The following is a 138,869-nucleotide window of genomic DNA, read 5'->3' on the forward strand; positions in this document are numbered from 1 at the left end:
AGACCGATATCCTGTTTAAAAATACAAAGGTATTTAGTGTGGATTTGCCAGGTGACTAGTTAATAGTAATTCCATAGTTTCCATAGTCCCCCCCTGTGTGTGTGTGTGTTTGTTTGGGTGTGTGGGTGTGTGTGTGTGGGTGGGAGGTCTGCACAACATCTTCATGAGTTCAGGTGCATTCCATAGGTGTGCGCCCCCTGGTGGCATGTGTCATTTACCTTCACATTAGTAAATCAAGCTTGATTTACTAAGTTTGATGTAGTGCTGTACTGCTAGAAAATACCTTACAAAAATAAAATGAAATAAACTGGCACGGCATAGAAGGTAAACAGCGCCCGCTACTGGTATTAAAGTGGTTTAGCCACAGATCAAATTGAACCTTCCCAAATACCGAATCATAAACTACAATATCCCACTTTATGTACAACTAAGCAGTGTTTATAGACTATCTGGTTTATAGACTATGAATGTAAAAATGACATTGTTACCTCTGTCTCTGTTATTACGTTTTCACAAGGTATATTTTGTTGAAGTTATGAAGTAGCTACAATTGAGAAAAACTCACCTCGAATGTTATATTTGCCTATTGATATTCAATCTAAACAGAAATAAACAGCTGCGACGAAATAATAATAAAAAAAAAAAACGTATGTAATGCACGTAACGTACGCGCAAAGACACCGATGGAAGTATGGTCCGTGGTGTAGGCATGTCCCATTTCGACAAGATGGCGGCTACAGTGAGGAGTACACATTTTCGACCGGGTACTTCGATCGGTACTTAGGGGAGTACTTCGAATGGTACCTTCGAACGGTGCATTTGGCGAATTGAGACACAGCCCTAGAGTCATAGATCACATACATCAGCTCCCAGGAGTCCAATGGGAGCTCTCTTAACAGCATCACAACAAAGTGTCTATGCTGTCAGAATAGCTGCAGACCACGTTAGCGAACAGGCTTTTTTAATTTGACGAATCTTATGTGTATCACTGATTAAGAAAATAAAAGTAGCTCATTCCTCCTCTGTAGTCTGCAGCAGAGGACCATCCCGTCTGCACAAAGAGTGAAAGTGTGGGAACGTTTAGGATGTGTCCAAACCGGTTCTGGTTTGAGCCCTGTTTCGTTCCAGGATGTAGACTTGGTTTAGTCCTGGTTTGGAATTAACTCTGCAGCCTGCGCATCCATGAGTGTGGAGCTCTCCTTCGCTGTGGTTTTCCTACAGATTTTACTTTTTCACACTTTTTTTGTTTTCTTGCTGAGGGGGAGGTTCTGAGGACTGGGGATGCTCTGGGACAGTTTACAAAAATACACTGGATTGAATTAAAGGTTAGGGTATTTAGCCTGAACTCTTGCTGGTTTAAGTACTACAATCACAACTGAACCTGTGTGTCCAGAGTCTTAACCTGCAGAGAGAGACACATACAACTGTTTCTCATTCTCAGTATATGCAAAACTCAGAACCTCCAGAATTCAGTCACTGGACCAACTGGATTTCAGCATTGAAACTGGCAACCCAAAGGAGAGACTCTTGTGAGGCTCATTCTCCTTTCTGATTGAATAATCGTCTTGAGAACCTAAACATCAAATTATAACAGAACGTAGCTATCACATATGTTTCTGGTAAGTATAAATCAGCATTATAATTGTTATCAGTAAAAACTATATCTTATATATCATGTTTATCTTGTTTTGATATTTGAAAACAAAAAAATGTCATATTCTTCCTTCAATCAAATAAATAAATCATATCTAAGTATGTTACATTCACAATGGTCTCAAATCACTATTACTATGTTACTAACCATTACTGAATCGAATGTCACTGCTAATATACAACACTATAAAATTCAAACCAAGACAACGTATAAGTTCTAGTGTTATTTTTATGTTATATTTATTGCATAGTGGAAAATAGTTTGGTTCAGCATTACAGGCAGGTAGTGAAATACTTTGACGTAATCTGCTTAGAGGTATACATGGGAGTCGTGAACTAAAGCGATAAGGCATTAAAGTGACGTGTGTCTATAGAAAAGAAGCTTGAGCATCAATACATTACACGGTCGTTAGATTGTGCTTTGAAAATAATTACAGCTAAATCAGAGATGAAAAAAGACATTCAGGAATAAAATATTTAAAATGCATTTGAGAGTTTAAAATCTTTAGCACCATAGCAGCACAGAAGTCAAAGTCTGTCATACAAATGCATAAGGATAATAAAATAGCACTTTTGATTTAAGCTTCTTTATGTGTACATTCAGTCTAGGTTTATCAAGTTTTGTGGGTGGATTTTCGAGATGGTGAACTGAGGCGTTTCTTCAGGCCATTTTGTTCTTGATTGTGAACAGTTGAGACGCGCACTGCAGTACCCAGAACAGCAGAGAGAGGGAGACAAAGGCCTGCCAAATGAAGACAAGATACAGTTACACAGGGCACAGCATTTACAGTTTAAAAAAGCAATAAAACAAAACTAAAAATTAATTGAAAACGTATCTAAATGTTTGATACAGTTCTGCTCGTCCCTAATTTGCAGATATAGGCAGAACTCATTTACATTGACTTGAGTAACCTTTTTGAGTCATATTTTTTATTGAAGTAACAGTACTCTTACTTGAGTAAAAGTGTTGGTTACTCTTCCCACTGTGAGTAAATCTACAAGTGACGAAAAGTTTATGTCGACAATATGTGTAGTATGTTAATGCTATTGGAAGTATAAATATTTCATTTTAACTATAGCAAAACATGAGCTCCCAACCAAACCAAGACAACTGTAAACTCCAATGTTGAAAACACACTTAACATTTTTATTATAAAGCTCTGACTTGTTTTATGAGTATAAGCCATTGTGTGAAGCTTTTGCTGTGCACTGAGTGAGATTGTCCTACTGTGTCTGGGGGACAGTCCGGTAACTCTTTTTCAGTATATGACACGATCATTTGATTTTTACAACTCATAAACTAGTGACAGTATCAATGACCAACACACACTGAGAGGAATCTGTATCTGCACAGCTGCTCTATTACTGTACATTTACATATCAAAACACAATATAAAATGTGTATTTGTATATTTGGATATAAAATATAGTCAAAACGAGTGGTATGGGTCAAAATAAATATATATTTACAAACCACACACTGCAAACAGTGAACAAACACACACACACTTCAAAATGTGTGCTAATGATTACGCGTGATATATTTGACCCACAATTAAGTCAATAGCAGAATAAACCACACTTACCGATCAGGAACAGCATCCAGTCCATCAGCACATAAGGTCCTCTGCTCCTGAGTCCACCATGAGATCTTCACTCGGTTCCACGAACCGCTCCGGGTCCGAGATGCCTCTAGTTTAACTTGTACAAACATCCACAGTGTCCTCGGTCGCGTACTTCTTTTGTTTTGTCCGTTTCGTCATATTTAAAACGCAAAACTGCTGCAAAACAGTGCGTAACAGTGCGCCCGAGGGCGGGCCGTCGGAACGTTAAGGGGATAAACACTTAGCATCATTAGCATCATTAGCGAGTCTTCACTCCACATCGGCTAAAACTCTGGTAGCGGGACATGAGGAGCCTGTCAATGACGTGGATAAGCTGCGCAAATACGTATGTGAATCACATAATTGGCTGGAGCAGCTCGTCCCCGGTCACACTCACTGAATCACATTTAAAAATAGCGCAGAATGAATCGTTGTGTGTTTATTTTATTTTCAATTCCGGTTCGATTTGTTTGTGCGCAGCACAGATTTTCTGTGCGAGGAGACCGTGTCAGCAGTGCGCCATTGCGCACGCGCGCAGTTTAGAGGGAACAGTGGTCACAGCTCTAATCCTCTTATCATTCACTCTATGGTACTATTATTCCTGATTTATGTTTATTTATTATCCTTATTATATTTATTCCATTCTAGGGCATGTATCTGCGCCACTTTCACTTGGGCCTACTGGAGCAAAGAGCAGTAGTCTAGATGAAAGTGGACTAGAAGCAGTTAGTAGTGACAGTAATCCTGTGATAACTAAATGAAATCTTAGTTTGGTTAAAAAAAACAAAAACCGCTAAATCGCTAGATCATATTTTACAGGCTGTTATAGATGACGCAAAGATGCGCGCGTGCTGACGTCAGTGCGCACATGCGTGTTGTTGTTGCCAAGCACGCGTTTCTAACACTCTCGTATCTATGCAAACATTGCAAACCGGCTGCGACCAGAAAACTGTTTTTACGAACTTTTTTCGACATTTTCTTCGGAAAGAGAGATAACTTTTGAACATTTTCACCTACACTTCTGAACATTTTCACCTACACTTCTGAACATTTTCACCTAGACTTCTAGACTACAAGACTTCTGGGAGAAAAAAACGTGAGGTTTGTGACTTTCCACATTCACGTTCGGGGTAGTTATTTCACAGTGCTTTTCTAGTAGCATACTTTTACTTTTACTTTACCTATTATTGAAGTAACAGTACTCTTACTTGAGTGAAAGTTTTGGCTACTTTATCTTCTCACTGTGAGTAAGATTACAAGCTTTTGTTGACAGTACTACATTATTTGAACATTTGTGTTTCTTGCAGTACTCTTTAAGATATGATTTCGTTGTGCTATTTTTGTGGTCTGTCATTTGAAAATACCACTTTTTATGCATTATTCAATATTTTATCTTTTAAAAAAACAAACAAAACAAAACTATTAACCTTCTGGATTTAACCTTAGACTACCAGAAGACTATATGTTTTCACCTACTGCTTTTTGCATTGTTGCCTTTCAGCAGCTGAGAATACAGTGTTGTACAGGACACTTTAGAGCAGGGGTCCCCAACACTGTGCCCGCGGGCGCCATGTCGCCCCCAAGCCCCACATGAGTCGCCCACAGACCGGTTCTAAAAATAGCACAACTCACTAATGAGCTGCATCTAAAATTTTATTTTATTCTGTTGCTATTTTTTTAATCACCCTTGCGTTTATATAGATTTAAAAATGACAATATCTTAAACATATGTTCATTATACGTGAAGTTTAGATAAGTTAAGGTGAACTTTGACCTACTCACTTCAAAGGTCAGTATTGTGCACCTGTGACAAAACCAGTGCTCCGCTCGCGAGCGCTGTGAGGATGCGCTGAATGCAGTTTCTTTGCAGGTACTGGGTACCCCTGTGCATAAAAGCACTGTAACATGTCTTCACTCTGCAAATATAGTTGACCTAAAACATGACAAATTCACTATATTAGTTCAGGGTAATACATTAGAGTTAGATAAATAATCAAAATACTGTTGATCAAAATCACTGTTGATCTAGTACTGCAGACATGTTAGACACTGAGAGGCCAGAATAACTGGGTTAAGCCAACTACCAATGTATTATTTCAAAACATTCACATGCATTTGGGTTTATTAAAACATAACAAAACAGTATCTTCTAATTTAACATGTATGCAAAGAGCTCAACAATTGCTGTTTTGCCATGTGCGTTCAGCTTTTGGCATAAACTGAAATTTTAGAAACGAACATGAGAAGCGTTTTGGTCTCTACAGTTTTGTCATTTTGGTTCCTTCTGTTGGGTTTGCTGTATTCTTGTATGTTTGTAGCATCAGTGTCTGACACAAATGTTTCTCTCCACAGATCTGTGTGAGACAAAGCCCAGCTCTGCTCCGGACGTCCAGACCTCCTGCACACGTCCTCACATCAGGAGCTAAGTCCTCACACACTCTTGCACATACAGACATACACATTTACACAAATACACACACACGCCTCCGCCTTGCCTACCCCCGCCGTGTCCCTCCTTGCTACCCTCGCTATGCCCCTACCCGCCACTTCCGCTATGACCCTCCCCGCTACCCCCCCCCAGCCCCCCACTGCTGCCCCCGCCATGCCCCTTCCCACCGCTACGGCTACGCCCCACCCTGCTGCTCGTGCTATGCGCCTCTCTACTCGTGCTAAGCTGCGCCGTATACGTCTTGCTGAGGCCCGCGTTGCTCCACATGCTAAGATCCACCCTGCTCCTTTTGCGATGCCCCTCCCTGCTCATCTTGCTAAGCTGCTCCGTATTCGTCTTGCTAAGGCCCCCGTTGCTCCTCCTGCTAAGGTCCTCCCTGCTCATCGTGCTAAGGTCCTCTCTGCTAATCGTGATATGGTCCTCTCTGCTCATTGTGCTATGCCCCTCCCTGCTGCTCAGGTGATCCGTATTCATGTTGCTAAACCCCGTGTTGCTCCCCCTCCTGAGGTCTTCCCTGTTAGTCCTGCTATGCTCCTCCCCGCCGCTCCCGCCATGCCCACCTCTGCTGCCCCCGCCATGCCCCTTCCCACCGCTACGGCTACGCCCCTCCGTGCTGCTCGTGCTATGCGCCTCTCTACTCGTGCTAAGCTGCGCCGTATACGTCTTGCTGAGGCCCGCGTTGCTCCACATGCTAAGATCCACCCTGCTCCTTTTGCGATGCCCCTCCCTGCTCATCTTGCTAAGCTGCTCCGTATTCGTCTTGCTAAGGCCCCCGTTGCTCCTCCTGCTAAGGTCCTCCCTGCTCATCGTGCTAAGGTCCTCTCTGCTAATCGTGATATGGTCCTCTCTGCTCATTGTGCTATGCCCCTCCCTGCTGCTCAGGTGATCCGGATTCATGTTGCTAAACCCCGTGTTGCTCCCCCTCCTGAGGTCTTCCCTGTTAGTCCTGCTATGCTCCGCCCCGCCGCTCCCGCCATGCCCACCTCTGCTGCCCCCGCCATGCCCCTTCCCACCGCTACGGCTACGCCCCTCCGTGCTGCTCGTGCTATGCGCCTCTCTACTCGTGCTAAGCTGCGCCGTATACGTCTTGCTGAGGCCCGCGTTGCTCCACATGCTAAGAGCCACCCTGCTCCTTCTGCGTTGCCCCCCCCTGCTCATCTTGCTAAGCTGCTCCGTATTCGTCTTGCTAAGGCCCCCGTTGCTCTTCCTGCTAAGGTCCTCCTTGCTCATCATGCTAAGATCTTCTCTGCTCATTGTGCTAAGGTCCTCTCTGCTCATCGTGATATGGTCCTCTCTGCTCATTGTGCCACGCCCCTCCCCGCTGCTCCCGCCATGCCCACCCCGTCCGCTCCCGCCATGCCCACCCCCATTGCCCCTGCCATGCCCTTCCCTGCTGCCCCCTCCATTCCCCTCCGTATTCGTCTTTGTGAGGCCCGCCCTGTTCCTTATGCTAAACCCCGCGTTGCTCCTCCTGCTAAGGCCCTCTCTGCTCCTCCTGCTAAGGCTCTCCTTGCTCCCTTTGCTACGCTTGCGGCTGCTACTGCAGGGGCCCTCAGATCATCCATGTCCCGTTTTCTGTCATTTCTGACTCCACGGATGCCAACTAACTATGACATATGACTGACTAACTATGACACTGTATCATAATATACATAAGTGTTTTGTTGTAAATAGTGTGATTCTTGTGTTCCGTGTGAAACAAAAACAAAAAAAAAAAAAAACAAAAAAAAATTAAGAAATCTGCAAAAATATGCCTGATGTTAAATTAAGTATAGTGTTGTGTGTATTACTGATCATTCTGTGATTTATGTTGTAAATAGCATGTAAATAGTGTGTGTTTAGTTCTTGTGTTTTAGTGTGAAGCAATCAAACAAAAAACATATAAATAAAATGTTAGGTATAAGATATTTTGTTTTCTGCTCCCCCTCTTCTTGTGTCGTGTGTTTGTTCCCACAGAGCTGGTGGTGACGAGGGCTCCTCCTGGAGCAGACCAGACCAACCCCTCTTCTCTGTTTTTGTGTTTTTGTGTTTGGGCAGCACGGTGGCAACTCTCATGCCTCACAGGAAGGCCTGTGTGGAGTTTGTCATGTTTCTCCCCGTGTCTGGATGGGTTTCCTCCGGGTACTCCGGTTTCCCCCATCAACTAAAACATGACACCCCCCCACCCCCCCCACCCCCCTTTCAAATCTTTCAAATAATATAATATTCTTAAAGCATACATGTTGTTTTTGTGATTCTTGTCAAATGCCAATTGAGTGTTTTTGTCCTTTGTGTTCAATGCACTTTGTTCAGTGGAATAGTTCTTGTGAAATATATATAACAGTTACAAACTAATAATACATTAACTTCCAGTACCTGGTTTTCATGATTAAGAGGTCACTATTGTAGCATTTGTGTACACTGCACATAGAGCTTTTATGTGTGGAGTTTGCATGTTTCTGCCTGTGTCTCGGTGGGTTTCAATGAGCAACACACTACATTTTGAGGTGAGAGAATTTTCCTTGTGTTCAAATTGATAGGTGACCAATGAGCAACTTTGTTTCAAGCATCACTAAAATAAACAAATCTGATTGCACAGTAGCCTACTGTTTGGCTCGAGACATAACAAGGGAGTGGTGCCAGGTAGAGACCGATATCCTGTTTAAAAATACAAAGGTATTTAGTGTGGATTTGCCAGGTGACTAGTTAATAGTAATTCCATAGTTTCCATAGTCCCCCCCTGTGTGTGTGTGTGTTTGTTTGGGTGTGTGGGTGTGTGTGTGTGGGTGGGAGGTCTGCACAACATCTTCATGAGTTCAGGTGCATTCCATAGGTGTGCGCCCCCTGGTGGCATGTGTCATTTACCTTCACATTAGTAAATCAAGCTTGATTTACTAAGTTTGATGTAGTGCTGTACTGCTAGAAAATACCTTACAAAAATAAAATGAAATAAACTGGCACGGCATAGAAGGTAAACAGCGCCCGCTACTGGTATTAAAGTGGTTTAGCCACAGATCAAATTGAACCTTCCCAAATACCGAATCATAAACTACAATATCCCACTTTATGTACAACTAAGCAGTGTTTATAGACTATCTGGTTTATAGACTATGAATGTAAAAATGACATTGTTACCTCTGTCTCTGTTATTACGTTTTCACAAGGTATATTTTGTTGAAGTTATGAAGTAGCTACAATTGAGAAAAACTCACCTCGAATGTTATATTTGCCTATTGATATTCAATCTAAACAGAAATAAACAGCTGCGACGAAATAATAATAAAAAAAAAAAAACGTATGTAATGCACGTAACGTACGCGCAAAGACACCGATGGAAGTATGGTCCGTGGTGTAGGCATGTCCCATTTCGACAAGATGGCGGCTACAGTGAGGAGTACACATTTTCGACCGGGTACTTCGATCGGTACTTAGGGGAGTACTTCGAATGGTACCTTCGAACGGTGCATTTGGCGAATTGAGACACAGCCCTAGAGTCATAGATCACATACATCAGCTCCCAGGAGTCCAATGGGAGCTCTCTTAACAGCATCACAACAAAGTGTCTATGCTGTCAGAATAGCTGCAGACCACGTTAGCGAACAGGCTTTTTTAATTTGACGAATCTTATGTGTATCACTGATTAAGAAAATAAAAGTAGCTCATTCCTCCTCTGTAGTCTGCAGCAGAGGACCATCCCGTCTGCACAAAGAGTGAAAGTGTGGGAACGTTTAGGATGTGTCCAAACCGGTTCTGGTTTGAGCCCTGTTTCGTTCCAGGATGTAGACTTGGTTTAGTCCTGGTTTGGAATTAACTCTGCAGCCTGCGCATCCATGAGTGTGGAGCTCTCCTTCGCTGTGGTTTTCCTACAGATTTTACTTTTTCACACTTTTTTTGTTTTCTTGCTGAGGGGGAGGTTCTGAGGACTGGGGATGCTCTGGGACAGTTTACAAAAATACACTGGATTGAATTAAAGGTTAGGGTATTTAGCCTGAACTCTTGCTGGTTTAAGTACTACAATCACAACTGAACCTGTGTGTCCAGAGTCTTAACCTGCAGAGAGAGACACATACAACTGTTTCTCATTCTCAGTATATGCAAAACTCAGAACCTCCAGAATTCAGTCACTGGACCAACTGGATTTCAGCATTGAAACTGGCAACCCAAAGGAGAGACTCTTGTGAGGCTCATTCTCCTTTCTGATTGAATAATCGTCTTGAGAACCTAAACATCAAATTATAACAGAACGTAGCTATCACATATGTTTCTGGTAAGTATAAATCAGCATTATAATTGTTATCAGTAAAAACTATATCTTATATATCATGTTTATCTTGTTTTGATATTTGAAAACAAAAAAATGTCATATTCTTCCTTCAATCAAATAAATAAATCATATCTAAGTATGTTACATTCACAATGGTCTCAAATCACTATTACTATGTTACTAACCATTACTGAATCGAATGTCACTGCTAATATACAACACTATAAAATTCAAACCAAGACAACGTATAAGTTCTAGTGTTATTTTTATGTTATATTTATTGCATAGTGGAAAATAGTTTGGTTCAGCATTACAGGCAGGTAGTGAAATACTTTGACGTAATCTGCTTAGAGGTATACATGGGAGTCGTGAACTAAAGCGATAAGGCATTAAAGTGACGTGTGTCTATAGAAAAGAAGCTTGAGCATCAATACATTACACGGTCGTTAGATTGTGCTTTGAAAATAATTACAGCTAAATCAGAGATGAAAAAAGACATTCAGGAATAAAATATTTAAAATGCATTTGAGAGTTTAAAATCTTTAGCACCATAGCAGCACAGAAGTCAAAGTCTGTCATACAAATGCATAAGGATAATAAAATAGCACTTTTGATTTAAGCTTCTTTATGTGTACATTCAGTCTAGGTTTATCAAGTTTTGTGGGTGGATTTTCGAGATGGTGAACTGAGGCGTTTCTTCAGGCCATTTTGTTCTTGATTGTGAACAGTTGAGACGCGCACTGCAGTACCCACAACAGCAGAGAGAGGGAGACAAAGGCCTGCCAAATGAAGACAAGATACAGTTACACAGGGCACAGCATTTACAGTTTAAAAAAGCAATAAAACAAAACTAAAAATTAATTGAAAACGTATCTAAATGTTTGATACAGTTCTGCTCGTCCCTAATTTGCAGATATAGGCAGAACTCATTTACATTGACTTGAGTAACCTTTTTGAGTCATATTTTTTATTGAAGTAACAGTACTCTTACTTGAGTAAAAGTGTTGGTTACTCTTCCCACTGTGAGTAAATCTACAAGTGACGAAAAGTTTATGTCGACAATATGTGTAGTATGTTAATGCTATTGGAAGTATAAATATTTCATTTTAACTATAGCAAAACATGAGCTCCCAACCAAACCAAGACAACTGTAAACTCCAATGTTGAAAACACACTTAACATTTTTATTATAAAGCTCTGACTTGTTTTATGAGTATAAGCCATTGTGTGAAGCTTTTGCTGTGCACTGAGTGAGATTGTCCTACTGTGTCTGAGCGACAGTCCGGTAACTCTTTTTCAGTATATGACACGATCATTTGATTTTTACAACTCATAAACTAGTGACAGTATCAATGACCAACACACACTGAGGGGAATCTGTATCTGCACAGCTGCTCTATTACTGTACATTTACATATCAAAACACAATATAAAATGTGTATTTGTATATTTGGATATAAAATATAGTCAAAACGAGTGGTATGGGTCAAAATAAATATATATTTACAAACCACACACTGCAAACAGTGAACAAACACACACACACTTCAAAATGTGTGCTAATGATTACGCGTGATATATTTGACCCACAATTAAGTCAATAGCAGAATAAACCACACTTACCGATCAGGAACAGCATCCAGTCCATCAGCACATAAGGTCCTCTGCTCCTGAGTCCACCATGAGATCTTCACTCGGTTCCACGAACCGCTCCGGGTCCGAGATGCCTCTAGTTTAACTTGTACAAACATCCACAGTGTCCTCGGTCGCGTACTTCTTTTGTTTTGTCCGTTTCGTCATATTTAAAACGCAAAACTGCTGCAAAACAGTGCGTAACAGTGCGCCCGAGGGCGGGCCGTCGGAACGTTAAGGGGATAAACACTTAGCATCATTAGCATCATTAGCGAGTCTTCACTCCACATCGGCTAAAACTCTGGTAGCGGGACATGAGGAGCCTGTCAATGACGTGGATAAGCTGCGCAAATACGTATGTGAATCACATAATTGGCTGGAGCAGCTCGTCCCCGGTCACACTCACTGAATCACATTTAAAAATAGCGCAGAATGAATCGTTGTGTGTTTATTTTATTTTCAATTCCGGTTCGATTTGTTTGTGCGCAGCACAGATTTTCTGTGCGAGGAGACCGTGTCAGCAGTGCGCCATTGCGCACGCGCGCAGTTTAGAGGGAACAGTGGTCACAGCTCTAATCCTCTTATCATTCACTCTATGGTACTATTATTCCTGATTTATGTTTATTTATTATCCTTATTATATTTATTCCATTCTAGGGCATGTATCTGCGCCACTTTCACTTGGGCCTACTGGAGCAAAGAGCAGTAGTCTAGATGAAAGTGGACTAGAAGCAGTTAGTAGTGACAGTAATCCTGTGATAACTAAATGAAATCTTAGTTTGGTTAAAAAAAACAAAAACCGCTAAATCGCTAGATCATATTTTACAGGCTGTTATAGATGACGCAAAGATGCGCGCGTGCTGACGTCAGTGCGCACATGCGTGTTGTTGTTGCCAAGCACGCGTTTCTAACACTCTCGTATCTATGCAAACATTGCAAACCGGCTGCGACCAGAAAACTGTTTTTACGAACTTTTTTCGACATTTTCTTCGGAAAGAGAGATAACTTTTGAACATTTTCACCTACACTTCTGAACATTTTCACCTAGACTTCTGAACATTTTCACCTAGACTTCTAGACTACAAGACTTCTGGGAGAAAAAAACGTGAGGTTTGTGACTTTCCACATTCACGTTCGGGGTAGTTATTTCACAGTGCTTTTCTAGTAGCATACTTTTACTTTTACTTTACCTATTATTGAAGTAACAGTACTCTTACTTGAGTGAAAGTTTTGGCTACGTTATCTTCTCACTGTGAGTAAGATTACAAGCTTTTGTTGACAGTACTACATTATTTGAACATTTGTGTTTCTTGCAGTACTCTTTAAGATATGATTTCGTTGTGCTATTTTTGTGGTCTGTCATTTGAAAATACCACTTTTTATGCATTATTCAATATTTTATCTTTTAAAAAAACAAACAAAACAAAACTATTAACCTTCTGGATTTAACCTTAGACTACCAGAAGACTATATGTTTTCACCTACTGCTTTTTGCATTGTTGCCTTTCAGCAGCTGAGAATACAGTGTTGTACAGGACACTTTAGAGCAGGGGTCCCCAACACTGTGCCCGCGGGCGCCATGTCACCCCCAAGCCCCACATGAGTCGCCCACAGACCGGTTCTAAAAATAGCACAACTCACTAATGAGCTGCATCTAAAATTTTATTTTATTCTGTTGCTATTTTTTTAATCACCCTTGCGTTTATATAGATTTAAAAATGACAATATCTTAAACATATGTTCATTATACGTGAAGTTTAGATAAGTTAAGGTGAACTTTGACCTACTCACTTCAAAGGTCAGTATTGTGCACCTGTGACAAAACCAGTGCTCCGCTCGCGAGCGCTGTGAGGATGCGCTGAATGCAGTTTCTTTGCAGGTACTGGGTACCCCTGTGCATAAAAGCACTGTAACATGTCTTCACTCTGCAAATATAGTTGACCTAAAACATGACAAATTCACTATATTAGTTCAGGGTAATACATTAGAGTTAGATAAATAATCAAAATACTGTTGATCAAAATCACTGTTGATCTAGTACTGCAGACATGTTAGACACTGAGAGGCCAGAATAACTGGGTTAAGCCAACTACCAATGTATTATTTCAAAACATTCACATGCATTTGGGTTTATTAAAACATAACAAAACAGTATCTTCTAATTTAACATGTATGCAAAGAGCTCAACAATTGCTGTTTTGCCATGTGCGTTCAGCTTTTGGCATAAACTGAAATTTTAGAAACGAACATGAGAAGCGTTTTGGTCTCTACAGTTTTGTCATTTTGGTTCCTTCTGTTGGGTTTGCTGTATTCTTGTATGTTTGTAGCATCAGTGTCTGACACAAATGTTTCTCTCCACAGATCTGTGTGAGACAAAGCCCAGCTCTGCTCCGGACGTCCAGACCTCCTGCACACGTCCTCACATCAGGAGCTAAGTCCTCACACACTCTTGCACATACAGACATACACATTTACACAAATACACACACACGCCTCCGCCTTGCCTACCCCCGCCGTGTCCCTCCTTGCTACCCTCGCTATGCCCCTACCCGCCACTTCCGCTATGACCCTCCCCGCTACCCCCGCCATGCCCACCTCTGCTGCCCCCGCCATGCCCCTTCCCACCGCTACGGCTACGCCCCTCCGTGCTGCTCGTGCTATGCGCCTCTCTACTCGTGCTAAGCTGCGCCGTATACGTCTTGCTGAGGCCCGCGTTGCTCCACATGCTAAGATCCACCCTGCTCCTTTTGCGATGCCCCTCCCTGCTCATCTTGCTAAGCTGCTCCGTATTCGTCTTGCTAAGGCCCCCGTTGCTCCTCCTGCTAAGGTCCTCCCTGCTCATCGTGCTAAGGTCCTCTCTGCTAATCGTGATATGGTCCTCTCTGCTCATTGTGCTATGCCCCTCCCTGCTGCTCAGGTGATCCGTATTCATGTTGCTAAACCCCGTGTTGCTCCCCCTCCTGAGGTCTTCCCTGTTAGTCCTGCTATGCTCCTCCCCGCCGCTCCCGCCATGCCCACCTCTGCTGCCCCCGCCATGCCCCTTCCCACCGCTACGGCTACGCCCCTCCGTGCTGCTCGTGCTATGCGCCTCTCTACTCGTGCTAAGCTGCGCCGTATACGTCTTGCTGAGGCCCGCGTTGCTCCACATGCTAAGATCCACCCTGCTCCTTTTGCGATGCCCCTCCCTGCTCATCTTGCTAAGCTGCTCCGTATTCGTCTTGCTAAGGCCCCCGTTGCTCCTCCTGCTAAGGTCCTCCCTGCTCATCGTGCTAAGGTCCTCTCTGCTCATCGTGATATGGTCCTCTCTGCTCATTGTGCTATGCCCCTCCCTGCTGCTCAGGTGATCCGTATTCATGTTGCTAAACCCCGTGTTGCTCCCCCTCCTGAGGTCTTCCCTGTTAGTCCTGCTATGCTCCTCCCCGCCGCTCCCGCCATGCCCACCTCTGCTGCCCCCGCCATGCCCCTTCCCACCGCTACGGCTACGCCCCTCCGTGCTGCTCGTGCTATGCGCCTCTCTACTCGTGCTAAGCTGCGCCGTATACGTCTTGCTGAGGCCCGCGTTGCTCCACATGCTAAGAGCCACCCTGCTCCTTCTGCGTTGCCCCCCCCTGCTCATCTTGCTAAGCTGCTCCGTATTCGTCTTGCTAAGGCCCCCGTTGCTCTTCCTGCTAAGGTCCTCCTTGCTCATCATGCTAAGATCTTCTCTGCTCATTGTGCTAAGGTCCTCTCTGCTCATCGTGATATGGTCCTCTCTGCTCATTGTGCCACGCCCCTCCCCGCTGCTCCCGCCATGCCCACCCCGTCCGCTCCCGCCATGCCCACCCCCATTGCCCCTGCCATGCCCTTCCCTGCTGCCCCCTCCATTCCCCTCCGTATTCGTCTTTGTGAGGCCCGCCCTGTTCCTTATGCTAAACCCCGCGTTGCTCCTCCTGCTAAGGCCCTCTCTGCTCCTCCTGCTAAGGCTCTCCTTGCTCCCTTTGCTACGCTTGCGGCTGCTACTGCAGGGGCCCTCAGATCATCCATGTCCCGTTTTCTGTCATTTCTGACTCCACGGATGCCAACTAACTATGACATATGACTGACTAACTATGACACTGTATCATAATATACATAAGTGTTTTGTTGTAAATAGTGTGATTCTTGTGTTCCGTGTGAAAAAAAAAAAAAAAAAAAAAAAAAAAAAAAATTAAGAAATCTGCAAAAATATGCCTGATGTTAAATTAAGTATAGTGTTGTGTGTATTACTGATCATTCTGTGATTTATGTTGTAAATAGCATGTAAATAGTGTGTGTTTAGTTCTTGTGTTTTAGTGTGAAGCAATCAAACAAAAAACATATAAATAAAATGTTAGGTATAAGATATTTTGTTTTCTGCTCCCCCTCTTCTTGTGTCGTGTGTTTGTTCCCACAGAGCTGGTGGTGACGAGGGCTCCTCCTGGAGCAGACCAGACCAACCCCTCTTCTCTGTTTTTGTGTTTTTGTGTTTGGGCAGCACGGTGGCAACTCTCATGCCTCACAGGAAGGCCTGTGTGGAGTTTGTCATGTTTCTCCCCGTGTCTGGATGGGTTTCCTCCGGGTACTCCGGTTTCCCCCATCAACTAAAACATGACACCCCCCCACCCCCCCCACCCCCCTTTCAAATCTTTCAAATAATATAATATTCTTAAAGCATACATGTTGTTTTTGTGATTCTTGTCAAATGCCAATTGAGTGTTTTTGTCCTTTGTGTTCAATGCACTTTGTTCAGTGGAATAGTTCTTGTGAAATATATATAACAGTTACAAACTAATAATACATTAACTTCCAGTACCTGGTTTTCATGATTAAGAGGTCACTATTGTAGCATTTGTGTACACTGCACATAGAGCTTTTATGTGTGGAGTTTGCATGTTTCTGCCTGTGTCTCGGTGGGTTTCAATGAGCAACACACTACATTTTGAGGTGAGAGAATTTTCCTTGTGTTCAAATTGATAGGTGACCAATGAGCAACTTTGTTTCAAGCATCACTAAAATAAACAAATCTGATTGCACAGTAGCCTACTGTTTGGCTCGAGACATAACAAGGGAGTGGTGCCAGGTAGAGACCGATATCCTGTTTAAAAATACAAAGGTATTTAGTGTGGATTTGCCAGGTGACTAGTTAATAGTAATTCCATAGTTTCCATAGTCCCCCCCTGTGTGTGTGTGTGTTTGTTTGGGTGTGTGGGTGTGTGTGTGTGGGTGGGAGGTCTGCACAACATCTTCATGAGTTCAGGTGCATTCCATAGGTGTGCGCCCCCTGGTGGCATGTGTCATTTACCTTCACATTAGTAAATCAAGCTTGATTTACTAAGTTTGATGTAGTGCTGTACTGCTAGAAAATACCTTACAAAAATAAAATGAAATAAACTGGCACGGCATAGAAGGTAAACAGCGCCCGCTACTGGTATTAAAGTGGTTTAGCCACAGATCAAATTGAACCTTCCCAAATACCGAATCATAAACTACAATATCCCACTTTATGTACAACTAAGCAGTGTTTATAGACTATCTGGTTTATAGACTATGAATGTAAAAATGACATTGTTACCTCTGTCTCTGTTATTACGTTTTCACAAGGTATATTTTGTTGAAGTTATGAAGTAGCTACAATTGAGAAAAACTCACCTCGAATGTTATATTTGCCTATTGATATTCAATCTAAACAGAAATAAACAGCTGCGACGAAATAATAAAAAAAAAAAAAAAACGTATGTAATGCACGTAACGTACGCGCAAAGACACCGATGGAAGTATGGTCCGTGGTGTAGGCATGTCCCATTTCGACAAGATGGCGGCTACAGTGAGGAGTACACATTTTCGACCGGGTACTTCGATCGGTACTTAGGGGAGTACTTCGAATGGTACCTTCGAACGGTGCATTTGGCGAATTGAGACACAGCCCTAGAGTCATAGATCACATACATCAGCTCCCAGGAGTCCAATGGGAGCTCTCTTAACAGCATCACAACAAAGTGTCTATGCTGTCAGAATAGCTGCAGACCACGTTAGCGAACAGGCTTTTTTAATTTGACGAATCTTATGTGTATCACTGATTAAGAAAATAAAAGTAGCTCATTCCTCCTCTGTAGTCTGCAGCAGAGGACCATCCCGTCTGCACAAAGAGTGAAAGTGTGGGAACGTTTAGGATGTGTCCAAACCGGTTCTGGTTTGAGCCCTGTTTCGTTCCAGGATGTAGACTTGGTTTAGTCCTGGTTTGGAATTAACTCTGCAGCCTGCGCATCCATGAGTGTGGAGCTCTCCTTCGCTGTGGTTTTCCTACAGATTTTACTTTTTCACACTTTTTTTGTTTTCTTGCTGAGGGGGAGGTTCTGAGGACTGGGGATGCTCTGGGACAGTTTACAAAAATACACTGGATTGAATTAAAGGTTAGGGTATTTAGCCTGAACTCTTGCTGGTTTAAGTACTACAATCACAACTGAACCTGTGTGTCCAGAGTCTTAACCTGCAGAGAGAGACACATACAACTGTTTCTCATTCTCAGTATATGCAAAACTCAGAACCTCCAGAATTCAGTCACTGGACCAACTGGATTTCAGCATTGAAACTGGCAACCCAAAGGAGAGACTCTTGTGAGGCTCATTCTCCTTTCTGATTGAATAATCGTCTTGAGAACCTAAACATCAAATTATAACAGAACGTAGCTATCACATATGTTTCTGGTAAGTATAAATCAGCATTATAATTGTTATCAGTAAAAACTATATCTTATATATCATGTTTATCTTGTTTTGATATTTGAAAACAAAAAAATGTCATATTCTTCCTTCAATCAAATAAATAAATCATATCTAAGTATGTTACATTCACAATGGTCTCAAATCACTATTACTATGTTACTAACCATTACTGAATCGAATGTCACTGCTAATATACAACACTATAAAATTCAAACCAAGACAACGTATAAGTTCTAGTGTTATTTTTATGTTATATTTATTGCATAGTGGAAAATAGTTTGGTTCAGCATTACAGGCAGGTAGTGAAATACTTTGACGTAATCTGCTTAGAGGTATACATGGGAGTCGTGAACTAAAGCGATAAGGCATTAAAGTGACGTGTGTCTATAGAAAAGAAGCTTGAGCATCAATACATTACACGGTCGTTAGATTGTGCTTTGAAAATAATTACAGCTAAATCAGAGATGAAAAAAGACATTCAGGAATAAAATATTTAAAATGCATTTGAGAGTTTAAAATCTTTAGCACCATAGCAGCACAGAAGTCAAAGTCTGTCATACAAATGCATAAGGATAATAAAATAGCACTTTTGATTTAAGCTTCTTTATGTGTACATTCAGTCTAGGTTTATCAAGTTTTGTGGGTGGATTTTCGAGATGGTGAACTGAGGCGTTTCTTCAGGCCATTTTGTTCTTGATTGTGAACAGTTGAGACGCGCACTGCAGTACCCACAACAGCAGAGAGAGGGAGACAAAGGCCTGCCAAATGAAGACAAGATACAGTTACACAGGGCACAGCATTTACAGTTTAAAAAAGCAATAAAACAAAACTAAAAATTAATTGAAAACGTATCTAAATGTTTGATACAGTTCTGCTCGTCCCTAATTTGCAGATATAGGCAGAACTCATTTACATTGACTTGAGTAACCTTTTTGAGTCATATTTTTTATTGAAGTAACAGTACTCTTACTTGAGTAAAAGTGTTGGTTACTCTTCCCACTGTGAGTAAATCTACAAGTGACGAAAAGTTTATGTCGACAATATGTGTAGTATGTTAATGCTATTGGAAGTATAAATATTTCATTTTAACTATAGCAAAACATGAGCTCCCAACCAAACCAAGACAACTGTAAACTCCAATGTTGAAAACACACTTAACATTTTTATTATAAAGCTCTGACTTGTTTTATGAGTATAAGCCATTGTGTGAAGCTTTTGCTGTGCACTGAGTGAGATTGTCCTACTGTGTCTGAGCGACAGTCCGGTAACTCTTTTTCAGTATATGACACGATCATTTGATTTTTACAACTCATAAACTAGTGACAGTATCAATGACCAACACACACTGAGGGGAATCTGTATCTGCACAGCTGCTCTATTACTGTACATTTACATATCAAAACACAATATAAAATGTGTATTTGTATATTTGGATATAAAATATAGTCAAAACGAGTGGTATGGGTCAAAATAAATATATATTTACAAACCACACACTGCAAACAGTGAACAAACACACACACACTTCAAAATGTGTGCTAATGATTACGCGTGATATATTTGACCCACAATTAAGTCAATAGCAGAATAAACCACACTTACCGATCAGGAACAGCATCCAGTCCATCAGCACATAAGGTCCTCTGCTCCTGAGTCCACCATGAGATCTTCACTCGGTTCCACGAACCGCTCCGGGTCCGAGATGCCTCTAGTTTAACTTGTACAAACATCCACAGTGTCCTCGGTCGCGTACTTCTTTTGTTTTGTCCGTTTCGTCATATTTAAAACGCAAAACTGCTGCAAAACAGTGCGTAACAGTGCGCCCGAGGGCGGGCAGTCGGAACGATAAACATGTCTAATACAGCTCAAAAGCTCCAGGCTTTTGTTATGCTGGGCGTGTCCGTCTGTCACGTGATTTCTTCCTGTATGACGGACCCGCAGTTGCTCAGGTAAAGTTTAAACGCTTTAATTTTAGCTCATTTATGTATGATTAATGTTTACTGAAGGTGAAATTCATAAAATTCTAACGGAAAATGTAAACTGCTTTTTTTTAGTTTAGTTGTGTGTGTTTAGTTTCAGTTCGTGTTTCGAGATCAGCTGACCACGCTCTCATTGTTGCTGATTTGCGTTTTGGTTGAAACAACTTTCAATCTAGAACGAATCTAAAATAAATTAAATATGACAAATATGAAAATACGAAATAAGGTTTACTGAGAACGCTCGTTTGATAATAACGTATTTTCCATGTTATCTTTAATGCACGGGTTAAAATCTGGTTACTAAGTCAAATAAATAATAATATATTCTATTTGTGGTGTCTGTAAAATATTTTATTTTATTGACTACTGCCCAAAAAGTTAACATGCTAAGATAAACAGTTGTGAATCCAAACTTTAAATAACCTAAATTTTTTATTTTTATTGCTAGTTTATGTTGAAATAAAAACAACAACAAAGTCTTGGATTTGAAATTAAGTTTAAGTTTTAAGTCAAATACTACTACTTGTGAGCATTGTAAATAGTAAAAATAGATTAAAAAATATAAAAATACAAATATATATTGAAAATAAATAAATAATCCCAAAATGTTGCTGTGACGTGTCTGTTGTGACGTCATCAGACCAAAATGGCGGCGCGCGCTCAGAGCCAAACCAAAACAGAGCAGGAGAGAGCGAGGAGGTTTAAGGCTTAAAAATGCGGTTTTACATCAAATATTTACTCCACAGTTCCATTTAACAAGAGAAATAATTAAATGTTAAGTTTCGAATCCGTTTATGTCGGTTGTAGTCGATATGTTTCGCTTTTAGACCCGGGGAAAAGTGTTCAGATGAAATTGAAAGTTTCTAGTTTGTGTTTTGGAGTGAATTTATTGTCAAAACGCGAGTTAAATTATTCTAAATCTTGCTCCTCATGAACAGGTAACGGTTTAAAAACTCCTACAATATTTATTTGGTGAAGATAGTCTACTGTAAATATGTCTTGATAATATATTTTAATGATTAAATGTCCTGTAGATACATGCGAAGGTTTAGTCCAGTTACTAGTTTAGCCCTGGTTTAGGCCTGGTTTATTCTTGGATTAGCCCCGGTTCTATTCTAGTTTAGTCCTGGTTTAGCCCTGGTTCAGTTCTAGTTTAGTCCTGGTTTATCCCTGGTTCAGTCCTGCTTTAGTCCTGGTTTAGTCTTGGTTTAACCCTAATTTAGCCCTGCTTTAGTCCTGCTTTAATCCTGTTTTAGTCCTGCTTTAGCCCTGGTTTAGTCCTTCTTTAGTCCTGCTTTAATCCTGTTTTAATCCTGCTTTAGTCCTGCTTTAATCCTGTTTTAGTCCTGCTTTAGCCCTGGTTTAGTCCTGCTTTAGTCCTGCTTTAGTCCTGCTTTAATCCTGCTTTAATCCTGCTTTAATCCTGCTTTACTCCTGCGTTACTCCTGCTTTAGTCCTTAATCCTTTAGTCCTGCTTTTAGTCCTGCTTTTACTTTAGTCCTGCTTTAGCCCTGCTTTAGTCCTGCTTTAGTCCTGCTTTAGTCCTGCTTTAGTCCTGCTTTAGTCCTGCTTTACTCCTGCTTTAGCCCTGCTTTAGCCCTGCTTTAGCCCTGCTTTAGCCCTGCTTTAGTCCTGCTTTAGTCCTGCTTTAATCCTGCTTTAGTCCTGCTTACAGGCCTGGTCCAGTTCTATTTTATGTATTCTTTATTAAATGTTTAACACTATGGCACAGTGCACACTACTCTATCCTATAAATACTAGTTACTGGAGGAACTGCTGTTGCCAGGTAGCTCATCATTTTTCATGTGTTTTGAGATTGACTGTTCAGAAGTATTGGACTATTGTTTATTGATAGCACAGGCAAGCTGCCAATATTCTCCCTAGGGTTCAATTAATTAATCACAAATTAATTACATTTATGCACAAAAATCTTTACGTCTCGGTCATATAAAAGTTAATGAATACAAAATGGATAAATATATTTTGAGTAGTAACATCTTCTCAATACCTTCACTAACACAGTCCTTGTTATCACACATTAGCAGAACATAGTCAATTGTGCGAATAGTCCAGGTCCCTAACCTGTATCAAAGCCTGTACCTTTACAACTTCTGTAAACACATCAGATATAGAGATTAATAAACCATTAACACATATTTGATGCCAAAAGTCTTTCCAGTAATATTAACATTTTTCTTTAAAGGTCCTATATTACACAAAAATGTCTCTTGTGAGCTTTAAACCATGTTACAATGTTGTTAACTCCTCAAAAACATACCTGGAGTTTATAGTAAAAGAAAAATTTAAATCTCACTGGACAAAAAGTTGTAGGAGTGAAGATGTTTTGCTGCTCATCCAAGCCGCTTTTTCAGTTCTGGTCAGATCACTGGTAGACACTGCCTTATATCTATCTGAAGGAAGACACACATGTTTGAGTCCTTTACTATTAGTCTGTGTATATCTCAAAAGCTCAAAATTCTCTGTTCCACCTTGTGATGTCATGTAGTGGTAGTTTTCAACGTAACAGCTCCTTTTACCTTCAGTTCAATAGAGATGGGCAATTCCAGGGCTGAAATCATCCAAATGATTCTAATGAAGGTGTGTGGAGTTTAAAAACACAGTGGATTCCCCCATGGCATCACAAGGTGGAACAGAGTGTTTTCAGTTTAAGAGAAGAACAAAAACAAAACACAACTCCAGGTATGTTTATTATAACATAATGCACAGTTGAAACCAGTTGTTTACATGCACTATATAAAATGGCATACACTTTTTGTTCTCAATGTCTGACATGAAATCAGACTAAACTTTTCTGTTTTAGATAAATTAAAATTACCAAAATTATTTCTATTTGCTAAATGCCAGAATAATGAGAGAAGTATTTTTTGAGACATTTTAATTACTTTCTTCAAAGTCAGACGTTTACATACATTTTATAAGTATTTGGTATTGGTATATGGTTGGTATAAGTATTTGGTTTATTTCTAAAGAAATAAAGACATAATTTTGGTAATCCTAATTTACCTAAAATAGGAAAAATTTAGTCTGATTTCATGTCAAACAGTGAGAAAAAAAGTGTATGTGTCATTTTGTATAGTGTATGTAAATTTATGGTTTTAACTGTAGATCAGATAATAGTGGAATATGGGCCTCTGGTAGAGCTGAGTTTATCTGGAAGTAGATTCCATGACCCAGATTAATAATGTGCTGCAAATTATTTACAACATTAAGATCCCACTTAATTTTAAAACTTTCTGGGATCCGTCATGTTTTTGCCTGTTCTGTGTCTTATTAGCTGGGCCCTTCTCCAGATCGGAGCCTGGTCTTGGTCAGGAGATTCTAAGATTAGACTAATGTGCATAATGTTTTTATCTTTCAGGGATGATCTCAGCCTTTCTCTTATGAGTGACCTGCTACAATCGTCCAACCCACACGATGGAGAGCGGAGTCTCATTACACCTGCCACTTCTTCTGCTTTCTCCTCCGCTCCTGCCTCCAAACCTCCATCCCATAATGCGTTCGTCTTCACCCTGTCATTCTTCTCTGCTCTCGGGGGGTTTCTCTTTGGTTATGACACTGGTGTTGTAAGCGGGGCCATGCTTTTGCTCAAACAGGAGTTGAACCTCAGCGCCTTGTGGCAGGAGTTGTTGGTGTCGAGTACGGTGGGCGCGGCGGCCATTTCGGCTCTCCTTGGGGGGGCTATGAATGGGAGGATGGGCCGGAAGCGATGCATTCTTTTGGCCAGTTTCATCTTCAGCATTGGAGGGTTTGTGCTGAGTCTCGCACATGACAAAGAGGTGCTGCTTCTGGGAAGGATCACTGTTGGGCTGGGCATTGGTAAGTCTTGGTTCAGCCTTGGTTCAGTCCTGGTTCACTCCTGGTGCAGGCCTGGCACAGGCCTGGTTTAATCCTAGTTTAGGGTCTATGTTAAAAAGAGGGTATGTAAGTTTTGATTGATTATAATTGTAATGCTGATTTCTTCTTAATTACAAAAACATTGGACATGATGGACAAGTTGTTTATGTTATATTTTGGTGTTTTGGTTTAAGGTGATTATCCAATCAAAAAGCAGAATGAGTTTCACACGACTTTCTTATTTGGGTTGCCAGTTTCATTCTTGAAATACAGTTGATTTGAACCTAAAGAACTCTCTCTGTCACTACCTAAACCCCAGAACCTGCAGCTGATCATGAATCAGTGCTAGTGCAGCCTCTGCAGCTCAGTGAGTGAATTCTGGAGGTTCTGAGCACATGAGGCCTGTCCATAAACTGAGAATGAGACACACTTGTATGTGTTCTCTATCATAAGCACCTTGTTCTCTTGTGATGATGTTTATGGTGACGTCAGCTCCCATTGGGCCCCGCAGTTTTCTAATGTGGAAGTCAGTGGACTTGTTTCTTTTATTAAGTCGTTTTAGATTAAAATGTGCAAATTATAACATAATGATCCATGCGGGACATAGATCATAACTATAGAGCAGACACAAGCACATTAGGGCTGGTTTAACACTCTCTGGTTCTGTGCAGGTGTGGCCTCTATGACAGTCCCTGTGTACATCGCTGAAGTGTCTCCTCCACTCCTCCGGGGGCAGCTTGTTACCATCAACACACTCTTCATCACCGGGGGGCAGTTTGTCGCCTCTGTCATTGATGGCGCATTTAGCTACGTCCACGATGGGTGGAGGTAAGCCAGATGCTCGTCCTCCTGTGTACCTGCAGTATTTAACTGAGATTAGTCCCTGCTTTAGTTAGTGATTACCGGTAAGTCCTTTAGCCCTAGTTTGGTTTAGTCCTGCTTTAGTCCGTGATATCGTCCTGGCTTAGTCCTGCTTTAATCCTGGTTTAGTCTCTGGTTCCTTTATAGTTAAGTCCTCTGTTTAGTCCGGTTTTGTCCTGCTTTAATCCTTCAGTCCTGGTTCAGTCCTGGTCCTGACCCAGTCTTTCTCCTCAGATACATGTTGGGTTTGTCTGTGGTCCCGGCTCTGCTTCAGTTTGGGGGTTTCCTGTTTTTACCCGAGAGTCCAAGATGGCTTATGCAAAAGGGGCGGAGTCCAGAGGCATTCCAAGTTCTCACAAGGATCAGAGGAGGAGACAACGTAGAGGAAGAGTTTGAGTCTATCCGGACCAGCATAGAGGAGGAGCAGAGAGGGACAGGAGAAGGTGCATCATCTACTCCACTGACTCTCTCTTCTGCATCCTCTGCTCCATTGACCCTCTTCTCTGCATCCTTGCTCCACTGACCCTCTCCTCTCGATCCCCTGCTCCTCTGCTCCTCTCCTCTGCTTCCTCTGCTCCTCTGACCCTCTGATCCTCTCCCCTTCTGTAGGGGGAGCAGTGTTCTTGAGAATCCTGCGTCACGCTCCGACTCGACGAGCTCTGATCGTGGGCTGTGGACTCCAGATGTTTCAGCAGCTGTGCGGCATCAACACCGTCATGTGAGTCCTGATTTAGGCCTTGGTTTAGGCCTTGGTTTAGACCTGGTTTAGGCTTGGTTTACACCTTGGTTTAGACCTGGTTTAGACCAGGTCTGGACCTGGTTTCTAGACTTGGTTTCTAGACCTGGTTTAGTCCTGGTTTATTTTTTTATTTGTTCCTTCAGTAGACCTTAGTCTTGAATCATACTTGGTTTAGTTTTTTGGTCCTGTTTCCTGCACTTGGACTTGGTTTGGTCCAGGTATAGTCCAGGTTTAGTTATAGATTAGGGTCAAGTTTTGTCTCAGTTTTGATGTAGTGGTAAGTCTTGGTTTAGTTCTGGTTCAGACATGTTTTTTATCTTGGTTTATTATTTTTTGTCCTGGTTAAAACCTGGTTTAGCTCTTCAATCCTGTTTTTTTCCTGGTTCAGTCTTGGTTCAATCCAGTTTCAGTCCTGGTTTGGTCCTGGTTTGGTCTTTGGTCTTAACATTTATCACCCCTCCCCATGTGTTACTGCAGGTACTACAGCGCCACCATCCTACAGATGTCGGGAGTGCGAGATGTCCAAACAGCGATCTGGCTCTCTGCGATGACATCAGCCACTAACTTCCTGTTTACGCTGGTGGGTGTGTGGCTTGTGGAGCGCGTTGGGAGGCGGAGACTCACCATTGCCAGTCTCATCGGTAAGAAAATAAAATGTATCTAGTATAATACAGATTTTTCTTATTCTACTAATAACAAAACTCCAGAGTTACCCCAACCTAGCCCTTTCTCCTTGGAGATGTTATTGACTGGAATGTTCCACTATATGGCATTAAATAGGGAAGGTTTATCATTATTGGCAATATCATTGGTATCAGAGGATTTCCCTAGATATCATAATGGTCTGATATTTTAAGTTTAGCCAATATTTGGACTGCTCTGCCCCAGTCTGTCTGTGCCATTCCCAGATTTCATGCATAAATTTGACTTTTTGAAGTAAATGAGAGAAAATGTCTATGTATATCCCAGATACAGTTGGGCAAAAAAGTATTTCAGCCACCAATTGTGCAAGTTCCCCCACTTAAAATGAGGAGAGAGGCCTGTAATTTTCATCATAGGTACACTTCAACTATGAGAGACAAAATGAGAAAAAAATCCAGAAAATCACATTGTCTGATTTTTAAAGAATTTATTTACAAATTTTGGTGGAAAATAAGTATTTGGTCAATGACAAAAGTTCATCTCAATACTTTGTTATATACCCTTTGTTAGCAATGACAGAGGTCAAACGTTTCCTGTAAATCTCCACAGGTTTTTCACTGTTGCTGGTAGTTTGGTCCATTCCTCCTGCAGATCTCGTCTAGAGCAGTGATGTTTTGGGGCTGTCGCTGCGCAACACGGACTTTCAACTCCTTCCAAAGATTTTGTATAGGGTTTAGATCTGGAGACTGGCTAGGCCACTCCAGGACCTTGAAATTTTTCTTACAAAGCCACATTGCCTGGGTGGTGTGCTTGGAATCATTGTCATGCTGAAAGACCCCCAGCCACGCTTCATCTTCAATGCCCTTGCTGAATAAAGGAGGTTTTCACTCAAAATCTCATGATACATGGCCCCATTCATTCTTTCCTTTACATGGATCAGTTGTCCTGGTCCCTTTGCAGAAAAACAGCCCCAAAGCATGATGTTTCCACCTCCATGCTTCACAGTAGGTATGGTGTTCTTTCGATGCAACTCAGCATTCTTTCTCCTCCAAACATGACAAGTTGAGCTTTTTTCCAAAAAGTTCTATTTTGGTTTCATCTGACCATATGACATTCTCCCAATCCTCTTCTGGATCATCCAAATGCCCTCTAGCAATCTTCAGACGGGCCTGGACATGTACTGGCTTAAGCAGGGGGACACGTCTGGCACTGCAGGATTTGAGTCCCTGGCGGCGTAGTGTGTTACTGATGGTTGCCTTTGTTACTTTGGTCCCAGCTCTCTACAGGTCATTCACTAGGTTCCCCTGTGTGGTTCTGGGATTCTTTCTCACCATTCTTGATCATTTTAACCCCACAGAGTGAGATCTTGCATGGAGCCCCAGATCGAGGAAGATTATCAGTGGTCTTGTGTGTCTTCCATTTTCTAATAATTGCTCCCACAGTTGATTTCTTCACATTAAGCTGCTTACCTATTGCAGATTCAGTCTTTCCAGCCTGGTGCAGGTCTACATTTTTGTTTCTGGTGTCGTTTGACAGCTCTTTGGTCTTGGCCATAGTGGAGTTTGGAGTCTGACTGTTTGAGGTTGTGGACAGGTGCCTTTTATACTGATGACGAGTTCAAACAGGTGCCATTAATACAGGGAACGAGTGGAGGACAGAGGAGCCTCTTAAAGAAGAAGTTACAGGTCTGTGAGAGCCAGAAATCTTGCTTGTATGTAGGTGTCCAAATACTTATTTTACCGAGGAATTTACCAATTAATTAATTCAAAATCCTACAATGTGATTTCCTGGATTATTTCCCTCCATTCTGTCTCTAATAGTTGAAGTGAACCTATGATGAAAATTACAGGCCTCATCTTTTTAAGTCAGAGAAATTGCACAATTGGTGACTTGACTAAATACTTTTTTTGCCCCACTGTAAATGCATTGTGTTATTATTTTTAGGAAGCAATAAGTTAATTTGTAAACTTCAGAATAATCATAATTGTGGTCCTTGCTGTGGTGCTGTGCTATAAAAGTTCATATTGGCTGATCCTTATTTCCTCTCTGTCAAAGGCACTTGTGTGAGTCTGCTGGTTCTGGCCTCAGGGTTCCTCCTCTCGGCTCAGAGCTCTCCTCCTGTCACTCTGCACATCAACGATACCTCCACCGTCTGCAGCAAGTACAGGTGAGAAAAGACCGGGTTTAGACCTGCGTTAGACCGGGTTTAGACCTGAGAGACCAGCTTTAGACCTGAGTTACACCGGCATTAGACCTGCGTTTAGAGCTATGTTAGACCTGAGTTAGACCGGGTTTAGCCCTAGGTTAGGCCTGAGTAAGACCTGAGTTATACTGGGTTTAGACCTGAGTTAGACCTGGTTTAGAGCTGTGTTAGACCGGGCTTACACCTGCATTTAGACCTGCGTTAGACCGGGTTTAGACCTGCGTTAGACCGGGCTTAGACCTGGTTTGAGACAAGGTTTAGACCTGGTTTGAGACGAGGTTTAGACCTGGTATAAACCTAGTATAGTCACAGCACAAAGTGGCTCTTGCTTAATAATGTAAGAATGGGAAAGGTACAAACCAGAGTCTCACCGACTGATTATATTAAAAGTCTTTTAAGAAAGGCAGGACCTTATCTGAACCCTCCTTACGGTTAGCAGTATGAGCTTGTACAAGGCTCTGCCCACAAGCCTACGTCACCAATGCTCCCACATGACAATTCTCCATAAATATACAAAAACATGATACAAAACTGCACACAGCAACTTAACAGGCCCGATGTGATGTGCAGTAGTTTCATTATCGGTGTTCACACTGATTGTGTTGTGATAGCGCTCTGAAGAAGGAGTGATTTAGAGCTGGGAGCAAAAAGGGGAGACTCGGAGCATAAAAAAAAGAAACATAAAGTATGCTAATATGTTGTTTTAGGCGAATATAGCATTTTCAAAACAATAAAAGGTAACATGGTGATCTAAAAGTAGAGTGAAATACCCCCTTTTTAAGAATTCCATTTTATGTTCCAGTACATTTAAATATTGACTGATCCTAATTGATCTGATTTCAGTGTGTTTAATCTGAACCTTTATAATGGATTGGCAGTACTAATCTAAATATGTCCTTCTGTAGTTTGTGTGAAGGCTGTATGTTGGACCCAGGCTGTGGATTCTGTTACAAAGAAAACCAGACCTCAGTGATGGACTCAACCTGTGTCTCTGTGAATCAGGATTCCACTGACCATGCAGCGCAGGGACGGTGAGAAAGGGAGGGCATCTGCCACAATCTGACACATGGGCAGGGTGACCAGATGGAAACCAACCACATGTGGGACAGCACCACAACCTCAGCTCCTTATGCACAACACCTCAACCTCAGTTGTTATTTCATTGCTTCTTCTTCGTCTTCTGATGTATTTAAGTAAATATTTTAAGTGCCCTAATCATTTGGCCAATAGAGTAAGTTGATAAGACCTCATCTGGTCCTGAGCTCAAATCCAGAAATCAAACCAAGATATTTTTTAAATATAACGCTGGACTGGACAGGCTGCTGTTTGAGTCTATGCATTATCAGTATTTAACCTTGTCACAATAAGGCCTGTTCTGCAGTGGGTAAATGCAGAGATCTGACACACAGGGAGGGCATCTGACACGGGGGGCATCTGACTCTTTGTATTTCTTTGTCACGTGTATGAACACGACCCTGATGTGGGATTATAACACATAGGGACCGTGGGCATCTGACACACAAGTAGGGCATCTGACACACAGGGAGGGCATCAGAATGTTGTCTCTCAGATGTCTGTAAAACTCATTGTTAAACGGTATTTTCTCTGTATCGCTTTGTCAGTTGTGTGAAGAGGACCCTGGACCCTGGTTTGGGCTTCTAACACACAGGGAGGGAGGGCATCTGACTCTTTGTATTTCTTTGGCAGTTGTGTGAACAGGACCCTGGACCCTGGTCTGGTCTGGGCTTATAACTTCTGTCCCTCGTCCTTCTCCGGGATCATCATAGTGGGACTCGTGTCGTACCTCGCGGCCTTTGCTCCAGGTCTTGTTTTGTATATAAAACGAGAGTTAAGAATGTAACTATCACTCTATGACTCCCGGGTGACTGCCAGCCTAAATTATTAAATAGTTATAATGGTTATAATAATGATGTGATGGTATTCTTCAGGTATGGGTCCGATGCCATGGACCATAAACTCAGAGATTTTCCCTCTGTGGGCGAGGAGCACGGGGAACGCCTGCTCTGCTGGAGTCAACTGGACCTTCAACGTGCTGGTGTCCCTCAGCTTCCTGCATGTGGCCCAGTACCTCACATACTATGGTAAGAACCAGAACTGAACCAGAACCAAACCAGTACCTCACATACTACAGTAAGAACGAGAACCTACTACGATCCAGATGTGCAGAAGGGTCCAGCTGAGTAGTCCTGACCAGGGTCCTGGCTCAGATCAGTAGATTAGTGTATGTATGTCATAGACTGTATAAAGAAGCGGACTAAGGTGTGACGTCACTCATAGCTTTCCACTATGAGCCTGACAGCAGCAGTTAAAGAGAGCAACTGGAAATGCGGAAGCGGAAATGTGCCTATGCTCATTTGCTGTTTGGAACGCAGCTGCTAGCGGGTTAGATATGTCCATCTCTATATACAGTCTATGGGTCACTCTCTTATTCATCTTGTGCACAGGGCTGGTGGTCATGGTTTGTTCCTGTTTTACGCTTTTATTTTGACACTCTCTCTCTGTAGGAGCGTTCTTCCTGTATGCGGGGCTGGTAGTCCTGGCTCTGGTCTTCGTCCTGGTTTGTCTTCCTGAGACTCGTGGTCTTCAGCTGGAGGACATCGAGCAGTTGTTTTCGTCTCCTCTCGTCTTGTGTCCCTGCTCCTCCTCCTCTCTAGGCTCTGAGGTCCAGTACACGCGGATAAATGGAGTGGACCGGGACCAGTGCGGGTCTATTCCAGACTCTGGCCCAGACTCTGGCCCAGACTCTGGCCCAGACTCTGGCCCAGACTCTGGCCCAGACTCTGGCCCAGACTCTGGCCCAGACTCTGGCCCAGACTCTGGCCCAGACTCTGGTCCAGATCTGGTCTAGGACTCTCCAGAGAGCTTTGGGATCTGTAATAGTTCAATCAGTTTGCTTCTGTTGGTTTTGGGAGCAGTTTGCGTTGGGTCTGGTTTGTCTTCATGTAGCTCCACTGCCCTGCACAGCATCAGCCCTGTAGAGACAAAACACATCCAGTGAGTGTCAGCATCCTCAGCCATAGTGCAGTGGGCATCACTCTAGTGGAATGAGTGTTATTGTATTCTACAGAGATGATGGGTTCACAACATAGAGCAGGGGTTTCCAGCCTTGGGTTCCGAAAGATCCACAGTGGGTCCTCGAGGGTCACTGCTATTTGAAAACATCTTTATTCACCTGAAAAATAGAGTTATCCTTAAACCTACCATCTGTAAGTTTTATTTGTTTTTTTTTTCACCAGTAGATTTCATCTGGCCCCTCCCCTCACCCGTGTGCTCCCCTATCCTCACCTGGCTGCTCCCCCCTCACCTTGCCCCTACGCCTTACCCGACCCCTCACCTAGCCCCTCCCCCTCACCAGTGCTCTCTGCTCTTCTTCTGTCAGACCAAATCTGACACATTATCAAGACAGCAGTAACATGGCTCACGTCTTGTGGTAATATGTAAGAATACAGAAGGGCCGGGTAAATATAATTACGAATGGTAGCTTTAAAGTCAGGAGTTTAAAGTCAGAAGAATGTTGAAAAGTCTGGGAGTCTCCTCTGTAAAATGTAATGAGAAGTTGACTAGGAGCCTGTCTCAGATCTGGACTCGGTCATTGTGTTAATACTTAAAAAATGAATAATTCTGTTTCATATTACTGCTGTGGGTTTTTTGGGGTTCCACGGTACATTCCGGTCACTTCTGGTGGTGGTTTGTACATTCCGGTCACTTCTGGTGGTGGTTTGGTGATGACTGAGTTTATGGTGAAAAATGCACTTTATGAGCCAAAATGTATGTTTTTTAAAGTGAAATCCTTATTGTTTTAGTATACTTCTATGCAGCATTATGGAGCTGTAGGTTTGGATAGCGACATCCCCTACATGCCCATAGTTCTGTCTGAGTTTAGAATAAAGAGTTAAATAAGTCAGGGGAAATGTTGTGCCTTTTTTTTTTTTTTTTTCAAGAAAATCTTGTAAAAATGTCCTGAATATGATTCATATATCTTGCTGTGTTTCAGATGACATCACCACGTTCTATAGACCAATCATATTTAACACAGATGGAGACAGATAAAATGAATCTTGTTCTAATGCAGATTTCTGTTGTCATTTAGTGAGATCATGCGTCTAGGCCAGACATGGGCAACCTATGGTCCAGGGGCCACACACAGCCCTTTGGGTTTATTAATCCGGCCCGCCAAACGTGAACAAATTATTATTATTATTATTAAAATAGGTAAGGGTAAACCTTGTTCAAAGTTTATCTGCTGTGTTTATTTAACTGAAATTTAATAAATTAATTATTAATTTAATGAATGCATTTGGAAAACAATTTGTAATCATATATATATATATATATATATATATATATATATACACACACACATATACACATATACATACTGCGCAGAACCCTCACGGCCCCAAGCGTGGAAAAAGAGGGGATGAGACCACCCACGGAGGAGGAGATTTTTATATATACATATAAATATAGCCTGGCCTGGCCCCTCTGTCAAATTTTAGAACCCATTGTGGCCCATGTGTAAAAAAGTTTGCCCACCCCGGTCTAGGCCTTTTTATAGATTTTTTTCAACATTTATGAATTTACTGTTTGGATATTTTATGGCAAAATGCAATGTAATAACTTCAGAAAACTGCCTCTTGCGCCCCCTTTTTTTTATTTCTATACAAAATCTTATGAAATGTTTTAGGTAAAAATGAAGAATAATATTTGACCTTTTCTTTGACGGTCCCATAATGCACTATTTATTGATCTGTGTAATGTTGTTTCCTCATCACAAACAGACCTGGAGTTGCGTTTTGTTTCATTCACAAATGTTTAACACACAAACCCTGCATATTTAGGCAGTTCTTCTCTCAAACATAAAACACCTTGTTATGTCATGTGGTAATACTGGAAGTGCTCCACTGTGTTTTTAAACACCATACACCTTCACTTCAGTAATTTCTTTGCTTCATGACATCACAATGTGGAATAGAGCATTTTGTGCTTTGGAGATGTAGACAGACTAATGATAAAGGATTACTCAAACGTGTGGATGAAACAAAACAAGGTTCCACATATGTTTTTGATGAAGTAATAACATTATAACATGGAAAAAATGTCACAAGAGTCAATTTTGTGTAATATAGGAGCTTTATATCCAAATGATTTTATATTCTGGGATTTACCCAAGTCTCTGGAACGGTGCTGGTGCTATCTCTCCTCTTAAAATTAAATCAGCTAGTCATTTTTACAAAAAGAAGAAATCTGTTTTTTCATGGGGCATTTGTTCAGTTGTCAGGAGATGCTTTGGGGTTTTATATGACAATTTTGTGAAATATGAAATGACGTGTTTCTGTAAACTCCTAAATTAAACCAAAGTTGATTTTAAAGTCTGTGTTTGGTTCGAATTTAACCGTCATCTTAATATCACTTCCTCAACAAAATACTAGGCACTTTTTGATGTGTTATTTAAAGGGACACTATGTCCACTTTTGGGTGGAAGTTCGGTTGCCTGCTTGTCTCCATAGAGAAGTAATTGTTTTGCCTAGAATGCTCCACTTTCTGGGATTAGTTGTGAGGTGAAACTGACAGATCTTTAGACAAAAACGAAGCAGAAAAAGCTGTTGTGCTGCCCATAGTTCTGCCTCAGTGTCTCACTGTGGAGGAGCATTTTTCAAATAAAATGATGTCATAACCTCCATATGATCAAACACACTATAGTGATGCTAAATTAATTATCCGTATATAGTGCAGTGGTTCTCAAACTGTGGTGCGTGTCGCTTGGGACAGTTTGTGGAGCCCTGTTTTATTTAGACATCTGTTCATGTTTCTATCCTCCTTTGGGTTAATCATTATTTAAAACTGCTTAATCTAATGGTTCAGTTTCATTTTAGACCTAGTTTAGTCTTTCTTTAGACCTGATACAGTCCAGGCTTAGATCTGGTGGTACTCGGAAAGCCAAATATTATCTGACGCATTATAAATAGCAGATATATTTAAGCCATTCTGTGGAACATTCTAGACCAGTGTATGTCAAAGACATTTAAATATTTGTTTGATTTAGTAAATGGTCACATTTATATAGCGCTTTACGGGTCTTGTCCAAGGACACAACAACAGTATTCATCTGTGGGAGGTGGAATCACAACCTGTGAGTCAGTAGACAAAACAACTGAGCTACTGGATTAATTGTTATTTAGAACTTCCATATCCATGGTTCAGTATCATTTTAGACCTGGTTTGGTCCTAATTTAGACCAGACATAATCAGGGTTTAAATCCAGTGGTACTCGGAAAAAAACAAGTATTATCTAAGGTATCACTGACATAGTGTAATCTTTATCTAACTAGGAACACCCAGGCAACCCAAGCTGCACTGTACAGAAAGTCACGAAATGGAAGAAAAAATGAACTGGAGTATCAAGAGCTGTGCCTTAAACATCCAACAGAGGGAGCCATTATTCTCACCCTAAACACCTGTGAAACACCTGAACTTACGTCTGTGCACCTGACGCAAAGTTTTCTATGAAATTCCAGAAAGCAATAATATTGAAAGAAATACACTGAAAGTCACAGGTTATACGTGTAAAAATATTCTTTAAAGGTCATATGTTTTATTGGGCACGTGATGTCTGTCAAAATAATACAATAAATCAAATTGTTTTAATTTGTGAAAGATTTGTAGAAGGATCAGTTCATAAAGCAGATCTTCTTTGACTCGTGCAGTTATGGTAGCCTAGTTTAAGCCTGACTAGTATAAACTTACATCTCGTTCCCTTCAGATGAACCTGTTCCTCGTGCTCTTATTCACGCCATGACGTCACCCCGTCGCGGACAGGGGCGCGGCGTGATTACGCATTGCGGCTGACCCCCTCGTGCCGTGCGTCCTGCGTGCGTCTCCAAACCTCTCCAACCCCGCACCAGCACCAGGACACCGGCTCCAGAGAACAGCGGCGCGCCGAGGCTCCCTATCCGCCCAGCAGAGCATCGTCTCCGGCCTCAGCTGTGCCCTCGCCCCGCTGGAGCCTCCGGAGCGCGACCAAACCGCGAACATGACGGAATGACGCCTTCACGCCGCATTTCGCAGGAATAACGGGACTTTATTTGTAGATTTATTTTGTTTTTATTTTTCTATCACTACGTGCACGCGGAGACATGAGCGCGGACGAGAGCTCGGTGCGCGTGGCCGTCAGGTGAGACGCACGCGCACACGTTGGACATCAGACATCACCATGACGTCAGACAGGCACCCAAAGGCCCACACCTGCTCCAGGCTCCAGCTTTGAGCCTGGTTTAGACCTGGTTTAGTCCAAGTAAAGTCCCAGTTAAGGTTTAGTCGAGTGAACCTGGACAACTGGGTTAATAGTCCTGGTTTGATTCCTGGTTAAGTCATTCTAACTGTTTAACAACTGCTTAACTGAATTAACCCAATGCTTATTTATTTTTGGTTTAGTCCTGGTTTGGTCCTGGTTCACTCCTGGTTTAGTCATGGTTTTGTCCTGGTTCAGTCCTAGGTCCTGGTTTGGTCTACATTTGGGCGTGACCCTAAATTAACCTGTAAAACATAAACAGACCTACGTAACAGGACTTGTTGTGTGCTCATATAATCTGTTAGATTCTCAAAACTATGAATCTACCTCTGTTATTTCTGTAGAACCAGGTTTAGACATGTTGAGCCATTCTATGGAGTTTGCACGTTCTCCCTGTGACCTCTGGTTTCCCCCATCAACCTAAAACATGCACAATAATCCTCCAGAGACACTGAAGGATGGGTCAAATGCAGAGGACTTGTGTTCACTTTAAAGCCAGACAACACTGAGTTGTGAAGTTTATTTTGACAGAAGCTCCACATAGTCCTGGCTTCGAAACAATCCTTGTTCAGTCCTGTCTTAGTCCTGGTTCAGTCATGTATTAGTCCTGCTTTAGTCCTGGTTCAGTTCCACATCAGTCCTGGTTTCAATTCTGATTTAGTCCTGGTTTAGCCCTGATCCATTCCTGGCTGCTTTAGTCCTGCTTTAGTCCTGCTTTAGTCCTGCTTTAGTCCTGCTTTAGTCCTGCTTTAATCCTGCTTTAATCCTGGTCTAGTCCGGGTCTAGTTCCTGATTTTTTTAATGCCAGACTTGGAAACTGAAAACTGCAATGTCTGTCCCTGTGTGCTTTTCCCCAGCTGACTGTGTACTTGTACTTTTCTGCAGTACTGCTGAGTAATTGTACTGCGTTGTTTGCAATATTTGTACTTAAGGTTTGTGCTGAGTGGAGAGCTCATATTTTGCTTGATACGAGGATTATAGAGGAGGGTTTGGAGAGAGAGAGGGGGAGGAAGAGAGGAAGAAAAGAGTGATGAAGAGAGGGAAGTAGGAGAGGAGATGGGAAAGTGAATGAGTGATAGAGTGAAAGAGAGAGATTGTCATAACGAGATGGAGGAGAGTAAACAAATTAACATCATAGCTCTCTTTCTGTGGTGTAGCTTGTCAAAAAGCCTGGTTGAGTTCTGCTTTAGTCTTGGATTAGACCCAATTCAATCCTAATTTAGTTGTGGTTAGTTTAGTGTAAGTGTAGTCCTCATCAAGTCTTGGTTTAGTCTGGGTTCAGTTCCTAGTTTAATTCCTTGTTTAGTCCCTGCCTTTGTTCTGGTTTCATCCCATGGCCTCGTCCCTGTTTCAGTTTCGGTTTAGTCCCGATTTAGTCCCGGTTTAATGCCAGTCTAGTCATGGTTTAGTCCTGGTTCAGTCCTGGTTCAGTCCTGGTTCAGTCCTGGTTCAGTCCTGGTCTAGTCACATTTGTTTGTTTTGCTCCTGTCATTTAAAAAAAAAAAATTCCCCAAATCTATTTTTGAATTTTAATGATACCTTTCTGTTCGTAAACCACTGTAAAAATGCAGACTTTCTGGACTGGTTCAGTTCTGGTTTAGACCCAGTTAAGACCAGGTTTTAGTCCTGGCTTAGTCCTGGTTCGGTCCTTCTTTAAGCCAGATTTAATCTAGGTTTTGTCCTAGTACTTTGTAGTTCAGGTTTACTCCTGGTTTAGTCCCGATTAAGTCCTATCTTAGTTCTAGTCTAGTGCTGGTTTAGTCCTGTTTTAGTCTTAGTTTAGTCCTGGTTTAATCTTGGTTTAGTCCTGGTTTAGGCCTGGTTAAATCCTATCTTAGTCCTAGTCTAGTGCTGGTTTAGTACTGGTTTAGTCCTGGCTTAGTCCTGGTTAAATCCTAGTTTAGTCCTAGTCTAGTGCTGGTTTAGTCCTGTTTTAGTCTTGGTTTAGTCCTGGTTATGTCCTAGTTTAGTCCTAGTTTAGTCCTGGTTTAGTCCTGGTTTAGTCCTGGTTTAGTTCTGGTTTAGTCCTGGTTCAGTCCTGGTTCACACTGGATTATGTCGATCCTCTTCCCAGAGCTTTCACATTGATCGTGGTCAGTCACTTTTCTGCTGTGTCTGTGTCTAATGTCATCTTGGGCCGACAGGGCCGTCTTCTGCACCTGCCTCCAAAAAAGAAAAAGTTTATATTTCAACACAACCAGAATAAATAAATAAACTAAACTTTAAGTGACTAAAAGGACAGAGGAGGGAGACACAAAGAGATTTCAAAATTTCACTTCACAAATAACAAATTCTGCAAAAATTCAGATTCCTCTTTTGAGACCTAAATGTCCCTGTGTCAGATGCCCTCCCTGTGCATCAGATGCCCTGTAGTTTAGACCTCTACAAATGTGTTTTGAAGTACATGTGATCCTTGGATGAGTTCAAAGTTCAGATTCCTGTGAGTCACCATCATTACCAGTTTATTTCTAAAATATTATTCATTTTTAAAAATGGCATTAGATATTTTTGTAAACTCTTGAGCCCGCAGTGATTCTCCTCTGTGTGTGACGTGTTTAGACTGTCGACCTCTGAAGCAGTAGTTTTTTATATTTCTGTTAAGGAAAATCCTCTAAGTGCTTAAGTCTGAGTGTAAAGTAGGATTACATGAGCCACTCTAAACAGAAAGTAATCTCTTATAATCTAATGCATTACAGTTATGCAGTTATGTTTTACAGAATAAAAGTTTGTGATTAGATTTGAAACCTGAACTTTAAAATAATCCCAGAATCACAGGGAGGGCATCTGACACACAGGGAGGCCATTTCCCCATCCTTCTGTATACCTGTGTGTCAGATGCCCTCTCATCCTCTTAAACGCAGGTTTCAGATTTGTATTGTGGGTGACATTTTGAGGACTTTTTACCTTTCAAAATATGTAATATTGTGTATGAAATTGTTAATGACTATGGCAACGCTGCTAATTTTCTTGTTCATTTCATTCTGTAACCCATGGATATCCCTGTGTGTCTGATGCCCTCCCTGTGTGTCAGACACCCAATGACCCCCCTCTGTCAGATGCCCTCCCCTAGACCTGGTCCACTCCTGGTCTGTGCTCTCTCTGTCTCTGAATGTGGAGCACCTATTTAAAAACCAGTCCAGATTTAAAACTGGTCCAGATTTAGACCAGACTCTCTTGGATCCTGGTCTGGACTTAACTGTAACAGAAAAACAGAGACCTAAAGTTCTGGTTTAGTCCTGGTTTAGTCCTGGTTTAGTCCTGTTTTAGTCCTGGTCTAGTCCTGGTTTAGTTCTGGTTTAGTCCTGGTTCAGTCCTGGTCTAGTCCTGGTTTAGTCCTGGTTCAGTCCTGCTCTAGTCCTGGTTTAGTCCTGGTTTAGTCCTGGTTTAGTCCTGGTTCAGTCCTGCTGTAGTCCTGCTTTAGTCTCTGGTTTCTGTCAGACTCAAATCAGTTTAAACCTCTTAAAGTCTGCTCCATCCCTCATCTCCATAGAAACCATACTGTACGCATCCACAGATGTCTGTCTGTAAAACCTTTGAAATGGTTTGTGTCAACTTTCCTTACACATGTACAGTAACAGAATGAGGACTAAACAGGAATAAACCTAAAACTAAACCAGGACTAAACCAGGACTAAACCAGGACTAAACCAGGACTAAACCAGGACTAAACCAGGACTAAACCAGAACTAAACCAGGACTAGACCAGGACTAGACCAGGCCTAAACCAAGTGGAAGGGGCAGGGTCTGGAGGACTAAAGGGAAGAGTGCGGGATGGCATCTGACACAGGGATATTGGAGGATGGGATGACTTCTGATATACAGAATCAGATGGAGGGTGGTGTTTTTATACTGTAGTAAAAGTGGCCATTTTGGTTCTCTGGCTCCTGTGAGAAGTCTAACAGTTATCCACACTTCAAACTCTGCCCCTGCAGTCAGGTGTTTGTCAGAAACACCTGGCTGTAATCAGGGCAGTTCTGTGTGGTGTTACGTAGTACTTGGAACTGCAGAGGGATGCAGCACACACTTATACACACTCTCTGAGAGAAATAATCATGAATAAAACATCAGGACATGATCGGACCAGTTCTTCTCTCACACAGAAGAACAGTGTCTGCTCCTGTACACGCTTTTGTTCAGCTCAACAAAGAACCTCCACATCTGCTCCTCCTCTGCACCCTCTGCCCCTCTTCTGCACCATCTGCTCCTCCTCTGCGCCCTCTGCCCCTGCTCTACACCATCTTACCCACCTCTGCACCCTTTGCTTCTCCTCAACACCATCTGACCCTCCTCTGCACCTTCTGACACTCCTCTGCGCTTCCTCTGCACCCTCCGCTCTTCTGACCCTCTCTGCTGCATCCTCTGCTCCTCTGACCCTGTCCTCTCTTCTTTCTCTTCTTCCTCTTTTCTTTCTCTGACAGTTTGTCGTTCTAAATTCACTCTCGTTCCACTGACACACTTTCACTCTTAATCCAGATTCAGTTCAGCAGATTTATTTAGGCCACATCAGCTCTCTCTCCCTCTCTCCCTCTCTCTCTCTGTCTCTCTGTCTCTTTCTCCCTCCCTCTCTCCCTCTCTCTCTCTGTCTGTCACTTTCTCTCTGCCTCTCTTTCTCTTTCTCTCCCTTAGCCTTTGTTTTGTCTGTTTTATAAATTTTGTTTAAATTTACTTTTAAAAATTGTATCCTTTATGCAGCATCTTTGTGTGTTTACAAAAGTGCTATATAAATAAATTATTATCATTATTATTATTATTATTATTATTATTATCATTATTATTATTATTATTATTATTATTATTATTATTTTGGTAACGCACCTGAGGTTAAATAAAGGGTAAAAACATGAATACTCATCTGTGCAGTTCTCACCTTGACCACCAGATGTCAGTTTCAACACACATAACACTGCATTTCAGTTCTTTTCAAGCCATTACTGTTCCCCTGGGACTGAAGGTGCAAATGTATAAGGTTTGTGCATCTGATCCTACTGCTCTTTCAAAGAGTGAATGACTCTGAGCCAAAATTGTAATTGACTAAAATTGCAAATGGCATCTGACACACACAGGGAAGACATCTTACATACAGCAAGGGCATCTGACACACAGGGAGGGCATCTCACACACAGGGAGGGCATCTGACATACAGCAAGGGCATCTGACACACAGGGAGGGCATATGACATACAGCAAGGGCATCTGACACACAGGGGAGGGCATCTAAAACACAGGGGAGGGCATCTGACATGCACTGACTCCTTCCTCTCTTAGGATCCGCCCTCAGCTGCCCCGAGAGCGTGTGGAGGGCTGTCACGTGTGCACCGCAGTGACACCATCTGAACCACAGGTGGTGCTAGGCTCCGACCGCGCCTTCACCTTTGACCTCGTGTTCGACATGGACGCCACACAGGAGCAGGTGTACCACAGCGCTACCCACAGGCTGGTGGAGGGCTGTCTGCAGGGGTACAACGCCACTGTGCTCGCATATGGACAGGTACTGAACCAGGACTGTACCAGAATTGGACCAGGACTGAACCAGGACTAAAGCAGGACTAAAACAGTACTAAATGGGGATTGAACCTAGTCTAAACCAGGACTAGACCATGACTAGACCATGACCAAAACAGGACTACAGCGGAACTACAGCACTACTGTTCGTGCATACGGACAGGTACTGAACCTGGACTAAACCAGGACTAAACCAGGTCATGTTCAAATGTTGAAGTTACATTTAGCAACTCCATCTGCTGTATCTCCCTGTTGTTTGTTCTAAGTACTTACAGGTAGTAAAGCCACTGTCTGAGGCATTAAGTGACCAGAAGAGGTTCTCACTCAGATGGACCAAAGACCTTAAGTCCTTCTGGGGTCACACACACATCAGAGCTATTCTGCAGAATCAACTTTTCAGACCTTTTTACCATGTTATAGTTGTTTCCTTCCCCTTTACCTTCTGACGTTGTATTTGGAGTGTATTTGGAGACCGCTGACATAGAAAACTATGGTGCCCAATGGGAGTTGACGTCGCCGTTAATGTCATCACAACAAAGCGCCGCATGCTGTCAGCCCCTCCTATGGATAGCTGCACGTCACATTAGCAAACAGCGTTTTTTTTTCATTCGTATCAAAATGACTATGCAACACTGTAGAATCCTACTTGTTTCACTAATTAAGAAAATTTAATTGAAGAAGGTTGGAAGTATAACGGAGTGGGCATGTACTTGAAAACAGGCATGTGGTGACTTCAAAATAAGTAATTAAAGATTGGTCAAACATGAGCGAATCACTACAAATACAACTTCAGGTGAGTAAATGAAACAAATAGAACATGGTTAAAAGCTCTTAAAAGTCCAGTTTGCTGAATAGGTCTAATTTAAAGGCAGAGCTGAAGCTGATGAAGAGCGTCCTCACATAGCTTTGCTTATAGTCTAAATGCGTTATATGGCAATGGCGCCCTCTGTTGACCTCTGTTCCATATGCAAACCACAGACTATAAAGAAGTGGACTGCGGGAGTGTGGACTGAATGCTGTGAGGGAAAATTCATTTGGAATTCCGTGACCATGAGTATCATAGCAACCAAAGAGCCAATCCAGAGTGAGGATGTTGACGGAAATGCACTTTCCCTAACAACAAGCAGTGTGGGCGCTTAGCAACACACTCAATTAGGGAACGAAGGCACCTGATTGGCCTGTTATTAATGTTCATATCTTGATTTACAAAATAGACAAAATAGTAAAATAAAAACAACATGAAGAGTCTGACAGCAGCAGTTACAGAAAGAAGGACTACACTTTTTCAATGTAAAGTGAATTGGAGCCTGAGTCACCCATGGTCATTTCCTATTTGGAATGGTGGCTCGCAGGTTAGCTATGTCTGTCTGTATATAAAGGGTATGATGCAAACGGACAGCAGTCAGAGGAGGGTGGGAGGTTGGCTCTGTGATGCAGTACTATGCAGTTATGACCTGTTTTACTTCTCGCCAAAGCTGAAAACCACAGAAACTGAAGCCACAGCCTCCCTGAGACAGGCCACTTCTCTATTTCTCATCTCTATTTTTCATCTCTATTTCTCAACACTTCACACACAAACAACTGACATTTAAAAAAATGTATGTATTTAGTTTTTTGGTTTTTTTTTTTTGTTTTTTTACAAAATAAAAAGAACACAACATAAGCACAAATAAAAATGAAAAGGCAAAACTTGTATAGCAAAACTTAAACTTGTTGTGAACAGCATGAACTGTAAAATTAACAGACCAGGACTAGCTCAGGACTAGAACTGGACTTGACCAGGACTAGACCTTGACTTAACAAGGAATAGATCAGGACTAGACTTGAATTCTGCTTAAAGCACAGAGCAGTTTTTTAGGAGAATATTCATCTTCATAGTTCAGAGACAGAAGAACTGACAGAGGCTGGTAAAGCCCTGCATTATCAGGACATAAAGACACCATTATTTGTCCATTTAAACACTTTCAACCCTAACTCTTTCATCAGTGAAGTTGATGCTGTTTTTACATTATGTTATATCAGAATTTTACTCTTGCTCCATTCACAAGATGGCTACCGCATTTGCCCACAACCCACTTTCTATCTACATCTTATTATATCTACGTATAATGCCTCAGCAGGAGCAACAGGATATGTGATGGTGCACAAAATGACAGAAGCATAGCGCCCCCTGCAGATGTCCAGGGTCGTCAGAGTGCAGCGTGAACGGCATTTGCTCTGGAGCAAGAAACCAGGCGTAGGCACAGGAGTATTTCAGCACCGCGGAGTTGAACCTTCTCCCGAGGTCATCCTTGCAGGCGCTCAGAGGCACGTAAACCAATACAAGCTCCGCGTTGGTCTGACAGCCAATCAGAACGTTCTCCTCGCACAGCAGAGAGTTAGCCCTGCCCACCGCCTTCTTTAGCTCCCGTATGATTCGCTTACTCAGCTGTTTCCTGAATGTGAATATCTCTATGTACAGTGACAGCAAAAGAATAATGGCAGCTACACTTTTGATTGTATCCTCGTATTGTTTTATCGTAATTATAGTTGTTACTGTTCCCAGTATGGCCACTATCACCGCAACAATAATGAGCAGGGTCTGTGCGCACTCAGACCTGAACCAGACCTTCTTATGGTGGACCCTGTTGATGAGCTGGATGGCCTGTAAGTAGCGGTCTGGGTCCCTGATGGTTCCTGTGAGGGCCGAGGGCAACTTGGTATGGTCCCATAGACCACAGTCCCACGACTTCAGTCTGGCCTGGTTGAGACAGTAGAGCACCTGCAGGGTCTGAGGAGCACGACCATGGTCCATTCTGCTGTAAGAGAGCAGGGTCAGAGAGAGACTAGACCAGGACTAGACCAGGACTGAACCAAGACTAGGCCAGGACTGGGCCAGGACTAAACCAGGACTGAATCAGGACTGAACCAGGGCTAGATTAGAAAACCCTAAATTGGAAAAGTGGTGAGTGAGTTAATTTCATCATCAGCAGATTTAAACATATATGAAGGTTTTGAAACTTTAACTTTTTTTTTTTTTTTTGCAAAGACCCAGTTAACAGACCTAACCAAAACCCCAAACCTGTTCCTAAACCCTAACCCTAATTCTAACCATAGACTGCATAAAGAGGTGGACTAAGTAAGTGTGACGTCACCCACAGCGTTCGGCTCCAGTTAAATGAACCTCATCGAGGCTTGTGGTTATAGGGGCTTATTTGGAGCCCATTTCCTTATTTGGAATTCCGACCACGAGTATCATAGCAGCAAGAGTCAGTCTAGAGCAAGGCTGCTGGAGGTAACGCCCCCTTCCTGCTCACACCGCTGGTTTAACAAAGAGTGGGCTCTTAGCAATGCTGTCAATCAAACTTGTTGCTAATGCTAGTGGGAGCGAACTCGGGGAAAGAAGGCCCCTGATTTGTTGTTGTTTGTTATTAATGTCCATATCTTGATTTATGGACAAAATGACAAAAAAAACAAACAAAACACTGCCCCCTAGGCTACGTCACCTATGCTCCTACATGACAATTCTCCATAAATATACAAAAACATAATACAAAACTGTACACAGCATCTTGACAAACCCGATGTGATGCGCAGTAGTGGGAAATTTATAAAACATGTTCATATGTTGTTTTGAGCGAATATAGCATTTTCAAAATAATAAAAACAAACATGGTGATTTAAATATGTTATGTGTTACAGTTAATACAGCATAGAAGTAAAAATCCTCCCTTTAATACCGAATAGAAGTAAAATACCCCCTCTTTAAATTTGGAGTTCTGTTCACAGTGTATAGTGTGATGGAAAGTGAATGTGTGACACCTCTCACTGTTTCTCACGCAGACTGTCATCTGCCTTGGTCTGAGGAAACCACAGCTCTGGTACACCAGGAAACACCTGTAAGGTCTTCTCCCTGAGAATATCACCTTAACCCTATTCTGCCTACAGAGCCTAAAGCTGTACTCAAGACGAACAAGTGGCCATAGTATCTGATGGAGCTGCAAGAAACACAAATGTTCAAATCATTTCATATTGTCCACATAAAGCTCAAGTCACTTTACGACACTTACCCACAGTGGGAAGAGAAACCACAGCTTTTACTCAAGTAAGAGACTATATTACTCAAGTAAGAGTACTGTTACACTGTACAATATATTATTTGAGTAAGTAAATAAACCTCACTTTACTAAGTCCTACTCTCCTCCCTCACCTGACTCAGAGCTCTTGAGTTTAATGAATCCAGGTCATGTGACTAGGCTCTGTACTCAGCAGCGCGCTAGGTAACTCACTGTGTCTCAAAGACATCAAATAAACATATTCAAATGAATTAAAATAAAGACTACTCAATTATTTTTTATATGTAGAATACTTAAGTTTGTGGTGTTGTTTTAATATTTATTATGCCTCAAAATTAGCATTAGTGTTAGCATTGAGATACAAACATCTCTCTTTCTAAGCACAGAAGTGTCCTCTGAAGTATTCATTTTATTTGTGCAAATTCAGGACTGAACCAGAACAAAACAGGACTGAACCAGACTAGACCAGGACTGAACCAGACTAGACCAGGACTGAACCAGGACTAGACCTGGACTGAACCAGGACCAAACCAAGACTGAACCATAACTTGACCAGGACTGAACCAGGACTAGACCTGGACTGAACCAGGACTAAACCAAGACTGAACCAGGATTGAACCAGGACTGAACCAGGCCTAAACCAAGACTAAACCAAGACTGAACTTGGTTTAAAGCAGATTTAAGGAAGGACTAAACAAGGACTAAACAAGGTCTAAACCAGTACTAGACCTGGACTGAACCAGGACTAGACCTGGACTGAACCAGGACTGAACCAGGCCTAAACCAAGACTAAACCAAGACTAAACCAAGACTGAACTTGGTTTAAAGCAGATTTAAGGAAGGACTAAACTAGGACTAAACAAGGTCTAAACCAGTACTAAAGCAGGACCTGTGTGATGTTCATACCTGTTTGTGGTGAACCTGGGAAATGAGTCAGTGACACAGATTGCTGTTTATAACAACACTACACAACACTACTTAAAGAGACAGGACACAGCATGGGAGGGCATCTGACACACAGAGAGGGCACCTGACACACAGGGAGGGCATCTGACACACTGCAGGAAGATGGGAGGGCATCTCACACACAAAGAGGGCACCTGACACTCAGAGAGGGCACCTGACACACAGAGAGGGCACCTGACACTCAGAGAGGGCACCTGACACACAGAGAGGGCACCTGACGCACAGAGAGGGCACCTGACACTCAGAGAGGGCACCTGATACAGAAACTAAAGGACTAAACCAGGTTTTTTCTCGTGCAGACTAGGATGAGTACAAGAGGGCATCATCTTTTTCTGGTGGATTTGCTCCAGGAGGACTTACACGATGGGCACTAGGGGCGTATGGGAGGGCATCTGGCATGCAGGATGAATACAGGAGGACATCTGATTGTTTTTATTCGCAGACTGGCTCGGGAAAGACGTACACGATGGGCACGGGTTTCGAGGTGGGCGTGGCGAGCGAAGAGGTGGGTATCATCCCGCACGCTGTCCACCATCTTTTCACCGCCATTGAAGAACGAAGACGAACCGCCACTGAACAGGGTCTGACCCCTCCAGAGTTCAAGATCAATGCGCAGTTTCTTGAGGTACTAAACCAGGACTGAACCAGGACTGAACCAGGACTGAACCAGGACTGAACCAGGACTGAACCAGGACTGAACCAGGACTGAACCAGGACTAAACCAGGACTAAACTCTCTCTTGTATATATTCTCACAGTTGTACAATGAGGAGGTTCTGGACTTGTTCGACTCAACTCGAGACATGAAACAGAAATCTCAAATCAAAATCCATGAAGACCCAAATGGAGGAATCTACACTGTGGGAGTGACCACGCGCCAAGTCCAGTCCGAGTCCGAGGTCTGACCTGCTCTTATCTGCTCCTGTCTGTTCCCCCGGGTCTGCTCCTGTCTGCTCCTCTGGCTCTGCACCTGTCTGCTCCTCTGGCTCTGCACCTCTGCTCCTCTTGCTCCGGTCCTCTGGATCTGCTCATCTGTTCCTCTGGCTCTGCTCCTCTCTGCTCCTCTGGTTCTGCTACTTTGGATCTGCTCCTCTGCTCCTCTAGCTCCTCTGGCTCTGCTCCCCCACTCCTCTGGTTCCTCTGGTTCCTCTGGTTCTGCTTCTCTGTCTTTGCTCCTCTGGTTCTATTCATCTGGATCTGCTCCTCTGCTCCTCGGGCTCTGTTCCTCAGGCTCTACTCCTCTGCTCCTCGGGCTCTGCTCCTTTGCTCCTCGGGCTCTGCTCCTTTGCTCCTCGGGCTCTGCTCCTTTGCTCCTCGGGCTCTGCTCCTTTGCTCCTCGGGCTCTGCTCCTTTGCTCCTCGGGCTCTGCTCCTTTGCTCCTCGGGCTCTGCTCCTTTGCTCCTCGGGCTCTGCTCCTCTATTTCTGCTTCTCTGCTCCTCTGGCTCTGCTCCTTTGAATCTTCTCCTCTGCTCCTTGGGCTCTGCTCCTCGGGCTCTGCTCCTCGGGCTCTGCTCCTCGGGCTCTGCTCCTCGGGCTCTGCTCCTCTGGCTCTGCTCCTCTGGCTCTGCTCCTCTGGCTCTGCTCCTCTGGCTCTGCTCCTCTAGCTCTGCTCCTCTGGCTCTGCTCCTCTAGCTCTGCTCCTCGGGCTCTGCTCCTCGGACTCTGCTCCTCGGGCTCTGCTCCTCTGCTCTGCTCCCCTGCTCCTCTGGTTCTGCTCCTCTGGCTCTGCTCTTTTTTCATGATATTTTTGCATATATTTTGTAGATGATGCAGTGTTTGAAGTTGGGAGCTCTCTCAAGGACCACGGCCAGCACTCAGATGAACGTTCAAAGCTCCAGATCTCACGCCATCTTCACCATCCATGTGTGCCAAGTACGAGTCTGCGTCAACAACAACGTGAGCTATGATTATTTTATGTCCTTTAGCTGCATATTAAACCACCATATAGGAGACTGGAACAAGTAGTTTTTAGTAGTAATAGTAGCAGTAAGAGCAACAGTAGTAGTAGTAGCAGCAGTAGTAGCAGCAGTAGTATCAGTAACCTGTGTACTTTTTGTATCCCAGGAGGAGGATAACCGCGTGCCTCAGTCAGAGGTGGACGAGTATGAGACTCTCACGGCAAAGTTCCATTTTGTGGATTTGGCTGGATCTGAACGACTGAAGAGAACCGGAGCAACTGGAGACAGAGCCAGAGAGGGCATATCTATCAATTGTGGACTGGTACTGGACCAGGGCTAGACCAGAACTGAACCAAGACTAAAGCAGGATTAGATCAGGACTAGACTAGGACTAGACCAGGACTAAACTAGGACTAAACCCAGACTAAACCAGGACTAAACCAGAACTGAACCAGGACTAAACCAGAACTGAACCAGGACTAAACCAGGACTGGACCAGAACTGGACCATGACTAAATGCCTATTCTGTTGTATTGTCTTCCATAGTTGGCTCTGGGGAATGTGATCAGCGCTCTGGGAGACCGGACCAAGCGATCATGTCATGTCCCTTATCGAGACTCAAAACTCACACGTCTCCTCCAGGACTCTCTGGGAGGAAACAGGTACTGGTTTAGTCCTGCTTTAGTCCTGGTTTAGTCTTGGTTTAGTCCTGGTTTAGTCCTGGTGTAGTCCTGGTGTAGTCCTGGTGTAGTCCTGGTTTAGTCCTGGTTTAGTCCTGGTGTAGTCTTAGTTCAGTTCTGGTTCTTTCCTAGTTCTTTCCTAGTTCTTTCCTGGTTTAGTCCTGGTTTAGTCCTGGTTTAGTCCTGGTGTAGTCCTGGTTTAGTCCTGGTGTAGTCCTGGTTTAGTCCTGGTTCAGTCCTGGTTTAGTCCTGGTTTAGTCCTGGTGTAGTCCTGGTGTAGTCCTGGTGTAGTCCTGGTTCAGTCCTGGTTTAGTCCTGGTTTAGTCCTGGTGTAGTCTTAGTTCAGTCCTGGTTCTTTCCTAGTTCTTTCCTGGTTTAGTCCTGGTGTAGTCCTGGTTTAGTCCTGGTTTAGTCCTGGTGTAGTCCTGGTTTAGTCCTGGTTCAGTCCTGGTTTAGTCCTGGTTTAGTCCTGGTTTAGTCCTGGTGTAGTCCTGGTTTAGTCCTGGTTCAGTCCTGGTTTAGTCCTGGTTTAGTCCTGGTTCAGTCCTGGTGTAGTCTTAGTTCAGTCCTGGTTCTTTCCTAGTTCTTTCCTGGTTTAGTCCTGGTGTAGTCCTGGTTCAGTCCTGGTTTAGTCCTGGTTTAGTCCTGGTTTAGTCCTGGTTTAGTCCTGGTGTAGTCCTGGTTTAGTCCTGGTTCAGTCCTGGTTTAGTCCTGGTTTAGTCCTGGTTCAGTCCTGGTGTAGTCTTAGTTCAGTCCTGGTTCTTTCCTAGTTCTTTCCTGGTTTAGTCCTGGTTTAGTCCTGGTTTAGTCCTGGTTTAGTCCTGGTTTATATCTCTGTATTTTCTCTCTTCAGTCAGACGGTGATGATTGCCTGCATCAGCCCCTCAGACAGTGACTTCATGGAGACTCTGAACACTTTAAAATACGCTAACAGAACTCGGAACATCCGGAACCGCGTCATAGTGAATCAGGACCGGGCCAGTCAACAGATCAGCGCGCTCCGGACTGAGATTGCACGGCTGCAGAGGGAGATACTTGAGTACAGAACGGTAAACAGAGAACCAAGAACCTTACTATAGAACCAGTATTAGAACATGGCAGAACCTTATCATAGAACCAGGATTACACGATAAGTTCAGACCATAGACTGTATACATAAGTGGACTAAGTGAGTGCGACATCACCCACAGCGTTCGGCTCCAGTCAAATGAAGCTCATCGAGGCTAGGTACCCCCCCCGAATTTGGAGCAATAGCAATCAAAGATCCAATCAGGAGTGATGGTGTTGAAGGTAATGCACTTCCCGCCTGCACAGCTGGCTTGGCAGGGAGTGGACGCTTAGCAATGCTGTTGATCAAACCTGTTGCTAATTCTAGCTATGGGAGCAACCTTGGGGAAAGAAGTATTGTTATATCTTGATTTAGGGACCATATAGTGAAAAACCCCAAGATCACGTAGAGCGGGTTAATACAAACATTTTAAGACCAAAATGACAAGCCTGACGGCAGCACTTACAGAGAGAGGCCACGGTTTTTCAATAGAAAATGAATTGGAACCAGAGTCGATGGATCTCATCAACCGAAAACATGCACAACAGGTTAAATCCTCCAGCTGGTAGCAAGCTGGAGCTAGCAAGTGGTCTTGGTAGTCCTGACCAAGACTAGTTCAAGATCTGGACATGGGTCCCACTGCTCTTGACCCAGGTTTGACCCAGAGACACTGAAGGATGGGTCAAATGCAGGTTTAACCTAGAGACACTGAAGGATGGGTCAAAAGCAAAGGACATATTTCCCTAGAATCAAATAAGAATAACCTTAGAGGCTGTAAACAGATGAACTGTAGAACATTACCTCAGAGCTGACCGAACACAGCAGCAGACACAGGGTCATTCATTTCATTCAAACTTTTGGACTTCAGTGGACTTTACAGTTTGTTAATAATATACGGTAATTAATATATATTGTTATTAATATTTTAATTTCTGGTTTATTCTGGGTGTGTGTCTTATCAAACTGTTTATATATTTTGATTGTTTTGTCTGTTCATAGGGAAAGCGTGTTCCTGGGGAGGAGGGCGTGGACTGCTTCAGTGACATGTTCCATGAAAACTCAATGCTTCAGACGGAGAATAGTAACCTGAGAGTGAGAGTGAAAGCCATGCAGGAGACTATAGATGCACAGAGGAGCAGACTGACCACAGTACTGAGCCAACAGGCCCTGCTCAAGACAGGTAAATACATCTAATATGTAACACAAACAATCATACATGCAAGAGACTCAGACACAGGAGCAGACTGACCATGATCAGTCCACATGGTTTACTGAAATACCACAAATATAACAGTAAATAAATATAATATTGTTACTAGAATTTACAGAGAGACAGAGTCCATGCAGACAGATCAGAATGCATTTATTCATTACACAAACTGCACACGGACATTTTGAATCCACTGAGAACCATCTCAGGATCTATTAAAATGACTGGATAGGGTATTGCTGCTTAGAGCTGTTTTGAGTTGGATCATTAGCCACTCATTGGTACAACGGTGTCTCACATGTTTCACCTGTGTCTCACGTGTCTTTCACCTGTGTCTCACCTGTGTCTCACCTGTGTCTCACCTGTGTCTCACCTGTCTCTCACCTGTGTCTCACCTGTCTCACCTGTCTCTCACCTATGTCTCACCTGTCTCACCTGTGTCTCTGCTGCAGGCGATGAGGGCTCAGAGGAGATCGGGACTATGATCCAGGGATACATCAAAGAGATAGAGGATCTCAGGTAAAACTGGTTTTGACCTCATTTAGTCTGGGTTTAGTCCTAGTTTATCCCTTGTTCATTCCTGGTTCAGCCCTGGTTTAGTCCCAGTTCCTTGTCTGCAGGGCAAAGCTTTTGGAGAGTGAGGCGGTGAATGAGACTCTTCGTAAAAGTGTGAACCGCTCGTCCAGTCGACCTTTTTACTCTGGTCCAGAAAAAGAAACCGACGACATCATCGAACTCGCCAAAAAAGACCTAGAAAAACTCAAGAGACGAGAGCGCAAAAAGAAGAAGAGGTAACAGCATGGGAGGGCATTTGACACATTACAGGAGGACGAGAGGGCATCTGACATACTCTAAAACAAAGGGAGAGCATCTGACACATCCTGACACACAAGGAGGCCATCTGAAACTCGCTTACTCCATAATCTCTTTGCTTCTTCCCTCGTCTCCTTCCTTGCTCCTTTCTTGTCTCCTCGTCTGCTTTGCTTCCTTTCCTTCTCTGTATCCTTCATTGTCTCCTTTCCTCATCTCCTTCCTAACTCCCGTGTTCCTTCTCTTGTGTCCTCTTCTGCGTTCTTGCTCTTTCCCTTCCTGTTTCATTATTCTCTTCTTTACATCGTCTTCTCCCTCATCTCCTTCTGTTTCCTTGTCTCCTTTTTTATTTCCTCATTTCCTTTCTTGCCTCCTTACCCCCCTCCTCATCTCCTCCCTCCCTCGTCTCCTTGCTTCCTTCCCTGTCTCCTTCCATGTCTACTCTCTCATCTCCTTTCTCCTTTCCCTGTTCTTCCCTCGTCTATCGTCTCCTTGCTCCCTTTCTTGTCTCATTCCCTCCTCTCTCTTCTCCTTGGGCTCTTCCCTGACTCTCTCCACGTCTTTTCTCTTGTCTCCTTGCTCCCTTTCTTGTTGCCATGTCTCCTCTCTCGTCTCCTTGCTCTCTTCCCTGTCTCCTTCCCTCCTCTCTCATCTTCTTGCTCCCTGTATTGTCTCCATGTCTCCTCTCTTGTCTCCTTGCTCCCGTCCTTGTCTTATTCCCTCCTCTCTCTTCTCCTTGCTCCCTTTCCTGTCTCTCTCCATGTCTTTTCTCTTGTCTCCTTGCTCCCTTTCTTGTCGCCATGTCTCCTCTCTCATCTCCTTGCTTCCTTGCCTGGCTTCATGTCTCCTTTCTCATTTCCTTGCTCCCTTCCCTGTCTTCATGTCTCCTCTCTCATCTCCTTGCTCCCTTTCCTGTCTTTATGTCCCCTCTTTTGTCTCCTTGCTCCCTTCCCTGTCTTCATGCCTCCTCTCTCGTCTCCTTTTTCCCCTTCAGGTTGCAGCTCTTGTCAGAGGACAGAGACATAGAGGAGAAAGAGGAGGACTCCAGGTTTGTCTTCAGCAAAAACATCTTTACAAAATGTTTTTTATTTAAATCATTTCACTTTTTAATTTACACAGCCTCACCTCCTCCATCTTTTCATCCACCTCCTCCATCTTTTCATCCACCTCGTCCATCTTTTTATCCTCCTCCTCCATCTTTTCTTCAACCTCCTCTATCTTTTCATTCACCTTCGTAGTAGTAGAAGTAGAAGTAATAGTAGTAGTGGTACATTGGCCTCTCTCCCATCCTGTTGCCTGGTTCTTATTCTTTTGTGCATAAATGTGTCTCATAGTTTTCAGTGTTGGAGTGTCTTTTCTCTGCATGTCTCGACTTTAAACTAAGGTACAGTCAAAATATTGTGGTTTACTCTCATTTATTTCAGTGTAAACAAAGATGAGGACAATGAACAAACGTGTCCAGAGAAGGAGGACGAGAAGGAGGACGAGAAGGAGGACGAGAAGGAGGGAGAGAAGGAAGGAGAGAAAGAAGAGGAGGAGGATCGCCATGACGACCCTGATATAGTGCTGATGGAGTTTTTTTTGTTATATATTTTGTCGTAAGATTTGGTTTAAATAAATGTTTTAAATGCCTTCTTGTTGTAGGATGTGGCAGAAGTGAGTGATCGAGATGAAGAGGAGGAAGAGGAGGAGTTGGAGGAAGAGGAGAGCTCTGAGTCTGACTCTGAGTCTGATGAGAAAGGTCCTACACATGTACTACAGTACTCCCAGTACACACAAATATACACATATAAAGAGTACATGAATTTACAGCAGGTTCTTGATATGTTGAGGGAGACTTGGGGGTCTTATGGGGGCATTGGCACGGTGGCAACATTAACACCTTCCCACATTTAATTGTGTGTGTATGTTTGTGTTCAGAGCACTTCCAGGAGGACCTGGCCAACATCACATGTGAAATCGCCATCAAACAGAAACTCATTGATGAGTTAGAAAACAGCCAGAGACGTCTCCACACTTTGAAACTGCAGTATGAGCAAAAACTACTACTACTGCAGTACAAGATACAGGAGACACAGCAAGAGAGAGACAAAGTACTGCACAACATGAGTGAGTACTGCTGCTACTACTGCTACTGCCACTACTACGACTTCACAGACCTTGCCTAGTCTAAATGTTTGGAGTGAGTGTTGCTGGTGGGTTTGGCAGATTGGCAGTCTCACTTCTGTCAGTCTGTCCCAGGGCAGCTGTGGCAATAATAGTATTTCACCAACACAGAGTGTGGAGTGAATGCAGAACGCACAAAACTTTCAACGGCTTTTAAAACAGATGCAGTATTATTTTAACCCTGTGCGTTCCAGCTCCTGTGGACAGTGGCTCTGACGACAGAGCCAAACGAGTCAAAGCTGAATACGAACGTAAACTGTCTGTGATGAACCGAGAGCTCCAGAGACTCCAGGCAGCGCAGAGAGAGCACGCTAGATTACTGAGGAATCAGAGCCAGTACGAGAGGCAACTCAAGACTCTGCAAGGGGAGGTGGCTGATATGAAGAGGACCAAGGTAAGGAGGAAGAGAGGGAGAGAGGGAGGAGAGGGATGAGAGGAGGGAGGGAGGGAGGGAGGAGAGAGCACGCCAGGCTACTGAGGAGCCAGTGCCAGTACAAGAAGCAGCTCAAGACTCTGCAAGGGGATGTGGCTGATATGAAGATGACCAACGTAAGGAGGGAGAGAGGGAGGAGAGGAGAGAGTGGAGTGGAGAGAGAGAGAGAGAGAGAGAGAGGGAGAGAGTGAGCACGTCATCAGGTGCTCCTCAGTGATTTTATAGTCCACACATACCTTCCACAGACTCCAGTCCTTTCAGCTTAAATGGCCTTCAATGTGTTTCCAAATTTTTCAGGCCTGGACCCCAAAATAACCATGGACCTCCACTGCAGAATTTAAGTAATACGTCTTGATCCAGATCCAGAAAAATTGTGATCTCTTTTTGCCATATCGCCCACCTTTAATCCACCCTGTATCTCGTGGGTTCCTGTAGGTTCTTGTAGGTACTTGTAGGTTCCTGTAAGTTCTTATAGGTTCTTATAATTTTCTGTAGGTTCCCATAGGTTCTTGTGGGTTCCTGCAGATTATTGTTGGTTTCTGTAGGTTCCTGTAAGTTCTTGTCGGTTGCTGTAAGTCCTTGTAGGTTTTCTTTTGTGTTCCTGTAGGTTATTGTAGGTTCCTGTAGGTTCCTGTGTTTCAGGTCTCATGTCTCGTAGGTTCGTCTGATGAAGCAGATGAAGGAGCAGCAGGAGAAGAACAGAATGAATGAATCTCGACGGAACCGAGAGATTGCCACTTTAAAGAAGGACCAGAGGAAACAAGAGGTACTAATACTACAAAAGTACTACTACTACTAGTATTACTGCTACTGTACTGGAAGATTGGCGGTTTGAATCCCAGCTTTCAAATTCTGTGGTTGTGTCCTTGGGCAAGACACTTCATCCCCCTCGCCCCCCTGTGTCTGTGTGAGTGTGTGTGAATGGGTGAGTGTTTCCTTGATGTAAAGTGCTATATAAATGTGATCATTTACGACAATTACTACTACTGCTACTACTACAAGAAAGATCAATAGAGCCAAAGGTATGATTCTGCAAATACTATTACTACTACATCTTATACTACCATTACTGTAAGAGCTGCCAGAGGAAGCAGGCGGTACAAACACTAGTAATAGTTCAAATACTACTACTACTACTACTACTACGACCAATACTACTACAAAATGGATTGATTGAATGTGTATGTGTATGTTGTGTTGTAGCACCAATTGAAGTTACTAGAGGCTCAAAGACGCCAACAAGAGCTGATTCTGAGGAGGAAGACTGAGGAGGTGAGACTAAACCTGGACTAAACCCGGACTAAACCCGGACTAAACCCGGGCTAAACCTGGGCTAAACCTGGGCTAACCCTGGATTTTACCTGGACTTAACCTGGATTTAGCCTGGACTAAACCTGGACTAAACCCGAATTAAACCTGGGCTTTACCTGGACTAAACCTGGACTAAACCTGGACTAAACTTGGACTAAACTTGGACTAAACTTGGACTAAACTTGGACTAAACCTGGACTAAACCTGGACTAAACTAGGACTAAACGTGGACTAAACTGGGCCCAAACCAGGACTAAACCAGGACTAAACCTGAACTCAATCTAAGAGTCCTCACTCAGCTGTTCTCCTCTCCAGGTGAGCGCTCTGCGGAGGCAGGCCAGACCCACCTCAGGCAGAGTCCAGAGGAAAGTCCAGGACCAAGACCCAGGAATGAGATCTGGACCAGGAAGGACCTACTCCGGGACCAACGGGACCAGGTATGAGAAAAGGATCCATTCTCCTGCTTTTATTTATCCAACTACTACATCTGGGAAGGCATTTGACACACCACAGCATCAGCAGATTAACTACAGACATGTGACCTGCCCTCATCTCTGTCTAACACACAGGAATGTAGGAGGAAGGAAGGGCATCTGACACACAGGGATACAGGAGGACGGGAGGGCATCTGACACACAAGGATACAGGAGGACGGGAGGGCATCTGACACACAAGGATACAGGAGGACGGGAGGGCATCTGACACACAAGGATACAGGAGGACGGGAGGGCATCTGACACACAGGGATATAGGATGATGAAAGGGCATCTGACACACAGAGCAGGAGGGACTCTTTTCTCTCTCAGGTTCTTGTACAGGGGCCAAGCTTATGGAAGAGCATCTGAATCTTTTCTCTCGCAGGTTCTCGTACAGGGGCAGAGATCTTGAGAGGGCACCTGACTCTGTCCTCTCTCAGGTTCTCGTACAGGGGCAGAGGTCTTGGGAAGGCATCTGACTCTGTCCTCTCTCAGGTTCTCGTACAGGGGCAGAGGTCTTGGGAAGGCATCTGACTCTGTCCTCTCTCAGGTTCTCGTACAGGAGCAGAGGCCTGTACTCCAGTAGAATGGCCCGGACCAAATGGCAGTCTTTGGAGAGGAGGATCTCAGACGTGATTCTGCAGAAGATGACCATCTCCAACATGGAGTCTGACATGAACCGCCTGCTCAAGGTCAGACCCGGTTTAGACTGGGTTTAGACCAGATTTATACCTGGTTTAGACCGGATTAGATCTCGTTTAGACCTGGTTTAGTTCTGTAGTAGACCTGGTTTAGACCTGGTTTAGACCTGGTTTAGACCTGATTTAGACCTGATTTAGTCCAGGTTTAGTCCTGGTTTAGTTCTGGTTTAGTCCTGGTTTAATCTAGTTTTCCCTTGTAGCAACGAGAGGAGTTGACTCGGAGGAAGGAGAAGGTTCTGAGACGCAGAGAACGTTTGCTCAAGGACTCGGATCTGGTCCCTAGTCTGGACACTAGTCTGGATCCTAAGACCCCAGACCTGGTTCATTCCTCAGACCTGGTCCAGTCCTCAGACCTGGTTCAGTCCCAGAACCTGCAGAAGTCCCTGGTCCCATTGATGGAGGAGGTGGAGGCTCTGAGTGCAAACATCGACTACATCAACGACAGCATCTCCGACTGTCAGGCCAACATCATGCAGATGGAGGAGGCCAAGGTACAGGTGGGGTTAGGCCTGGTTCAGTCCTGGTTTAGACCGTACTATAATAAGTGTGTTTGTTCTGTATATTTCAGGAGGACACAGACAGGACAGACGTCTCTGCTCTGATAGGCTCCTGCTCTTTGCCTGAGGCTCGCTTCCTCCTTGACCACTTCATGAACATGGCTGTTAATAAGGTGCAAGTCCCATACAAGGACTGATTTAGTCCTGGTTTAGTCCTGGGGTTAGAGTCATGTCTCTTTCTACCTATCTCTTAGAACAAACCACATTTTCAAAATCTCATCAAACGCTTTTGAATTGGAGGTTTTGCCAGACAGGTTTACATGAACTCTGCAGGAAAACACAACTCTGGCATAGAAATTTTGTCCCGTCTGAACCATAGACCGTGTACAGAAGTGGACTGAGGGAGTGTGACGTTACTCCAGTCAAATGAAGCTCATTTAGGCTAGCAGCTAGCTAGCCTAAAGCAGTCCCATATTTGAAATTCTGACTGCGAGTATCATGGCAACCAAACAGCCAATCTGGAGTGAGGCTGTTGAAAGTAACACCCCTTCCTGCCCGCACGACAGGTGCTTAGAAGGGAGGAGGCGCCTAGCAATGCTGTCAATCAAACCTGTTACTAATGCTAATGAGAGCAACCTCGGGGAAAGAACGTGTCTGATTTGTCTATTATTAATGTTATAACTTGATTTAGGAACAAAATAGTGAAAGAAAAACTCCAGGATCATGTAGAGCGTTTTAATACGCCCCCTTTGTGGGGCGTTCACTGACCCCCCTCTCTCTCTGTGGTGCGTTCAGGGTCTTCAGGTGGCTCAGAGAGAGGCCGAGTTGAAGGAGGTGGAGGGCAGACTGAGGCAGACGGAGGTGACCAGTGCCACTCAGAACCAGCTCCTGTTCCACATGCTGAAGGAAAAGGCCCAACTCAACCCAGAACTGGAGGCTCTGCTTGGCTCTGCACTGCACGGTGAGAGGCCTGGTTTAGTCCAGGTTCAGTACTGGTTTAGACCTATTCTAGACCTAGTTTAGTCCTGGTTTAGACCTGATTTAGACCTAGTTTAGTCCTAGTTCAATACTGGTTTAGTTCCTGTGGTTCAGGCCTGGTTTAGTCCTGGTTTAGACCTGGTTTAGTCCTGCTTTAGTCCTGCTTTAGTCCTGGTTTAGTCCTGGTTCAGTCCTGGTTCAGTCCTGGTTTGTTTAGACCTGGTTTAGTCCTGGTTTAGTCCAGGTTTAGTCCAGGTTTAGTCCTAGTTTAGTCCTGGATTAATACTGGTTTAGACCTGCTTTAGTTCTAGTTTCGCCCTGGTTCAGGCCTGATTTAGTCCTGGTTTAGTCCTGGTTCAGTCCTGGTTTAGTCCTGGTTTGTTTAGACCTGGTTTAGTCCAGGTTTAGTCCTAGTTTAGTCCTGGTTCAATACTGGTTTAGACCTGGTTTAGTTCTAGTTTCGCCCTGGTTCAGGCCTGGCTTAGTCCTGGTTTAGTCCTGGTTTAGTCCTGGTTTAGTCCTGGTTCAGTCCTGGTTCAGTGTGGGTTTAGTCCTGGTTTAGTCCTAGTTTAGTCCTAGTTTAGTCCTGGTTTAAACCTAGTTTAGTCCTGGTTTAGACCTGGTTTAGTCCTAGTTTAAACCTAGTTTAGTCCTGGTTTAGACCTGGTTTAGTCCTAGTTTATTCCTGGTTTAGACCTGGTTTAGACCTGGTTTAGTCCTGGTTTAGTCCTGGTTTAGTCCTGGTTTAGTCCTGGTTTAGTCCTGGTTTGTTGTTTTGTCCAAACACATACTTGTCCCTAAAATAGTTTGATTCCAGCATACGTGATGTTTTTGCTGTCGTGTTGTGTTTAAGTCCTGTCTAAAGTGTCCACATTTTTGAGTTCTTTCTTGTTGTTTTACAGATTTAGGGCACAGCTCAAACCGTGAGTCGTCCACATTTAGAACTCTGCTGTTTTTAATCGCTCTAAAAATGCCACTAAAACAGTATGGACTGAAACAGAAATAAACGACAGAACATCGATCACACAGCGTCTGCGGGAATACTAATTATAAACACATTAAAGGTCCCATTTTATATAACCAGATTTAACACTGTCAGCTACTATTTTAGCCTCATTTCCTGTTGTGGTGCATTCACTGACCCCTCTCCTCTGCGTTCAGGGTCCTCAGAGAGAAGCCCAGTTAAAGGAGTTTTTTCTCACTCTCTTCACTCTCTCCTCTCTATTGCTGTCTCTCGTCCTTTCTCCCTCTTCTGTGGTGTGTTCACTGATCCCCCTCTCTTCAACCCTCTCTTTCTCTCGTGGTATATTCACTCACCCCCTTCTCTCCCCTATGGTGCATTCAGGATCTGCAGGCTGCTCAGAGAGAAGCCCAGCTTAAGGAGGCTGAGGACAGACTCTCGCTCTCTCCTCACTCTCTTTCCCTTTCCCGCTCATGGTGCGTTCACTGTCACCCTTCTCTCCATGGTGCGTTCAGGGTCTTGGGTTACTGTCAGCTACTGTTTTAGCCTCATTTGAACTGCTTCATGCTGTTTCTCTATGGTCTGTCAATAGAGCTTTACTTTTGTCTCCCGCATATGCATATAAAATATAAATCCTTACAGTTTATAAATGCTTCACCTTTTCATAACCAGCGCCCCCTACAGCCTGAATCCTGCTCCTCTCTCTGAAACGGTCTGATAAAGTAACTCTCCTCCATCTTTGACCCATGTGGCACAAATAATCCAGAGACTGAATCTGGCACTACCCCACTCCCTTTGAAACAGTCCAAGCTCAAACAGGAGTAGTGTAATGAAGTAAAGTGTAATGTTTAGATTTGTTTTGACAGAAAATGGAGACGACAGCAGCAGCGACGAGTCTCCAAACAGTCCTACAGCAGAGGGAAGGTAAATCCTGGTTTAGACCTGGTTTAGCCTTGGTTTAGTCTTTGTTTAGTCCTACTTTTGACATGGCTTCATTCTGTTTTAGTGTTGTTTTTGCCCTGCATTTGTCCCCAGTTTAGTCCTGGTTTATACCTGGTATAGTCCTGGTTCAGTCCTGGTTTAGTCTCTAGTTTTGTTCTTGTTTAGTCCATTTTAAGACCAGGTTTAGTCTTTGTCAAATATTTCATATATGTTTGATTGATGCCATGTTTCTTTGCCAGCCCGTTGGCATCAGATCTGATGAAACTCTGTGGAGAAAACAGGAGCAGGAACAAGGTGAAGTTATTTTCAACATATTTTAGGTTTTATTTTCCAGTTCCTTCTCATCTCTCCACAGATATTAAACATTCAGATTTTGTGTTTCAGGCTCGGAGACGAACCGCGACTCAGATGGAGCTGCTGTACGCAAACACAGACTCTACCCCCGACCCCAGTGCTGCGCTCCCATTGGCCGAGACCCCAGAAGGAGGTGGGGACATGGAGAATATTTACAATGTCGTGTCTCCGGGTTACTCCAAAATCCCCACAATGTGAGTTCAGCTGTCTACACTGTGACATAAATACTGCTTCACTCTCAGTGCTCCAACAGTCTGTATACACACATTTCATTATATCTAACTCCAGGGAGTATTTTCAAGATTCATTCATTAAAGATGGGATATTATGAAAAAACATTTTTTCACCCTTGTCCACATTCTAACGCTGTTTTCTCATCAAAAACAAGAGAGATCCATGCGTGTTTGACTAATCTAGCGATCTCCCTCCTTAGGGTTAGCAGTACAATCCAGTACAAGGCTCCGCCCACAAGCCTATGTCACCCATGCTCTCACATGCCAGTTCTCCATAAATATACAAAAACATGATACAAAACTGTACACAGCAACTTGACAAACCTGATGTGATGTTCAGTAGTTTGTGGGATGTACGCTGATTGTGTTGTGATAGCGATCTGAAGGGGGAGTGACTTAGCACAGAGAGCAAAGAGAGGGGAGTCTCAAAAACGAAAGTGAAACATAAAACATGTTAATATGTTGTTTTGGCCGAATATAGCATTTTCAAAACAATATTAAAGCCACAAGCGGCATCAAGTAGACAAATAAGTACATAAGAGTGGACTAAAAATGTATTAATTCATTAACCATTGGATTTATATTTGTCTTTCAAGTCGCTCAAAGCTCTTTACAAGTTTACAGCACTATTCAGTCCACATGACAAGCCAGTGTGGCAAAAAAGTAAAAAAAAAAGGCTATAGAAAATAGAAAATGAAAGAAAACATTAATGTACAAAAGAAAAAAAGAGAGATAAATGTGGGAGATGATGTTGCAGGAGTCTGAATGAGCAAAATAACTGATAACTAGACACCAGTAAACACAAAAACTAAATTATATTATTTATTATTTAATCTAATGTTTTATTTGTTTTATTATTCTCATGATTGAAAAGTGTGAAACCTCTGGGGAAGCGAACGCCAGAGCCCTCTCCATCACTCCGAAGGAAAAAAATTGAAACAGCCAAGTCCAAAGAGCTGAAACAGTAAGAGCTGAGCCTGACAAATAAAGATCAGGGGGATAATCTGTCTGTGATTTAAACTAATGCTATTAGTGTGAGCTGCCTGCGCCTGAAGACTAAAACCTGGGAAAATAATTAAACTTGATTTTATACCAGATTGATTCTTAGATGTGAGCTGCTGCCTGAGCCTGGAGACAAGAATCTGGTAATGATCAGGGTGTGTAATGATTTTTGCTTGTGCTGTGATGTGTGCTGCTTAAGACTAAATAATGGGATTACAGGGTGTAATTCTCACTAATGTGCTTTTACAGAGTGTGGTGTGAATCTGAAGAGTAAAATTAGGGAAAAATCTGTCATGTAAAGTTTGACTGGCACTGGCTCAATTTTAATTCTGTTGCTTGATAATGCACTCACGATGTTAGATCTATAGAATTTCATAGAGTGTGATAATGAGAAGATATTGAATTTTGTGCCAGTTTTTGTTCCATGTGGATAGGCCCAGTAGTTACAGAGATATTAACCATAAACCACCAACACATCTGCATTTTACTCAGTGTTAGACTATGGGTTCTTATCTCAGTAGGCGAAATGATTGACAGCTGAGGAGATGAGGAAACAGAAGTTGGACGCAGCTACTCTGTCATCTGTGATCGGTGTGTTTAGCACAGACAGGAAATGACACATGAGCTAACAGGAAGTGACAGGTGACAAGGAGGAGACAGGAAACATGTGGCGGACATCTTTTTTTGATTCCACTCTCTGTCATAGATCAGAGAGTGGAGTTATAACAAGGGTCAGAGGTACTCACAGTTTATGGGTTTACTGCTGGTTTCAAACTAAACTTATTTTATGAATATTAATGACATGACAGGTGAGGAGTGATTGACAGGTGAGGAGTGATTGACAGGCACTCTCAGTTCATTTTCACTCCATCTTGTTCACACAGGTTTAGCAGTGTTATTCAGATTAACACAAAAATATCCCACCTGTTCTAAGGCATATATTAAGGTAATAAAAAACACCACCACTGTCACTCACACACCGCATTAATACATGGGTGAGGTGGGGGAAGTGTGTTGCCCAAGGACACAAAGACAGTATGCACTTGCCGGAGTTTTATTTCAATGTTCTGACTCATCCTTCAGTGTCTCTGGGTTAAACCTGTCAGGAGCATTGGGACCCATCTCCAGATCTTGAGCTAGGCCTTGGTCAGGGCACTGGGTGAATATGCAAACTCCACAGAGAAAGACAACAGCAGTTGAAACAGCAGCTGTCTTTCTCTGAGGTCAGAGTGGTGGTATCTCCAGCGTATGGCCTTTGTTGTGATGAACCAGCTCTGATCATTACACAGCCACAAGTCATGAATTGTACCTTTTATCAGTTGAATTTGAATGTTTTTTGTGATGTTTATAATATATTTGTCTTTTAGGGGCGTCATTACCTCCATGTCTCAGAGTAAACGTCCTTCTAGTCTCCAGTGTGTGAGTGTAGCAGAGGGACACAGTAAAGCTGTCCTCTCTGTTGACTGCAACAACGAGCTGCTCTTCACCGGATCCAAAGGTATAAACACTTGAGTTAAAACCATAGACTGTATATATAAGTGGACATAGCTAACCCACTAGCCGCCGCGTTCCAAACAGGAAGTGAAGATTGGCGCACTTCGGGCTCCATCAACCCTGGCTCCAGTTCTTTGTTGAAAAACTGTGGCCCTCCTCTCTTTATTTGCTGCTGCCAGGCTCATCATTGTGGTGTTAAAATGTTCATAGTAACCGGCTCTACATGATCCTGGAGTTTTTATTTTGCTATTTTGTCCCTAAATTAAGATATGAACATTAATAACAGACAAATGAGAGACCTTTTTTTCTCCAAGTCACTCCCACTAGCATTACCAACAGCTTTGATTCACAGCGTTGATAACCGCCCACTGCTAAACCAGGAGTCTGGGCAGGAAGGGGTGTTACCTTCCACAGTCTTGCTCCTGATTGGCTCTTTGGTTGCTATGATACTCATGGTCAGAGTTCTAAATATGGAACTCTGCTTCGAATTTCTCCCGATAACTGCTCTAACCTCGAGCTACATATGGAGCCTAACACTATGGGTAATGTCACACTGACTTCCAGTCTATGGTTTAAAGTCTACCTCAATAACCATATCTGATGCAGTTATCAATCCACAATTAATTCCATCATTAGAGTACATATATTGATATTTGCAGCAGTGGGGTGGTCTACATGTATCTTTATGGTGGAATGTTTGGCAGTTACCATGGTGACACAATGCATACATTAGCAAACACTGCCAAAAAACTAAAGAAAAAATACAAAATGGATTTAAACAGCACACATTCAAAAGCCTGTGATCAATCTGAGCGTTCATAATCCTGTTTAAGAGTTTGATTTTAAACAAAAAGGTGAGAGTGACTAACTGAAAAACTGTTGGCTAATGCTAGCTAGCTTGTGCCTGTTATTTGAGAGGGACTTATTTAACAGCTCAAGTCAGCTCTTCTGTTGTTGTTCCAGCTAAAACAGTTCTTTATGATCAGATTGTGTTAAAACAAAGCTCAGATTAAAGTCTAACAGATGCAAAGTATCAATAGCTGTTCTCCCACTCCTCCCTCTGTTGCAGACCGCACATGTAAAGTGTGGAACCTGGTGACTGGACAGGAGATCATGTCTCTGGGAGGGCATTTGAGCAGCGTGGGCTCGGTCCGGTTCAGCTCTGGTCTGGTCTTCACTGTGTCCAGCTCCTTTATCAAAGTCTGGGACATCAGGGACTCAGCCAAGTGCATCCGAACCCTGACGTGAGTCCTCCTTAGACCGGGTTTAGATCTGGGTTAGTCCTGGGTTAAACTGGGTTTATAACATATGACCTTTAGAACTGGCAGCCGTTCTGAAATGTTTTTAGATATCTTATTTTGAAATAAGATATATTTGGTGTAAACTGGGGGCATTCCAGTTCAAGTGAAAATTATTGGAAGTGTTCCTGCTCAGGTCGACAGGTCAGGTGATGACCTCTGACCCCTGTGGTCCTGGTTCAACTCGGACTCTGTCCTCAGAGACTCAGATAAACCAGATCTGTGTGAACCCCAATGGGACCAGTCTGTACGCCGCAGCCGGGAACGCAGTCCGAATATGGGACCTTAGGAGGTGAGACAGATGTCTATACTACTACTGCAAATACTACTGCAGATACTACTTCTGCAAATACGATTATAAATACTACTGCAGATACTGCTTCTGCAAATACTTCTACTATTGATTCTGTGTTTCAGGTTTGTTTGCACAGGGAAGCTCTCTGGGCACCAGGGTCCAGTCATGTGTCTGACCGTGGACCAAACCGAGACCAACCAGGACCTGGTGGTGACTGGGTCCAAGGACCATTATGTCAAGGTTAGACCTGGTTTAGACCTGGTTTAGACCTGGTTCAGTCCTGGTTTAGTCCTTGTTCAGGTCTGGTTTAGACCTGGTTTAATCCTGGTTTAGTCCTGATTCATTCTGGTCTCTCCACAGCTCTTCGAGGTGACTGCATCCTCAGTGGGGTCTCTGGCTCCCTCTCTGACCTTTGACCCTCCTCATTATGATGGAATCGAGTCGGTCCTGGTCCAGGGAGACCGGGTTTACAGCGGGTCCAGAGACACGGGACTCAAACTGTGGCACCTGCCGAGTAAAGACCTGCTGCAGGTGAGTCAGATGCCCTCCCATAATTCTCCTGTAGCCCTGTGTGTCAGATGCCCTCCCATCCTCCTGTATTTAGGGTGGCAGTTGGAGCGTTCCTTCACCAACCCAAAAGTTGGCAGTTCAATTCCAACTCCACTGTAATTAGTGATAAATGTGTGTCCCGATTCAGTCCTGCTTCAGTCCTGCTTTAGTCATGGTTCAGTACTGGTTCAGTCCTGCTTTAGTCTTGCTTTAGTCCTGCTTTAGTCCTACTTTAGTCCTGCTTTAGTCCTGCTTCAGTACTGGTTCAGTCCTGCTTTAGTCCTGCTTTAGTCCTGCTTTAGTCCTGCTTTAGTCCTGCTTTAGTCCTGCTTCAGTACTGGTTCAGTCCTGCTTTAGTCCTGCTTTAGTCCTGCTTCAGTACTGGTTCAGTCCTGCTTTAGTCCTGCTTTAGTCCTGCTTTAGTCCTGCTTTAGTCCTGCTTTAGTCCTGCTTTAGTCCTGCTTTACAGCCTGCTTCAGTACTGGTTCAGTCCTGCTTTAGTCTTGCTTTAGTCCTGCTTCAGTACTGGTTCAGTCCTGCTTTAGTCCTGCTTTAGTCCTGCTTTAGTCCTGCTTTAGTCCTGCTTTAGTCCTGCTTCAGTACTGGTTCAGTCCTGCTTTAGTCCTGCTTTAGTCCTGCTTTAGTCCTGCTTTAGTTCTGCTTTAGTCCTGCTTTAGTCCTGCTTCAGTACTGGTTCAGTCCTGCTTTAGTCTTGCTTTAGTCCTGCTTTAGTCCTGCTTTAGTCCTGCTTCAGTACTGGTTCAGTCCTGCTTTAGTCCTGCTTTAGTCCTGCTTTAGTCCTGCTTTAGTTCTGCTTTAGTCCTGCTTTAGTCCTGCTTCAGTACTGGTTCAGTCCTGCTTTAGTCTTGCTTTAGTCCTGCTTTAGTCCTGCTTTAGTCCTGCTTCAGTACTGGTTCAGTCGTGCTTTAGTCCTATTTCTCTCTCTGCAGCAGGTGCCCTCAGCGCACAGAGACTGGGTCAGTTCTCTGGCTCTGGTCCGGTCTGGTTTGGTCCGATCTGCACCGGTTCTGGTCAGTGGCTGCAGAGGAGGGATTCTCAAACTGTGGAGCGCAGACTCACTCAGTGCGCTCACAGAGGTCAGAGGTCATGACAGTCCAATCAACAGCATCTGCAGCAATGCCACACACCTGTTCACCGCCTCTGAGTAAGTCCTGGTTTAGATCTGATTTTGTCCTGGTTTAAACCTGGTTTAGTCTTGGTTTAGTCCAGATTAAGACCTGGTTTAGTCTTTAGTCCTGCTTTTGTATTGGTTTAGTCCTGGTTTATTACTGGTTCAGTCCTGGGTTAGTTCTTGGGGAGTTCTGGTTTAGTCCTAGTTTAGTCCTGGTTCAGTCTCGGTTCAGTCTTGGTTCAGTCCTGGTTCAGTCCTGGTTCAATCCTGGTTTGGTTTGATTCTTCCTCAGTCTTGGTTTAGTCCTGGTGTAGTCTTGGTTTAGTCCTGGTAAAGCCTTTGTGTTGTCCTGGTATAGTCCTGGTTCAGTCCTGGTTCAGTCTTTATTCTTTATTCTTGGGTTGATCCTTCTTCAGTCTTGTTTTATTCCTGGTTTAGTCCAGGTTTATTTATTGTATATTCTTGCAGTGATCGTACAGTGAAGATCTGGAGGTACAGAGGTGAGCTGGAGGATTCTGTGGAGGACTGACCTGGGCCCTGAATGCACCGCAAGGACTTTGAACACACCACGAGGACAGTGAACCCCTCAGACATCCCTGAACGCACCATCTTTGTCTGCTGCTGCTTCAAGCCTTATAAGAAAGTAGAACCAAAACAAACTGGCTCTCTTTGTGTGAAATCAAAGAGAAAGTAGTTCCGACTCAGAAGGTAGATTTAACCACATTGTAAAACCAAACACTTCCCATACAACTGAACTACACCTGTTTCATCTGAGCAGCCCTGTCATAATATGACAACTGCACATTGTAATTTAGGAAAAGACAATAACCAGACAATAAAAATAACATAACAGGTATCACACTTCATACTCCACCCCTGCAGCCAGGTGATTGTGATCAGAAACACCTGGCTGTGATCAGGGCAGGTCTGTGTGATGTTACGTAGTACTTGAAACGGGACTGGCCAATGGAGGTAGCACACACTTTGACTTAAGTGTTTTTGACCAGAAAGCTGCAAACTTACCTCGTTTGCATTAAAGTTGTCATGTCTAGTGCTGGCTTAGTCCTGGTCTAGTCCAGGTTTAGTTCCAAATTTAGTCCCAGTTTAGTTCAAATTTTGATATGGTGTTTGTGCAACTGCAAACCCACCCTAAGTCTGGGTTTAGTTCTGGTTTAGACCAGACTGGGTTCAGTCAAGTTTCGGTTCAGACCTGGTTCTACCCCTGTTTGTTTTAACTAAATGTTTATAATATAGTGAACCTAGAACCTACCTTTCCTCCAGTCTTATTTTAGTTTTTCGGCTAAAGGTGCGTTTATTCTTTGGTCCTGGTTTAGTCCTCAGGCAATTCTGGTCTGGCCTTGTTCTAGACTTGGTTTAATCCTAGTTTAGCCCTGGTCTAGTCCCGGTGTAGTCCTGGTCTGGTCCTGGTTTAGTGCTCATTTAGTATCAGGTTTGGTCCTGGTCTAGTCCAGGTCTAGTTCTAGGTTTAGCTCTAGGTTTAGTTCTAGGTTTAGTCCTGGTTTAGTCCTGGTTTAGTCCCAGTTTAGTATCAGGTTTAGTCCTGGTCTGGTCCTGGTCTAGTTCTAGGTTTAGCTTTAGGTTTAGTTCTAGGTTTAGTCCTTGTTTAGTCCTGGTTTTAGTCCTGGTTTTAGTCCCGGTCTAGTCCCGGTTTAGTCTCAGTTTAGTATCAGGTTTAGTCCTGGTTTAGTCCTGGTTTAGTTCTAGGTTTAGTTCCAAGTTGTAGGTTTAGTTGTGAGTGTGAAGCCGGTGAAGCTGCTCTTATCAGGCTGCCTCTCTACACTATTGCCTTGTTCATTTGTGTAATATTTAAAGTCTGTGAATGTTGTAACTCACAAAACCATCACTAAATCTTTAATCAAAACAAGCACTTGAACCCTCCACTCGTTGTCCTTGGGCGATCCCTCACACGTTGTCATAGTCGGTTGGTAGCTGGACCTATCAGCCTGCTTCTCGCTTAAAGGCTGTGTACCTGGTTTTTCACATGTTTGAGCTGTGGCTCGTCCCAGTACAGATATATGATATAAGAAGCTTTTGAGCTCAAAGTGCTTATAAACTCATCATGGTGAATAATTATGACGCTCTGAATGCACAAGTTGTGTAACTCAGTAATAACTTGAGTTAAGTGAGGACCACTGCAAATTGTTAAAATGAACTAGTTCTGTTTTTTACGTTTAAAAAATCAGGTACAGCACCTTTAATGTCATCCTTTATAAAATCATAAATGTAATAATAATAATCTCGTGACTGTTTTGACAAATCAAGCCTGACGTTTGCCTTTTCATGTTTAGCTTTGTTAGCGACCAAAAACGTGGAAATGTGTCTTAAATGTCTCACTTATCCTGTAGGTGGCGCTGTGCACATTGAGTTTGAATGGGTTTTTCCCATGGACTGAAAGGAGGTAATATATATAGATATTTATATAGTTTTGCTTTTAAGAATCTAAAATTATTTATAGCAAAGGTCAATGCTACAAGAATGGCTTTAACTTACCTTCATGTTAACAACTGTAGTACTTTAAAAAGTAGGTATTCTGCTAAATCTGGTATAGACAGTTTGTTAAACCAGTCCTGGTTTAATCCAGGTTTAATCCTATTTCAGCCCTGGTTTAGACCTAGTTTAGTCTTGGTTTAGTCCTGCTTTAGTCCTGTTTTAATCCTGGTTAGTCCTGTTTTAGAGGTTTGGGTTTTTTTTACAGTTAATTATTCTTTTTTTCCTTCTGTCCATAAAAAAAACAAATTCAAACCCATGTAATTCTGTGTTTGTAACTGCACCTCCCCTAACCCCAGTCCTGCGCTCTGATTGGCCGAGGCAACTGTCAGTCACTCGCTCTAACAGCTCTGATTGGCTGCTTTCTTGAGGGCTAAAGTCACTGTAGCACTCTGCACTGTCTGTATGATGACCACTGTATTTAATTTAAATAGTTGTGATGTAATCAATGTGAGACAAGCCATCTGAGACTGTTGTGCAGAGGACTGGACCCATACTAAGGATTCTGGGAAATATAGGCCTGGGTGTGGCTTTTTCTAATGCTCCAATATCATGAAATGTCCCGCAGTGGGGCTTTAACCCTGTTCTAATGTAGTGTCCTCCTCCATCCCTGGAGTTGTGTTTTGTTTCATTCACACATTTCAGTAACTGTGAATCTGTTCCACCTTGTGACATCATCAGGTGGTGCTCCACTGTTTTTTTCAAAATTAACCCTGAAATATTTCATGTATTTTTAAATTTAGTCCATCTTTTTTCTGCATAGTTCACGTTTTGTCTATTTAACTGGCAATCATTGCTGCCCAAAGCTAAATGATCAGTTAAAGAATAATATAATATCTAAACCTAGTCCTGGTCTAATCCTGGTCTAATCCTGGTCTAGTCCTGGTCTAATCCTGGTCTAGTCCTGGTCTAGCCCTGGTCTAGCCCTGGTCTAGCCCTGGTCAAGCCCTTGTCTAGCCGTGGTCTAGTCCTGGTCTAGTCCTGGTCTAGTCCTGGTCTAGTCCTGGTTTGGTCCTGGTTTGGTCTGGTTTAGTCCTAGTCCAATACTGGTTAAATTCTGATCCTGGTTTAATTCTGATCTAGTCCTGCTCGGTCCAGTCCTCTGTTTAGTGTCTGTGTAGCGAATCTGACTGTATTTAAATTTGAAGTGAATGAATGTGAGACCAGTGAGTCGTGGTTTAGTCCTTGTCTTAATCAGGACCTGCTTCAGTCCTGGTCCAGTCCTGATTCAGTCCAGGTTTAAATCCAGACCTGGTTTAGTCCTGGTTTAGTTTGAATGTGATCTATGCTGATTTTGTTGGATGTATTTTGGTGACTGTGAACTGTCTGAGGCCTGCTGACTGTAATAAAGTGTAATCTAAACACACTCATGTTTATCTTACTTAGAGCCTGTGTGTCGTGTCCAGCAGAGGGCAGCACAGGCCTGGTGAAATAGATCTACCTGAGCAATCAATAAGCAGGCTCGCCTCTCCACTGACCTGCCATTTGTCTTGCTGGTGTCACCTACTTGTCTCCCTGAAGACAGATAAGTTTAATGCCATACTGTGGAACATTCCAGGCAGACCTTTATTATCTCCATGGAGACGAGCAGGCAGGGATCCTCTAGTAGAAAAGTTACGTGGTGGACCTTAAAGATGAACATACTCTTTGCTTTTTTCTGTTAATACTTTTACTATACTCTTATGAGTAAACTGAGTGAACTAAAACACAGAACATTACATAACATTAACCTTTTTCATTTACACTGCAATACTTGTTTTACTGGAGGTGGGTTACAAGTCAGATCTGTGGAGAGATGATCCCACAGATAGTGAGAATGCATGTTTTTAAGGGATTATTAAGCAGTAAAAACAGTAAAGCAAAAGGTGAATGGATTTAGATTAAAGCTGTAACCTTTCTGGTGGAGGATCCGCCACTTGCTTGTCTCCATGGAGATGCGAGTGCTTTGTCTGCAATGTTGCACAGTATGGCATTAAAAACATCTGCGTTAAATGTATTAAATTATAGGCTTTTTCTATTACTAAACAATACCTTTGCATTCATTCTGCAATTGGGATTGCCTCTCCACAGATGTGATCTGTAAAGTTACTTGGCTTTGTCACCTTGGGTGTGTCCATGCAGATAAATTTGGAATTACACAAATTTTATTGATCCACAAAAATAATAATAACAGAATTCATAATAATTAAAGTCGAAAAACTGAAAAATGTAGTTAATGTGATGTATCTATTTCCACTATATACATGGGCAGGATATACAATGGTTGACCTAGAGTTATCTTTCTATGAATTTAATGCCATACTGTGGAACATTCCAGACCAAGCAATAGCCTAATATCTTCATGGAAAAAAGTAGGTGGCTGACCCTCCACCGGTTTTCTCATCACAAACAGTTTTTCTCTCAAATGGAAAACTCAGTGACTCTTTATTATTAGTCTGTCTATATTTCCAAAGCTCAAAATCCTCTGTTCCCCCTTGTGATGTCATGTGGTAATACAGGAAGTGCTCAACTGTGTTTTTAAACTCCACACACCTTCACTAGAATCATTTGGATGATTTCAGCCCTGGAATTGCCAATCACTACTGAAATAAAGGTAAAAGGAGAAGTTAACTTAAACTACCATTTCATGATATCACAAGGAGAAACAGAGCATTTTGATCTTTGGAGATGCAGACAGACTAATAATAAAGTGTTACTCAAACATGTGTGAATGAAACAAAACACAACTCCAGATATGTTTTTGAGGTGATAACAACATTATGACATAGATTAAAGCTCACAAGAGTCAGGTTTGTGTTATATAGGAGCTTTAATGACTTGACTGAGGTACTTTACAGGCCTCTCATTTAGGCCCAGTATCTGCTGAGTGGAGCTGCCCCCAGCGCTGCTTTGTCCTGCTCTAATGAAGACCGTGAAGTGGTCCCGCGGTGCGTTCACTGACCATGACACTTCGCTGACGTCCAGGAAAAGTGACCACCACAGCACAAAGTTTATCCCCGTCAGCAGAGCTCGGTTACTTCAAAATAATATTACTCAGTACAAGTATGCAGTATAGAGTCTGTAAACTAGTGTCAGGAGCAGTGGGACCCATCTCCTGATCTTGAGCTTGGCCAGGGCTACCTTAGCTGGAGCATTTGCCCTATTGTGCATGTTTTGGGTTGAGGGGGAAGAACAGAGCACAGTAGAGGTGGGGGTTGGATTCAGTTCAGTCCTGTTGCCGCTGAGCTCTTGGGCAACGTTTTGTCAAAAAACAAAAAAAGTACATTTCTCCCCTTAATTGTCAGAAAATATTCTTCAAATCAAAATCGAGCTCTGTATTTTGAATTGAAGTATCTGATCTCATGTTTGTAGTGATTTTTTTCCATCTGGTGCAGAATTGCAGCCATGTTCCTGCCAGTCTGCCCCAGGACAGCTGTGGCACTTCTCCATCAGAGTCTGCGTTTTAAGCCTGTTACATGATTATATCATATTATTATTAGACTACTATAACAGCACCCACCCGCACACTCAACAGGAGGCTCCACGAGGAGCAGAATCTGAAGAAATAAACACAGTCATTATAAAACATGTTTGTTTAGACCTGCTTTAGTCCTGGTTTTAAAGCTGCAGTAAGTAAGTTTTTTGGTAGTGGCAGGGGAGTCGACAGAGGGGGGGACAAAGGGGTCTCTGTTGTTCTGGGCCCCAGGGTCTTAGGGGCCCAGAATTTGACCCTCTGCCTTTCATTTATATTAGAGGAGGGCCCATGTTTCCCGGGCCTGGGTGGGGGTATGACACCTGCTGGTCTCCTTAGCAATTATATTACTTTGTCTGGAATCTTCTAAGGTATATTTAACTTATCTGGTGGTGCCACCTGCTTGTCTCTGTGGAGACAAGCAGGTAGCAAAAGGCGAAAGGTAAGAATTCATGTAGGCCTATGCCAGCAGTAAAAACATTTGTAGGCTAATTGAATAAATGCAAGTTGGATACTTTAATGCATTACGTAGAATATTTCAAGCAAAAATCACCAAGGAGAGAAGTGACGGATCGACCCACAACCAGGAAAGTTACATAGTACACCTTTAAGTTTAGATCTAGTTTGGACCTGGTTTAGGCGTGGTTTAAACCTGGTTTGGACTTGCCTGGTTTAGACCTGGTTTAGGGCACCTGGTCTGGACCTGGTTTAGTATATAGTTTAGTCCAGGTTTAATCTTGGTTTAGTCCCCCTTGATCTTGGTTTAGACCTGGTTTAGTCCAGTTTTAATAAGTGCTCACTTCACTGTCTTCTTGCGGGGGAAGTCTCGTTCTATAAATAGCCTCCCGTGGTGCGTTCACGTTCCGCTGGAGCCCGCCCCTCTTGCCTCCCTCTCCCCGCTCCTCCGCTCTCCTCTGCTCACTGCTTCACTCCGCTCTGACGCTCCTCAGGCTCCGCTCCTCCGTACATCCTCTCCACGCCTGTGGAGCTCTGTGTGCCCGCTGTTCTCGTGGACTCCCTCGGCTCCGGTCCTCCAGAGCTCCAGCGCGTCCCCCGGGCCTCTGCGTTCTCTCTGCCCGCCTCCCCGCGTCTCTCCCCGGGCTCGGAGCGCAGTGATGCCGCTCACTGGGTGACTCCGCGGGACAGCACCATGGCGTGGATCGGGGACGCGGACCCCTTCACGGCGGCCATCCCCGCGACCAAAGTGGAGCTCAGCGTGTCGTGTCGGTGAGTGGATAGTCCTGGTATAATCCTGGTTCAGTCATGTTTCAGTTCTGTTTTAGACCTGGTTTAGTCCTGGTTCAGTCCTGGTTCAGGTCTGGTGTGCACCTGGTGTCGACCTGGTTCAGTCCTGGTTTAGTCCTGGCTCCATCCTGGTTTAAAGCTGGTTTGTGGTTCTGGTTTAGTTCTTGTTTAGTCCTGGTCTGGTCTTGGGAAGTCTTGTTTTAGACCTCCTGGTTTAGTCCTGGTTTAGTCCTGGTTTAGTCCTTATTCAGTCCTGGTTTTGTCATGGTTTAATCCTGATTTTTTGGTGGTTTAGCCCTGGATCAGACCTGGTCCAGTCATGCTTTCGTCCCGCTTTAGTCCTGGTTTAGTCCCGCTTAGTCCTGATTCAGTCATGCTTTAGTCCCGCTTTAGTCCTGGTTTAGTACTGGTTTAGTACTGGTTTAGTCCTGGTTCAGTCATGCTTTAGTCCCGGTAAAGTCCTGATTTAGTCCTGGTTTAGTCCCGGCTTAGTCCCGGCTTAGTCCTGGTTTAGTCCTGATTTAGTCCTGGTTTAGTCCTGGCTTAGTCCTGGTTCAGTCATGCTTTAGTCCTGGTTTAGTCCTGATTAAGTCCTGGTTTAGTCCTGCTTTAGTCCTGCTTTAGTCCTGGTTTAGTCCCGGTTTAGTCCTGGTTCAGTCATGCTTTTGTCCTGGTTTACTCCTGGTGTAGTCCTGGTCTAAACCTGGTTTAGTCCTACTGTAGTACTGCTTCAGTCCTGGTTCAGTCCTGGTTTACTCCTGTTTCTTTTAGTCTGTCTTTAGTCCAGGTTTAGTCCTGTTTTAATCCTGCTTTAGTTCTGCTTTAGTCCTGGTGTAGTCTTGGTTTAGTCCTGGTTTAGTCCTGGTTTAGTCCTGGTTTAGTCCTGGTTTAGTCTTATATAAGTTCTTGGCTGTCTCTCCGTGAGGATTTGGCAAATGCTTTTGGCTCAAAATTCTACTCACTTTCAGAATTATTAAACTATAATTTAGCTTCAGTTCAGTCCTCTTTTAGTCCTGGTTTAGTCTTGGTTTAGTCCTAGTCCAGGCCTGGTTCAGGCCTAGTTTAGTCATGGTTTAGTCCTGGTTTAGTCCTGGTTTAGTCCTGACTTTGACATGATTTAGTCCTGGTCTATTATTTTTATAAAGCCCATTTTAGTCCTGGTTTAGATCTAGGCCTGGCAGATTTGGTCTTGTTCTGTTTAATCCTGGTTTAGTCCTGGTTTAGTCCTGGTTTAGTCCTGGTTTAGTCCTGGTTTAGTCCTGGTTTAGTCCTGGTATGTTTTTTGTAAAGCCCGGCACAAATCAGATTTTTCAGTGTTAATAGTTTTTGAAATGTGAGACAAAAAGCGCATACCAAAGACACAAGGAGAATTGGATGAGATTTTAAATGTCTGAGCCTAAACACTGCAGTGGCATATAACAGTGAAGAGACCGCACACCACAAGCTGAAGTCATGAATGCCCCTTGAGTCAGCTTTTTCCTGTCTAAAGTAAAACGACTCACTCTGAGACTCTAAAGTGTTCCAAACATCAGAGCATTGAATGTCAAGTTAAAACTGTGTTATTATTATCTTTGACATGTGGTACAGTGGTTCAGATAAATGCTTTTAATGTACAGAAGGCTGGAGATAAACAAACAGGAAGTAAAGTTGCTATTGCTAATCTGTAACAGCTTCACCTAGACCTGTCATGATAACACATTTTGAAACCTGACATCGCTATAGAGAAATACTATGATAAAAGGTAGTATTGAAACTACTTTAAACCACTGACACAAAGCAGGATCGTCCCAGTGAACCATTTAAATCTGCAGTCTCATTAAAGGCCTGAGCTACAGCAAATGAACAACACTGAACCATTAATTAGCCTTAGACGTAATTTATTCTACCCTCTACAGCTCAAATCTGACCTTATTACATAAAAAAAATGGTAGAACTCTCCTCAATTTTTCAAAGAAATTGCACACACGATGACGACAGTGATTGAGCCCAAAATGTACTCTTCCAGCTCGCATATAATGAACCATAAATCGATATAGAGATTATCGTAACTGGCCGAGCTTCACCCAGCTTCTGCAGACACACGTGAGGGTTTGCGCTTGCATTTTCTCTTTTAAAGAACGCTTCAGACTGGACCACAGCGCTGTTTGGTGGACTGGGTCATTATTTGAGGAGGATACATTCTAATGTGTAATGTAGAGTACAAGAGTATTTTTCCGAGAGTAAAAAAGTCCAACCGCGTGTATTAAAGTAATCAAAGATGTTGGAGGTAACGCCCCTTCCTGCCCGCACCACTGGTTTAACAGGGAGCAGGCACTTAGTGACGCTGTCAATCAAACCTGTTGCTAACGCTGTGGGAGTGACCTCGGGGAAAGAAGGCGCCTGATTTGTCTGTTATTAATGTTCATATCTTGAATTACAGACAAAATAGTGAAATAAAATCCCCAGAAACATGTAGAGCGGGTTAATCCAAGCATTTTTAAGACCAAAATGGCGGTCTGACAGCAGCAGTTACAGAGAGGGGAGCCACAGTTTTCTAATGTAAAGTGAATTGGAGCTAGAGTTGATGGAGCCGAAGCTTCCTATTTGAACCGCCCCGGCTAGCGCTTTAGTTCTGTCAGTTATGATCATTTAAATATACCGTCTATAGCCTGCCCCTGATGCTTTGTTTTATTGGCTGTTGCCATGGTAATGTTTTGTGGTTACAATATGACAAAGCAGCTCAGAGTCGCTCGGACACCACACACGAGGAGTGCGGCGGTTAAAGAATCACATATGAGAGTTCAAAACTGGATCACACTTTCCCGAAGTTGGGGAGAAGTAAAACAGGTCCTAAATCTGGCAAAATACCCTGTGTGCGTGTGTTGGACAACCAAAATGTGTATTGGTTGAATATATGAGGTAGTATTTCATGCGCTCCCTCTGGAGGTGTAGTCTTGTGAGTGCAGTTTGGGTCACATACACAGAGGTACGGAATAGTTTTGAGAGCTTTGGCCATGCCCTTTTTTAGTCGACTAAAGCCCTACTTTTACCTTGACACAAACATTCAGGAATTGGACTACCAACCTCCATTACATCTGCAACTTTTGGCTAAAAGGTTTGATCCCAACTCCAGTGTTGTGCTGCTGTGTCCTTAGGCAAGACACTCCGCCTCAGAGTGTGAGTGATTAATGCAGCAAATGTGTAGAATGCATTATTAATAAATATCACTCCTGAATACCCCACAGAGCAGGACTAAACCAGGATTAAACCAGGACTACACCGGGACTACACCGGGACTAAACCAGGACTAAACCAGGACTGAAACAGAACTAAACCAGGACTAAACCAGGATTAAACCAGGACTACACCAGGACTAAACCAGGACTAAACCAGGACTGAACCAGGACTGAACCAGGACTAAACCAGGATCATAACCATGACTACCCAGGACTAAACCAGGACTAAACCAGGACTGAACCAGGACTGAACCAGGACTAAACCAGGATCAAACCAGGACTACACCGGGACTAAACCAGGACTAAACCAGGACTGAACCAGGACTGAACCAGGATCAAACCAGGACTACACCGGGACTAAACCAGGACTAAACCAGGACTGAACCAGGACTGAACCAGGACTGAACCAGGACTAACCAGGATCAAACCAGGACTACACCGGGACTAAACCAGGACTAAACCAGGACTGACCCAGGACTGACCCAGGACTGACCCAGGACTGAACCAGGATCAAACCAGGACTGAACCAGGACTAAACCAGGACTAAACCAGGACTGAACCAGGACTGAACCAGGACTGAACCAGGACTAAACCAGGACTAAACCAGAACTGAAACAGAACTAAACCAGGACTAAACCAGGACTGAACCAGGACTAAACCAGGACTAAACCAGAACTGAAACAGAACTAAACCAGGACTAAACCAGGACTACACCGGGACTAAACCAGGACTGAAATAGAACTAAACCAGGACTAAACCAGGACTAAACCAGGACTAAACCAGGACTAAACCAGGACTGAAACAGAACTAAACCAGGACTAAACCAGGATTGAACCAGGACTAAACCAGGACTAAACCAGGACTAAACCAGGACTAAACCAGAACTGAAACAGAACTAAATCAGGTGTACACCAGGACTGAAACGAGGACTAAACCAGGACTAAGCCAGATCTAAACCAGGACTGAACCATGGCTAAACCAGGGCAAAACCAGGACTAACCCAGAACTAAACCAGAACTGAAACAGAAGTAAATCAGGTGCACACAAGGGTCTAAACCAGGACTGAAACAAGGACTAAACCAGGACTAAACCAGGACGAAACCAGGTCTTATTCTTTGGCACTTGAAATCCACTCACTTGATCCGAGTTGATATCGAGAGAGCGAGTAGGGGAGAGGGAGAAATGGGGGATGGAGAGAAGATGGAGAGTGGGGGATAGACAGAAAGAGAGAGAGTGAGTGGAGAGAGAGGGATGAGAGGGGTAGTGAGAGGGAGAAACAGAAAGAGAGATGGGTAGAGAAGGGAGGTGGTAAGAGGGAGAGGAGAGATGAAATGAGAAGAGAGAGGGTTGTAGAGAAGGGGAGAAAGAGGGAGAGAGGTGGAGAGAGCCCTGCTGTCCTTTATGCAGCACACAACAGGTTGTGGGTGCGATTCCCACACCACACGCTGTGACATCAGCAGGGTTCTGCACACGCTCAGTACCTCCCTCTGCTCACATCCGTCTGCAGCGATTTACTGCACACTCAGGCGTACTTTCAGATGTGACCTGAGGCAGAGTGAAGGAGAAGTGGCTGCCGTTCTAATCCCACATAACGGTTGGCCGATGTTTGCACTTGTATGCACATTATCTATGTGCCTTAAAGGTCCCATAATGCACTGCTCTCTGATCTCTGTTCTAATGTTGTTTCCTCATCACAAACATACTTTTGGAGCTGTTAGGCAAGGCAAGGCAAGTTTATTTGTATAGCACAATTTGTACACAAAGTAATTCATAGTGCTTTACAGAATAAGAAGGACATTAAAATCACACAAATAAAAACATCAACACATAATCACAAATAATCATCATAAAATTAACATTAAAACAGAAGAGTGCTGAATAAAAACCTTTCAGTCATATGCACAGCTAAACAGAACTGTTTTGAGCCTGGATTTAAATATTGTCAAGTAGAGGCCTGTCTCACATCTTCAGGAAGATTGTTCCGGGTTTTAGCTGCATAAAACTGAAATGCCGATTCCCCATGTTTAGTCCTGACTCTGGTCCCTGAAGTCCTCAGGGTAGACAGACTAATAATAAAGAGTTACTCAAACATGTGTGAATGAAAAAAAAAGACAACTCCAGGTTTGTTTTTGAGGAGGTAAAAACATTATAACATGGTTTAAAGCTCACAGGAGTCAATTTTATGTCATATAGGACCCTTAAGCCTCTAAAAACATAGGATATTTAGTTTGGGCGGATTATGTGATTAAAAGACATAGCACTTTAAAGGTTTATGGTGTAAGAGAGCTGAGGTCTGATACTCCGGCCATAAATATTACTATATCCTTATTATTGATACTGTGTAGCTGATGTCATCAACATTCCTTGGGGATGTGAAGGTAATTGTAAGCACTGCTCTCTCTGAAGCTCTGTTAGAGTTTAATCTGAGCTTTATTTTAACACAGTCTGACCTGAAAGGTTAAGAAGACTCCCGTATACTGTCTCACTCTAGGTTCACTTTTATTAATACGTTTGGGTTTCTCTGACCTTCCTCAGGTATATGGTGTACCAGAGTAAGGTCAGAGGAACCCAAACGTTGTATTAATAAAAGTGAACCTAGAGTGAGACCGTGTACAGGAGTCTTCTTAACCTTTCAGTCAACTGCCTCTCCACTGTCGCCAAGTCAGGTGTGCAGAGTCTACACAGAAAAAAACACAGTCTGACCATAAAGGACTTAGCTGAACAACAACAGGTGAGCTGATTTGTGTTGTTAAACAGGTGTCTCTCAAATAACATTACAGTCACAAGATAGCTAGCATTAGCCAACAGTTTTTCAGTTAGTCACTCTCACCTTTTTGTTGAAAATCAAACTCCTAAACAGGACCAAGAATGCTTGGATTGATCACAGGCTCCTGAAAGTCCTGTTTAGTCCTGATTTGGTCCTGGTCTAGTCCTGCAGTAGACCTGGTTTGGTCCTAGTCTTGTCCTTGTTAAGTCCCTGTTTTGGTCCTTGACGGTTTTGAATTAAACATCTGGGGAGGCGTGACAGTGTTGTAGTCCGAGTCTAGTTCTGGTCTTGTTCTGGCTTAGTTCTGATCTAGTCCCAGTCTTACTCCAGTCCTGGTTTGTTGTAGTCCAGGTTAGGTCCTGGTCTACTGTAGACCTGCTGTAGTCCTGGTTTAGTCCTTGTAAAATCTTCGTCTTGATCTTTATGGTTTTTTCAATTAAACCTGTGGATGGGAGTGACACGTACTGTGGTCCAGGTCTAGTCCTGATCTAATCCTGATCTAGTCCTGATCTAGTCCTGATCTAGTCCTGGTTTAGTCCTGGTTTAGTCCTGGTTTAGTCTTTTTTTAGTCCACTAGTTCCGGCTTTGCCGTGTAGACCTGGTTTGGGCCTGGTTTAGTCCCTGTTAAGTTCTGGTCTTGATCCTTATGGTTTTAAATTAAAGATGTAGAGAGGCGTGGGAGTGAGACTTCAAGCAGAACGAAGAGGAGCATCAATTTTACAACACACAATCTTTGAGATGTTTGCGCGGAAACGTTTTAAAGGATCGTTTGAGCTCATGTTTCAGCCGTTTATCCCACGTGAAAAATATGGAATGAGATGGTATAGAGAGGTGTGCTTTGTTTGACTCACTCTTTAACCCTCATGTGATTCACTCTTTAACCCTCATGTGATTCACTCTTTAACCCTCATGTGATTCACTCTTTCACCCTCATGTGATTCACTCTTTCACCCTCATGTGATTCACTCTTTCATCCTCATGTGATTCACTCTTTAACCCTCATGTGACTCACTCTGATTAAGATATGAACATTAATAACAGAAAAATCAGGTGCCCTCTTTCCCGCTAGCGTTAGCAACAGGTTGATTGACAGCTTTGTTGCTAAGACCCCAATCCCTGCCAAAACAGCAGTATGGGTGGGAGGGGGCGTTACCATCAACAGTCTCACTCCTGATTGGCTTTTTTGTTTTGCATTTGGATTTCCAAATATGGTCCCTGGTTGCAGATTGGCCACTATAACTGCAGCCTCAATGATCTTCATTTGGCTGTAGCCGAACGCTGTGGGTGACGTCACACTCATTTAGTCCAGTCTATGCCCCTTCGGCAAGACACTTCCCCTCCTCTAGAGTGAGAGTGAGATCGTTGAGGGTCAGAGAGAGTCAGCCTGCCCCAGGGCAGCTGTGGCCGAGGAGGGAGGGCAGAGCATTCATCTGATATAAACTCAAAATGCTAAATATTAAGAATTATTTTCTTGTTTTTCAGGAATCTTCTGGACAGAGACACTTTCTCCAAATCTGATCCAAGTAAGTTTGACATTTTACACCAAGGAGACACAGGGAGGGTATCTGACACACAGAGGATAGGGGGTTACAAAAAGAACAGTGATACTTGTGACCATTCAAACTGTGATTTAGATTTGTTTACAAGAAAGAGGGAAAGAGGGAGGATAATAGAGAGAGAAGAGAGAGGAAGAGAAGGAGAGGGGGGGGTTAAGAGAGGGAGAAAAAGGAGAGAAAGGGGGGAACAGAGTGAGGAAGAGGGATGGTGTTGCGTGAGTTGTGTAGATAGATGGAGGGATAGAGAGATGGTGTGAGTTGTGTAGATAGATGGATGGATAGATGGAGGGATAGAGAGATAGAGGGATGGTGTGAGTTGTGTAGGAGGAGAGTCTTGTTGGTGATGCAGACCTCCTCTGACATATGCAAATGTCTGATTCACTCACACATGCACGCTCCTCACATGCACACTCATCCACACGAGCACGCTCCTCACATGCACGCTTATCCACACATGCACGCTCCTCATGCACACCTGCACACTTCTCTTACCCTCGTGCACGCTAGTTTTTTGGTGTTTTGGTTCACCTCTTGTGTGTGTGTGCTCCTCGTGTTCTTTCTGCCACGTGCACGCTCTTGCTATATGTGTGTGTGTACGCTCTTTCCTTTCCTCTTTCCCATTCCTTTTGTATGTGTATGTGTGTGCGCTTTCCCGTGCACTCTCTCATGCACGCTCCTGCTCATTGTTTACAGTGCGGGCCTAAACCAAAACATACTCGTTCATAATCTGCTCCTCTCTCTCTTTTCAAAGATTTACAACAAAAATGTCTCTAAGTCCCTTCTTTAGTCCCAGGTTTAGTCCTGATTCAGGCCTGGTTTAGTCCTGGTTTAGTTCTGGTTTAGTCCTGGTTTAGTCCTGGTTTAGTCCTGGTTTAGTCCTGGTTTAGTCCTGGTTTAGTCCTGGTTCAGTCCTAGCTGAGTCCTGGTTTAGTTCTGGTTTAGTCCTGGTTTAGTCCTGGTTTAATCTTTATTCTGTCCTGGTTTAATCCTGGTTTACTCCTGGTTTATTCTTGGTTTAGTCCTACTTTAGTCCTGCTTTAGTCCTGCTTTAGTCCTGCTTTAGTCCTGCTTTAGTCCTGGTTTAGTCCTGCTTTAGTTCTGGTTTAGACCTGTGGTGTGTTCAGGGCCCAGCTGGACTCTTTCATGTCTTATGTGGCGTTCACTGACGTACCACAAATAAACACTTTGATTTAAATATGAACCAGTGATCAAAGAGAGGACAGGAGAGGGGCTGGGTTTAGTCCTGGTTTAGTCCTGGTTTAGTCCTGGTTTAGTCCTGGTTTAGTCCTGGTTTAGTCGTGGACCTAGAGCTGTGGTCCTTTAGTTTAGTTAATTAATTCTTGTATTTATATGATGAGGGACAACACAGACAGGAGGTGTGAGTAAGGGGAGCTGAAGATCTAGGATTTTTTTTTACATTTCTCTGTAAAAAGTCAGATTAAGTTCTCGATTTACAAGTTTAATCTGTCTTTATATAAATACTTTGTTTTTTAGTACTTTTTCTGCATGAATAGTAACTTATGAACACCCCCTGCAGGTGTCATCTTGTGAGTGCAGTTTGGGTCAGATACACAGAGATAAGAATATGAACCACCAAATCTTCAGCTCCCTCCCTCACTCCTTTTTTTCTGCTGCTGTTCCATAGAAATTCTGATTGTCTAAATGAAATGATTATTGGCCTGAAGTACATGCCCTTACTCTGGTTCACACGTGTTTATATTTGTGCAGATTTAAACATGTTCAGGTCAGGCTGTGTGCGACGCTCCATCTGCTCTGACTCATTTTCTCACCTCAAATATGAAATAATTTAAACATTTAATCCTCCCCCCAAACCAGATATAAACCAGGACTAAACTAGGACTAGACCAAGACTAAACCAGGACTAAACCAGGTCTAAACCAGGACTAAACCAAGATTGCGGGGGCAGCAGTCCAAGCAGGGACTCCCAGACTTCCCTCACCCCAGACACGTCCAACCAACCAGATCTAAACCAAAGCTAGGACTAAACAAGGTCTAAACCAGGACTAAACTAGGACTAGACCAGAACTAAAGCAGGTCTAAACCAGGACTGAAACAGGTTTAATGTAGTCCAACTGATGGGGCTTAGTTGACAATTAGTCCATATTATTCCCAGTTTAAATCCTTTTTAGTCCTGGTTCAGTCCTGGTTCAGTCCTGGTTCACTTCTGTTTTAATCCTGGTTTAGTCCCAGTTTAGTCCTGGTCTAGTCCTGGTTGAGTCCCAGTTCACTCCTGGTTCAGTCCTGATCCAGATATGATGTCATTCTTGATATAAATAAATGTTTTTTATGAATCACAGATGTTTGTTTCAGGTGAGAATTTAACAAGAATCATGTAAATGTATAATAAACAAGACTAAACAAGGACTGAACCAGGACTATACGAGGACTAAACCAGGATTAAACCAGCATGGTGTCTGAGTGGCTAACACTCCGCCCACCTCACAACAAGAAGGTTCCTGGTTCAACTCCTGAGCCTTTCTGTGTGGAGTTTGCATGTTCTCCCCATAGACACTGAATGATGGGTCAAATGCAGAGAATACATTTCCAAAACTTAATAATATGAATAACTGTCCAGATGCTTTAAAGAGATTTATTTAAACTGTTTGTTTCTTCTCTTGTTCCTCAGTCTGTGTACTGTACACTCAGGGAATCGCCAACCGAGAGTGGAGAGAGGTGAGCACAAATCAGAACAACACCAGAACCAGCAAATGTAAAATGGCTGAAACATCTTTAATGCAAAAACAGTGTACACAAATGTACAGAGAAAATACAAAATGGATTTAAACAGCACAATTTCAGGAGCCTGCCATCAATCGACTGTTCATGGTCCTGTTTATTTTTAGTTTTTACTTTGATTTCACACAAAAAGGTGAGAGTGACTAACTGAAAAACTGTTTGCTAATGCTAGCTAGCTTGTGATCGTAATGTTATTTGAGAGGGACTTGTTTAACAGCACAAATCAGCTCACCCATTGTAGTTCAGATAAATCAGTTCTTTATGGTCAGATTGTGTTAAAATGAAGCTCATATTAAAGTCTAACAAAGCTTCAAACAGAGCAGTGCCTCCAGTTAGCATCACAACCCAGTGAATGTTGATGAAATCAGCTGCACGTGCAAGTGATTATATCAACTGGACCAAAATTATGATTTTTAAGCTCAAATACATTCTTTTGGGTTTATTCAAACTGGTTTTAGTCGAAGGACTTGGCAAAAAATGTAACAGCTTCATGTCATGATGTCGTCTGATGTCCAGCCAGCGACAGGGTGTTGTACAGTTATTATAAAGTGTTACTGATCTCTGTTCTAATGTTTTGTGTGTGTGTGTGTATGTATGTGTGTTTGTGCATATGTGTGTGTGCATGTGTCCACAGTTCGGCCGCACCGAGGTCATCGATAACACTCTAAACCCAGACTTTGTGCGGAAGTTTATTCTGGATTATTTCTTTGAGGAGCGACAGAACCTGCGCTTCGACCTGTGAGTTTCACTTTGTTTCACTCTCCTTTCTTTCCTCCCTCTCTCTCTTTCTCTCTCTCTCATTTCTCTCTTTCCCTCCATTCTATCTCTCCTATCTCTCCCACTCTCTTTCTTTCTCTTTTTCTTTTTTTCCCTCCCTGTCTTCAGTCTCTCTCTTTTTTTACTTTCTTTCTTTCCTCTCTCTCTTCGGTCTATCCCTCTCTCTCTCTCTTTCTCTCTCTTCTTTCTCTCCCTCTCTCTTTCACTCTCTCCTTTCACTCTTCCCTCTCCTTTCCCCTTTCCCTCCTTCCTTTCTTAATTTCTTTGTCTTTCTTTCTCCCTTTTACTCCCCCTCTCTTCCCCTCTCTCCTTCTCTGCCTCTTTGCACATTTCTTTTAACTGACAAGTGACGCATAATAAATGTATTGTTAAAAGTCAAAGTCTCTGCCTCTTTGCTCTCTCTCTTCTCTCACTTTCTTTATCTGAAACACCTTCCGCCTTCTATCTCTCCCTATTTCTTTTTTCTTTTCCTTTCTCTCCCCCACTCTACCTCCCTCTTTTCTCTTTCTTTTCCTGTCTACTCTCTCCTCCCTCTTTCTTCTGTCTCTCCTTCTTTCCCTCTCCTTTCTCCCTCCTTCCTCTCGTCTGTCTCTTTCCCCTCTCTCTTCTATCTTTCTCTCTTTCTTTTTCTCTCTCTCCTTCTCTTCTATTTCCTCCTTCTTTCTGTTTTTCATTCCTTATCTCCTCTTTCTCTCCTTCTCTCCCTCTCTTCTCTCTCATTTTAAATTTAAATGTAAAAAGTGAAAGCTCTTGTAAAATTAATGTGAAAACAGGTTTGAGTGCCGAAATAAAACAGAACCAAAAAGAACCAGGACTAGATCAGGACTAGACCAGGACTAGACCAGGACTAAACTAGGACTGAACCAGGACTGAACCCGTACTAAACTAGGACTGAACCAGTACTAAGCCAGTCTTAGTCTAATCCTGGTTTAGTCCTGGTTCAGTCCTGGCCTAGTCCTGGTTCAGTCCTGGTTTAGTCCTGATTTAGTCCTGATTTAGTCCTGGTTTAGTCCCTGCTTTCTCATATATGTGATTTACATGTGGTGGTTTGTTGTTGCAGTTGTTGCAGTTCGAAGTTTTCTGAGTGTTTGTTCTTTATGTTTTTGAGTCTTTGAAGCAAAAAAAAAAATCTATACATTTAATCTCCACAAACATCTTTACAAACATCTCCTCAAACATCTCCACAAACGTCTCCACAAACATCTCCTAAAAACATCTCAAACATCTCCACAAGCATCTCACATCTCCTCAAACATCTCCACAAACATCTCCACAAACATCTCACATCTCCACAAACATCTCGACAAGCATCTCTACAAACATCTCCACAAGCATCTCCTCAAACATCTCCACAAACATCTCCACAAACATCTCCACAAGCATCTCCTCAAACATCTCCACAAACATCTCCACAAACATCTCCAGAAACATCTCGACAAGCATCTCTACAAACATCTCCACAAGCATCTCCACAAACATCTCCACAAGCATCTCCACAAACATCTCACATCTCCACAAACATCTCCTCAAACATCTCCACAAATACACCTCCTCAAACATCTCAAACATCTCCTCAAACATCTCCACAAACATCTCCTCAAACATCTCCACAAATACTCCTTCTCAAACATCTCAAACATCTCCTCAAACATCTCCAACATCTCCAGAAACATCTCCAGAAACATCTCGGCAAACATCTCCTCAAACATCTCCGCAAATATCTCCTCAATCATCTCCACAAACATCTCTGCAAACATCTCCACAAACATTACATCTCCACAAATATCTCTTCAAACATCTCCACAAACATCTCCACAAACATCTCCTCAAACATCTCCACAAACATCTCGGCAAACATCTCCTCAAACATTACATCTCCACAAACATCCCCACAAATACTCCTTCTCAAACATCTCAAACATCTCCTCAAACATCTCCAACATCTCCAGAAACATCTCGGCAAACATCTCCTCAAACATCTCCGCAAATATCTCCTCAATCATCTCCACAAACATCTCTGCAAACATCTCCACAAACATTACATCTCCACAAACATCTCTTCAAACATCTCCACAAACATATCTGCAAACATCTCCTCAAACATCTCCACAAACATCTCCTCAAACATCTCCACAAACATCTCCTCAAACATCTCCACAAACATCTCGGCAAACATCTCGGCAAACATCTCCTCAAACATCTCCGCAAATATCTCCTCAATCATCTCCACAAACATCTCTGCAAACATCTCCACAAACATTACATCTCCACAAACATCTCCTCAAACATCTCAAACATCTCCTCAAACATCTCTGCAAATATCTCCACAAACATCTCTTCAAACATCTCCGCAAACATCTCAAACATCTCCTCAATCATCTCCACAAACATCTCTGCAAACATCTCCACAAACATTACATCTCCACAAACATCTCAAACATCTCCACAAACATCTCCACAAACATCTCGACAAACATCTCGACAAGCATCTCTACAAACATCTCCACAAGCATCTCCACAAACATCTCCACAAGCATCTCCACAAACATCTCACATCTCCACAAACATCTCCTCAAACATCTCCACAAATACACCTCCTCAAACATCTCAAACATCTCCTCAAACATCTCCTCAAACATCTCCACAAATACTCCTTCTCAAACATCTCAAACATCTCCTCAAACATCTCCAACATCTCCAGAAACATCTCCAGAAACATCTCGGCAAACATCTCCTCAAACATCTCCGCAAATATTTCCTCAATCATCTCCACAAACATCTCTGCAAACATCTCCACAAACATTACATCTCCACAAACATCTCTTCAAACATCTCCACAAACATCTCCACAAACATCTCCTCAAACATCTCCACAAACATCTCGGCAAACATCTCCTCAAACATTACATCTCCACAAACATCTCCACAAATACTCCTTCTCAAACATCTCAAACATCTCCTCAAACATCTCCAACATCTCCAGAAACATCTCGGCAAACATCTCCTCAAACATCTCCGCAAATATCTCCTCAATCATCTCCACAAACATCTCTGCAAACATCTCCACAAACATTACATCTCCACAAACATCTCTTCAAACATCTCCACAAACATATCTGCAAACATCTCCTCAAACATCTCCACAAACATCTCCTCAAACATCTCCACAAACATCTCCTCAAACATCTCCACAAACATCTCGGCAAACATCTCCTCAAACATCTCCGCAAATATCTCCTCAATCATCTCCACAAACATCTCTGCAAACATCTCCACAAACATTACATCACCACAAACATCTCAAACATCTCCTCAAACATCTCTGCAAATATCTCCACAAACATCTCTTCAAACATCTCCGCAAACATCTCAAACATCTCCTCAATCATTTCCACAAACATCTCCTCAATCATCTCCACAAACATCTCTGCAAACATCTCCACAAACATTACATCTCCACAAACATCTCAAACATCTCCACAAACATCTCCTCAAACATCTCAAACATCTCTGCAAATATCTCCACAAACATCTCCGAGAGGAACAGGGAAGACTTCAAATTAGAATTCAAAATTACAAGTGTACTTTGACTTGGTGCAGTTTTCATGAAAGCTTCAGCGTACAAGTGCACTGTCTTTTTATGTTAAAATCTTGTACCTGTAATTAAGACCCATACAAACATGTTCTGAAATGTCCTTGTGTGTCAGATGCCCTCCCTTTGTCTCCATATGGTTTTCTGAATCACATGGGATTCTGGGATTAGTTTAATGTTCAGTTTCAGTCTTTCTCAGTTGTAAACGCTCTTGGAGTCATTTATATGTGCTCTCTGAATCCTACTTTTTAAACATAAATTTCAAATTTAATTGTAATAGTGCAGGCCTCATTAGAACTGATGAAGTTTAAGAGCAGGTTTATAATTTAGAATGGGAAAATGGTTTGGCTTGTTAACGTGTTACCAGCAGTACCTTTAGAAAACAAATATGTATCTCATCTCACACCATGTCCTGGTTCAGGCCTGTTTCAGTCCCATGTTTCAGTCTCACTTTAGACCTGGTTCAGTCCTAATTTAGTCCTGGTTCAGTCCTGGTTCAGTCCTGGTTTAAACCTGGTTCAGATCACAAATGGTTTGACTTCCCTTTATCCCTACTTGCCTTTTTTGTGTTATTTTTCCAGGTATGATCTGGACTGTAAGAGCGACAATCTGTCCAAACATGTGAGTCCTGCACTTTACATCTCACTTAAATACTGTTTTAAATGTTTCTCACGTAAAAGTGAAACTAAACAGAGTGAGGCTTTGTTTGTGGGGAGTTTATCAGAGTGTGAAGATGTTTTTACTGCAGGGGCAGTAAAGATATCAGAGAGAGAGAAAAAAGAGGAGGAGAGAGGAGGAAGAGAGAGGGAGAAGGGAGTAGAGGGGAGGGAGAGTAAAGAGAGGGAGAAGAGGAAGAGGGAGGAAAGGGGAGGGAGAAGAGGAAGAGGGAGGTGACGGAAGGGAGGGAAATGTTTAGAGAACAGAGAGGAGGAGAGGGAGTGAGAGAGAGAAAAGGAAATGAGGCGAGGTTGAGAAATGTGGAGTGGAGGAGGCTGGAGAAGAGGAGGTGATAAGGAGAGAGAGAAACATCAGTCCATTGTTCTCCTCCTCCTCTGTGTCTCTGATGATGGCACAGTGGTGCCACAGCTGCCCTAAGGCAGACACACAGATATTCTGCTTCTACAGCCTCTGCCTCCAGACACACACATACGCATGCATGCAGACACACACACACATACACCCACACACACACATATATATGCAGACACACGCATACACACATATATACACGCAGACAGAGAACCAGATCTAAAGTTTAAACCGCGCTGTTGATCTAATAATAAAAGATTTACATCACAGACCTGATTTTTGTCCCCATAAGTGAGGCATGTGTGAGTGTGGTCAGTTGTAGTCCCCACACTATGAGAAATACCCACGCACACTAAGCGTGCCTGTTAGCATGAGCGCATTACCTCACGCTGCATGATATTGATCACATGTTTGTCTGTGTATTGATTGAGTATATAAGTATTATGACCGCATGTCTCTCATGGTGTGTCTCTGTGTATTCAGGACTTCCTGGGTCAGGCGTGTTGCACTCTGGGAGAGATTGTGGGCTCAGTGGGGAGTCGGCTCGAGAAACCACTCACGTAAGAAACATGACGAGAACACACATGTAATAATCCAGAATAAACTTCCGCACAAAGTTTCAGATTACATGTATGTTCTGTAAACCAGAACATACATGTAATCTGAAACATACATGTAACCCAGAACATACATGTTAACTGGAACATACCTGAACAAATGGGACCACAATAAGAAACACACTTGAAACATGATGAGAACATACATGTAAACAGGACCTTATTGTCACATGAGAGCCAACATGACACATAAGAAACATGAAGAACACCAAACATAATAACACTGTATCAATCTGACGCGGCGCTTTTCCAGACGCTCAAAGTCACTTTACAGTCCCTGCATTATTCAGTCACTCCACAGTTACTGGTGGTAACATACTGTAGCCACAGCTGCCCTGGGACCACAGCCTGTATACAGAAGTGGACCGAGTGAGTGTGGTGTCGCTCATAGTGTTCAGCTCCAGTCAAATGAAGCTCATCGAGGCTAACAGTCACAGGGGCCAATTTGGAGCCGAGTTCTATATTTAAAATTCTGACTGTGAGTATCATAGCAACCGAGGAGCCAGTCAGGAGCGAGGCTGTTGAGGGTAACGCACTGCTGGTTTAGCAGAGGCAGGCGCTTAGAAATGCTGTCAAACAAACCTCTTGCTAACACTAGTGGGAGGGGTCTGATTTGTCTGTTATTAATATTCATATCTTGAGTTACAGACACAATAGTGAAATAAAGACACCAGGATCATGTAAAGCTTAGACTAGAGTTAATACGAACATTTTAAGACCAAAATGACGAGTCTGACAGCAGCAATTACAAAGAGAGAGGCCACAGTTTTTCACTAGAAAGTGAATTGGAGCCAGAGTCGATGGAGCCGGAAGCACGCCCATGATCACTTCCTGTTTGAAATGCAGCGGCTAGCAGATTAGCTATGTTCATTTATATATACAGTCTATGTCTCGGACCGACTGGCAGAAGTAAAAATACCAATCTGTGCTATCAGCCCCTCCCACCAACACTTACTTACACACCACATTCATTCTAGCCAATGTGGGTGAAGTGTTTTGCCAAAGGACACAACAACAGTATTTCCTGTGGTCTCCCATTCAAGTACTAACCAGACCCCGCCCTGCTTAGCAAAAGCGATTAGGCTTTGACCAGGAGCTTTGGCCACAAGACAAGCCCATACATATAAACTGGAACATGCAAAAACAAACGTGACACTAAGAAACACGCTTAACACCAGAACATACATGTAAACAGGAACATACAAGAATCACCATGACAACAGCGCACATGGACTGCACTGGAGCTGAAGGATTGTGTATTTCCCTGTCTAGTTCTGTTTGATCAGAGCTCTGTGTGAGTAAAGGGAGAGAGGGTCCAAACTGTGGCCTGGGGGCTAAATACGGCCCACAAAACTGTTTTTGTTGGCCCTCAAGCCTCCGGAGGAAATCTCTCACTCTCTATTTCTCCTTCTTCCTCTCTCACCTCTCCTCATCCTCACTCTCTCTCTTGTTGTGTCTCTGAACCTAACACAGTTAGATGCACAGATATTGTCACACTACTTTGTGCTCCTCTCCCCCCTTCTCTCTTCCTCCTCCTCACAATCCTGTTTTCTCTCTCCTTCACTCTCTCGCTTTCTCCTTCTCTCTTGCTTTCTCTCTCCCTCTCTCTCTCCCTCGCTATCTCTCTCCTCTCTTTCTCTCTATCTCTCTCTAAAGTGTCTGTTTCAGTCCCTGTAACAGAGTCTCCACTAAAGCCTCCAGCACTACTCCATCTGTGCCCCCCCCACCCCCCTCCTTCTCTTTCTCTCCCCCCCCCCTCACTCCCTCCCTCTCTCCATACATACATCCAGAACATACTTGTTCATATCTCGTGTCCCTGATTCTCTTTGGTTCTACACATTAAATGATCTGATTGGACGAGAGAGATCACGATTCAGCTCCACTCATGTATTTCTACATTTAAAACAGCTTCAGCTTCATATAAAAGTCAATAAAAACACAATAAAAATGCAACAATGCAGACGTAAGTCAAGAAAAGCAGATATAAACAGAAAATAAAAGGACCAAATGCTGACTTCATCTTGTGATAAACGGCCTTATCAAAAGATCAGAATCTGACATTTCCAGGTCATAATGGATCTAACATGAGCCAGACCAAACACAGGAGCAGAGAAGTGACAGACATGCAGAAAAAAACTGACCATAAACAGGAAGAAGTTTATGTTTACAATAGCTTTAGCTTTAGCTCTAGCGTTAGCCTCACAGAGCCACAAACTAAACGTCTTTATCATTACGAGTATAATTCAGATATGATTTAGATTGTGTTTATTAAGAAAACATTTGTAATGTCTCTCCTCCTCCCTCTCTCCCACTCGCTCTCTTCTCCTCTCTCTTCCTCTCTCCTCCTTCTTTCCCTCTATCCCACTCACTCTCTTCTCCTTCTTTCCCTCTCTTCCACTCGCCCTCTCCTCTCTCTCTCCCACTCTCTCTCCTCCTCTTCTCTCTTTCTCTCTCCTATTCGCTCTCTCTCCTCTCTTCTGTCTCTCAGAGCATGCATAATACTTAGTTACGTACAGTATACATATGTAGTATATATGTGTCCATATTATGCAGCTCTCTCCTTCATCCCTTTCTCTCATTGCTCCCTTGTTCCCTCCTCTCCTCCTCCTCTCCTCTCTTCTGTCTCCCTCAGAGCATGCATAATACTATATATGACTATATTGTGCATCTCTTGCTCCCCCGTTCCCTCTTTCCTCTCCTCTCCTCCTCTTTCACCTCCTCCTCTCCTCTTTCTTCTCTTTCTCCTCCACTCTGTCGCTCTCAGAGTATAATAGATATTTACACACAGTACATATACAAGTGTTACATATCCAAATTGTGCATATCTCCTCCTCTCTTCCTTACTCTCTCCCCCTCTCCTCCCCTCCTCTTTCTCCTCTCTGATGTCTCTGTCAGAGCATAGAGATAGATAGATAGAGAGAGAGAAAGTATACGTGTGTATATATATGTGTCCATACATATTGTGCAGTGAAAGTGCAGTGGCCCGTCTCAAGTCTCTTTAATGACTCTGACTTTACACCACATTACAGCTACAACATCCATCTCTCTCTGTCTTCCCTTTCTCCTCTCTCTCTTTCTCTCCTTTAACATCCCTCTCTCCTCTCTCCTCTCATCTTCCTTCCTTCTCTCCTCCCTCCCTCCTCTCATCTTCCTTTTCTCTCTTCTTGTCTATAGGTCTCCTCTCCCTCTCATCTGCCTCTCCTCCTTTTCTCCTCCTCTCGTCTCCTCTTTCTTCCCTCTCTTCTTGTGTGTCAGATCTCCTCTGCCTCTCCTCCCCCTTTTCCTCTCTCCTTTTTTTCCCTCTCTTCTTATGTGTCAGGTCTAAACACAGTTGTAGATTCTCAGATGAAGCAGATAACATTATCCTTTGTGTCACTGCTCTGGCTCTACTTCTCTCCTCCTCCTCTCCATCCCTTCCTCTCCCTCTTTCTCTCTCACTCCTTCCTTCAGTCCACTCTCCTCGTCTTTCTCCCTCACTCTCCCTTGCCCTCCTTCAATCCCTCTCTCCTTCTCTCTCTCTTCTGCACTGATGGAGTAGATATCATCATTGGCAGTGTCAGTAACTCCGCTCTGGCTTTGTGCAACTACTCCTCTCTCTCCCTCCCTCTCTATACCCTCCCTCTCTTCTCTATCTCCTTTTCTTTCTCCTTCCATTCTTCTTCTATCCTGTTTATCTTTCTCTCTCCTTCCTCTCTCTCTCTTTCTCACCACCCCTCATCTCTCTCTCTTCTCTCTTTTCTCTCCAGTCGGTGTGCTGTGGTTACACTTGTACAGCTCCTCTGTTTCCAACTTCCATTCTTCTTGTTTCACTTTCTCTCTGTCTCTCTCCATCCTCTCTCTCTCATCTCTCTTTCCTTATCTCTTTCTCTCTGGTCAGTGTGGTGGTGTATTGTCTCCTCCCCTCCTCTCCTCTCCTTCTGTCCTCTCTTCCTCTTGTCTTGCTTGAGGACATAATAGCAGTCTCATGTTTGTATGTGTTACAGTCAGACTTATATCGTGTGGGTGCGATGCCTTCACTCCCTCACTCACTCACATAGAGGGAAGAGTCTTGCTCGAGGGCACATCAGCAGCCTCTTGTACCTGTTACATTCTTCTTATTTCAGTAGTGTTGATGGTCAGAGCAGAACAGGGGTCAGGTTAAATGAGAGGACACATTTCTACAGTAAAGAATATTTCCAGTTCACTACAGCACGTGCAGAGAGACTTTTTTCAGTTTCAGTAATTGATCTTTGACGTTTGAGTTAGTTTTAACTTTTTCACCTGGAGCGTGGGCGGCTTCATGTATGTAACTGAACACAATGTGGAGGAGCTGCAGCTCTAAATACAGACCTTCAGCTCCAACTAGCTTTAGCTTTAGCATCTTGTCAGAGGTGAGAGAGTGAATTAAAGCTTAGTTTTCAGTTAAAAGAATCATTGAGCTGTGCTCTATATTATGTTATCCATGTTTCTAATGAGGAGAGGACGCAGGAGAAAGATGTGATGAGGATCTGTCAGGTTCACCGGTGCTTACAAAATGGCCGCCCTCTGGAGCCCTGAGGGACACAGATGTTATTAAGCCTTACTTTTATTTCTTTACTTTCATTTATTTTTTTACACTCATCCTTGTTTATCTTGTTTCTCTTGTTTGTGCTGTTGGTGTTTCAGGGGGATCCCAGGGAGGAACTGTGGAACTCTGATCGTTAGAGCGGAGGAGCTCAGCAACTGCAGGGTACGACCTTTAAACTATGTACTACTACTGTTATTACTGCTGCTGCTACTACTTGTACTACTACTACTACTACTACTGCTGCTGCTACTACTAATACTGCTACTGCTAATACTAATACTGCTACTACTAACCAACTGCAGGGTACAACCTACATACTATGTAATATTACTGTTACTACTGCTACTACTACTACTAAAAAACTGCATTGTATTATTAAAAGTAATACTACTACTGAGTTTTCTGTGCCTTCAACTTCTCGCACACTCTCTCATTCTCACACAGAGGGAGGTGTCTTGCTCGAGGACACATCTGCAGTGTCATATTTGTACCTGTTCATACAGTACAAGTGTGTGGGTACGATGCCTTCACTGTCTCACGTGAGCGTGGGCTTGTTTTGTTTCCACGGTAACCCAGTTTGGACTAAAAATATCAGCAGAGGCTCAGGAAGATGCCTACAGCACACAGAACATATACACCAGGTACACGCATACGCCAGATACAAGCACACGCCAGGTACAAGCACAGGTCTGGTGCACACACACACACATCAGGTACATGCACATGCCAGGTACAAGCACACAAACACGCACACATTAGGTACATCCACAAGCCAGAAATAAGCACACGCCAGGTACACGCACATGCGTGATATTTCTGATGCCCCTGGTGCTTACCAGTTCAGAACTAGTTCAGAAATACCACAAATCAGATACTTATCGATACTAAAACTAGTATCAAAACCAGATACTTGTTTGAGCAGGGGATTGCACAGACATAAGGCAACATGGGAATATAAAAGAAAATACTACGATTTAACGTTGAAAATCACAGTATATTTTCTAAAGAAAGAGTGTTTTTATTATCGTGTTATCAGAACCGGTATTGAGACCCATGCAGCAGGAGCAAATACAGGATTAACCCAGAGACACTGAACAATGGGTCAAATGCGCTCATGAAGTAGACATTAATCTTAGACTCAAGAGTTTTAGCATCAGAATATGACCATCACTGCAGACAGAGTGGAGGAGCTCGGGTTAGAGCCGCTGCTCCCTCCCTCCTGACGTTTCTTTGGGATCAGCTCAGAGTAAAACACTGGAGCTGTTTTTATATTTTTATATTGAGCTAAACATGGCTGTCTCCATGGAAACAAAAATAAAAGTGGCTCCCACATGTGACTCTGAAGGAATAATCTGCTCCTGTTTAAACTGTCAACTCTCTCTCTCCTGCGTTATCCCCCCTCCTCTCTCCCTCTCCTCCCTCTCTCTTCTTTATCTCTTCTCTCTTCTTCTTCCTTTCCTCTTTCTCTCCCTCTCTTCTCCCACTTTCTCTCTTGCTGTCTCCTTCCTCTCGCTCCACCCTTCCTCTACTCCTTCTTTCTCTCCTCCCTTGCTCTTTCCCTTTCCACCCTTCCTCTCCTCTTTTTTTCTTCCCTCTCCATTCTTAACCCCCCTCTCTTCCTCTCTACTCTGGTTTCCTTCTGCACCCCTCTCTCTCCTCCACCCTCTCTCCTCTCCTCTCCTCATCCTTCTCTTATGCCTCCCTTTGTTCCTCTTTCTCTCCGTCTTTTCCCTTCTCTTCCCTACTCTTCCATCTCTTCTTTTCCTCCCCCTCTCCTCATTTCTCTCCTCTTCCATTTCTTTCTCTCTCTTTCCTTTCTCTCTGCTTCTCTCTCCTCTGTCTTCTTTTATCCTGCATCTACCTGTCTCTCCTCTTTCTCTCACTCTCTTTCTCTCCCTTTCTCTTCTCTCTCTTCTTTCTCTCCCCTCTCTCCTTCCACTCCACCCTCTTCCTCCCTCTCTTCTCTCAGGAGTCTGTGATGCTGCAGTTCTGTGGGAATAAACTGGATAAAAAGGATTTCTTTGGAAAGTCGGATCCGTTCCTGGTGTTTTTCCGGAGCAATGAGGACGGATCGTAAGTTCAGCCACAGTTTAAAATCTGATTTAAAATAAAGCTTCATTGTGTAACTTTGCCGCCTCCTGATCCACACAAACCCACACTTTAAATGAGCTTTAAACAGACTGCTGGTAAACTCTGACCCTTTCTCGTGATCTACTCAGACTTAAAGCCCCAGTATGTAACTTTGTAGAGGTGGCTGCATGAAACCATACCTTTTATAATATAATAAGTTTTATGTCATGCTGTGGAATATTATAGCCAAAGGAACAACCTTTCTATGGAAACAAGCCGGAGGAGGCCCAGGCCAAGTACTGTAAGAGTCAGGTTTGTGGAAATGCAAGCTCACTCACAGTAAGAACACGTTTTCCAAAGTTTTCAGTGCAATAAACAGGACCAAAAATAAAATGTGCTAAAAAGTGACAATTTAAGTATAAACTGGGCTTGGGGAGGACGGGGAGAACAACTATGTGCTTTTGTGGAGGGAAAGGTGTCTGGGCTTTTCTCCTAAATGGATTTAATTAAAGTTTGATTTTTCGTCTTGTTCTTCGACGCTTTGACCAGTCAGATTGAAGTATTTGTTTGAAAGCTTAGATCATTGGATCTGATCAATTCAGCGAGAGCCGTCTCAGGTAAATGTGTAGAAGTCAATACAGAGCTACACGTTTCAGTCTGGAGAGAGCTGGGTTAATCCAGACCAGAGTCCTGACTCAGATCTGGGTTTGTGACTCTGGAGCTCAGAGGGTTTTATATTGCATCACAGCTGAGACTGTAGCTTCATCAGGAGAAAGAGAGGGTTGGGGGGAGAAGGGAAAGAGAGAGAGCGAGGGGAAGAGAAAAAGAGAGAGGAAAGATGGAGAGAGTTTGAAAGAGGGGGCTGTCTTGACTCTGTGTGTGTGTGTGTATGTTGTGTGTGTGTGTACGTATCGTGTGTGGGGGTGAGTGTGTGTGTGTATGTTGTGTGTGCGTGTACATGTGGTGTTGTGTGGGCGCAGCATGAGGAGAAGTGAAGCGTTAGAATATGACCTCAGGCTCAGACACACTCACAGAGACAGAGAGAGGCTTTTATTGTGAAACACAGGGCGACAGAGAAGCTTTTATTATGAAAATACCCCCCAGGAAACAGCACAGACCTGGATCAACAAAGTCTGGACCATTCAAACTGACCTCTGAACCGTGAACCCGACTTACAGAAGGAGCAGAGAGCATCAAAACACGCAAACACGCTAACAAAAACACGCTAACAACACGCTAAAGTACGCACTAACAAAAAAGCGTTAACATGGGGCAAGATATTTACTAGAGTTCAAATACTGCACCCTTACTGTGAGCGTGCTTGCATCACCACAAACATCTGGAATATAATAGGCGAAACTCAGGAAGTCCACTGTTAGCATGTTAGGCGGGCCCCACTATTTGAGAAGGACTGATTTAAACTGACTGAGAAAACGCTGAACTTTATGTCAGTTTTTGTTTCATGTGGATAGGTCCAGTGATTACAAAGATATTAACATAAGCCAGGTCCACACATTTGCAGTTTGACAATTACACAGAGAGAGTGTTCTGACCTGAGAGTTCTGACCTCTGACCTCCAACTCAGACCAGAGACAGATAAGAATGTTCTCATGTGTGTTATGAGGTAAGTACTATAATAGTAATATAATAGTACTATAATCACTGTATGTTTCCTCAGATACACAATCTGCCATAAGACAGAGGTGGTGAAGAACACTCTGGATCCTGTGTGGCAGGCCTTCAAGATCCCAGTGCGAGCACTTTGTAATGGGGACTACGACCGGTACGACATCTGTACACATACATATACTTACATATGCATGAACGAAACAAGAACTACAACAGGTGGCCAGGAACTACCAGAGACTCTATAAAGGAGTGTACTAAGTGAGTGTGATGTCACACACAGCGTCCAGTCCAGTCAAATGAAGCTCATTGAGGCTAGAGCAGTTATAGTGGTGAATTTGGAGCCGAGTTACATATTTGAAATTCCAACCACGAGTATTATAGCAAACACAGAGCCAATCTGGAGCGAGGTAACGCCCCCTCCAGCCACACCACAGGATCATGTCAAGTGGGTTAATTCGAACATTTTAAGAACAAAATGGTGAGCAGCAGCAGTTACAGAGAGCGAGGCCACAGTTTTTCAATGCAAAGTGAATTGGAGCTGATGGAGCCAAAGCACGACCATGATCACTTCCTATTTGGAACCTAACCCTAACCCTAAATGCCAGAATAATGAGAGAAGGATTTTTTTAGACAATTTTTCATGTCAAGTAAGTCAGAAGGTTACATACAATAATATTACTGCCTTTACACAATCTGGCAAAACCCAGAAGATGACGTCATGTCTTTGGAAGCTTCTGATAGGTTTATTGACAACATTTGAGTTAATTAGAGACACACTTGTGGATGTATTTGAAGTCACACATGAAACACACTGTGTCTTTGTGTAACATCATGGGAAATTCAAAAGACATCAGGAAGAGAACTGTGGACTGATTCATCCCACCACCCTGTCCTGATGACCCAGCGAAATTGTGTGAGGAGTTTTTATGATTTTTTATTAATAAGGTGCAGACTACCAGGGCCCTTATTAGTCCTCCTCTAAATGAGCCTGATATAGCTGTAAACTGTACTCCTGTATTTCATGAGTTTGAGCCTGTTTCACTATCATTTATAGAAAAAGTGTTTGGTCAGATCAAACCTACTGGCTCGCCCACCGATGTTATTCCCCCTCGTCTTTTTAAAGAAGTGTTCCCCACACTGGCCCCTTATGTCCTTGATATTATTAATGCTTACCTTCTCAATGGACTTGTACCTTCTAGTTTTAAACATGCAGTTGTTTAGCCATTGATAAAGAAACCTTGCCTGGATCACACTGAACTCTCAAACTACAGGCCAATTTCTAAGCTGCCTCTGATATCAAAATGACTTGAGAAAACTGTTTACTTGCAGCTGAGCGCTTTCTTAAGTGAAAATTCAATCTCTGAAATTTTCCAGTCCGGTTTCAAAAAACGCCATAGTACAGAGATGGCTCTGCTGAGAGTCTTTAATGACATTCTTCTGGCCTCAGACTCTGGAGACACTGTTGCTCTGCTGTTATTGGACCTTACTGCAGCATTTGATACAGTCGACCATCAGATTCTCCTGTCACACTTGGAAAACTGGGTGGGCATTAGGGGCCTGGCTTTGTCCTGGTTTAGATCTTACTTGTCTAACCGAAGTTTTTCAGTTCAAGTTGGTGATGCCGTGTCGTCTCCTGCTCCATTGACATGTGGAGTTCCTCAAGGGTCAGTCCTTGGACCTTTGTTATTTTCCCTCTATCTGCTGCCTCTTGGGTCAGTTTTACATAAATACAAGGTGTCCTTCCATTTTTATGCAGATGACTGCCAAATTTATGTGCCTCTGAAGCAGTCAAAGGACCTTCTAGCTTGTCTTAGTGAGGTGAAAGCATGGATGGCTTGCAATTTTCTCCATTTTAATGAGAATAATACTGAAGTTGTGTTGCTTACTCCTGGTGATTCAACTGCTGTTATTTCTACTGAGTTGGGCTCCATGACCAAGGCAATAAACCCTGTTGTCACAAACCTGGGTGTTAAGCTTGACTCTAGTTTGAAACTTGATGCTCAAATTAAGGCAGTTGTAAAGACCAGTTTCCTTCAGCTGAGGCAACTTGCCAAAGTGAAATCACTTTTATCTCATGGCCTGGCCCCACTGTATCTGTCTGAGTTGCTGGTGCCTTACACACACCCCCGCTCTCTCAGGTCTGCAGGTCAGGTTCTCCTTGTGGTCCCTAAGCCAAAAAGGAAACTTAGGGGTGATCAGGCTTTTTCAGTGGCTGCTCCAAGCCTCTGGAATGCACTTCCACTGAATGTTAGACTGACCGACTCACTTCCTGTTTTTAAATCTCTTCTTAAAACTCATTTTTTTAGCTTGGCTTTTAACTCAGTGTAAAGAGTTGACAATTATCATGTTCTGTTTTTAATGTTATTCCATCTCATGTTTTGTGTTTTAACTTGTGTACAGCACTTTGGTCGACTGTGTTGTTTTTAAAGTGCTTTATAAATAAAGCTGGATTGGATTGGATCCTTGGGTGAAATTTCCAGATGCCTGAAGGTGCCATGTTCATCTATTCAAACAATTATACACAAGTGTAAACACCATGAGAATGTCCAGCCATCACACCGCTCAGGAAGGAGATGGATTCTGTATCCCAGAGATGAACGTGCTTTTGGTCTGTGCATATCAACTAAAGAGCAAAAGCAAAAGACCTGGTAAAGAGGCTATCTGAAGCTGTAAGAGTGTGTCATTATCCACAGTGAAACGAGTACTGTACCAACATGGACTGTAAGGCCACTCTGCAGAAAGAAGCTATTACTCCAAAAGAAACATAAAAGAGCCAGATTACAGTTTGCAAATGTACACAGGGACAAAGACCTTCATTTCAAAAGTGGAAGCTTGCAAACTTGACAAAATCATCCCAAATGTGAAATATGGGGGTGGCAGCATCATGTTGTGGAGTTGTTTTGCTGCAGGAGGGACTGGTGCACTTCACAAAATAGATGGCATCATGAGGAAAGAACATTATGTGGAAATACTGAAGCAACATCTCAAGACATCAGTCAGGAAGTTAAAGCCTGGGCTCAAATGGGTCTTACCAATGGACAATGACCTGAAGCATACAGCCAAACTGGTTACAAAGTGACTTAAGGATAAGGAGTCATCACAAAGCCCTGATCTCAATCCTATTGAATATTTATGGCCAAATCTGAAAAGTCATGTGCGAGCAAGGCGGCCTACAAACTTGGCTTAGTTACACCAGTTCTGTCTGGAGAAATGAACCAAAATTCCTGTCAACTTTTGTGGGAAGCTTGTAGACGGATATCCAAAATATTTGACCCACGTCAGTTTAAAGGCAATGGTATCAAATACTGATAAAATGTATGACTTTGAAGAAAGTCATGAAAAATTGTAAAAATCTTTCTCTCACTATTCTAGCATTTAGCAAATAGAAATAATTTTGATAATCCTAATGGACCTAAAACAGGACAGGTTTAGCCTGATTTCATGTCAAACAGTTAGAAAAAAAGTGTATGTGTCTTTTCAAATAGTGGATGTAAACTTCTGGTTTCACGTGTCCAGAGTCTATGGGAACCAAACAGACTAAAGGAATATTAGAATGTAAAGGAATATAAGTAACAAAAGTTTAAAGAAGACATTTTATGCTTTTTCAATTACTGGTAACATCATCTTTATTTTATATCACTCAAAATACACTCCTGATGAGGGAACTGTTATAATGAGGTTAAAGGTCATTAAAGTCCCTTCTAAAAATCATATATTTTTGTTTATTTATGCTTTTGTTTTGTCTTAGGAGCATCAAAGTGGAGGTCTACGACTGGGACAGAGATGGAGGGTGAGACAGGACTAAACCAGGACTGAACCAGGACTAAACCAGTACTAAACCAGGACTGACCCAGGACTAAACCAGGACTAAATCCAGACTGAATCACGATTAAACCAGGACTAAACCAGGACTGAACCAGGACTAAACCAGGACTAAACCAGGACTAAACCAGTACTAAACCAGTACTAAACCAGGACTAAACCAGGACTGAACCAGGACTAAACCAGGACTGAACCAGGAATAAACTAGGACTGAACCAGGACTAAACCAGAACTAAACCAGGACTAAAGCAGGACTTAACCAGGACTTAACCAGGACTGAACCAGGACTGAACCAGGACTGAACCAGGACTCAACCAGGACTGAACCAGGACTGACCCAGGACTAAACCAGGACTAAATCCAGACTGAATCACGATTAAACCAGGACTAAACCAGGACTGAACCAGGACTAAACCAGGACTAAACCAGGACTGAACCAGGTCTGAACCAGGACTGAACCAGGACTGAACCAGGACTGAACCAGGACTAAAGCTGGATTAAACCAGAACTGAACCAGGACTAAACCAGGACTGAACCAGGATTAAACCAGGACTGGACTAAACCAGGACTAAACAAGAACTGAACCAGGACTAAACCAAGACTAAAGCAGGACCGAACTAGAACTAAACCAGGACTAAACCAGAACTGAACCTCAACTAAACTTATTGTTTTTTCTCCCCAGACATGATTTTATTGGAGAGTTCAGCACCAGTTACAGAGAAATGTGTCGCAGCCAGTCACAGTTCCACGTTTACGAGGTTTGTGTCGTATGGGAGGGCATCTGACACACACGAAGGGCATCTGACTACAGGCTATAGGGGGCAGGTGGATGGGAGGGCATCTGGCTGATTGTCTGTTTTTTAAAGGTGCTGAACCCTAAGAAAAAAGGGAAGAAGAAAAAGAAGTACCAGAACTCAGGAACGGTGAGTCGGCACAAATATAACAAAACGCTGAGTTGTGTTTGTATTTTTTTATTCAAAAAGAACAGAGGAGTCTCAGTCTGCAGAGAAAGAAGGCAGAGAGAGCGAGAGAGACACAGGACAGAGAGAGATGGCAGAAAGGAAGCGAGCAGCGAGAGAGGGCAGGGAGGAAATTGGCAGAGAGAGAGAGAATGGAGAGACAGGGCAGACAGAAAGAGGGCAGAGAGAGGGCTGAGAGAGGAGACAGAGAGAGAGTGCAGAGAGGGACAGGGAGAGAGAGAGGATAGAGAGCGAAGACAGAAAGGGCAGAGAGAAGACAGAGATAGAGGGTAAAGAGAAAGTGGGCAGAGAGAGGACATAGAGAGAAGGCAGAGAGAACGAGGACAGAGAGAGAAAGGTCAGAGAGAGAGGACAGAGTGACAGAAAGAGGTCAAAGAGAGGACAGAAAGAGGGCAGAGGGAGAGGGCAGAGAGAGGATAGAGAGCGAAGACTGAGAGAAGGCAGAGAGAAGACAGAGATAAAGGGCAAAGAGAGGTAGGAGAGAGAGGACAAAGAGAGGAAAGAGAGAGGGGGCAGAGGGGTCAAAGAGAAAGCAGAGAGAGGACAGAGAGAAAGGGCAGAGAGAGAGATAACAGGGACAGAGAGATCAGGGAGAGGACAGAGAGAAAGGGCAGAGGGGTTAGAGAGAGCAGAGAGAGGGAAGACAGAGAGAGAGAACAGAGAAAGAGGGCAGAGAGAGAGAACAGAGGGGGCAGAGAGAAAGGTCAGAGAGGGCAGAGAAAGAGGACACAGAGAGAAGTTAGAGAGATAGAGGGCAGAGAGAGAGAGCATTGGAAGAGAGGAAAGAGAGAGAACAGAGACAGAGGGGAGAGGGGTCAGAGAGAGCAGAGAGAGAGGCCAGAGAGAGAGAAGTCTGAAATAGAGGGTAAAGAGAGAGAATAGAGAGAAAGGGTAGAGAGAGGGATGGCAGAAAGAGAGAGGACAGAGAGAGAGAGGGCAGTGAGAGAGAGGGAGAGAGGACAAAGAGAAGGCAGAGACAGAGCATGGAACATTTTAGCCAACTTTAGAGACAAGAGCACAGTGGACCCCTTCACCTGAATAACATCTTTATGCTTTCACCAGATTTGTCTTCATATAAAACTACTTTTTCTGTCCAGCTATACTTCACATTCTGCAGTCTAACCCACGTGTGTGTGTCTGTCTGCCTGTAGGTGACGCTGTTGTCCTGTTTGGTGGATTCTGAGCTCTCGTTTCTAGATTACATCAGAGGAGGGTACAATCTTTACACTCCTGTTTACATCTCAAACTCTCTGTGTCTGTTTGTTTAAAATCACAGTTTAATATGTTTCTGTTTTTCTGCAGGACTCAGATCAACTTCACTGTGGCCATCGACTTCACCGCCTCAAACGGTCAGTACTACATTAAATACTACTACACATACTGTTCCTGCTAAATAGTAGTGAATGTACTACTGATACTATGTGTACTAGTACTGCTGTTATACAAGTGTTACCATGGACTTGTGTTAGTAATATAGATTGCATATATAAATGGACATAGAGAGGTAACATGTCCCAGCCCACCTCCCTGCATTATATGAGTCCATAGAGCAGTGATAGAAGTAGTAGTAGTAGTAATAGTACTTTTGTTGTTTGTTTCCTAGGTAACCCATCCCAGCCCACCTCCCTGCACTACATGAGTCCATACCAGTTGAACGATTACGCTCTGGCTCTGAAGGCCGTGGGGGAGATCATTCAGGATTACGACTCTGATAAACTGTTCCCTGCTCTGGGCTTTGGAGCTAAACTGCCCCCTGACGGACGGGTCTCCCACCAGTTTCCCCTGGTAAAGATTTTTATATAATTGTGTACTTAATATATATAATATATAATATTCAGTCAAAAATATCTGGAGCTGTGTTTTGCTTTGTTTGTGTTGTTTCATTAAAGAGGGGGTATTCTGCAAAACATGACACAAAACTGTACACAGCAACTTGATAGTAGTTTCATTAGTGGGATGCACACTGATTGTGTTGTAATAGTGCTATGAAGGGGGAGGGACTTAGCACAGAACTGAAAAGTGAAATGAAAGTGAAACTTATAACATGCACATGCATATGTATTAACACATATAACATGTTAATAAATCGCTTTGTGCAAATATAACATTTTCAAAAGAATAAAAGGTAACACATAATGATCTAAATATCTTATGTGTTGCAGTTAATACCCCACAGAAGTAAAATATCCCCTCTTTAATATCCCATAAAAGTAAAATACCTTCTCATTAATATCCCATAGAAGTAAGGTCTATGGGATATTAAGATCCTCTGGAAATAAAATACCCCCTCTTTAATACCCCATAGAGCTAAAATACCTCCTCTTTAATACCCCATAGAAGTAAAATGCCCTGTCTTTAACTCCATTCTCATAGTAAGGAAAAAGCTTCATAAAGGGTCTTGTTTCTTTTCAGTCCAAAATCACAAATCCACAAATGACAAACGTTTGATTTGTGAGTCACTGAAACAACACTCAGACATGTTTTTATTCTCCTGGGAACAAACAATACTATATCACAATGACGATGTAACAAGAAGCTCTAAATGTCATTCTGAATGTATGAGCTTGCATATCTTCTTACCAAGGCTGTCAAAAGTATTGAAAATCAGATACAACTCGATACTAAAACTTGTATCAAAGGACAGGACAAAAATGAATCTTTCCTTAAATTAGCTTTTGAATTATCTTGAGCTATATCAGAACGAGTATAAGACACATAGACCAGTATACACCCATGGAAAATCACATTCTGTTGTCTAAATAAAAAGTGTTTTTTTTATTATCATGTTGGTATCGGAATTGGTATCAAGTGTATTCCTTAGTATTGAAATCAAGTTTAAAATTTTTTAATTATAACTAATACACTAATTAGCATATCTTCAAAGCAACTAATTTTAAAACGTAGACCCTCTGTAGACCATGTTCATCTTGACCTTCTGATTTCTGGTCCTATTTAGATCCTTCTGTATTCTTCTACAGATATTTTCATGTATTGATACTTTGAAAAAGCTTTGAAAAAGCTTTTAAAACTGCGGTTATCAAGCCTCTCCTAAAGAAGAGCAGTCTTAATGCCACAGTATTAACACAGTACAATTACCGACCAATCTCAAATCTGCCATTTTTGGGCAAAGTCCTCGACAAAATTGTTTTCCAGTCAGGTTTTAGACCCCACCACAGTACTGAGACTGCTCTTATCAAGGTGACAAATGACATCCGCCTGAGCACTGATGCAAGCAAAGTGTCAGTCTTGATCCTGTTAAATCTGAGTGCTGCCTTTGACACTGTGGATCATGGGATCCTCTTACAGAGACTGAAATCGGAAAATGTGTCTCCGATAAAATGTCCCTAACCTGTGGGGTGCCCCAGGGGTCTATCCTGGGACCCCTGTTGTTCAATCTCTACATGCCCATTAGGCCAGTTAACACGCATCAATAATGTGTCCTACCACAACTCTGCAGATGACACTCAGATCTATGTCTCACTGCAGCAGGTGAATATGGACCAGTGGATTCACTCTGCCACTGCATCAACAGATCAGTGTGTGGAAGCAAAACAACTTTCTCGAGCCTAACTCAGACAAGACTGAAGTCATAGTCTTTAGTCCACAGAAACAAAGAGAAAATGTCAGCAGTCACTTCCAGTCTTTCTCACTAAAACCTTCAAATCAGACTAAAAATCTAGGGGTAATGATGGACTCAGACTTGAACTTTAACAGCCACATCAAATCATTAACATCTGCAGCTTTTTACCATCTAAAAACATTGCAAAAATCAAAGGTATACTATTAAAACCAGACTTAGAGAGACTTATCCATGAGTTTGTCTCCAGTAGGTTAGACTACTGTAACGTTCTGCTCACTGGCCTCTCCAAACGAGCCTTAACACAGCTGCAGTACATCCAGAACACTGCTGCTCGGGTCCTGACTAGAACCAGGAAGTACGAGCACATAAGTCCTGTGCTCAGGTCTCTGCACTGGCTCCTGTGGCTCAGAGAATAGACTTTAAAGCAGCTCTGCTTGTAGGACTGAACCACCAAAGTACATCTCCCACATGTTAGTGCCATATGAATGATCTCGCCCTCTGAGGGCTTCAGGGACCGGCCTCCTGCTGGTGCCCAGAGTCAGGACTAAACATGGAGAATCAGTGTTTCAGTTTTATGCAGCTAAAACCTGGAACAGTCTTCCTGAAGATGTGAGACAGGACTCTACTTTGACAATGTTTAAATCCAGGCTCAAAACAGTTCTGCTTAGCTGTGTATATGACTGAACACTTTTTATTCTGCACTCTTCTGTTTTAATGTTAATTTTATGATGATTATTTCTGATTATTTATGTTTTGATTTGTGTGATTTTGATGTCTTTCTTATTCTGTAAAGCACTTTGAATTACTTTGTGTACATATTGTGCTATACAAATAAACTTGCCTTGCCTTTGCAGTAACATCACACTGGGGGATTTCTACATGTATGTATATGGTGGATTGTTCATTAGATACCATGGTGACACAATTCACACATTAGCAAACACTGTCAAAAAGTTTTTAGATCGTCTGAAAAGTAAAGTAAAAATACAAAATGGACAGCACATTTTCAGGAGCCTGTGATCAATCCGAGTGTTCATGGTCCTGTTTAGGAGTTTGAGTTTCAACAAGTGTGAGTGACGAACTGAAAAACTGTTGACTAATGCTACCTAGCTTGTGACTGTATTGTTATTTGAGAAGGACTTGTTTAACTGCATAAATCAGCTCACCTGTTGTAATTCAGGTAAGTCAGTTCTTTATGATCAGGTTGTGTTAAAACAAAGATTAGATGAAAGTCTAAAAGCCTCAGACAGAGTACTGCTTTTAGTTAACATCACATCCCCAGGGAATTTTGATAACATCAGCAGCAAAGCAGCAATTTCCTGTGAGTTTGGTGCAGATTAGAGTCTGCAGTGTAGTTCTGTCTGAGTTTAAGAGTTTTAAACTTCTTTTTGTCTTTGTTCAGTCTTTATTAACCCAGCACATGGACCTGAATAACTCAACTCAGAACTGAAAACTAAATTAACTAAAAGGATCCTGCCCATAGACTGTATATAAAAATGGACATTGCTAGCCGCTGCATTCTGCACTCTAACTCACTTTCTATTGAAAAACTGTCACCGCTCTCTGTAACTGCTGCTATTATGCTTGTTATTTTGGTCTTAAAATGTTTGCATTAACGCGCTCTACATGATCAGATGGTTTCTTTCCTTCCTCGATGTCACTCCCACTAGCGTTAGCAACAGGTATGATTGACAGTGTTGCTAAGCGCGGGAAGGGCGTTACCTTCATCAGTCTCGCTCCGCATTGGCTCTTTGGTTGCTACGATAGTCACGGTTGGAATTCCAAATACTGGAGCTGAACGCTGTCGATGACGTCACACTCACTTAGTCCACTTCTGTATACAGGCTATGATCCTGATGTATAGGTTTTTGATAGCTAATATCATGCAGGGCAGTGAGTGCAAATATCTCAGCATATCTATATCTATAAACTTAGAAAGAGTCTAAGTACTAAAAGCACAAACTAAACCGATTCTCACTTTAACCATCTTTATCCATGTACTTTTCTCATGTGTTCTTCTCTCTGATTGGCTTATGGTCGCTTGTCCTTCTCTCTGATTGTCTGTTTCAGAACGGTAACCCCCAGAACCCATACTGCAGTGGGATAGAGGGAGTTCTGGAGGCATATTATCAAAGTCTGAAAACTGTCAGACTCTACGGACCCACACACTTCTCCCCTGTCATCAACCATGTGGCCAGGTAAAAAATACTTCTACTGCTATTACTACTACTACTACTACTACTACTACTACTACTACTACTACTACTACTCCAGGCACTCTGTTTTCCCCCATCGACTCAAAACCTGCACAATGGGTCAAATGCACCAGCTTATGTATTTCTGACCAAGGCTAGCACAAGATCTGCAGATGGTTCCCACTGCTCCTGATAGGTTTAACCCAGAGACACTGAAGGATGAGTCAAATGCAGTTTTAACCCTGTGACACTGAAGGATGGGTCAAATGCAGTTTTAACCCTGAGACACTGAAGGATGGGTCGAATGCAGTTTTTAACCCTGAGACACTGAAGGATGGGTCAAATGCAGTTTTAAGCCTGAGACACTGAAGGATGGGTCAAATGCTTTTCTCTTGAGGAATAATAAAGGATACCTACTTATATGCAAAATGTACTTTCTGGAGCCTTCTGCCCTCTTGTAACGCTGTTCCCTCATCAAAACCATGTCTTAAGAGGTTTTAGATGTCATCCATGCATGTCTGAATAATCTAGTGATCTCTCCCAGGCCTTATCTGAACCCCTCCTTCAGTTAGCTGTAAGATTCTGTGCAAGGCTCTGCCCACAAGCCTACGTCATCCATGCTCCCGCACAATAATTCTCCATAAATATATACAAACTGTACACAGCAACTTGACAAACCTGTAGTTTCATTAGTGGGATGCAGCTGATTGTTTTGTGATAGAGCTCTGAAGGGGGAGCAATTAATATTGATTAACAATTGAATACATCTACAAATGTTACAAACATTACAAATACTATGATTAGTACTGCTACTACTACTAATACGACTAGTACTACTAGTGAAGATGCTGTTTCTACTACTGTGTCTATATGGACACTTACTATAACTGCTATTATTACTCCTCTATTGTCTCCTGTAGTGTGTGAAAACAGCTGATTCAGGCGAGTGGGCGGAGTGGAGTTTAGACTGACATTTGAAAATATATTTATTCCTCCTACGATTCAGTCACTACACATTTAAGCATTTAAACTCCATAAGATCAAAGAGTAGTTATCCTCTCCTCCCTCTCACCAGGAGGTTGTGGGTTCGACTTCTGATTTCTCTGAGTGTAGTGTACATTTAACATGTCCTCCCTGTGTGACTGTGGCAGAGTGGTTATCCTATCTCTTCCCTTCAGCGAGGAGGTTGTGGGTTAGACTCTTGATCTCCTGAGTTGTAATCGCCCCCTCACTCCCAGAATAAACTTTCTGCCATAGCAACCAGCCATGTGCAGAAACACACCACATACCACCTAATGTAAATCTAAGATGGAGGAGGGAGTGGACTCAAGATTTAAGATGTTTTTGTCTGGTTTCAGTTATATTTTTAGGTGATAACCAAACAACAATTTATTGATTTGTTTAAATTTAATCTATTGGAAGACTCATAAGTTTAAAGAATGAAAAAGATACATAAATATTGTAACATCTTAGCAGTCAGCACAAACTAAACTAAACCAGGACTAAACCAACCCTTAACTAGGACTAAACTAGAACTAAACCAGAACCAAAACCTCAGTGTTCACCTGTCCTGTTTTTGTTTCAGATATGCGTCTGCAGTCACTGATGGATCTCAATACTTCATCCTCCTCATCCTCTCAGACGGAGTCATCACAGACATGGCCCAAACCAAAGAGAGCATTGTCAACGTGAGAACTAAACCAGGACTAAACCCAGTCTAAACCAGGATTAAACCCAGTCTAAATCAGGACTAAACCAGAACTAACCCAGGACCAGGTTCTCCCATAGAGTACAGTGTCTTTATGTGAAGTCAAACTGCTCGTGTTCTGAAAGGCAACCTTTTAAAATGTTCCTTAAATTCTCAAAACTCCTAAAAGTTAGCTTTGTAAGATTTAGCCTCGCTCCGCTCTGAGTCCACGCCAAGCCGCCCATTCAAGTAAAGCCGAGCTCAATGGCTCATGTCTCTGGATTAGCCTTTAGCGGCTAGGTACACCCGGTAGCTTTCCTGCCCACCGACCATGCCCAAGCTCTTCTTCCATGCGAACAGATGTCTTCCAGATATTTTAATAGATCCATGGCCCATGCTAATTCACCTCTAGTTGCTTTATTATGATTGGTTAGAACTGATCAGGTGGTGTATGTTTCTGTCGTCACACTTGGGCAGACCTAACCTCTATTGAGGATGCACCAATGAGCATATGCCATACGACCAAAGCCACACTGGATCACAAATAAATCCACTGCAGATCCTTGTGCCTGTGGCATCCTCCTGGACTGATAAGCACCACTTTTGTTTGCATCCAGTGCAGCGCTCCACATACACTATTTTTCCATAACCCCATGGAGTTACCCCAATGTCCTGTCTAAGAAAATGAATTAAAATAAATAACTCATCTCTTTTATGGTTCACACACTCTCCCCTCGAGTCCATTTATGTTTTTAATTTTAACCAGGTCCAAACCTCATTTAGTTCAATGGGCTCCCTCAAGCTTTCATGTAATAAAAGTCCTAATTAAACCCATTTAGACCTGCGATAGATCCATTCTGGACCTGTGTTAGACCTGGTTTAGACCTTGGACTCGCTGTAGTCCAGGTTAAAGTCCAATCTGGGACCTGTTAGTCGGTCCACAGGGGCTGCTGTAATTTTTCACACAATATTTAAACATAATCACAAAGTTTATGGGGAGAGTTTAACTGAGCCTGACTCATTAAGAACTAATCACTCTGAGTCCAGATAAAGTAAAACATCGATCGCTGCAGGTTTTAACCCAGGTCCGAGGTCCAGGTTTTAAGATCCAAGATCTAAAATCCAAGGTCCAACGTCCAAGGTCCAAGGTTCAGGGTCCAAGGTTCAAGGCCCAAGGTTCACCATCCAAGATTCAAGTTTACTTTATTGGTACAGGTACATGGTACATTTAGTGCACTGTAGACTCTCTCTGAAGCATTAAAACTATGAATGACACATGTGAATGTAGTGAACAAAAAGACACTCAAGAAAACTCGTTTTAGATTTTTTAAAATATTCTTTACCCTTTTCTTTGTTTTGCACTTGTGTCATTTCTTGACCTTGAGTCTCAGCTGTGAAGTGTAAACCATTTCAGGGACGTCATCATGAAGCTCACTGAGAGAAAGACAAGGATTTGAGCTCCACAAAGCAAAGGGAGGAGACTCTGAGGATCTGAATATAAAATATAAAACATACTTAGTTATTTCACTTTTTTCTTACCTACATAATTCCATATATCTTACTTCATATATTTGATATTCTCTGTCTGTATATAAAATGTCAGAAGTAGTAAACAAAGAACTAAAACACCATTAGCATCAACACATTAAAAACAAGAGAACAAATACAGCACATAAATGAGATAAATATAACTTAACTTGTTCAGGACACTCATGGGGGCTGGAACAAAGATGTTTTTGTAGTTTTGGTTTTACAGAGAGGCTCTTTAAACCTCCGCCCTCATGGAAGCGGTTTGAACTCATTATTAAGAAGATCGGAGTCGTCTTTTAAAATGTCCTCTGCCAGCCTCTGTAAGGAGAGAGATAAAGCTGAGACTCCCCGATCAACGAGCCTATCACCTGATTCAAACCATTTCTGTTTTTAAGAGACAAGTTTCCAAACTGTGAAACAAAATGATGAAACTGATTCAAAATATTCTTAACAAGGTTTTGTAATTGTGGAAGGACGAGGCATTGGCTAACACCAGACTGATGTGTGTAGCACTCTGAGCTCTACCATGTTTGTTTTGGTTGGTGTGGGTGCTTTAACTTTGACACCTTTGATTAGTCTGAACCACTGGTACCTGGGCCCAATCCATAGACTCTATATATAAATGGACATAGCTAACCTTCTAGCCACTGTGTTCCAAACAAGAAGTGAGTATGGGTGTAATTTGGCTCCATCGACTCTGGCTCCAATTCACTTTTTATTGAAAAACTGTGACTCCTCTCTCTGTAACTGCTGCTGTCAGGCTCATCATTTTGGTCTTAAAATGTTTGTATTAACCCGCTCTACATGATCCTGGGATTTTTATTTCACTATTGTGTCTAAACAAGATATAAACATTAATAATAGACAACTCAGGTGTCTTCTTTCCCAGAGGTTGCACCCACTAACGTTAGCAACAGGTTTGATTGACAGCGTTGTTCAGCGCTCACTCCCTGCTAAACCAGTGGTGCAGACAGGAAGAGGTGTTACCTTCAACACCATCGCCCCTGATTGGCTCCTTGGTTGCTATGATACTTGCGGTCGGAATTTGCCTCAATGAGCTTCATTTGACTGGAGCCGAACGCTATGAGTGACATCACACACCTGTCACAGAGTCCCCTGTTTTATACAGTCTACGGCCCAGTCACAGCAGCCGGGACAGATGTTTGACTCTTGACCTTTGACCCTGTAGCTGTTAGGAAGAGCTAAACATTCACATATATTTGCTTTGTGTTTCAGGCGGCGTCTCTGCCCATGTCCATCATAATCGTCGGGGTGGGACCTGCCGAGTTTGACGGTAAGTTCCAAGTCAGTATCTGTGAGCACTTTACTCAGCGGGTTTTACATCATATTATCAAGTATAGTAAGGCCCTCTGTCAAAACCAGAGCAGCACACACTCTCTTTTCGTCCACGAGATCAGACCCAGAATCCTCTTCCTCCCTCCTCTCATCCTATCTCTTCCCTCCTTTCACCTCTCTCTGTCCACCCTCCTGTTCTCCTTCCTCTCATCCCTTCTCTCCTCTCGTCCTTCCTCTCATCCCTCCACCCAGTGCTTTGGGATATAACCCTGTAGAACATCAGATCTGTTTGCACACCAATTCCACCCTCCTCTCTCCTCCCTCCTCTCTTCTCACACATCTCCTCCCTCCTCTACTCACCCCTCACCTCCCTCCTCTCCTCTCCTCCCCCCTCTCCTCACACCTCACCTCCCTTCTCTCATCCCTCCATACCCAGCTTTGTGATAGAACATCATGAGAACATCAGATCTGTTTGCACATCTCTCTCCTCCCTCCTCTCCTCTCTCCTTCCTCTCTCCTCTGCCCTCTCCTCCCCCCTCTCCTCTCATCCCTCCATCCAGAGCTTTGTGACATAACCCAGTAGAACATCAGATCTGTTTGCACATCTGTCTCTCTCATTCTGTGTTAAAGGGATTGCCTTTTATCAGACTGAAAACAAAGCTCTAATTCACAATGTAAACATAAACCTGGAGCACTGTAATCTCACTTTGTCTTTTATCTCTTTAAACCATTTAACCCAAACACATTTTGGTGTACTCCAGCTCCTCTGTGTTTTTAAACTCCATACACCAGGCTCATTCAGTTTGGGTCCTGGGGACAAGATTGGGTCCCAGTAAACGAACAGGTCTGACCCAGAAACCATCTTGTGTGTGTGAGTGTTTTATTAAGTCATTTTAGATGAATATTGTGATTATAACATAATGATCCAGGGGGTCAGAAATTATAACTATTGAAACACACAAGCACAATAGGGCTGATTTATGTCTATGTGATAAGTCAAGAGTTTGTTCTATTGGTTTAACGACTCTAAAATTTGAATCTTTGAGAAAATATAGTGTCTCATCAGGACCATATGGTTTATGATGAGCTGTTTAAAGCTCCTTTATTACAGAAACTTATTCTTACACTTTGAACCATGTTATAATGTTGTTACCTCCTCAAAAACAGACTAATAATAAAGGGTGACTGAAACATGTGTGAAAGAAACAAAACAACTCCAAGTCTGTCTACATCTCCAAAGCTCAAAATGCCCTGTTCCACCTTGTGATGTCATGAAGTGGTAGTTTTCAAGTTAACAGCTCCTTTTACCTTTAGTTCACTAGAGATTGGCAATTCCAGGGCTGAAATCATCCAAATGATTCTGGTGAAGGTGTGTGGAGTTTAAAAACTCAGTGGAGCACTTCCTGTATTACCACTTGATGACATCATAAGGTGGAACAAAGTGTTATGAGTTTAAGAGAAGAACTCAGCCTAAATATACAGGGTTTGTGTGTAAAACATGTGTGAATGAAACAAAACACTCCAGGTACGTTTGTGATGAGGAAACAACATTAGAACATAGATCAGAGAACAGAGTCATACAGGCACTTTAAGAAATTAGTTTTATGAGCTTTAAACCCTTTTCTAACACTGTTCCCTTGTCATGTTCTCACGCCGAGCTCTTTTAGAGTGGTTCTTGCGTGTCTGAGCAATCCTGCATTGTCCTGTATTTGAGGCTGGAGTACTGAGAAAAAATCACGTTTTCACGTACCCCCTATCCCTACCCACTGCTCTGTTACTTGTGAATATTTGAAAAAGGCTCAGAGTGAGGCATGTGGGGTTCAAAAACATTTACATAAGCATTTTTCAATACTAAAGACCGGAAGGTTTCTATGAAGAGACGGGGCCTGTCAGCTCTGGTTTAGAACAAGGATTCACTGGACTGTTTCTCTTGTTTCATTCGTTTTACATCAAGTTTTTTGTTTTTCAGAGATGATCGAGCTGGACGGAGATGAGGAGCGGATTTCTTCACAGGGACGAGCCGCAGAGAGGGACATTGTTCAGGTGAGTCTGTCCTCTGACCTTTGACCTCCCCCCTCTGGGGACCTAATTTAAAGGGCCCATATTACTCTGGTTTCTGATCTCTGCTTTAGTGTTATTTCCTCATCACAAACAGACCTGGAGTTGTTTTTTGTTTCATTCACACATGTTTAACACATTTATATATTTAGGCTGAGTTCTTAGAAAACACTCCATTTGGATGATTTCAGACCTGGAATTGCCTAACTCTACTGAAAGGTAAAAGGAGCTGTTAACTTGAAAACTACCACTACATGACATCACATTGTGGAACAGAGCATTTTGAGCTTCGGAGATGTAGACAGACTAATAATAAAGGTTTAATGAAACAAAACACAACTCTCGGTATGTTTTTAAGGAGGTAACAGCATTGTAACATGGATTAAAGCTCACAACAGTCAGTTTTGGGTAATATAGGACCTTTAATACACAAGAAAAACCCTGAGGAGATTTGATCAAATACAGTTTACAGTTCAAACCTCAAAATACCAGAGAGTTACTGAGGTAACATCTCTGGTTATGTTTAAAGTCACAGGTAAATACAGAAAAACAGGTTTGTGTTCTTAAAGGTGACTTATGCAACTGTTCTGACAGCGGCCTCCCCATCTTTTTGTTTCCATACAAATGTCATTGCTTGCCTGGAATATTCCACAGTATACCGATGAAAAATATCTTGAAAAACTGATTCTCTCCACATATCTGACCTATAACTTGACCTGTTGGTGTGATCTGCTGTGATCTCTCCATAGACATAGATACATTTAATGCCATGCTGTGGAACATTCCAGGCAAAGCAATAACAATCTCCTTGGAAACAAGGAGTTGGCAGTCAGACCCTCCACCAGAAAAGTTACATAGTGCTGCTTTAACAGGAGGTGGCACAGTAGATGGGGCTTTTCTGTGAGGAGTTTATTTTATAATTATTGTTATTTTTATAATAATTCAAACTTTTCCTCTCTGTTCTCAGTTCGTGCCGTTCCGAGACTACATGGATCGCCGCGGCAACCATATCCTCAGCATGGCCCGGCTCGCCAAGGAAGTCTTGGCCGAGATCCCGGACCAGTTCCTGTCCTACATGAGAACAAGAGGGATTAAACCTGGTCCTCAGCCTCCCTCCTACCCGCCCTTGTCGCCCCTGTCATCCCTGTCACCCTTGTCGCCAGTGTCACCCCTGTCCCCCTGCCCGCCCTCCTCTCTCCACTCCCTCCCGTCTGGGCACTCCCTCCCGCCCGGGCACTCTCTCACCCTTGGCAGACCCGGGCATCAGCACAGTCTAGTTCACACGCTCCCTGGCTCCCACCCGCTCCCGCCCGGGCACCCCTTCATGGCACGCAGGGTCAGCAGGATTTGAACCAGCAACCTCCACCATGTTTGGAAAGCTCTGGACTAGACCAAACCAAAGTGGGAGTAGCATTGGCTCTGCAGGGTTTGGGAGCGCTGGTTGGAAGGAATGGTTTTGGAAAATGTTCTTTGGAAGAGAATTTGGGAATGTTTTGTGCCAACCATGACCACTGCTCCTGTCCGGAAGTCTCACTGCGTTTTGGACAAATCTGGAACAGATCGGGACTTTTGTGCTTGGATCCTGGTTTTCGGGAGCTGGTGTAAAGCCTGAAAAGTTTTGGAAAATTTGGAGAAGTTTTTTGGAATCTCCTGGAAATATACACTTTTTGGATGGATTTCTGCATGATCCTCGTCACACTGAATATTTATCAATGAGGACTAAACCAGGACTGAACCAGGACTGAACCAGGACTGAACCAGGACTGAACCAGGACTGAACCAGGACTGAACCAGGACTGAACCAGGACTGAACCAGGACTGAACCAGGACTGAACCAGGTCTGAACCAGGATTAAACCTTTGTAAGTCACATAGGACCATTGGGTCCTATGTGACTTACTTCACATAGGACCCAATGATGCAGCTGCAGATTTGAACCCTTAGCCTTCTGCAGGATGTGAGGACACGGCAAGAACTACTATGTTAATACTACCACTAATGCTACTACTATTACTACTACTACTACTGCTACTGTTACCACTACTACTACTGCTACTACTACCATATGCACATGATTGAATAACCAGGACCAAACCAGGTCTAAAAACAGACTAAAGCAGAACTAAACCATGTCTAAACCAAGACAAACCGAGAATAAACCAGGACTGAACCAGGACTAAACCAGGACTAAACCAGGACTTTGGATGTCGGTCTTCTTCCTGCTCGTCACTGCACTTTCTGAGATTTCTTGATGAAAAACTGAAGATATGTTTTTGATTCATTTTGTGGATTTTTGATCAAAACTTTTTCAAAACTTTGTATTGTTTCATGTGTCACACTCCCCTCACTCGGAGGGGAGTGGGAATTCTTTACGGGATCATTTACGCTGCACCATTGTAATTAAGAGCATGGTACAAATAATGTTGTAAAAATATTAATGATATATTTAAAAAGGATTTCCCTAAACAAAAATCCAACAGTAGGTTAGTATGTTGCTTCCTGTTTATCTTAAAGAGGGGGTATTCTGCCAAATAGACTTTCATATCTTTCTCCCATGTTCTAACGTTGTTCCCTCATCAAAAACATGCCTGAAGAGGTTTTAAATGTCATCCATGCATGTTTGAGTAATCTAGCGATCTCTCCCAGACCCTATTCAAACCCTCCTTACGGTTAGCTGTACGATCCCATATAAGTTTCGCCCACAAGCCTGTGTCACCCATGCTCTCACATGACAGTTCTCCATAAATATATAAAAACATTATACAAAACTGTACACAGCAACTTTACAAACCTGATGTGATGTGCAGTAGTTTCATTAGTGAGATGCAGCTGATTGTGTTGTGATAGTGCTCTGAAGGGGGAGCAGAGAGGAAAGGAAGGAGGGACTCAGAGCGTCAAAAAAAAAGTAAAACTTATAAAACATGTGATTACATTGTTAGAGGTTAGTTAATATCCCACAAAAGTAAAATACTCCCTATTTAAAACCCTATGGACATAAAATACCCCCTCTTTAACACCCCATAGAAGTAAAATATCCCCTCTTTGGCATTACAGAACGACAAAATTGAGTAAAATTCAAGATAAATGCTTAAATTTGCACTGTCTAACTTTTCCTATCGGTGTACATTATCTGCTCATCGCTTTTACTTTGCCTGGAATGTTCCGGAGTATGGCATTACAGTGAGCTATCTTGTATCTGTTTTATTACATTTGATTTCTTGGCTGAAAAATACCTTGGAAAACATGCATTGTTATTGTGAAGGAGCTATCCACAGATCTGACCTGTAATTGGCCTAGGTGGTTTAATGCCACACTGTGAAAGATTCCAGGCAAAGCATAAACATCTCCATGGAGACAAGCAGGTGCAGACCTAGATCAGAAAAGTTCCATAGTACATCTTTGAGACTTGTTGTGTTCTGTTCAGAAGCGACGACCCATGTGCCCGTGTGGGGTCATCTCATGTTTACACTCAAGTCCAAACGTGACGCAAAACTCCAACCGTATAAAACCACCAGGTCTGGACCAGAACCAGGTCTGAACCAGGTTTAAACCAGGTCTAAACCACGTTGGAACCAGGTCTAAACCAGATCTGAACAAAGATCCATGTCTGAGCCAGATCTGAACCAGGTCTGACCCAGGATTCAGGTCAGGAGTACCACAGGATCTTCCCAAACAGTTGTTCCTGCTAAATGTTAAGCAAAGCAGACATGCTTAGTCTGTACATGGATCAAGAGAGATTTTTCCCAGAATGCTGCAGTCCTGACGCTCTCCTGTGGGTGGGGTTTGGAAAGCCCACTGCACTGATTACACACATAACCTACAGGTGGTGTTGTGCATAGTGCTTTTGGCTCCACAGACCAGAGGCACAGGGAGCAGCTTCAGCTCCACATGTGAACACAAAAATACATGATTTCAGTTCAAAAGTCCTGGGGGAGGAGCCCCAGACCCAGACCCCGCAATAATGTCATTCTTGTACTAAAAAGACTTCAGCTCATGCCCTCCTGACCTGGTGCTCTGTGGAACCTGGTTCTGGTCATGTGACTTAGGTCGTTTTGTGCATTTTGGATGCTTCCAAAATCGAGTCTCTACCTCTCACCGTTTACAAGATTTTTATTTATATGTATTTGTACTTGTAGACACAATACTGCAGTCAGTCACTCACCCACTGTGAATACAAGCACAATACTACTACTGCTACTACTGTTACTACTACTTCTACTACTACTAGTATTGTTCCTAAAAATGCTTGGGTCTTGTTAATGGCGAGGTCTACAGCCAATCCTCCATCAGTAAAACTTTGGAGGAAGAAATTAAGGCTGTACATGGATAAATTGTTTTGTTCTGTTAAATTGGCTCAGAATAAATTGTTTATATTAATCAAAATATAAAATTAATCTCCATATTTATTTTTAATGAGAAAACAATTTATACAAAAAAACTTTTCAAAATGAACAAAAAAACATAACTTATTTCTATTGCATTATCACCTAAGTAAGTATTTTTGTACAACCACTACTACTACTACTATTACTACCACTACTACTATTACTACTACTATACTCTTACTGTAGTACCCCTTGCAGTATTTGTACCTGAAGCATGTCTGAGCCTGTCCGTGTTGTCGATGTTCCAACTTAAGAAGCCTGCAGTTTTTGGTATTCCACCTTAAAAGTGTGCGCTCTTCAGTCTCTGTAGCAACACGTAGCATTTGACCCGTTTTCTATGTTTTTTCTATGCGTGCAGAGAAGAGGCGTCCGATTGGCTTAAAACAATCACATGACTCAGAGGTTATTCCGATGGAGGACAGAGAGTGGACATTTTACAGCCTCATTTTGTGCAAACCAAATTGACACTTTGCAGTGACATCACAAAGGGGTGTTCTACATGCATGTGTATGGTTGAATATTCAGTAGTTACCAGGATGACGCATTAGTAATAACCAACAAAACAGCTTTAAAATAGTCTGAACACTCAAGAAAATATACACAACTGCTTTAAAGAGCACATTTTCATAAGCCTGTGATCAATCCGAGCTCATGTTCCTGTGTAGGAGTTTGATTTTACGTAAAAAGGTGAGAGTGACTAACTGAAAAACTGTTGGCTAATGCTAGTTAGCTTGTGACTGTAATGTTATTTGAGAGGGACTTGTTTCACAGCTCAAATCAGCTCACTTGTTGTAGTTCCTATAAGTCATTTTATGGTTTATTGTGTTGAAATAAATGAAAATGAAATTAAAGAGCCTCTAATAGAGCCTCGGACAGAACAGTGCCTCCAGTTAGCATCACACCCTCAGTAAATGTTAATAAATGATATTATTGAAACTACTTTATGTCACTGATACAAAAACTGGCCGAAGAAATTGAAAACATGATAAATGCCTGAAAATTTCTTGTTGTAGTTCTCATGTATTGAGCCATAAGTCTGGAGAAATGTTTTTTTTTTGTAAATTATGTGTGACTAATGACCTCTTTCGATTCACACCAGTCACTGAAATAAACAATTGGACGATCATGGGAGGTGACAGATAGCGGAGACCAGACTGATGTCTCTCACTTAGTCTGGATCTTCTTTGACGAGTTTGTGGAGCTGATCCCAATATAATAACGGACATAATAACAGTTCAACAGACGGTTCAACATTTGTGGAGCAGATGTTTGGAGATTTCTTTATAAATAGAGAGTTTGCCTGAGTCTGGATCCAGTCTGGCTTAAAACTCAGGCTTTGTTAAGTCCAACACTTTAAACTCAGGCTTTGTTAAGTCTAATACTAAACTCAGGCTTTGTAAAGTCCAACACTTTAAACTGCTCTCTGTCCTCCAGTTTGTCCAGGCGCTCGTAGCATCGCAACTTTCTCCTCTCTCTCCCTCACTCTCTTTTTCTACAGCACCCTCATCCCTCTCTCTGTCCTTCTCTCTTTTTCTACAGCACCCTCATCCCTCTCGCTGTCCTTCTTTCGTTTTCTACAGCACCCTCATTCCTCTCTCTGTCCTTCTCTTTTTCTACAGCACCCTCATCCCTCTCTCTGTCCTTCTCTCTTTTTCTACAGCACCCTCATCCCTCTCTCTGTCCTTCTCTCTTTTTCTACAGCACCCTCATCCCTCTTTCTCCCTCTTTTTTCTATAGCACCTTCATCCCTCTCCCTCACTTTCTCTCTCTCTCTCTTTTTCTACAGCAAACTCATCCCTATCTCTCCCTCTCTCTCTTTTTCTACAGCAACTTCGTCCCTCTCCTCTCTTTCTCCCTCTCACTCTACAACTCTCCCTTCCTCTCCTCTCTCTTTATACTTAAATATTTTACTCCCTCTCTCCTCTTCTCTTTCTGTACAGTGCCTCTCCTCTTTCTTCTTCTACTCTTCTTTTCTCCCCCCTTCCTCCCTCTGACATCTCTTTCTCTCTCCACTCCCATTGTGTTCTCTCTCTACCCTCTCCTTCTCTTCTCTTACCTCTCCCCTTCCTCTTCTCTCCCCTGCTCCTTTCCTCTCGCTCCTCTTCCCCTCTCCTTTCTCTCCTCTCCCTCTCCTCTCTCCACCTCTCCCCTTTTCCTCAACCCCCTTCCCTCTCCTACTCTCCCCTTTCCTTCTCTTCTGTACAGATCTTGTAGATATTTTGCAGCCATACACATGACTTATTTATGCGTGAGTTTTTTTTGATGTTTTAAAAGGCGGCGTTACATAAGTGCAGCCTCGGACCAGAGCTCACATCACACACAAATAAAGACACATTACGGGACATTAGCGCGACTGGGAAAAACAGCAGAGAAAGCAAAAGGGCACGCCTCAATGAACTCACAGCCACCAGAGTGTCAAAGCCTGCACATATGATTCACAATATTCATCTTTAAACAGGACTAAACCAGGACTAAACCAGGACTTAACCAGGACTTAACCAGGATTAAACCAGGACTAAAACAGGACTAAATTAAGTCTAAACCAGTTCTAAAACAGGAGTAAACCAGGCCTAAATTAGGATTAAACCAGGACTAAACCAGGACTAAACCAGGACTAAACCAGGACTAAGCCAGGTCTAAACCAAGACTAAATCAGAACAAAACTAGGACTAAAACAGGACTGAACCAGGTCTTAACTAGGAGTAAAACAGGACTAAACCAGGTGTAAACCAGGGCTAAATCAGAACTATACTAGGACTAAAACAGGTCTAAACGAGGTCTAAACTAGGACTAAAACAGGACTGAACCAGTACTGAACAGGATTAAATCAGAATTTAACTAGGGCTAAAAGCGGACTAAATTAGAACTATACTTTGACTAAAACAGGGCTAATTCAGATGTAAACTAGGACTAAACCAAGACTAAACCAGCTTTAAAACAGGACTAAACCAGGACAAAATCAGAACTAAACTAGGACTAAAACAGAACTAAACCAGGTCTGATCATTTTCTGTTTAGCCTTTTTTTCTAAACCATAAAATTCTTATTATAAATGAGATATATAACACATAAATAAAGATCAGTATTCTGAATTCTAAAACCTGTTTAAGACCAGTCTGATTATTCTCCATTTAAATAAAAGCTTAAATCCTTGTTTGGACATTTCTGAGCTGTGGGTTTGTAGAGATGGTGTCGACAGATTACACTTCCCATGATGCACACATGACTTCTGCCTTAAACTTCTCATCGGTGACTTCTGCCTTCAGACATGTTTGTAGTCCTTAGACAGACTGGGGCTGCGCAGGGTTCATATCAATGATTTGTGCATGAAAATATTCCAGGGTGAAGCTTTACCTGACATCGTGAGGTTTGAGTATTGTGAACGCACGAATGAAACGTGTTTGACTTTAATGCACTGAATCTTTACGTCTTTAATAAAAGAGGAAAAAAACAATACGGCCTACTGTGGTTTGTATAGGAACTGAACCAGGACTAAACTAGAACTAAACCAGGACTATGTTTGGCTCTGTTTCTTGGCCGCTGACATGGCTCTCTTTTGGCTGGAGTTTCATTGACAGGTGCGACAGGGACCGTTTGATTGACAGGTGTGGCAGGGACTGGGCTCACCTGCTTTTCTCACATCTCTCACACCTGAGGATCCAGAACCCCACACAAGTTAAAACAGTGAGAATCAAACTCTACCAGAGAAAAGCACCACAATCACCATGGCAACGCAGTGGAGCTATGTTATTTTTCAGGTCCGTCTCCATGGAGATATTATTGCTTTGCCTGGAATGTTACACAGTATGGCATTAAACTTGTCTATCTCCAGAGAGACAAGAAGGTGACTCTACCTGGCCAAGTTACAGGTCAGGTTTGTTTTAGAAATACAATACCAGTATGTGAGATAAATATGTGTAATGCCAAACTGCGGAACATTCCAGGCAAAGTAATAGAAAATTGAATTATGTCCAAGAGGCTCCCTCAGTTCTGACAGAATTTATATTGGTTTAAATCATCCCTATTGTGCTTTTGTCTGCTCTATAGTTATAATCTCTGACACCCATGGATCAAATCATTATGTTATAATTTACACATTTTAAAATCACAATATTCATCTAAAATGACTTAGAAAAGAAACAAGTCTGCTGACCTCTGTGTTACAAAACGTCAAATAGGAGCTGACGTTGCCATAAACATCATCACAACAAAGCACCTGTCGGCGCGACCATGGAGAGCTGCACATCACACGAGCGAGCAGCCCTTTTGTACCAAAATGACTATGCAGTGCTGCTGAGTATCACCGATTAAGAAAATAAAACTGGAGAAGAAAGTGCATACATCGCAGTGTGCGTATCGGTGGAGGTGAAAATGGGAGTAGTTGTCCAGGTGTGATCCACAGTAAAAAAATAAAATAAAAATTTAATTATATTCTGTAACTAGAAAAAAAGTTGCTTCTTCAGTTCTGGTCAGATTACCGGTGGACACTGCCTTATATGTGGCTAAAGGGAGGAGCTAACTACACTGAAACTAACACACCCATTTGTTTACAGTTTCTGTCTGTGGGCTAGGTCTAATGAGCCACCTTAAGTGTGAACTGCTTTGCATAATCGTTGAGGCCCCTAATGGGTACACATCTATTAGCATACTGGCTATTAGCATACTGGCTAGCACTATTGTTTTCCTTGTTTAGATTTAGGTCTGAGGATGGAGATAAATGATTAGTGTAGCTCATTAGATTTAGCTAACAAACAGATTGTAAACAAAGAGGTCACGTCGTTTTCTCTCTGCCATAAGTCATTTCACTGTAAAAGTGAACCACAGTAAACAGCCTCTGGAGCGGGGCGAGTGCGGTGTGAACGCAGCTGACCGCGAGCTGGCCTACGCACTCCGAGGTGACAGTAAACATGTTTGGAATTGAGCAAAAAAGCTCAGTGAGCCTGAGTTTGTATGCAGGTGAGCCTGGGTCTGTCTTTGCAGGTGAGCCTGGGTCTGTCTCTGCAGATGAGCCTGGGTCTGTCTCTGCAGATGAGCCTGAGTCTGTCTGCGCAGATGAGACTGGGTGGTTTGCGTAGGTGAACCGGAGTCTGTCTGTGCTGGTGAGGGTGAGTCTGTGCAGGTGACCTTGGGTCTGTCTGTGTCTTGTTCCAAAAGCTTTTTCTCCTCCGTCACCACGCGTCCTCCATGTACAGTCCTGTATTTAACCACAGGTGAACGAAAAGCGTATAGGGGACATGAGCGTGTGCATATTCACGGGGCTCTGTCTGCCTGAAGTACGTTGTCATGGAGATAAGTTCTTTGATCAGGTGATGGACCCTCACATATCTCATGCTTTTTAGGATGAATTATGAGGTGTGTTTGTGAACAAGACCAACCCAAAAGTAAAGTAAACAGAACTAAATCTAGTGCCACTGGGGAGTCCTCCTTCAGACAGATATAAGTCCACCAGTAATCTGATCAGAAATGAAGACGTGCCTTGGATGAGCAGAAGAACATTTTCACTCATTTTGTCCAGTTGACAAGATAGAATTTTTCTTTTACTATCTCCTTGGAGATAAACAGATGATGCACCCTCAACCAGAAAGTTACATAGTGCAGCTTTAAGCCACAAGATTAATATGACAAGTTTGTGAAGTCAATCCCAAACTAATAATGAGACCTTTCAACATTTGTGGAGCAGATGTTTGGAGATTTCTTTATAAACAGTGACTCCCCCATAGAGTTATATAGTGTTACATAGCAGTAAACATAGAGTTACGTACAACTATATGAAGTTATGTAAGGGTTATGTAGAGTTACATACAGTAGTTATATAGAGTTACATAGATTTACAGAGAGTTATGTAGTTACTTCGAGTTACGTAGAGTTATATAGAGTTATGTAGAGTTACGCAGAGTTATATAGACTTACTTCAAGTTATGTAGAGTTATATAGAGTTATATAGACTTACTTCGAGTTACGTAGAGTTATATAGAGTTATATAGACTTACTTTGAGTTATGTAGAGTTATATAGAGTTATGTAGAGTTACGTAGAGTTATATAGACTTACTTCGAGTTATGTAGAGTTATATAGAGTTATGTAGAGTTACGCAGAGTTATATAGACTTACTTCGAGTTATGTAGAGTTATATAGAGTTATGTAGAGTTACGCAGAGTTATATAGACTTACTTCGAGTTATGTAGAGTTATATAGAGTTACGTAGAGTTATATAGACTTACTTCGAGTTATATAGAGTTATATAGAGTTATATAGACTTACTTCAAGTTATGTAGAGTTATATAGAGTTATGTAGAGTTACGTAGAGTTATATAGACTTACTTCGAGTTACGTAGAGTTATATAGAGTTATGTAGAGTTACGCAGAGTTATATAGACTTACTTCGAGTTACGTAGAGTTATATAGACTTACTTTGAGTTATGTAGAGTTATATAGAGTTATGTAGAGTTACGTAGAGTTATATAGACTTACTTCGAGTTATGTAGAGTTATATAGAGTTATGTAGAGTTACGCAGAGTTATATAGACTTACTTCGAGTTATGTAGAGTTATATAGAGTTACGTAGAGTTATATAGACTTACTTCAAGTTATGTAGAGTTATATAGAGTTATGTAGAGTTACGTAGAGTTATATAGACTTACTTCGAGTTATGTAGAGCTATATAGAGTTATGTAGAGTTACTTAGAGTTATATAGACTTACTTCGAGTTATGTAGAGTTATATAGAGTTATGTAGAGTTACGTAGAGTTATATAGACTTACTTCGAGTTATGTAGAGTTATATAGAGTTATGTAGAGTTATATAGAGTTATATAGACTTACTTCGAGTTACGTAGAGTTATATAGACTTACTTCGAGTTATGTAGAGTTATATAGAGTTATGTAGAGTTATATAGAGTTATATAGACTTACTTCAAGTTATGTAGAGTTATATAGAGTTATGTAGAGTTATATAGAGTTATATAGACTTACTTCGAGTTATGTAGAGTTATATAGAGTTATGTAGAGTTACGTAGAGTTATATAGACTTACTTCGAGTTATGTAGAGTTATATAGAGTTATGTAGAGTTATATAGAGTTATGTAGAGTTACGTAGAGATTCGGCCCTTGTCCTCCAGTATTTCATGTGTCCCTTTGCTCTTGTTCTCATGGTTTAGAGCTTTAGATTTCTGCCCAGATGGACTCGTCCTCTTTTCTCTCAGATCTACAGAGATCTCCCTTTGAATATGTTTAGCTTGGATGTTTGTTTTTTTGTTTTTTTGTTTGTTTGTTTTTTTTTTTCTGTGAGCGCAGCTTTAAGTCCTGTTATATAATCTATATCTAAGAACAGCTCAGAGGCTAAAAATACACTCAGAGTGTATTTATAGAACTGAGCCCTAGCTCCACAAAGAAACAGCACAATCCACAACTTCAGTCCTGGTTTAGTGCTAGTTTAGACCTGGCTTAGTCCTGGTTTAGTCCTGGTTTAGTCCTGGTTTGCTCCTTATTCTGCTCTGGTGCAGTCCTGGTTTAGTCCTGGTTTAATACTGGTTCAGTTCTGATTTAGACCTGATTTAGTCTTGCCTCAGTCCTCGTTTGGTCCGGGTTCAGTCCTGGTTCGGTCCTGGTTCATTGTGGTATAGTCCTGTTTCAGTCCTTGTTCAGCTCTGGTTCATTTCTGGTTAAGTCCTGTATAATTCTCTGTCAGCGTTTTAGATTATCTTCATTAACAAACTCCTGACTCAGACCAAATGCACTGAACTGTCCTGGGACCAGTCCTAGTTTAGTCCTGGTTTAGTCCTGATTCTGGTCTTGGTTTAGTTCTGATCCTGATTTGAAATAAAAATAAAATAGTGAATGCTGCTTGTTCTTAAGGGTTATATAAAGTGGTGATAGAAATTGTTAGGCCTCAGCTGAACCCTAGATCTGGTTATGATCCCAGTAACGACCTGGGGCCTTCTCAGATCTGGTTATTATCCCAGTCAGGATCTAGTCCTTGTGCTAAAGTGACTACTGTTTGGTTATTTTGTGTTAAATGGGTGTAAGCTTCTTAAACGGAGTGAGTCATGAGAGCCTCATCAAACATTTAAATAAATTTACTGAAGTCAGATGTAATATTCAAAGAGTCAACACTGCAAAACCAGGAACAAGGCCTTAGTCCTGGTTTAGACGGGTTTTAGTCCTGCTTTGATTTTGGTTTAATGCTGGTTAGTCCTGGTTTGGCCCTGGTTTAATTCTGGTCTAGTCCTGTCTTGGTTTAACCCATGTCCAGGCCTGGTTTTGTTCTGGTCCAGTCCTGGGTCAATCCTGGTTTAGTCCTGATTTAGTCCTTGTTTAGTCTTTATCCAGGCCTGGTTTGGTCCTGGTTTAGTCATGGTATAGTTCTGGTACTGTCCTGTTTTAGTCCTGGTCCAGTCCTGGTTTCGTCCTGTTTTAGTCCTGGTCCAGTCCTGGTGTACTCTTGGTTTAGCCCTGGATTAGTCCCGGTTCAGTCCTGCTTTAATCTTGGTTTTATTCCTGTTGTAATCCTGGTTCAGTTCTGGTTCTGGTTTAGGCCTGTTTTAGTCCTGGTTCAGTTCTGGTTCAGTCCTGGTTCACTCCTGGTCCAGTCCTGGTCCAGTCCTGGTTTAGTCTTGATTCAGTCCTAGTTTGGTCCTGGGTTAGTCCTTGTTTAGACTTGGTTTAGTCCTGGTTTAGTTCTGTTAAAAAGTAATAAAATATTGTCCAAACTCAAGACTCCATGACGTTCCTGCAGATTCTTTCCCTGTTTTTTTCTGAGTTGCTTGTGAATAATTTGCAATCCGTGGGCGTAAAAACAGGATTCCAACATAAAGCGACTCACATGAAACTTTAAAGCCACACTCAGGAACATGAATTATGGACACTGCGGTGGCGCCATGACGACACATTCACTCTTATGAAATACATGTTTATACTGGAGTGCTCCTCATGTTAGAACTGTGTGTTTGTTCTAAGTGTGAGGAGGCTCTGCACAATCAGGTGGAGGTGAGCTTTACAATGTAATGTGTGCATGCTGACTCTATAACCACATGTTTCGTGGTTCAAATCCTATTCCAGTGATATTCCATCTATATTTTTTTTTTTTCAAGAATGAGTCTGCCTTCTGTATGTAACGACTCAAACAAGAAAACAAAGTGCTCAAATCAGCCAAAATGCAGATCAGACTGAATTTAATGCCCTGGACATAGTTGTTACATTTACAATTAATACAGAAATGTTTGAGAGTTGTGGCATTAGCTCCGCGTATGTGTTAGCAATATTAGTATGACAGAGCATAAAAGTACATGTATAACTGCAGAGGCTCAGCAGATGCACAGGAGCAGCCAAGTTTACTCCAGAAAGTCCTGGATCTGTCCGGTTAGCATGGAGACTACGTGCTAAAATGTCAACAGCGTACAGGCTCATAGTGCTAACTGTAATGAGGGTTTGAATAGTGTTTGGGAGAGATCGCTAGATTACTCAAACATGCATGGGAGACATTTAAAACCTCTTCTGGCATGTTTTTGATGAGGACTTTGACGATGACTTTCTTTGTGGTGGCACTTCCGGTTATGTGGAAATCTCATTTATTTCAATAGAGAATTTGGGAAAAATTTTGACGCTAAAATCTGATATAAAGTAGTGTTGGTCTGTGAAAACTGTTCAGTGTTTATGTGCCAACACTGCACTGATCCTCTGAGGCTTTAAAACAGCTCTGTAGTCCGAAGAAAACTGATGTACTGTCAAGATCAGCAGCCCCATGTAAAATAATACAACCCCAATGATGTTGGCGGCACCCACGGCAACCTTCAGAATACAGGGAATAGCACCCCTCTTTAAATCTTGAAAAACATGTGTTACTGTGAGCGGGATCACCTCTCCGCAGACCTGACCTGTAACTTGCAGGGAGCATCACCTGCTTGTCTCCATAGAGATAGACTGGCCTGAGATTAATGCCATAAGAAGGTAATATCATGTTATGCAGATGGTGAAAGTTACAGAGTGTAGCTTTAAAACAGACCGTAAGGCCTAACAGTAGTCTAATTAAAAACAGAGATGGTAGAGGAGTGAAATATTGTACTCAAGTGAGAGCAGTAGTACTTCAAAATAATATTACTCAAGTAGAAGTACGAAGTAGTGCTCCAAGAAATTACACACGTAAAAAAATATTTGGGGAAAGTACTGCTCAAGTGAGAGTAACTTAAAGAGTAACTGTTGGGACGCAACATCTGATTTATTATTTTGATGAATGTGGCGAAACATGAAATAAGTCACAAAATTGGGTCTTTTCAAAAAGACACAAAAATGAGCCAAACAAAATCATATCTGAAGGAGAAAAAGATATTTTTATGTAGTTTAACTTTCATTTTTGATGTTTTATACATTTATGGAGAATTGTTACATGGGGCGGAGCCTTGTACAGAATCTTGCAGCTAACCATAAAGAGGTTTCAAATAGGAGAGATGACTAAATTACTCAAAATGCATGGGTGAAATATCTTCAGGCTTGTTTCTGATGAGGGAACGTTAGAAAATGGGAGGAAAAAAAAAAAATTATATATATATATATATATATATATATATATATATATATATATATATATATATATATATATATATATATATATATATATATATATATATAAATAATAAACCCTCTTTAAAAATAAATGTCTGAGTACTACACACAAAATATAATAATAATAATAATAATAATAATAGTGATAATAATAAAATAATAATAATAATAATAATAATAATAATAATAATAATAATAATAATAATAATAATAATAATAATAATAATAATAATAATAATAATAATAATAATAATAACGTTCTCGCCTGTAGAAATATACAATTCTCTTTATTTCCCATATAAAACGCCAAAGTGGAGCATGTTTTATAAATGTGCTCAGGTTTGACTATGACAGCATAAGCCACATAAATGTTTCACGTGCACACGCATCCGAGGGCCTGGAGCGCGCCTTTAATAATGCACGAGCCTGTGTGAAGGTGTAGAGCGCCCCTTAGAGGCCCAAACCCCAAGAGACACATTCACAAGACATAAGACCAGTTACAGACGGGCGAAAGACTATTTTATTAAACACAGAGACAGGAGGAAAGTGGAAGGCGGACATATTGATCCCTTTATCGTTCTGCATCAGCAAAATGATATTATCCTTCACAACAGAGATCAAAACGCAATAAAATATAAGTATTACACATGTCATTCCTGTGGCACAGTGGTTATCCTGTCTCCTGCTGTTACCCTGATAGAATGAGTGAATTACAACTTGAGTTTTCAGTTTCAAGTTTTCTTTTAAACAACCTACATATATAATCGCATTTAGTTATTAAACTACATAAAGTATTGTCCAACCACAATCTGACCAGAACTGAAGAAGCGGCTTGGATGAGCTGCAAAATGTCTTCACTCCTGCAACTATTTGTCCAGTTAACAGATTTAAATTTTGTCTTTTGCTTATTAAATTACACTTAATTTAGACTTAGTTCAAATCTGGTTTAGACCTGGTTTAGACCTGATTTAGACCTGATTTAGACCTGGATTAGACCTGGATTAGACCTGGATTAGACCTGGTTTAGACCTGGATTAGACCTGGATTAGATCTGGTTTGTACCTGGTTTAGACCTGATCTAGACTGTGTTGAGACCTGTTTTAGACATGTTTTAGACCTGGATCAGACCTGGTTTAGACCTGGTTTAGACCTAGTTTATACCTGGTTTAGACCTCTTTTAGAACTGGATTAGAGCGCGTTTAGACCTGGTTTAGACCTGGATTAGACCTGGATTAGACCTGGATTAGACCTGGATTAGACCTGATTTAGACCTGATTTAGATCGTGTTTAGACCTGTTTTAGACCTGGATTAGGCCTGGATCAGACCAAGTTTAGACATGCAGCCATTTCGTCTTCTGTCTTTCTCACACTTATTTTGATAATGTCACACTTTTTCACTAGTGCCACAATCATTATTTAAATAAGTGAGATTTGCATAAACATTTTCATTGCATCAACACCTTTTGGGGTTTCTGGTCCTGATTTATTCCAATGTAATTTTATTTTATGATGATTGGAAACAGAAAACAATATTGCACTGTAGCAGTCTTTATCAGTGAGATTAAAAGGCCCATATTAGTCTATTTTCTGATCTCTGTTATAGTGTTGCTTCTTCATTCACACATGTTTAACACACAAACCCTGCATAAACCTTCACTAGAATCATTAGGACATTAGATCGTTGGACTGTCCTGCTCTACAGTGGGTCGAGGTCTCTGGGTCTGTGGGATGGGGGCTCTGCAGAGGACTCAACTAGAGGTGAGTAAATCCTATGGTCTTTCTGGATAATCACTTCATGTGGATTTACAGAACAAAAGAAAACATGGACAGAGCAGAGTGCTGAGTGGGCACAAAGAAGAGAGAGGGAGGATAGAGCAAGAAAGAGATGAGGAGAGGAGGAAGGAGAGAGAAAAGATCGGGCAAGGAAAAGGAGAAGGAGAGGAGAAGGAGGAAAGGGCAATGAAAAACTGAGAGATAGGAAGAAGAGAGGGAAGAGGAGGAGAGAGGGAAGGAGAAGACAGTGATAAGAGAGGGGATGGGGAGGGAGGAGTGGAGGAGAGAACTGGGGAATGAAAAAGAGGGAGGAGGAGGAGAGGAGAGATGAGTTGAGAAGATGGAGGAGGACAGAGGAAGGGTGAGAAGGAGGAGGAGATAGAGAGCGGAGTGAGAGAAGAGGAAAGAGGGACAGAGAGGGAGGAAGAGAAAGACAAGGATGAGAGGGCAGTGGGAAGAGGAAGGAGGGGAGAGATAGAAGAGAGAGGAGGGCAAAAAATGGGGGAAAGGAGGTGAGAAATGAGAATGAGATGAAGAGGGAGATAGAGAGCAAAGTGAGAGAGGAGGAAAGGGAGCAAGAGAGGTGCAAGGAGGAGAGAAGAGGTAGAGAGGGGGGGGAGGAAAAAAGAAGAGAGGAAGGAGAGGAGGAGAGGAAGAAAGAGATCGATGAGGTGGTGCAGAAAATGAGAAAAAGATGAATAGATAGAGGTGGAGAGTGGCATGAGAGAGAAAGGAGAGACAGGGAAAAGAGAGAAGAGGAAAGAGGGAGATGAGAGAGAAGTGGGAGAGCGGGAGGAGGAGAGGAAAGAGGGAGAGAGAGAGCCGGAGGAGGAGAGAGGAGGGCTGAACATGTGAGGGTTGGTCAGAAATTGTGCTGACGTGACAGAATTAGTGCAGTGTGGTTTAAACAGAGCTGATCTAGGTTCAAAAGAAACACTCTCCTCGTCTCTGGGGTTGAAGAATGGCACTTTGTTTGTGTTTCATGTGGATAGACTCAGTAATCACCGAGACATTCACCAGAAATCAGGTCAAAACATTTGCATTTTAGAGCTTCAGCAGCAGATACAAGTTTAAATAAGATGCTTTTGTTTTAGACTTCATTACAGCTCAGTCTCGGTCCTGACGTCTCTGAGTCCTGTTCACATCTCCATTTTGTTCTTGGGTTTGTTACACTTAAACTTAAACTATTACAAAATGGCTGCTTCAGTTCATGGTCATCTTGTAAATTTAGTTATTCTTATATTAGTAATTTATTTGACAAATGACAATAAAATTTATCCTGTTTTTGTATCAGCCTTTTGACATTTTGATGTGTTTTAAATAGTGGGAATATGGCATTTTTAGTTAAACCAAAGACTGAATATGTCCTCAGACTAACACATTTTTCATTGGCTCAAATGTTGCTCTGACAGAAACGGATGAAATAAAGTATTTGACCAAATGACCACAGGAGATGTACAGCTATATTTAAGCACAGTATGTTTGTATGGTGCAGCAGTACCACCTGCTGGCCGCTTTGCAAAATGTGCAATACTCTTTCATTAAGGCTTTTAACTCCTTACACTGGTGATAATCCAGGTCTGAGATTAGATTGTATTTGCTCATACATTAAAAACAAAGTAAAGAGATAAAAAACATAAAAATGACTGAGCAGGAGCGAGTGAAAAACCAGAACCTCCTCTAAAAACATGTTTCTAACATAACAGACATGAACAGATTTAACCTGTGCATGGCTGTGACTGCTCCTGTAGCAAACATTACAATCACATTTGTTCAGTGGCAAAAAGGGTCTAGAAGTGTCTGGCCCATGTAAGACTGCACTCACCAAATCAACTTTTTCTTCTGTTGCAGTGTGTGTGTATGTGTTTCTGTGTGCGTGTGTGTGCGTGTGTGCGTGTATGTTTGTGTGTGTGTGCATATGTAGAGCCTTGATGGAGGGTGAGAGGGGCTTATGTCTTTGGCTGTATGTTGCTTTTAGGAAAGTATTTGAACAATGTGATCCTATGTAATGTTTGTTTTAAGGCATTTGTGGTCAGTTCATCTATAAACACCAAATCAGTCTTTTCCGTAGGTCCACCAGCCTGCTGACAGGTGTAAATGAGCATTCATACTATAACCTAGCAACAGCATCTCTACTGTGACTTTTGTCTTAGTTAATGTTGTGCACTGCCCCTGTATAAATAAAAAGCATACCATATTACACCAAGGCACTAGTTGTAACAATCCATCTGACCTTTCAAGCGTTACATTTGGCTTGTCCTGAACAGATCCTCCTTTGTCTCTATCACTCTCTCTGACCGTAGCTGTGTGTCATCAGGAAAACACATTTTACTGTTTTTTTCCACAGAGACAAGCTCCATTTGAACCTGAACCTCACAGATGCAGCAGCCATGAGAGTCCCACTACTACAAGTACTACTGCAAGTACTACCACTTCTGTTACTACTGCTGCAGGGGACATCTACTGAGGCCCAAACCAGAGTGGACCTGACTGGGTGAGAGAATTAATATGACCCATGGAAGGGCATCTTACACAAAATGGCAGATGTCAGAGTTTTGTTTCTTGTCTCGGTTTAGCTTGTTTGTTGTTTTGTGCACAGACATCAGCTGATAAGAGTCAGAACTGAAGAGCAGCTGGAGATCTTGAAGACTCTGGAGCAGGAGGATGTTAATGTAATGTTTAAGCGTATTTACTTTAAATGGCACAAAATGGAGTCCAGGGTTCAGCTTTGGTGGTGCTGAGGCTCATGTTACAGATGTTATTGGTATTTAGTATTAAACTCTGGGGCTGCACATATCTTCTTGCAAAATAACTTCTTGTAATTTTTCTGACAAGCATTACGATTGTGATTTCTGTTTAAATACTGGAATTCTGCTCAAAGTTCACATTTTTAACTCATCAAGAATCACATTTTAGAACCTGTTTGTACAGATCTAAACTACAGGGTTAGCAGTTTTTATGCAGAATGAGGCCCTATGGAGACACAGGGAGGGCATCTGACACACAGGGTAGCAGTTTTTATGCAGAATATACAGCAGATTTTGTTGTTTGTGGAGGAAATGATGGAACTGCAGCCTTTGCGATTTGCTAATTGTCTTTAATCAAATTGTGATTTCAATTCAATTATGATTAACCGTGCAGCTCTAATAAGTTAAAATGAACATAAATCATTCTATTATATTTTGTTAACAGCAAACCACAATATTGATCTAAAACAGAACAAACAGAACTGGGTGCGTTGACTTCCTGTTGAAGACTGCAGGACTGACAGGCCCCGCTTCGTCACAGTAGCATTTCACCGAAGCAGCAGATATACATTTAGGCATTACTATTGTTGAAAAATGGTTTGTGACCGTTTTTAACCCCACATGTGTGATCAAGAACTGCAGTAAATACAGAGCAGTTGGTGGAGATAGGGGTAAGTGAAAATGGGAATGTTCTGCGCCTCAAATGCAGGACAATACAGACAATATTAATGAATTGTTTTCAGACTGTAGAATGTGATGGTGTCATACTCCAGATGGGCCGGAGTCAGTTCTATTGATTACATTGTACTTTACCTTTAAATATCCAAAAGGTAGCTTCACAAATGTTGAACCTGATCATTTCAATTAGAGATTAGATTGAAGAAATCACTGTGTAACAACATAAATCTGCATTTGAACTAGAATAATTTTATCTGCCCCCATCTGTATTAAATATGATTGGTCTATAGAATGGTATGATGTCGTCTGAAACACAGTAATCACTCTAAATCCACCTCTGTAAGATAATGATGAGGGAACACTGTTAGTGCATGGTTAGAAGTAGATTTTACATAACATGTCCCTTGCTCGTTCATATTGTTGCTGAGATGATTTGTTTTCTGGTGGGTCCTGTGTGACTTGGTTCTGGTTCTGTCTCAGCTGGACGTCTGGACTCTCCCTGCGTCGGTGAACTGCTCCATCGACGTCCGTGTCCCTCCCTCTCCTCTGAGCCACTTCACCTCCATGCTGACCAGTCACACATTAGGGCACAAGATTCTCATGAACAACATGCAGGTACAGCACACGCATAGCACCCATACAACAACACCCATACACCACCCTACAGCACCAAACAACAGCACCCATCCACCACCCTACAGCACCAAACAACAGCACCCATCCACCACCCTACAGCACCAAAAACAGTACCCATACACCACCCTACAGCACCAAACAACAGCACCCATACACCACCCTACAGCACCAAAAACAGCACCCATACACCACCTTACAGCACCAAACAACAGCACCCAACCAACAGAACCCATACAGCGCCCAATCAACACCCATATAACACCCATACAACAGCACCCATACAACACCCATACAAGATAGGGAAGATAGGGCAAGAAAGAGATGAGGAGACGAGGAAGGAGAGAGGGAAGATAGGGCAAGGAGGAGAGGAGAAGGAGGAAAAGACTGGGCAATGAAAAACTGAGAGATGGGAAGGAGAAAGGGAAGAGGAGGAGAGAGGGAAGAAGAAGACAGGGATAAGAGAGGGAGTGGGGAGGGAGGAGAGGAGGACACCCATACAACACCGATAATACAACACCCATACAGCACCCATACAACACCCATAATACAACACCCATAGAGCACCCATACAGCACCCATAATACAACACCCATACAGCACCCATATTGCACCCATACAACAACCATATTGCACCCATACAACAGCACCCATACAACACCCATAATACAACACCCATAATACGACACCCATACAGTACCCATACAACACCCATACAGCACCCATACAACACCCATAATACAACACCCATACAGCACCCATACAACACCGATAATACAACACCCATACAACACCCATAATACAAGACCCATACAGCACCCATATTGCACCCATACAACAGCACCCATACAACACCCATACAGCACCCATAATACAACACCCATACAACACCCATACAGCACCCATCCAATAGCATCCAAAAATATTTTTTTAATTTCTATATATTTTTCATGGTTGAATGTTTTTGTGTTGTGTTTTATCCTAAATTTTGCAGTGTTTCATGATTCAAAAGGAAAAATCCACCCTTTAAACATATCAATATGTTTTAAATCCCTCAAATTCAACCCAAAACGTGCACTACAGGCCCGATCCTCCTGATAAGGTAATTCTGACTAAGGCTAGCTCAAGATCTGTAAATGGGTCTCTGAGTGCTGTATGTCAGTTTGCCCCAGTGCTTAAAGGGCAGGTCAGCGCAGGGGGCGCCTTACCCAACAGTCAAAATTCAGATTGTAAAATTTGCTGTGAAAAACATGATGCCAAGGCAGTGACTGATTCAGAATAAAAATAGGTCAAACATGTTTTTTCAGAGTTAAAAACTGAGAAATTTACTGGGATATAAACAAATTCTCTTTCATACAGCACCCATACAGCACCCATACAGCACCCACACTTACAGGGAGCACCCATACGGAATCCATACACACTGCACCCATATAGACAGGTAGCACACAAAGACAGAAACAAGGATACAGGGTGCAACCAGGACTACCCTTGTTGACTAAATGTTGTGGTTAATGTTCAATTTTCTTCTGGAGGTGGTGGACCGTGAGAGGGGGCACATGGAGGCCAACAGTCAGAAAGAGAATGTGACCAAAACCTTCAACATGGGAGCTTATCACACACTGGAGGAGGTTTTTGTGTTTGTCTAATTCTGACTTGGTTTGGTTGGATAGTACCTATACTCGATATTTATCATAGTTTTACATCAGTTAAGTATCAGTTTGTGAAGAAAAGTTGAGAAGACGTTGTGCTGAGTTGTAAAAGAGAACCCCTCTGCTTATGTCATCAACACAAAAAACTCCATCCAAAATACAGAGACAATTTACGTACAAGGAAGACATTTTTCTGACACTTTAAACCTTCATTTAACTAAATAAAGGTGTTCTAATTTATTTGTATTAGTCTAATCATAACTAATTTAGACAGGTTTTGGCCTTGGTTTACATTAGGCTTGCTAGGTAACAGTTATGGAATTATCTCTACATGTGTCACATCCAACCAGGAAGTAAAATTATAAACATTATAAACATAACCAAACCAGCAAGTACAGACTCAACGCACAGTAAGGGCACAGAATAGGACACCAAATGTGGGCACATTTTGTACTGGATTTGAAGATATGCAAAATTGGAATCAATAGTGTATCATGCATAATATGACATCTGTCAAGTTTTACGAGGCCACAAGCAAACAAAGGGCCTATTAGACTGTAAGGCAGTGCTCACGAAACACAAAGTGACATCTGCCTACCCTCCACCACAAAAGTTACGTGGTGTACCTTTAATTTCACATTAACTTTTTATGTGATACTTTA

The 138,869-nt window shown here is 42.6% G+C and overlaps 3 protein-coding genes across 4 annotated transcripts; all 3 read left to right on the forward strand.

Moving 5' to 3' along the window:
* The first annotated feature begins 20,216 nt into the window (after nucleotides 1-20,216).
* LOC117372534 (proton myo-inositol cotransporter-like) lies at nucleotides 20,217-31,946 on the forward strand. Of its 2 annotated transcripts, none has more exons than XM_033968351.2 (11): nucleotides 20,217-20,249; nucleotides 23,659-24,116; nucleotides 24,806-24,962; nucleotides 25,230-25,438; nucleotides 25,605-25,713; nucleotides 26,212-26,375; nucleotides 28,432-28,543; nucleotides 29,485-29,610; nucleotides 30,287-30,402; nucleotides 30,529-30,681; nucleotides 31,105-31,946. In XM_033968351.2, exons 1-11 carry the CDS (start codon nucleotides 20,227-20,229, stop codon nucleotides 31,446-31,448), a joined length of 1,971 nt encoding a protein of 656 aa, XP_033824242.1. In that variant the 5' UTR covers nucleotides 20,217-20,226; the 3' UTR covers nucleotides 31,449-31,946. The 2 variants fall into 2 exon arrangements, with proteins under 2 accessions (XP_033824242.1, XP_055078618.1); XM_055222643.1 differs by lacking the exon at nucleotides 20,217-20,249 and adding an exon at nucleotides 20,926-21,217.
* Nucleotides 31,947-35,411: 3,465 nt separating this feature from the next.
* On the forward strand, nucleotides 35,412-67,748 carry LOC117372535 (kinesin-like protein KIF21A). The gene is made up of 35 exons (XM_055222655.1): nucleotides 35,412-35,774; nucleotides 41,155-41,377; nucleotides 46,855-47,037; nucleotides 47,170-47,310; nucleotides 48,177-48,308; nucleotides 48,477-48,632; nucleotides 48,857-48,972; nucleotides 49,844-50,039; nucleotides 51,038-51,218; nucleotides 51,701-51,767; nucleotides 51,869-52,039; nucleotides 53,053-53,106; nucleotides 53,483-53,621; nucleotides 53,703-53,799; nucleotides 53,979-54,167; nucleotides 54,419-54,618; nucleotides 55,316-55,423; nucleotides 55,861-55,929; nucleotides 56,284-56,405; nucleotides 56,995-57,136; nucleotides 57,346-57,420; nucleotides 57,514-57,636; nucleotides 57,714-57,815; nucleotides 58,438-58,603; nucleotides 60,448-60,505; nucleotides 60,763-60,817; nucleotides 60,908-61,071; nucleotides 61,985-62,074; nucleotides 63,480-63,610; nucleotides 64,676-64,850; nucleotides 65,041-65,196; nucleotides 65,322-65,439; nucleotides 65,560-65,730; nucleotides 66,699-66,913; nucleotides 67,349-67,748. Exons 1-35 carry the CDS (start codon nucleotides 35,737-35,739, stop codon nucleotides 67,407-67,409), a joined length of 4,584 nt encoding a protein of 1,527 aa, XP_055078630.1. The 5' UTR covers nucleotides 35,412-35,736; the 3' UTR covers nucleotides 67,410-67,748.
* Nucleotides 67,749-69,098: 1,350 nt separating this feature from the next.
* On the forward strand, nucleotides 69,099-117,137 carry LOC117372537 (copine-8-like). The gene is made up of 21 exons (XM_033968355.2): nucleotides 69,099-69,115; nucleotides 73,989-74,066; nucleotides 81,549-81,589; nucleotides 84,270-84,316; nucleotides 85,014-85,117; nucleotides 89,330-89,369; nucleotides 90,261-90,337; nucleotides 95,039-95,102; nucleotides 96,910-97,013; nucleotides 98,689-98,793; nucleotides 102,388-102,429; nucleotides 103,143-103,218; nucleotides 103,327-103,383; nucleotides 104,592-104,653; nucleotides 104,743-104,789; nucleotides 105,044-105,225; nucleotides 109,091-109,218; nucleotides 110,801-110,903; nucleotides 113,669-113,726; nucleotides 115,698-115,771; nucleotides 116,754-117,137. Exons 1-21 carry the CDS (start codon nucleotides 69,099-69,101, stop codon nucleotides 117,135-117,137), a joined length of 1,890 nt encoding a protein of 629 aa, XP_033824246.2.
* The last annotated feature ends 21,732 nt before the right edge of the window (nucleotides 117,138-138,869 follow it).

Source organism: Periophthalmus magnuspinnatus, chromosome 6 (assembly GCF_009829125.3).
Source record: "Periophthalmus magnuspinnatus isolate fPerMag1 chromosome 6, fPerMag1.2.pri, whole genome shotgun sequence".
NCBI classification, from domain to species: domain Eukaryota; kingdom Metazoa; phylum Chordata; class Actinopteri; order Gobiiformes; family Gobiidae; genus Periophthalmus; species Periophthalmus magnuspinnatus.

Excerpts from the sequence above, each read along its gene's own strand:
- LOC117372535 (XM_055222655.1), top strand. The coding sequence starts at position 35,737 with ATGAGCGCGGACGAGAGCTCGGTGCGCGTGGCCGTCAG. Across the intron at positions 48,973-49,843 it reads GACTCTCTGGGAGGAAACAG|TCAGACGGTGATGATTGCCT; the intron begins GTACTGGTTTAG and ends TTCTCTCTTCAG. Across the intron at positions 61,072-61,984 it reads TACTCCAAAATCCCCACAAT|TGTGAAACCTCTGGGGAAGC; the intron begins GTGAGTTCAGCT and ends ATGATTGAAAAG.
- LOC117372537 (XM_033968355.2), top strand. Across the intron at positions 98,794-102,387 it reads TGTAATGGGGACTACGACCG|GAGCATCAAAGTGGAGGTCT; the intron begins GTACGACATCTG and ends GTTTTGTCTTAG. Across the intron at positions 102,430-103,142 it reads GACTGGGACAGAGATGGAGG|ACATGATTTTATTGGAGAGT; the intron begins GTGAGACAGGAC and ends TTTTCTCCCCAG.
- LOC117372534 (XM_033968351.2), top strand. The coding sequence starts at position 20,227 with ATGACGGACCCGCAGTTGCTCAG. Across the intron at positions 20,250-23,658 it reads ACGGACCCGCAGTTGCTCAG|GGATGATCTCAGCCTTTCTC; the intron begins GTAAAGTTTAAA and ends TTTATCTTTCAG. Across the intron at positions 24,963-25,229 it reads TACGTCCACGATGGGTGGAG|ATACATGTTGGGTTTGTCTG; the intron begins GTAAGCCAGATG and ends CTTTCTCCTCAG.